The following is a 139,763-nucleotide window of genomic DNA, read 5'->3' as shown; positions in this document are numbered from 1 at the left end:
AATGTGAACAGGCACAGAGAAGGTGCTATCAGGGAATTCTCTGCCTGCCTTTCCCCAGTGCTCTGCAAGCTCTCCAGGACAACATAGAATCTGGGGCTCTGTGCTTTCTTTCCTTCTGAACAAGTGTTACTGTTTTCTGCACAAAAGCGATTCTGCGAAGCAATGTGAACAGGCACAGAGAAGGTGCTATCAGGGAATTCTCTGCCTGCCTTTCCCCAGTGCTCTGCAAGCTCTCCAGGACAACATAGAATCTGGGGCTCTGTGCTTTCTTTCCTTCTGAACAAGTGTTACTGTTTTCTGCACAAAAGCGATTCTGCGAAGCAATGTGAACACTTCTGCTTCCCAGGCACAGAGAAGGTGCTAGCAGGGAATTCTCTGCCTGCCTTTCACCAGTGCTCTGCAAGCTCTCCAGGACAACATAGAATCTGGGGCTCTGTGCTTTCTTTCGTTCTGAACAAGTGTTACTGTTTTCTGCACAAAAGCGATTCTGCGAAGCAATGTGAACAGGCACAGAGAAGGTGCTAGCAAGGAATTCTCTGCCTGCCTTTCCCCAGTGCTCTGCAAGCTCTCCAGGACAACATAGAATCTGGGGCTCTGTGCTTTCTTTCCTTCTGAACAAGTGTTAGTGTTTTCTGCACAAAAGCGATTCTTGCGAAGCAATGTGAACACTTCTGCTTCCCAGGCACAGAGAAGGTGCTAGCAGGGAATTCTCTGCCTGCCTTTCCCCAGTGCTCTGCAAGCTCTCCAGGACAACATAGAATCTGGGGCTCTGTGCTTTCTTTCGTTCTGAACAAGTGTTACTGTTTTCTGCACAAAAGCGATTCTGCGAAGCAATGTGAACAGGCACAGAGAAGGTGCTATCAGGGAATTCTCTGCCTGCCTTTCCCCAGTGCTCTGCAAGCTCTCCAGGACAACATAAAATCTGGGGCTCTGTGCTTTCTTTCCTTCTGAACAAGTGTTACTGTTTTCTGCACAAAAGCGATTCTTGCGAAGCAATGTGAACACTTCTGATTCCCAGGCACAGAGTAGGTGCTAGCAGGGAATTCTCTGCCTTCCTTTCCCCAGTGCTCTGCAAGCTCTCCAGGACAACATAAAATCTGGGGCTCTGTGCTTTCTTTCCTTCTGAACAAGTGTTACTCTTTTCTGCACAAAAGCGATTCTGCGAAGCAATGTGAACACTTCTGCTTCCCAGGCACAGAGAAGGTGCTAGCAGGGAATTCTCTGCCTGCCTTTCCCCAGTGCTCTGCAAGCTCTCCAGGACAACATAGAATCTGGGGCTCTGTGCTTTCTTTCGTTCTGAACAAGTGTTACTGTTTTCTGCACAAAAGCGATTCTGCGAAGCAATGTGAACAGGCACAGAGAAGGTGCTAGCAAGGAATTCTCTGCCTGCCTTTCCCCAGTGCTCTGCAAGCTCTCCAGGACAACATAGAATCTGGGGCTCTGTGCTTTCTTTCCTTCTGAACAAGTGTTACTCTTTTCTGCACAAAAGCGATTCTGCGAAGCAATGTGAACACTTATGCTTCCCAGGCTCAGAGAACGTGCTAGCAGGGAATTCTCTGCCTGCCTTTCCCCAGTGCTCTGCAAGCTCTCCAGGACAACATAAAATCTGGGGCTCTGTGCTTTCTTTCCTTCTGAACAAGTGTTAGTGTTTTCTGCACAAAAGCGATTCTTGCGAAGCAATGTGAACACTTCTGCTTCCCAGGCACAGAGAAGGTGCTAGCAGGGAATTCTCTGCCTGCCTTTCCCCAGTGCTCTGCAAGCTCTCCAGGACAACAGCAAATCTGGGGCTCTGTGCTTTCTTTCCTTCTGAACAAGTGTTACTGTTTTCTGCACAAAAGCGATTCTGCGAAGCAATGTGAACAGGCACAGAGAAGGTGCTATCAGGGAATTCTCTGCCTGCCTTTCCCCAGTGCTCTGCAAGATCTCCAGGACAACATAAAATCTGGGGCTCTGTGCTTTCTTTCCTTCTGAACAAGTGTTACTGTTTTCTGCACAAAAGCGATTCTGCGAAGCAATGTGAACACTTCTGCTTCCCAGGCACAGAGAAGGTGCTAGCAAGGAATTCTCTGCCTGCCTTTCCCCAGTGCTCTGCAAGCTCTCCAGGACAACATAAAATCTGGGGCTCTGTGCTTTCTTTCGTTCTGAACAAGTGTTACTGTTTTCTGCACAAAAGCGATTCTTGCGAAGCAATGTGAACACTTCTGCTTCCCAGGCACAGAGAAGGTGCTAGCAGGGAATTCTCTGCCTGCCTTTCCCCAGTGCTCTGCAAGCTCTCCAGGACAACATAGAATCTGGGGCTCTGTGCTTTCTTTCGTTCTGAACAAGTGTTACTGTTTTCTGCACAAAAGCGATTCTGCGAAGCAATGTGAACAGGCACAGAGAAGGTGCTATCAGGGAATTCTCTGCCTGCCTTTCCCCAGTGCTCTGCAAGCTCTCCAGGACAACATAGAATCTGGGGCTCTGTGCTTTCTTTCGTTCTGAACAAGTGTTACTGTTTTCTGCACAAAAGCGATTCTTGCGAAGCAATGTGAACACTTCTGCTTCCCAGGCACAGAGAAGGTGCTAGCAGGGAATTCTCTGCCTGCCTTTCCCCAGTGCTCTGCAAGCTCTCCAGGACAACATAGAATCTGGGGCTCTGTGCTTTCTTTCGTTCTGAACAAGTGTTACTGTTTTCTGCACAAAAGCGATTCTGCGAAGCAATGTGAACAGGCACAGAGAAGGTGCTATCAGGGAATTCTCTGCCTGCCTTTCCCCAGTGCTCTGCAAGCTCTCCAGGACAACATAAAATCTGGGGCTCTGTGCTTTCTTTCCTTCTGAACAAGTGTTACTGTTTTCTGCACAAAAGCGATTCTGCGAAGCAATGTGAACAGGCACAGAGAAGGTGCTATCAGGGAATTCTCTGCCTGCCTTTCCCCAGTGCTCTGCAAGCTCTCCAGGACAACATAGAATCTGGGGCTCTGTGCTTTCTTTCCTTCTGAACAAGTGTTACTTTTTTCTGCACAAAAGCGATTCTGCGAAGCAATGTGAACACTTCTGCTTCCCAGGCACAGAGAAGGTGCTAGCAGGGAATTCTCTGCCTGCCTTTCCCCAGTGCTCTGCAAGCTCTCCAGGACAACATAAAATCTGGGGCTCTGTGCTTTCTTTCCTTCTGAACAAGTGTTAGTGTTTTCTGCACAGAAGCGATTCTTGCGAAGCAATGTGAACACTTCTGCTTCCCAGGCACAGAGAAGGTGCTAGCAGGGAATTCTCTGCCTGCCTTTCCCCAGTGCTCTGCAAGCTCTCCAGGACAACAGCAAATCTGGGGCTCTGTGCTTTCTTTCGTTCTGAACAAGTGTTACTGTTTTCTGCACAAAAGCGATTCTGCGAAGCAATGTGAACAGGCACAGAGAAGGTGCTATCAGGGAATTCTCTGCCTGCCTTGCCCCAGTGCTCTGCAAGATCTCCAGGACAACATAAAATCTGGGGCTCTGTGCTTTCTTTCCTTCTGAACAAGTGTTACTGTTTTCTGCACAAAAGCGATTCTGCGAAGCAATGTGAACACTTCTGCTTCCCAGGCACAGAGAAGGTGCTAGCAAGGAATTCTCTGCCTGCCTTTCCCCAGTGCTCTGCAAGCTCTCCAGGACAACATAAAATCTGGGGCTCTGTGCTTTCTTTCCTTCTGAACAAGTGTTACTGTTTTCTGCACAAAAGCGATTCTTGCGAAGCAATGTGAACACTTCTGCTTCCCAGGCACAGAGAAGGTGCTAGCAGGGAATTCTCTGCCTGCCTTTCCCCAGTGCTCTGCAAGCTCTCCAGGACAACATAGAATCTGGGGCTCTGTGCTTTCTTTCGTTCTGAACAAGTGTTACTGTTTTCTGCACAAAAGCGATTCTGCGAAGCAATGTGAACAGGCACAGAGAAGGTGCTATCAGGGAATTCTCTGCCTGCCTTTCCCCAGTGCTCTGCAAGCTCTCCAGGACAACATAGAATCTGGGGCTCTGTGCTTTCTTTCGTTCTGAACAAGTGTTACTGTTTTCTGCACAAAAGCGATTCTTGCGAAGCAATGTGAACACTTCTGCTTCCCAGGCACAGAGAAGGTGCTAGCAGGGAATTCTCTGCCTGCCTTTCCCCAGTGCTCTGCAAGCTCTCCAGGACAACATAGAATCTGGGGCTCTGTGCTTTCTTTCGTTCTGAACAAGTGTTACTGTTTTCTGCACAAAAGCGATTCTGCGAAGCAATGTGAACAGGCACAGAGAAGGTGCTATCAGGGAATTCTCTGCCTGCCTTTCCCCAGTGCTCTGCAAGCTCTCCAGGACAACATAAAATCTGGGGCTCTGTGCTTTCTTTCCTTCTGAACAAGTGTTACTGTTTTCTGCACAAAAGCGATTCTGCGAAGCAATGTGAACAGGCACAGAGAAGGTGCTATCAGGGAATTCTCTGCCTGCCTTTCCCCAGTGCTCTGCAAGCTCTCCAGGACAACATAGAATCTGGGGCTCTGTGCTTTCTTTCCTTCTGAACAAGTGTTACTTTTTTCTGCACAAAAGCGATTCTGCGAAGCAATGTGAACACTTCTGCTTCCCAGGCACAGAGAAGGTGCTAGCAGGGAATTCTCTGCCTGCCTTTCCCCAGTGCTCTGCAAGCTCTCCAGGACAACATAAAATCTGGGGCTCTGTACTTTCTTTCCTTCTGAACAAGTGTTAGTGTTTTCTGCACAGAAGCGATTCTTGCGAAGCAATGTGAACACTTCTGCTTCCCAGGCACAGAGAAGGTGCTAGCAGGGAATTCTCTGCCTGCCTTTCCCCAGTGCTCTGCAAGCTCTCCAGGACAACAGCAAATCTGGGGCTCTGTGCTTTCTTTCGTTCTGAACAAGTGTTAGTGTTTTCTGCACAAAAGCGATTCTGCGAAGCAATGTGAACAGGCACAGAGAAGGTGCTATCAGGGAATTCTCTGCCTGCCTTTCCCCAGTGCTCTGCAAGCTCTCCAGGACAACATAGAATCTGGGGCTCTGTGCTTTCTTTCCTTCTGAACAAGTGTTACTGTTTTCTGCACAAAAGCGATTCTGCGAAGCAATGTGAACACTTCTGCTTCCCAGGCACAGAGAAGGTGCTAGCAAGGAATTCTCTGCCTGCCGTTCCCCAGTGCTCTGCAAGCTCTCCAGGACAACATAGAATCTGGGGCTCTGTGCTTTCTTTCCTTCTGAACAAGTGTTACTGTTTTCTGCACAAAAGCGATTCTGCGAAGCAATGTGAACAGGCACAGAGAAGGTGCTATCAGGGAATTCTCTGCCTGCCTTTCCCCAGTGCTCTGCAAGCTCTCCAGGACAACATAAAATCTGGGGCTCTGTGCTTTCTTTCGTTCTGAACAAGTGTTACTGTTTTCTGCACAAAAGCGATTCTGCGAAGCAATGTGAACAGGCACAGAGAAGGTGCTATCAGGGAATTCTCTGCCTGCCTTTCCCCAGTGCTCTGCAAGATCTCCAGGACAACATAAAATCTGGGGCTCTGTGCTTTCTTTCGTTCTGAACAAGTGTTACTGTTTTCTGCACAAAAGCGATTCTGCGAAGCAATGTGAACACTTCTGCTTCCCAGGCACAGAGAAGGTGCTAGCAAGGAATTCTCTGCCTGCCTTTCCCCAGTGCTCTGCAAGCTCTCCAGGACAACATAGAATCTGGGGCTCTGTGCTTTCTTTCCTTCTGAACAAGTGTTACTGTTTTCTGCACAAAAGCGATTCTGCGAAGCAATGTGAACACTGCTGCTTCCCAGGCACAGAGAAGGTGCTAGCAAGGAATTCTCTGCCTGCCTTTCCCCAGTGCTCTGCAAGCTCTCCAGAACAACATAGAATCTGGGGCTCTGTGCTTTCTTTCGTTCTGAACAAGTGTTACTGTTTTCTGCACAAAAGCGATTCTGCGAAGCAATGTGAACAGGCACAGAGAAGGTGCTATCAGGGAATTCTCTGCCTGCCTTTCCCCAGTGCTCTGCAAGCTCTCCAGGACAACATAGAATCTGGGGCTCTGTGCTTTCTTTCCTTCTGAACAAGTGTTAGTGTTTTCTGCACAAAAGCGATTCTTGCGAAGCAATGTGAACACTTCTGCTTCCCAGGCACAGAGAAGGTGCTAGCAGGGAATTCTCTGCCTGCCTTTCCCCAGTGCTCTGCAAGCTCTCCAGGACAACAGCAAATCTGGGGCTCTGTGCTTTCTTTCGTTCTGAACAAGTGTTACTGTTTTCTGCACAAAAGCGATTCTGCGAAGCAATGTGAACAGGCACAGAGAAGGTGCTATCAGGGAATTCTCTGCCTGCCTTTCCCCAGTGCTCTGCAAGATCTCCAGGACAACATAAAATCTGGGGCTCTGTGCTTTCTTTCCTTCTGAACAAGTGTTACTGTTTTCTGCACAAAAGCGATTCTGCGAAGCAATGTGAACACTTCTGCTTCCCAGGCACAGAGAAGGTGCTAGCAAGGAATTCTCTGCCTGCCTTTCCCCAGTGCTCTGCAAGCTCTCCAGGACAACATAAAATCTGGGGCTCTGTGCTTTCTTTCCTTCTGAACAAGTGTTACTGTTTTCTGCACAAAAGCGATTCTGCGAAGCAATGTGAACACTGCTGCTTCCCAGGCACAGAGAAGGTGCTAGCAAGGAATTCTCTGCCTGCCTTTCCCCAGTGCTCTGCAAGCTCTCCAGAACAACATAGAATCTGGGGCTCTGTGCTTTCTTTCGTTCTGAACAAGTGTTACTGTTTTCTGCACAAAAGCGATTCTTGCGAAGCAATGTGAACAGGCACAGAGAAGGTGCTATCAGGGAATTCTCTGCCTGCCTTTCCCCAGTGCTCTGCAAGCTCTCCAGGACAACATAAAATCTGGGGCTCTGTGCTTTCTTTCCTTCTGAACAAGTGTTACTGTTTTCTGCACAAAAGCGATTCTGCGAAGCAATGTGAACAGGCACAGAGAAGGTGCTATCAGGGAATTCTCTGCCTGCCTTTCCCCAGTGCTCTGCAAGCTCTCCAGGACAACATAGAATCTGGGGCTCTGTGCTTTCTTTCCTTCTGAACAAGTGTTACTGTTTTCTGCACAAAAGCGATTCTGCGAAGCAATGTGAACACTTCTGCTTCCCAGGCACAGAGAAGGTGCTAGCAGGGAATTCTCTGCCTGCCTTTCCCCAGTGCTCTGCAAGCTCTCCAGGACAACATAGAATCTGGGGCTCTGTGCTTTCTTTCGTTCTGAACAAATGTTACTGTTTTCTGCACAAAAGCGATTCTGCGAAGCAATGTGAACAGGCACAGAGAAGGTGCTAGCAAGGAATTCTCTGCCTGCCTTTCCCCAGTGCTCTGCAAGCTCTCCAGGACAACATAGAATCTGGGGCTCTGTGCTTTCTTTCCTTCTGAACAAGTGTTAGTGTTTTCTGCACAAAAGCGATTCTTGCGAAGCAATGTGAACACTTCTGCTTCCCAGGCACAGAGAAGGTGCTAGCAGGGAATTCTCTGCCTGCCTTTCCCCAGTGCTCTGCAAGCTCTCCAGGACAACATAGAATCTGGGGCTCTGTGCTTTCTTTCGTTCTGAACAAGTGTTACTGTTTTCTGCACAAAAGCGATTCTGCGAAGCAATGTGAACAGGCACAGAGAAGGTGCTAGCAAGGAATTCTCTGCCTGCCTTTCCCCAGTGCTCTGCAAGCTCTCCAGGACAACATAAAATCTGGGGCTCTGTGCTTTCTTTCCTTCTGAACAAGTGTTACTGTTTTCTGCACAAAAGCGATTCTTGCGAAGCAATGTGAACACTTCTGATTCCCAGGCACAGAGTAGGTGCTAGCAGGGAATTCTCTGCCTTCCTTTCCCCAGTGCTCTGCAAGCTCTCCAGGACAACATAAAATCTGGGGCTCTGTGCTTTCTTTCCTTCTGAACAAGTGTTACTGTTTTCTGCACAAAAGCGATTCTGCGAAGCAATGTGAACACTTCTGCTTCCCAGGCACAGAGAAGGTGCTAGCAGGGAATTCTCTGCCTGCCTTTCCCCAGTGCTCTGCAAGCTCTCCAGGACAACATAGAATCTGGGGCTCTGTGCTTTCTTTCGTTCTGAACAAGTGTTACTGTTTTCTGCACAAAAGCGATTCTGCGAAGCAATGTGAACAGGCACAGAGAAGGTGCTAGCAAGGAATTCTCTGCCTGCCTTTCCCCAGTGCTCTGCAAGCTCTCCAGGACAACATAGAATCTGGGGCTCTGTGCTTTCTTTCCTTCTGAACAAGTGTTACTCTTTTCTGCACAAAAGCGATTCTGCGAAGCAATGTGAACACTTATGCTTCCCAGGCTCAGAGAACGTGCTAGCAGGGAATTCTCTGCCTGCCTTTCCCCAGTGCTCTGCAAGCTCTCCAGGACAACATAAAATCTGGGGCTCTGTGCTTTCTTTCCTTCTGAACAAGTGTTAGTGTTTTCTGCACAAAAGCGATTCTTGCGAAGCAATGTGAACACTTCTGCTTCCCAGGCACAGAGAAGGTGCTAGCAGGGAATTCTCTGCCTGCCTTTCCCCAGTGCTCTGCAAGCTCTCCAGGACAACAGCAAATCTGGGGCTCTGTGCTTTCTTTCGTTCTGAACAAGTGTTACTGTTTTCTGCACAAAAGCGATTCTGCGAAGCAATGTGAACAGGCACAGAGAAGGTGCTATCAGGGAATTCTCTGCCTGCCTTTCCCCAGTGCTCTGCAAGATCTCCAGGACAACATAAAATCTGGGGCTCTGTGCTTTCTTTCCTTCTGAACAAGTGTTACTGTTTTCTGCACAAAAGCGATTCTGCGAAGCAATGTGAACACTTCTGCTTCCCAGGCACAGAGAAGGTGCTAGCAAGGAATTCTCTGCCTGCCTTTCCCCAGTGCTCTGCAAGCTCTCCAGGACAACATAAAATCTGGGGCTCTGTGCTTTCTTTCCTTCTGAACAAGTGTTACTGTTTTCTGCACAAAAGCGATTCTTGCGAAGCAATGTGAACACTTCTGCTTCCCAGGCACAGAGAAGGTGCTAGCAGGGAATTCTCTGCCTGCCTTTCCCCAGTGCTCTGCAAGCTCTCCAGGACAACATAGAATCTGGGGCTCTGTGCTTTCTTTCCTTCTGAACAAGTGTTACTGTTTTCTGCACAAAAGCGATTCTTGCGAAGCAATGTGAACACTTCTGCTTCCCAGGCACAGAGAAGGTGCTAGCAGGGAATTCTCTGCCTGCCTTTCCCCAGTGCTCTGCAAGCTCTCCAGGACAACATAGAATCTGGGGCTCTGTGCTTTCTTTCGTTCTGAACAAGTGTTACTGTTTTCTGCACAAAAGCGATTCTGCGAAGCAATGTGAACAGGCACAGAGAAGGTGCTATCAGGGAATTCTCTGCCTGCCTTTCCCCAGTGCTCTGCAAGCTCTCCAGGACAACATAGAATCTGGGGCTCTGTGCTTTCTTTCGTTCTGAACAAGTGTTACTGTTTTCTGCACAAAAGCGATTCTTGCGAAGCAATGTGAACACTTCTGCTTCCCAGGCACAGAGAAGGTGCTAGCAGGGAATTCTCTGCCTGCCTTTCCCCAGTGCTCTGCAAGCTCTCCAGGACAACATAGAATCTGGGGCTCTGTGCTTTCTTTCGTTCTGAACAAGTGTTACTGTTTTCTGCACAAAAGCGATTCTGCGAAGCAATGTGAACAGGCACAGAGAAGGTGCTATCAGGGAATTCTCTGCCTGCCTTTCCCCAGTGCTCTGCAAGCTCTCCAGGACAACATAAAATCTGGGGCTCTGTGCTTTCTTTCCTTCTGAACAAGTGTTACTGTTTTCTGCACAAAAGCGATTCTGCGAAGCAATGTGAACAGGCACAGAGAAGGTGCTATCAGGGAATTCTCTGCCTGCCTTTCCCCAGTGCTCTGCAAGCTCTCCAGGACAACATAGAATCTGGGGCTCTGTGCTTTCTTTCCTTCTGAACAAGTGTTACTTTTTTCTGCACAAAAGCGATTCTGCGAAGCAATGTGAACACTTCTGCTTCCCAGGCACAGAGAAGGTGCTAGCAGGGAATTCTCTGCCTGCCTTTCCCCAGTGCTCTGCAAGCTCTCCAGGACAACATAAAATCTGGGGCTCTGTGCTTTCTTTCCTTCTGAACAAGTGTTAGTGTTTTCTGCACAGAAGCGATTCTTGCGAAGCAATGTGAACACTTCTGCTTCCCAGGCACAGAGAAGGTGCTAGCAGGGAATTCTCTGCCTGCCTTTCCCCAGTGCTCTGCAAGCTCTCCAGGACAACAGCAAATCTGGGGCTCTGTGCTTTCTTTCGTTCTGAACAAGTGTTAGTGTTTTCTGCACAAAAGCGATTCTGCGAAGCAATGTGAACAGGCACAGAGAAGGTGCTATCAGGGAATTCTCTGCCTGCCTTTCCCCAGTGCTCTGCAAGCTCTCCAGGACAACATAGAATCTGGGGCTCTGTGCTTTCTTTCCTTCTGAACAAGTGTTACTGTTTTCTGCACAAAAGCGATTCTGCGAAGCAATGTGAACACTTCTGCTTCCCAGGCACAGAGAAGGTGCTAGCAAGGAATTCTCTGCCTGCCGTTCCCCAGTGCTCTGCAAGCTCTCCAGGACAACATAGAATCTGGGGCTCTGTGCTTTCTTTCCTTCTGAACAAGTGTTACTGTTTTCTGCACAAAAGCGATTCTGCGAAGCAATGTGAACACTTCTGCTTCCCAGGCACAGAGAAGGTGCTAGCAAGGAATTCTCTGCCTGCCGTTCCCCAGTGCTCTGCAAGCTCTCCAGGACAACATAGAATCTGGGGCTCTGTGCTTTCTTTCCTTCTGAACAAGTGTTACTGTTTTCTGCACAAAAGCGATTCTGCGAAGCAATGTGAACAGGCACAGAGAAGGTGCTATCAGGGAATTCTCTGCCTGCCTTTCCCCAGTGCTCTGCAAGATCTCCAGGACAACATAAAATCTGGGGCTCTGTGCTTTCTTTCCTTCTGAACAAGTGTTACTGTTTTCTGCACAAAAGCGATTCTGCGAAGCAATGTGAACACTTCTGCTTCCCAGGCACAGAGAAGGTGCTAGCAAGGAATTCTCTGCCTGCCTTTCCCCAGTGCTCTGCAAGCTCTCCAGGACAACATAGAATCTGGGGCTCTGTGCTTTCTTTCCTTCTGAACAAGTGTTACTGTTTTCTGCACAAAAGCGATTCTGCGAAGCAATGTGAACACTGCTGCTTCCCAGGCACAGAGAAGGTGCTAGCAAGGAATTCTCTGCCTGCCTTTCCCCAGTGCTCTGCAAGCTCTCCAGAACAACATAGAATCTGGGGCTCTGTGCTTTCTTTCGTTCTGAACAAGTGTTACTGTTTTCTGCACAAAAGCGATTCTGCGAAGCAATGTGAACAGGCACAGAGAAGGTGCTATCAGGGAATTCTCTGCCTGCCTTTCCCCAGTGCTCTGCAAGCTCTCCAGGACAACATAGAATCTGGGGCTCTGTGCTTTCTTTCCTTCTGAACAAGTGTTAGTGTTTTCTGCACAAAAGCGATTCTTGCGAAGCAATGTGAACACTTCTGCTTCCCAGGCACAGAGAAGGTGCTAGCAGGGAATTCTCTGCCTGCCTTTCCCCAGTGCTCTGCAAGCTCTCCAGGACAACAGCAAATCTGGGGCTCTGTGCTTTCTTTCGTTCTGAACAAGTGTTACTGTTTTCTGCACAAAAGCGATTCTGCGAAGCAATGTGAACAGGCACAGAGAAGGTGCTATCAGGGAATTCTCTGCCTGCCTTTCCCCAGTGCTCTGCAAGATCTCCAGGACAACATAAAATCTGGGGCTCTGTGCTTTCTTTCCTTCTGAACAAGTGTTACTGTTTTCTGCACAAAAGCGATTCTGCGAAGCAATGTGAACACTTCTGCTTCCCAGGCACAGAGAAGGTGCTAGCAAGGAATTCTCTGCCTGCCTTTCCCCAGTGCTCTGCAAGCTCTCCAGGACAACATAAAATCTGGGGCTCTGTGCTTTCTTTCCTTCTGAACAAGTGTTACTGTTTTCTGCACAAAAGCGATTCTGCGAAGCAATGTGAACACTGCTGCTTCCCAGGCACAGAGAAGGTGCTAGCAAGGAATTCTCTGCCTGCCTTTCCCCAGTGCTCTGCAAGCTCTCCAGAACAACATAGAATCTGGGGCTCTGTGCTTTCTTTCGTTCTGAACAAGTGTTACTGTTTTCTGCACAAAAGCGATTCTTGCGAAGCAATGTGAACAGGCACAGAGAAGGTGCTATCAGGGAATTCTCTGCCTGCCTTTCCCCAGTGCTCTGCAAGCTCTCCAGGACAACATAGAATCTGGGGCTCTGTGCTTTCTTTCGTTCTGAACAAGTGTTAGTGTTTTCTGCACAAAAGCGATTCTGCGAAGCAATGTGAACAGGCACAGAGAAGGTGCTATCAGGGAATTCTCTGCCTGCCTTTCCCCAGTGCTCTGCAAGCTCTCCAGGACAACATAAAATCTGGGGCTCTGTGCTTTCTTTCCTTCTGAACAAGTGTTACTGTTTTCTGCACAAAAGCGATTCTGCGAAGCAATGTGAACACTTCTGCTTCCCAGGCTCAGAGAAGGTGCTAGCAGGGAATTCTCTGCCTGCCTTTCCCCAGTGCTCTGCAAGCTCTCCAGGACAACATAAAATCTGGGGCTCTGTGCTTTCTTTTGTTCTGAACAAGTGTTAGTGTTTTCTGCACAGAAGCGATTCTTGCGAAGCAATGTGAACACTTCTGCTTCCCAGGCACAGAGAAGGTGCTAGCAAGGAATTCTCTGCCTGCCGTTCCCCAGTGCTCTGCAAGCTCTCCAGGACAACATAGAATCTGGGGCTCTGTGCTTTCTTTCCTTCTGAACAACTGTTACTGTTTTCTGCACAAAAGCGATTCTTGCGAAGCAATGTGAACACTTCTGCTTCCCAGGCACAGAGAAGGTGCTAGCAGGGAATTCTCTGCCTGCCTTTCCCCAGTGCTCTGCAAGCTCTCCAGGACAACAGCAAATCTGGGGCTCTGTGCTTTCTTTCGTTCTGAACAAGTGTTACTGTTTTCTGCACAAAAGCGATTCTGCGAAGCAATGTGAACAGGCACAGAGAAGGTGCTATCAGGGAATTCTCTGCCTGCCTTTCCCCAGTGCTCTGCAAGCTCTCCAGGACAACATAAAATCTGGGGCTCTGTGCTTTCTTTCGTTCTGAACAAGTGTTACTGTTTTCTGCACAAAAGCGATTCTGCGAAGCAATGTGAACAGGCACAGAGAAGGTGCTATCAGGGAATTCTCTGCCTGCCTTTCCCCAGTGCTCTGCAAGATCTCCAGGACAACATAAAATCTGGGGCTCTGTGCTTTCTTTCCTTCTGAACAAGTGTTACTGTTTTCTGCACAAAAGCGATTCTGCGAAGCAATGTGAACACTTCTGCTTCCCAGGCACAGAGAAGGTGCTAGCAAGGAATTCTCTGCCTGCCTTTCCCCAGTGCTCTGCAAGCTCTCCAGGACAACATAGAATCTGGGGCTCTGTGCTTTCTTTCCTTCTGAACAAGTGTTACTGTTTTCTGCACAAAAGCGATTCTGCGAAGCAATGTGAACACTGCTGCTTCCCAGGCACAGAGAAGGTGCTAGCAAGGAATTCTCTGCCTGCCTTTCCCCAGTGCTCTGCAAGCTCTCCAGAACAACATAGAATCTGGGGCTCTGTGCTTTCTTTCGTTCTGAACAAGTGTTACTGTTTTCTGCACAAAAGCGATTCTGCGAAGCAATGTGAACAGGCACAGAGAAGGTGCTATCAGGGAATTCTCTGCCTGCCTTTCCCCAGTGCTCTGCAAGCTCTCCAGGACAACATAAAATCTGGGGCTCTGTGCTTTCTTTCCTTCTGAACAAGTGTTACTGTTTTCTGCACAAAAGCGATTCTGCGAAGCAATGTGAACACTTCTGCTTCCCAGGCTCAGAGAAGGTGCTAGCAGGGAATTCTCTGCCTGCCTTTCCCCAGTGCTCTGCAAGCTCTCCAGGACAACATAAAATCTGGGGCTCTGTGCTTTCTTTCCTTCTGAACAAGTGTTAGTGTTTTCTGCACAGAAGTGATTCTTGCGAAGCAATGTGAACACTTCTGTTTCCCAGGCACAGAGAAGGTGCTAGCAGGGAATTCTCTGCCTGCCTTTCCCCAGTGCTCTGCAAGCTCTCCAGGACAACAGCAAATCTGGGGCTCTGTGCTTTCTTTCGTTCTGAACAAGTGTTACTGTTTTCTGCACAAAAGCGATTCTGCGAAGCAATGTGAACAGGCACAGAGAAGGTGCTATCAGGGAATTCTCTGCCTGCCTTTCCCCAGTGCTCTGCAAGATCTCCAGGACAACATAAAATCTGGGGCTCTGTGCTTTCTTTCCTTCTGAACAAGTGTTACTGTTTTCTGCACAAAAGCGATTCTGCGAAGCAATGTGAACACTTCTGCTTCCCAGGCACAGAGAAGGTGCTAGCAAGGAATTCTCTGCCTGCCTTTCCCCAGTGCTCTGCAAGCTCTCCAGGACAACATAAAATCTGGGGCTCTGTGCTTTCTTTCCTTCTGAACAAGTGTTACTGTTTTCTGCACAAAAGCGATTCTGCGAAGCAATGTGAACACTTCTGCTTCCCAGGCACAGAGAAGGTGCTAGCAAGGAATTCTCTGCCTGCCTTTCCCCAGTGCTCTGCAAGCTCTCCAGGACAACATAAAATCTGGGGCTCTGTGCTTTCTTTCGTTCTGAACAAGTGTTACTGTTTTCTGCACAAAAGCGATTCTTGCGAAGCAATGTGAACACTTCTGCTTCCCAGGCACAGAGAAGGTGCTAGCAGGGAATTCTCTGCCTGCCTTTCCCCAGTGCTCTGCAAGCTCTCCAGGACAACATAGAATCTGGGGCTCTGTGCTTTCTTTCCTTCTGAACAAGTGTTAGTGTTTTCTGCACAAAAGCGATTCTGCGAAGCAATGTGAACAGGCACAGAGAAGGTGCTATCAGGGAATTCTCTGCCTGCCTTTCCCCAGTGCTCTGCAAGCTCTCCAGGACAACATAGAATCTGGGGCTCTGTGCTTTCTTTTGTTCTGAACAAGTGTTAGTGTTTTCTGCACAGAAGCGATTCTTGCGAAGCAATGTGAACACTTCTGCTTCCCAGGCACAGAGAAGGTGCTAGCAAGGAATTCTCTGCCTGCCGTTCCCCAGTGCTCTGCAAGCTCTCCAGGACAACATAGAATCTGGGGCTCTGTGCTTTCTTTCCTTCTGAACAAGTGTTAGTGTTTTCTGCACAAAAGCGATTCTTGCGAAGCAATGTGAACACTTCTGCTTCCCAGGCACAGAGAAGGTGCTAGCAGGGAATTCTCTGCCTGCCTTTCCCCAGTGCTCTGCAAGCTCTCCAGGACAACAGCAAATCTGGGGCTCTGTGCTTTCTTTCGTTCTGAACAAGTGTTACTGTTTTCTGCACAAAAGCGATTCTGCGAAGCAATGTGAACAGGCACAGAGAAGGTGCTATCAGGGAATTCTCTGCCTGCCTTTCCCCAGTGCTCTGCAAGCTCTCCAGGACAACATAAAATCTGGGGCTCTGTGCTTTCTTTCGTTCTGAACAAGTGTTACTGTTTTCTGCACAAAAGCGATTCTGCGAAGCAATGTGAACAGGCACAGAGAAGGTGCTATCAGGGAATTCTCTGCCTGCCTTTCCCCAGTGCTCTGCAAGATCTCCAGGACAACATAAAATCTGGGGCTCTGTGCTTTCTTTCCTTCTGAACAAGTGTTACTGTTTTCTGCACAAAAGCGATTCTGCGAAGCAATGTGAACACTTCTGCTTCCCAGGCACAGAGAAGGTGCTAGCAAGGAATTCTCTGCCTGCCTTTCCCCAGTGCTCTGCAAGCTCTCCAGGACAACATAGAATCTGGGGCTCTGTGCTTTCTTTCCTTCTGAACAAGTGTTACTGTTTTCTGCACAAAAGCGATTCTGCGAAGCAATGTGAACACTGCTGCTTCCCAGGCACAGAGAAGGTGCTAGCAAGGAATTCTCTGCCTGCCTTTCCCCAGTGCTCTGCAAGCTCTCCAGAACAACATAGAATCTGGGGCTCTGTGCTTTCTTTCGTTCTGAACAAGTGTTACTGTTTTCTGCACAAAAGCGATTCTGCGAAGCAATGTGAACAGGCACAGAGAAGGTGCTATCAGGGAATTCTCTGCCTGCCTTTCCCCAGTGCTCTGCAAGCTCTCCAGGACAACATAAAATCTGGGGCTCTGTGCTTTCTTTCCTTCTGAACAAGTGTTACTGTTTTCTGCACAAAAGCGATTCTGCGAAGCAATGTGAACACTTCTGCTTCCCAGGCTCAGAGAAGGTGCTAGCAGGGAATTCTCTGCCTGCCTTTCCCCAGTGCTCTGCAAGCTCTCCAGGACAACATAAAATCTGGGGCTCTGTGCTTTCTTTCCTTCTGAACAAGTGTTAGTGTTTTCTGCACAGAAGTGATTCTTGCGAAGCAATGTGAACACTTCTGTTTCCCAGGCACAGAGAAGGTGCTAGCAGGGAATTCTCTGCCTGCCTTTCCCCAGTGCTCTGCAAGCTCTCCAGGACAACAGCAAATCTGGGGCTCTGTGCTTTCTTTCGTTCTGAACAAGTGTTACTGTTTTCTGCACAAAAGCGATTCTGCGAAGCAATGTGAACAGGCACAGAGAAGGTGCTATCAGGGAATTCTCTGCCTGCCTTTCCCCAGTGCTCTGCAAGATCTCCAGGACAACATAAAATCTGGGGCTCTGTGCTTTCTTTCCTTCTGAACAAGTGTTACTGTTTTCTGCACAAAAGCGATTCTGCGAAGCAATGTGAACACTTCTGCTTCCCAGGCACAGAGAAGGTGCTAGCAAGGAATTCTCTGCCTGCCTTTCCCCAGTGCTCTGCAAGCTCTCCAGGACAACATAAAATCTGGGGCTCTGTGCTTTCTTTCCTTCTGAACAAGTGTTACTGTTTTCTGCACAAAAGCGATTCTTGCGAAGCAATGTGAACACTTCTGCTTCCCAGGCACAGAGAAGGTGCTAGCAGGGAATTCTCTGCCTGCCTTTCCCCAGTGCTCTGCAAGCTCTCCAGGACAACATAGAATCTGGGGCTCTGTGCTTTCTTTCCTTCTGAACAAGTGTTAGTGTTTTCTGCACAAAAGCGATTCTGCGAAGCAATGTGAACACTGCTGCTTCCCAGGCACAGAGAAGGTGCTAGCAAGGAATTCTCTGCCTGCCTTTCCCCAGTGCTCTGCAAGCTCTCCAGGACAACATAGAATCTGGGGCTCTGTGCTTTCTTTCGTTCTGAACAAGTGTTACTGTTTTAAGCACAAAAGCGATTCTGCGAAGCAATGTGAACAGGCACAGAGAAGGTGCTATCAGGGAATTCTCTGCCTGCCTTTCCCCAGTGCTCTGCAAGCTCTCCAGGACAACATAGAATCTGGGGCTCTGTGCTTTCTTTCGTTCTGAACAAGTGTTAGTGTTTTCTGCACAAAAGCGATTCTTGCGAAGCAATGTGAACACTTCTGCTTCCCAGGCACAGAGAAGGTGCTAGCAGGGAATTCTCTGCCTGCCTTTCCCCAGTGCTCTGCAAGCTCTCCAGGACAACATAGAATCTGGGGCTCTGTGCTTTCTTTCCTTCTGAACAAGTGTTAGTGTTTTCTGCACAAAAGCGATTCTTGCGAAGCAATGTGAACACTTCTGCTTCCCAGGCACAGAGAAGGTGCTAGCAGGGAATTCTCTGCCTGCCTTTCCCCAGTGCTCTGCAAGCTCTCCAGGACAACATAAAATCTGGGGCTCTGTGCTTTCTTTCCTTCTGAACAAGTGTTACTGTTTTCTGCACAAAAGCGATTCTGCGAAGCAATGTGAACAGGCACAGAGAAGGTGCTATCAGGGAATTCTCTGCCTGCCTTTCCCCAGTGCTCTGCAAGATCTCCAGGACAACATAAAATCTGGGGCTCTGTGCTTTCTTTCGTTCTGAACAAGTGTTACTGTTTTCTGCACAAAAGCGATTCTGCGAAGCAATGTGAACACTTCTGCTTCCCAGGCACAGAGAAGGTGCTAGCAAGGAATTCTCTGCCTGCCTTTCCCCAGTGCTCTGCAAGCTCTCCAGGACAACATAAAATCTGGGGCTCTGTGCTTTCTTTCCTTCTGAACAAGTGTTACTGTTTTCTGCACAAAAGCGATTCTGCTCAGCAATGTGAACACTGCTGCTTCCCAGGCACAGAGAAGGTGCTAGCAAGGAATTCTCTGCCTGCCTTTCCCCAGTGCTCTGCAAGCTCTCCAGGACAACATAGAATCTGGGGCTCTGTGCTTTCTTTCGTTCTGAACAAGTGTTACTGTTTTCTGCACAAAAGCGATTTTGCGAAGCAATGTGAACAGGCACAGAGAAGGTGCTATCAGGGAATTCTCTGCCTGCCTTTCCCCAGTGCTCTGCAAGCTCTCCAGGACAACATAAAATCTGGGGCTCTGTGCTTTCTTTCCTTCTGAACAAGTGTTAGTGTTTTCTGCACAAAAGCGATTCTGCGAAGCAATGTGAACACTGCTGCTTCCCAGGCACAGAGAAGGTGCTAGCAAGGAATTCTCTGCCTGCCTTTCCCCAGTGCTCTGCAAGCTCTCCAGGACAACATAAAATCTGGGGCTCTGTGCTTTCTTTCGTTCTGAACAAGTGTTACTGTTTTCTGCACAAAAGCGATTCTGCGAAGCAATGTGAACAGGCACAGAGAAGGTGCTATCAGGGAATTCTCTGCCTGCCTTTCCCCAGTGCTCTGCAAGCTCTCCAGGACAACATAGAATCTGGGGCTCTGTGCTTTCTTTCGTTCTGAACAAGTGTTAGTGTTTTCTGCACAAAAGCGATTCTTGCGAAGCAATGTGAACACTTCTGCTTCCCAGGCACAGAGAAGGTGCTAGCAGGGAATTCTCTGCCTGCCTTTCCCCAGTGCTCTGCAAGCTCTCCAGGACAACATAGAATCTGGGGCTCTGTGCTTTCTTTCCTTCTGAACAAGTGTTAGTGTTTTCTGCACAAAAGCGATTCTTGCGAAGCAATGTGAACACTGCTGCTTCCCAGGCACAGAGAAGGTGCTAGCAGGGAATTCTCTGCCTGCCTTTCCCCAGTGCTCTGCAAGCTCTCCAGGACAACAGCAAATCTGGGGCTCTGTGCTTTCTTTCGTTCTGAACAAGCGTTACTGTTTTCTGCACAAAAGCGATTCTGCGAAGCAATGTGAACAGGCACAGTGAAGGTGCTATCAGGGAATTCTCTGCCTGCCTTTCCCCAGTGCTCTGCAAGATCTCCAGGACAACATAAAATCTGGGGCTCTGTGCTTTCTTTCGTTCTGAACAAGTGTTACTGTTTTCTGCACAAAAGCGATTCTGCGAAGCAATGTGAACACTTCTGCTTCCCAGGCACAGAGAAGGTGCTAGCAAGGAATTCTCTGCCTGCCTTTCCCCAGTGCTCTGCAAGCTCTCCAGGACAACATAAAATCTGGGGCTCTGTGCTTTCTTTCGTTCTGAACACGTGTTACTGTTTTCTGCACAAAAGCGATTCTGCGAAGCAATGTGAACACTGCTGCTTCCCAGGCACAGAGAAGGTGCTAGCAAGGAATTCTCTGCCTGCCTTTCCCCAGTGCTCTGCAAGCTCTCCAGGACAACATAGAATCTGGGGCTCTGTGCTTTCTTTCCTTCTGAACAAGTGTTACTGTTTTCTGCACAAAAGCGATTCTGCGAAGCAATGTGAACAGGCACAGAGAAGGTGCTATCAGGGAATTCTCTGCCTGCCTTTCCCCAGTGCTCTGCAAGCTCTCCAGGACAACATAAAATCTGGGGCTCTGTGCTTTCTTTCGTTCTGAACAAGTGTTAGTGTTTTCTGCACAAAAGCGATTCTTGCGAAGCAATGTGAACACTTCTGCTTCCCAGGCACAGAGAAGGTGCTAGCAGGGAATTCTCTGCCTGCCTTTCCCCAGTGCTCTGCAAGCTCTCCAGGACAACATAGAATCTGGGGCTCTGTGCTTTCTTTCGTTCTGAACAAGTGTTACTGTTTTCTCCACAAAAGCGATTTTGCGAAGCAATGTGAACAGGCACAGAGAAGGTGCTATCAGGGAATTCTCTGCCTGCCTTTCCCCAGTGCTCTGCAAGCTCTCCAGGACAACATAAAATCTGGGGCTCTGTGCTTTCTTTCCTTCTGAACAAGTGTTACTGTTTTCTGCACAAAAGCGATTCTGCGAAGCAATGTGAACAGGCACAGAGAAGGTGCTATCAGGGAATTCTCTGCCTGCCTTTCCCCAGTGCTCTGCAAGCTCTCCAGGACAACATAGAATCTGGGGCTCTGTGCTTTCTTTCGTTCTGAACAAGTGTTACTGTTTTCTGCACAAAAGCGATTTTGCGAAGCAATGTGAACAGGCACAGAGAAGGTGCTATCAGGGAATTCTCTGCCTGCCTTTCCCCAGTGCTCTGCAAGCTCTCCAGGACAACATAAAATCTGGGGCTCTGTGCTTTCTTTCCTTCTGAACAAGTGTTAGTGTTTTCTGCACAAAAGCGATTCTGCGAAGCAATGTGAACAGGCACAGAGAAGGTGCTATCAGGGAATTCTCTGCCTGCCTTTCCCCAGTGCTCTGCAAGCTCTCCAGGACAACATAGAATCTGGGGCTCTGTGCTTTCTTTCGTTCTGAACAAGTGTTACTGTTTTCTGCACAAAAGCGATTCTTGCGAAGCAATGTGAACACTTCTGCTTCCCAGGCACAGAGAAGGTGCTAGCAGGGAATTCTCTGCCTGCCTTTCCCCAGTGCTCTGCAAGCTCTCCAGGACAACATAGAATCTGGGGCTCTGTGCTTTCTTTCCTTCTGAACAAGTGTTAGTGTTTTCTGCACAAAAGCGATTCTGCGAAGCAATGTGAACAGGCACAGAGAAGGTGCTATCAGGGAATTCTCTGCCTGCCTTTCCCCAGTGCTCTGCAAGCTCTCCAGGACAACATAAAATCTGGGGCTCTGTGCTTTCTTTCCTTCTGAACAAGTGTTACTGTTTTCTGCACAAAAGCTATTCTGCGAAGCAATGTGAACAGGCACAGAGAAGGTGCTATCAGGGAATTCTCTGCCTGCCTTTCCCCAGTGCTCTGCAAGCTCTCCAGGACAACATAGAATCTGGGGCTCTGTGCTTTCTTTCCTTCTGAACAAGTGTTACTTTTTTCTGCACAAAAGCGATTCTGCGAAGCAATGTGAACACTTCTGCTTCCCAGGCACAGAGAAGGTGCTAGCAGGGAATTCTCTGCCTGCCTTTCCCCAGTGCTCTGCAAGCTCTCCAGGAGAACATAAAATCTGGGGCTCTGTGCTTTCTTTCCTTCTGAACAAGTGTTACTGTTTTCTGCACAGAAGCGATTCTTGCGAAGCAATGTGAACACTTCTGCTTCCCAGGCACAGAGAAGGTGCTAGCAGGGAATTCTCTGCCTGCCTTTCCCCAGTGCTCTGCAAGCTCTCCAGGACAACAGCAAATCTGGGGCTCTGTGCTTTCTTTCGTTCTGAACAAGTGTTACTGTTTTCTGCACAAAAGCGATTCTGCGAAGCAATGTGAACAGGCACAGAGAAGGTGCTATCAGGGAATTCTCTGCCTGCCTTTCCCCAGTGCTCTGCAAGCTCTCCAGGACAACATAGAATCTGGGGCTCTGTGCTTTCTTTCCTTCTCAACAAGTGTTACTGTTTTCTGCACAAAAGCGATTCTGCGAAGCAATGTGAACAGGCACAGAGAAGGTGCTAGCAGGGAATTCTCTGCCTGCCTTTCCCCAGTGCTCTGCAAGCTCTCCAGGACAACATAAAATCTGGGGCTCTGTGCTTTCTTTCGTTCTGAACAAGTGTTACTGTTTTCTGCACAAAAGCGATTCTGCGAAACAATGTGAACAGGCACAGAGAAGGTGCTATCAGGGAATTCTCTGCCTGCTTTTCCCCAGTGCTCTGCAAGCTCTCCAGGACAACATAGAATCTGGGGCTCTGTGCTTTCTTTCCTTCTGAACAAGTGTTAGTGTTTTCTGCACAAAAGCGATTCTTGCGAAGCAATGTGAACACTTCTGCTTCCCAGGCACAGAGAAGGTGCTAGCAGGGAATTCTCTGCCTGCCTTTCCCCAGTGCTCTGCAAGCTCTCCAGGACAACAGCAAATCTGGGGCTCTGTGCTTTCTTTCGTTCTGAACAAGTGTTACTGTTTTCTGCACAAAAGCGATTCTGCGAAGCAATGTGAACAGGCACAGAGAAGGTGCTATCAGGGACTTCTCTGCCTGCCTTTCCCCAGTGCTCTGCAAGCTCTCCAGGACAACATAAAATCTGGGGCTCTGTGCTTTCTTTCCTTCTGAACAAGTGTTACTGTTTTCTGCACAAAAGCGATTCTGCGAAGCAATGTGAACACTTCTGCTTCCCAGGCACAGAGAAGGTGCTAGCAAGGAATTCTCTGCCTGCCGTTCCCCAGTGCTCTGCAAGCTCTCCAGGACAACATAAAATCTGGGGCTCTGTGCTTTCTTTCGTTCTGAACAAGTGTTACTGTTTTCTGCACAAAAGCGATTCTGCGAAGCAATGTGAACAGGCACAGAGAAGGTGCTATCAGGGAATTCTCTGCCTGCCTTTCCCCAGTGCTCTGCAAGCTCTCCAGGACAACATAAAATCTGGGGCTCTGTGCTTTCTTTCCTTCTGAACAAGTGTTACTGTTTTCTGCACAAAAGCGATTCTGCGAAGCAATGTGAACACTGCTGCTTCCCAGGCACAGAGAAGGTGCTAGCAAGGAATTCTCTGCCTGCCTTTCCCCAGTGCTCTGCAAGCTCTCCAGGACAACATAGAATCTGGGGCTCTGTGCTTTCTTTCGTTCTGAACAAGTGTTACTGTTTTCTGCACAAAAGCGATTCTGCGAAGCAATGTGAACAGGCACAGAGAAGGTGCTATCAGGGAATTCTCTGCCTGCCTTTCCCCAGTGCTCTGCAAGCTCTCCAGGACAACATAGAATCTGGGGCTCTGTGCTTTCTTTCGTTCTGAACAAGTGTTACTGTTTTCTGCACAAAAGCGATTCTTGCGAAGCAATGTGAACACTTCTGCTTCCCAGGCACAGAGAAGGTGCTAGCAGGGAATTCTCTGCCTGCCTTTCCCCAGTGCTCTGCAAGCTCTCCAGGACAACATAAAATCTGGGGCTCTGTGCTTTCTTTCCTTCTGAACAAGTGTTACTGTTTTCTGCACAAAAGCGATTCTTGCGAAGCAATGTGAACACTTCTGCTTCCCAGGCACAGAGAAGGTGCTAGCAAGGAATTCTCTGCCTGCCTTTCCCCAGTGCTCTGCAAGCTCTCCAGGACAACATAGAATCTGGGGTTCTGTGCTTTCTTTCGTTCTGAACAAGTGTTACTGTTTTCTGCACAAAAGCGATTCTGCGAAGCAATGTGAACACTTCTGCTTCCCAGGCACAGAGAAGGTGCTAGCAAGGAATTCTCTGCCTGCCGTTCCCCAGTGCTCTGCAAGCTCTCCAGGACAACATAAAATCTGGGGCTCTGTGCTTTCTTTCGTTCTGAACAAGTGTTACTGTTTTCTGCACAAAAGCGATTCTGCGAAGCAATGTGAACAGGCACAGAGAAGGTGCTAGCAAGGAATTCTCTGCCTGCCTTTCCCCAGTGCTCTGCAAGCTCTCCAGGACAACATAGAATCTGGGGCTCTGTGCTTTCTTTCCTTCTGAACAAGTGTTAGTGTTTTCTGCACAAAAGCGATTCTTGCGAAGCAATGTGAACACTTCTGCTTCCCAGGCACAGAGAAGGTGCTAGCAGGGAATTCTCTGCCTGCCTTTCCCCAGTGCTCTGCAAGCTCTCCAGGACAACATAGAATCTGGGGCTCTGTGCTTTCTTTCCTTCTGAACAAGTGTTACTGTTTTCTGCACAAAAGCGATTCTGCGAAGCAATGTGAACAGGCACAGAGAAGGTGCTATCAGGGACTTCTCTGCCTGCCTTTCCCCAGTGCTCTGCAAGCTCTCCAGGACAACATAAAATCTGGGGCTCTGTGCTTTCTTTCCTTCTGAACAAGTGTTACTGTTTTCTGCACAAAAGCGATTCTGCGAAGCAATGTGAACACTTCTGCTTCCCAGGCACAGAGAAGGTGCTAGCAGGGAATTCTCTGCCTGCCTTTCCCCAGTGCTCTGCAAGCTCTCCAGGACAACATAAAATCTGGGGCTCTGTGCTTTCTTTCCTTCTGAACAAGTGTTACTGTTTTCTGCACAAAAGCGATTCTTGCGAAGCAATGTGAACACTGCTGCTTCCCAGGCACAGAGAAGGTGCTAGCAGGGAATTCTCTGCCTTCCTTTCCCCAGTGCTCTGCAAGCTCTCCAGGACAACATAAAATCTGGGGCTCTGTGCTTTCTTTCCTTCTGAACAAGTGTTACTGTTTTCTGCACAAAAACGATTCTGCGAAGCAATGTGAACACTTCTGCTTCCCAGGCACAGAGAAGGTGCTAGCAGGGAATTCTCTGCCTGCCTTTCCCCAGTGCTCTGCAAGCTCTCCAGGACAACATAGAATCTGGGGCTCTGTGCTTTCTTTCGTTCTGAACAAGTGTTACTGTTTTCTGCACAAAAGCGATTCTGCGAAGCAATGTGAACAGGCACAGAGAAGGTGCTATCAGGGAATTCTCTGCCTGCCTTTCCCCAGTGCTCTGCAAGCTCTCCAGGACAACATAGAATCTGGGGCTCTGTGCTTTCTTTCGTTCTGAACAAGTGTTACTGTTTTCTGCACAAAAGCGATTCTGCGAAGCAATGTGAACACTTCTGCTTCCCAGGCACAGAGAAGGTGCTAGCAGGGAATTCTCTGCCTGCCTTTCCCCAGTGCTCTGCAAGCTCTCCAGGACAACATAGAATCTGGGGCTCTGTGCTTTCTTTCCTTCTGAACAAGTGTTACTGTTTTCTGCACAAAAGCGATTCTGCGAAGCAATGTGAACAGGCACAGAGAAGGTGCTAGCAAGGAATTCTCTGCCTGCCTTTCCCCAGTGCTCTGCAAGCTCTCCAGGACAACATAAAATCTGGGGCTCTGTGCTTTCTTTCCTTCTGAACAAGTGTTACTGTTTTCTGCACAAAAGCGATTCTTGCGAAGCAATGTGAACACTTCTGATTCCCAGGCACAGAGAAGGTGCTAGCAGGGAATTCTCTGCCTTCCTTTCCCCAGTGCTCTGCAAGCTCTCCAGGACAACATAGAATCTGGGGCTCTGTGCTTTCTTTCCTTCTGAACAAGTGTTACTGTTTTCTGCACAAAAGCGATTCTGCGAAGCAATGTGAACACTTCTGCTTCCCAGGCACAGAGAAGGTGCTATCAGGGAATTCTCTGCCTGCCTTTCCCCAGTGCTCTGCAAGCTTTCCAGGACAACATAGAATCTGGGGCTCTGTGCTTTCTTTCGTTCTGAACAAGTGTTACTGTTTTCTGCACAAAAGCGATTCTGCGAAGCAATGTGAACAGGCACAGAGAAGGTGCTAGCAAGGAATTCTCTGCCTGCCTTTCCCCAGTGCTCTGCAAGCTCTCCAGGACAACATAGAATCTGGGGCTCTGTGCTTTCTTTCCTTCTGAACAAGTGTTACTGTTTTCTGCACAAAAGCGATTCTTGCGAAGCAATGTGAACACTTCTGCTTCCCAGGCTCAGAGAACGTGCTAGCAGGGAATTCTCTGCCTGCCTTTCGCCAGTGCTCTGCAAGCTCTCCAGGACAACATAGAATCTGGGGCTCTGTGCTTTCTTTCCTTCTGAACAAGTGTTAGTGTTTTCTGCACAAAAGCGATTCTGCGAAGCAATGTGAACAGGCACAGAGAAGGTGCTATCAGGGAATTCTCTGCCTGCCTTTCCCCAGTGCTCTGCAAGCTCTCCAGGACAACATAGAATCTGGGGCTCTGTGCTTTCTTTCGTTCTGAACAAGTGTTACTGTTTTCTGCACAAAAGCGATTCTTGCGAAGCAATGTGAACACTTCTGCTTCCCAGGCACAGAGAAGGTGCTAGCAGGGAATTCTCTGCCTGCCTTTCCCCAGTGCTCTGCAAGCTCTCCAGGACAACATAGAATCTGGGGCTCTGTGCTTTCCTTCCTTCTGAACAAGTGTTACTGTTTTCTGCACAAAAGCGATTCTGCGAAGCAATGTGAACAGGCACAGAGAAGGTGCTAGCAAGGAATTCTCTGCCTGCCTTTCCCCAGTGCTCTGCAAGCTCTCCAGGACAACATAAAATCTGGGGCTCTGTGCTTTCTTTCCTTCTGAACAAGTGTTACTGTTTTCTGCACAAAAGCGATTCTTGCGAAGCAATGTGAACACTTCTGATTCCCAGGCACAGAGAAGGTGCTAGCAGGGAATTCTCTGCCTTCCTTTCCCCAGTGCTCTGCAAGCTCTCCAGGACAACATAAAATCTGGGGCTCTGTGCTTTCTTTCCTTCTGAACAAGTGTTACTGTTTTCTGCACAAAAGCGATTCTGCGAAGCAATGTGAACACTTCTGCTTCCCAGGCACAGAGAAGGTGCTATCAGGGAATTCTCTGCCTGCCTTTCCCCAGTGCTCTGCAAGCTCTCCAGGACAACATAGAATCTGGGGCTCTGTGCTTTCTTTCGTTCTGAACAAGTGTTACTGTTTTCTGCACAAAAGCGATTCTGCGAAGCAATGTGAACAGGCACAGAGAAGGTGCTAGCAAGGAATTCTCTGCCTGCCTTTCCCCAGTGCTCTGCAAGCTCTCCAGGACAACATAGAATCTGGGGCTCTGTGCTTTCTTTCCTTCTGAACAAGTGTTACTGTTTTCTGCACAAAAGCGATTCTTGCGAAGCAATGTGAACACTTCTGCTTCCCAGGCTCAGAGAACGTGCTAGCAGGGAATTCTCTGCCTGCCTTTCGCCAGTGCTCTGCAAGCTCTCCAGGACAACATAGAATCTGGGGCTCTGTGCTTTCTTTCCTTCTGAACAAGTGTTAGTGTCTTCTGCACAAAAGCGATTCTGCGAAGCAATGTGAACAGGCACAGAGAAGGTGCTATCAGGGAATTCTCTGCCTGCCTTTCCCCAGTGCTCTGCAAGCTCTCCAGGACAACATAAAATCTGGGGCTCTGTGCTTTCTTTCCTTCTGAACAAGTGTTACTGTTTTCTGCACAAAAGCGATTCTTGCGAAGCAATGTGAACACTTCTGCTTCCCAGGCACAGAGAAGGTGCTAGCAGGGAATTCTCTGCCTGCCTTTCCCCAGTGCTCTGCAAGCTCTCCAGGACAACATAGAATCTGGGGCTCTGTGCTTTCTTTCCTTCTGAACAAGTGTTACTGTTTTCTGCACAAAAGCGATTCTGCGAAGCAATGTGAACAGGCACAGAGAAGGTGCTATCAGGGAATTCTCTGCCTGCCTTTCCCCAGTGCTCTGCAAGCTCTCCAGGACAACATAGAATCTGGGGCTCTGTGCTTTCTTTCGTTCTGAACAAGTGTTAGTGTTTTCTGCACAAAAGCGATTCTGCGAAGCAATGTGAACAGGCACAGAGAAGGTGCTATCAGGGAATTCTCTGCCTGCCTTTCCCCAGTGCTCTGCAAGCTCTCCAGGACAACATAGAATCTGGGGCTCTGTGCTTTCTTTCCTTCTGAACAAGTGTTACTTTTTTCTGCACAAAAGCGATTCTGCGAAGCAATGTGAACACTTCTGCTTCCCAGGCACAGAGAAGGTGCTAGCAGGGAATTCTCTGCCTGCCTTTCCCCAGTGCTCTGCAAGCTCTCCAGGACAACATAAAATCTGGGGCTCTGTGCTTTCTTTCCTTCTGAACAAGTGTTAGTGTTTTCTGCACAGAAGCGATTCTTGCGAAGCAATGTGAACACTTCTGCTTCCCAGGCACAGAGAAGGTGCTAGCAGGGAATTCTCTGCCTGCCTTTCCCCAGTGCTCTGCAAGCTCTCCAGGACAACAGCAAATCTGGGGCTCTGTGCTTTCTTTCGTTCTGAACAAGTGTTACTGTTTTCTGCACAAAAGCGATTCTGCGAAGCAATGTGAACAGGCACAGAGAAGGTGCTATCAGGGAATTCTCTGCCTGCCTTTCCCCAGTGCTCTGCAAGATCTCCAGGACAACATAAAATCTGGGGCTCTGTGCTTTCTTTCCTTCTGAACAAGTGTTAGTGTTTTCTGCACAAAAGCGATTCTGCGAAGCAATGTGAACACTTCTGCTTCCCAGGCACAGAGAAGGTGCTAGCAAGGAATTCTCTGCCTGCCGTTCCCAAGTGCTCTGCAAGCTCTCCAGGACAACATAGAATCTGGGGCTCTGTGCTTTCTTTCGTTCTGAACAAGTGTTACTGTTTTCTGCACAAAAGCGATTCTGCGAAGCAATGTGAACAGGCACAGAGAAGGTGCTATCAGGGAATTCTCTGCCTGCCTTTCCCCAGTGCTCTGCAAGCTCTCCAGGACAACAGCAAATCTGGGGCTCTGTGCTTTCTTTCGTTCTGAACAAGTGTTACTATTTTCTGCACAAAAGCGATTCTTGCGAAGCAATGTGAACACTTCTGCTTCCCAGGCACAGAGAAGGTGCTAGCAAGGAATTCTCTGCCTGCCTTTCCCCAGTGCTCTGCAAGCTCTCCAGGACAACATAGAATCTGGGGTTCTGTGCTTTCTTTCGTTCTCAACAAGTGTTACTGTTTTCTGCACAAAAGCGATTCTTGCGAAGCAATGTGAACACTTCTGCTTCCCAGGCACAGAGAAGGTGCTAGCAGGGAATTCTCTGCCCGCCTTTCCCCAGTGCTCTGCAAGCTCTCCAGGACAACATAGAATCTGGGGCTCTGTGCTTTCTTTCGTTCTGAACAAGTGTTACTGTTTTCTGCACAAAAGCGATTCTGCGAAGCAATGTGAACAGGCACAGAGAAGGTGCTATCAGGGAATTCTCTGCCTGCCTTTCCCCAGTGCTCTGCAAGCTCTCCAGGACAACATAAAATCTGGGGCTCTGTGCTTTCTTTCCTTCTGAACAAGTGTTACTGTTTTCTGCACAAAAGCGATTCTGCGAAGCAATGTGAACACTTCTGCTTCCCAAGCACAGAGAAGGTGCTAGCAAGGAATTCTCTGCCTGCCTTTCCCCAGTGCTCTGCAAGCTCTCCAGGACAACATAAAATCTGGGGCTCTGTGCTTTCTTTCCTTCTGAACAAGTGTTACTGTTTTCTGCACAAAAGCGATTCTTGCGAAGCAATGTGAACACTTCTGCTTCCCAGGCACAGAGAAGGTGCTAGCAGGGAATTCTCTGCCTGCCTTTCCCCAGTGCTCTGCAAGCTCTCCAGGACAACATAGAATCTGGGGCTCTGTGCTTTCTTTCCTTCTGAACAAGTGTTAGTGTTTTCTGCACAAAAGCGATTCTGCGAAGCAATGTGAACAGGCACAGAGAAGGTGCTATCAGGGAATTCTCTGCCTGCCTTTCCCCAGTGCTCTGCAAGCTCTCCAGGACAACATAAAATCTGGGGCTCTGTGGTTTCTTTCGTTCTGAACAAGTGTTACTGTTTTCTGCACAAAAGCGATTCTGCGAAGCAATGTGAACAGGCACAGAGAAGGTGCTATCAGGGAATTCTCTGCCTGCCTTTCCCCAGTGCTCTGCAAGCTCTCCAGGACAACATAGAATCTGGGGCTCTGTGCTTTCTTTCCTTCTGAACAAGTGTTACTGTTTTCTGCACAAAAGCGATTCTGCGAAGCAATGTGAACACTTCTGCTTCCCAGGCACAGAGAAGGTGCTAGCAGGGAATTCTCTGCCTGCCTTTCCCCAGTGCTCTGCAAGCTCTCCAGGACAACATAGAATCTGGGGCTCTGTGCTTTCTTTCCTTCTGAACAAGTGTTACTGTTTTCTGCACAAAAGCGATTCTGCGAAGCAATGTGAACAGGCACAGAGAAGGTGCTATCAGGGAATTCTCTGCCTGCCTTTCCCCAGTGCTCTGCAAGCTCTCCAGGACAACATAGAATCTGGGGCTCTGTGCTTTCTTTCGTTCTGAACAAGTGTTACTGTTTTCTGCACAAAAGCGATTCTGCGAAGCAATGTGAACAGGCACAGAGAAGGTGCTATCAGGGAATTCTCTGCCTGCCTTTCCCCAGTGCTCTGCAAGCTCTCCAGGACAACATAAAATCTGGGGCTCTGTGCTTTCTTTCCTTCTGAACAAGTGTTACTGTTTTCTGCACAAAAGCGATTCTTGCGAAGCAATGTGAACACTTCTGATTCCCAGGCACAGAGAAGGTGCTAGCAGGGAATTCTCTGCCTGCCTTTCCCCAGTGTTCTGCAAGCTCTCCAGGACAACATAAAATCTGGGGCTCTGTGCTTTCTTTCCTTCTGAACAAGTGTTACTGTTTTCTGCACAAAAGCGATTCTGCGAAGCAATGTGAACACTTCTGCTTCCCAGGCACAGAGAAGGTGCTAGCAAGGAATTCTCTGCCTGCCTTTCCCCAGTGCTCTGCAAGCTCTCCAGGACAACATAGAATCTGGGGCTCTGTGCTTTCTTTCGTTCTGAACAAGTGTTACTCTTTTCTGCACAAAAGCGATTCTGCGAAGCAATGTGAACACTTCTGCTTCCCAGGCTCAGAGAACGTGCTAGCAGGGAATTCTCTGCCTGCCTTTCCCCAGTGCTCTGCAAGCTCTCCAGGACAACAGCAAATCTGGGGCTCTGTGCTTTCTTTCGTTCTGAACAAGTGTTACTGTTTTCTGCACAAAAGCGATTCTGCGAAGCAATGTGAACAGGCACAGAGAAGGTGCTATCAGGGAATTCTCTGCCTGCCTTTCCCCAGTGCTCTGCAAGATCTCCAGGACAACATAAAATCTGGGGCTCTGTGCTTTCTTTCCTTCTGAACAAGTGTTACTGTTTTCTGCACAAAAGCGATTCTGCGAAGCAATGTGAACACTTCTGCTTCCCAGGCACAGAGAAGGTGCTAGCAAGGAATTCTCTGCCTGCCTTTCCCCAGTGCTCTGCAAGCTCTCCAGGACAACATAAAATCTGGGGCTCTGTGCTTTCTTTCCTTCTGAACAAGTGTTAGTGTTTTCTGCACAAAAGCGATTCTTGCGAAGCAATGTGAACACTTCTGCTTCCCAGGCACAGAGAAGGTGCTAGCAGGGAATTCTCTGCCTGCCTTTCCCCAGTGCTCTGCAAGCTCTCCAGGACAACATAGAATCTGGGGCTCTGTGCTTTCTTTCCTTCTGAACAAGTGTTAGTGTTTTCTGCACAGAAGCGATTCTTGCGAAGCAATGTGAACACTTCTGCTTCCCAGGCACAGAGAAGGTGCTAGCAGGGAATTCTCTGCCTGCCTTTCCCCAGTGCTCTGCAAGCTCTCCAGGACAACAGCAAATCTGGGGCTCTGTGCTTTCTTTCCTTCTGAACAAGTGTTACTGTTTTCTGCACAAAAGCGATTCTGCGAAGCAATGTGAACAGGCACAGAGAAGGTGCTATCAGGGAATTCTCTGCCTGCCTTTCCCCAGTGCTCTGCAAGCTCTCCAGGACAACATAGAATCTGGGGCTCTGTGCTTTCTTTCCTTCTGAACAAGTGTTACTGTTTTCTGCACAAAAGCGATTCTGCGAAGCAATGTGAACACTTCTGCTTCCCAGGCACAGAGAAGGTGCTAGCAGGGAATTCTCTGCCTGCCTTTCCCCAGTGCTCTGCAAGCTCTCCAGGACAACATAGAATCTGGGGCTCTGTGCTTTCTTTCGTTCTGAACAAGTGTTACTGTTTTCTGCACAAAAGCGATTCTGCGAAGCAATGTGAACAGGCACAGAGAAGGTGCTAGCAGGGAATTCTCTGCCTGCCTTTCCCCAGTGCTCTGCAAGCTCTCCAGGACAACATAGAATCTGGGGCTCTGTGCTTTCTTTCCTTCTGAACAAGTGTTACTGTTTTCTGCACAAAAGCGATTCTGCGAAGCAATGTGAACACTTCTGCTTCCCAGGCACAGAGAAGGTGCTAGCAGGGAATTCTCTGCCTGCCTTTCCCCAGTGCTCTGCAAGCTCTCCAGGACAACATAGAATCTGGGGCTCTGTGCTTTCTTTCGTTCTGAACAAGTGTTACTGTTTTCTGCACAAAAGCGATTCTGCGAAGCAATGTGAACAGGCACAGAGAAGGTGCTAGCAAGGAATTCTCTGCCTGCCTTTCCCCAGTGCTCTGCAAGCTCTCCAGGACAACATAAAATCTGGGGCTCTGTGCTTTCTTTCCTTCTGAACAAGTGTTACTGTTTTCTGCACAAAAGCGATTCTGCGAAGCAATGTGAACACTTCTGCTTCCTAAGCACAGAGAAGGTGCTAGCAAGGAATTTTCTGCCTGCCTTTCCCCAGTGCTCTGCAAGCTCTCCAGGACAACATAAAATCTGGGGCTCTGTGCTTTCTTTCCTTCTGAACAAGTGTTACTGTTTTCTGCACAAAAGCGATTCTTGCGAAGCAATGTGAACACTTCTGCTTCCCAGGCACAGAGAAGGTGCTAGCAGGGAATTCTCTGCCTGCCTTTCCCCAGTGCTCTGCAAGCTCTCCAGGACAACATAGAATCTGGGGCTCTGTGCTTTCTTTCCTTCTGAACAAGTGTTACTGTTTTCTGCACAAAAGCGATTCTGCGAAGCAATGTGAACAGGCACAGAGAAGGTGCTATCAGGGAATTCTCTGCCTGCCTTTCCCCAGTGCTCTGCAAGCTCTCCAGGACAACATAGAATCTGGGGCTCTGTGCTTTCTTTCCTTCTGAACAAGTGTTACTGTTTTCTGCACAAAAGCGATTCTTGCGAAGCAATGTGAACACTTCTGCTTCCCAGGCACAGAGAAGGTGCTAGCAGGGAATTCTCTGCCTGCCTTTCCCCAGTGCTCTGCAAGCTCTCCAGGACAACAGCAAATCTGGGGCTCTGTGCTTTCTTTCGTTCTGAACAAGTGTTACTGTTTTCTGCACAAAAGCGATTCTGCGAAGCAATGTGAACAGGCACAGAGAAGGTGCTATCAGGGAATTCTCTGCCTGCCTTTCCCCAGTGCTCTGCAAGCTCTCCAGGACAACATAAAATCTGGGGCTCTGTGCTTTCTTTCCTTCTGAACAAGTGTTACTGTTTTCTGCACAAAAGCGATTCTGCGAAGCAATGTGAACACTTCTGCTTCCCAGGCACAGAGAAGGTGCTAGCAAGGAATTCTCTGCCTGCCGTTCCCCAGTGCTCTGCAAGCTCTCCAGGACAACATAAAATCTGGGGCTCTGTGCTTTCTTTCCTTCTGAACAAGTGTTACTGTTTTCTGCACAAAAGCGATTCTGCGAAGCAATGTGAACAGGCACAGAGAAGGTGCTATCAGGGAATTCTCTGCCTGCCTTTCCCCAGTGCTCTGCAAGCTCTCCAGGACAACATAGAATCTGGGGCTCTGTGCTTTCTTTCGTTCTGAACAAGTGTTACTGTTTTCTGCACAAAAGCGATTCTGCGAAGCAATGTGAACAGGCACAGAGAAGGTGCTATCAGGGAATTCTCTGCCTGCCTTTCCCCAGTGCTCTGCAAGCTCTCCAGGACAACATAAAATCTGGGGCTCTGTGCTTTCTTTCCTTCTGAACAAGTGTTACTGTTTTCTGCACAAAAGCGATTCTTGCGAAGCAATGTGAACACTTCTGCTTCCCAGGCACAGAGAAGGTGCTAGCAAGGAATTCTCTGCCTGCCTTTCCCCAGTGCTCTGCAAGCTCTCCAGGACAACATAGAATCTGGGGTTCTGTGCTTTCTTTCGTTCTGAACAAGTGTTACTGTTTTCTGCACAAAAGCGATTCTTGCGAAGCAATGTGAACACTTCTGCTTCCCAGGCACAGAGAAGGTGCTAGCAGGGAATTCTCTGCCTGCCTTTCCCCAGTGCTCTGCAAGCTCTCCAGGACAACATAGAATCTGGGGCTCTGTGCTTTCTTTCCTTCTGAACAAGTGTTAGTGTTTTCTGCACAAAAGCGATTCTGCGAAGCAATGTGAACAGGCACAGAGAAGGTGCTATCAGGGAATTCTCTGCCTGCCTTTCCCCAGTGCTCTGCAAGCTCTCCAGGACAACATAGAATCTGGGGCTCTGTGCTTTCTTTCCTTCTGAACAAGTGTTACTGTTTTCTGCACAAAAGCGATTCTGCGAAGCAATGTGAACACTTCTGTTTCCCAGGCACAGAGAAGGTGCTAGCAAGGAATTCTCTGCCTGCCGTTCCCCAGTGCTCTGCAAGCTCTCCAGGACAACATAAAATCTGGGGCTCTGTGCTTTCTTTCGTTCTGAACAAGTGTTACTGTTTTCTGCACAAAAGCGATTCTGCGAAGCAATGTGAACAGGCACAGAGAAGGTGCTAGCAAGGAATTCTCTGCCTGCCGTTCCCCAGTGCTCTGCAAGCTCTCCAGGACAACATAGAATCTGGGGCTCTGTGCTTTCTTTCCTTCTGAACAAGTGTTACTGTTTTCTGCACAAAAGCGATTCTGCGAAGCAATGTGAACAGGCACAGAGAAGGTGCTATCAGGGAATTCTCTGCCTGCCTTTCCCCAGTGCTCTGCAAGCTCTCCAGGACAACAGCAAATCTGGGGCTCTGTGCTTTCTTTCCTTCTGAACAAGTGTTACTGTTTTCTGCACAAAAGCGATTCTGCGAAGCAATGTGAACACTTCTGCTTCCCAGGCACAGAGAAGGTGCTAGCAGGGAATTCTCTGCCTGCCTTTCCCCAGTGCTCTGCAAGCTCTCCAGGACAACATAGAATCTGGGGCTCTGTGCTTTCTTTCCTTCTGAACAAGTGTTACTGTTTTCTGCACAAAAGCGATTCTGCGAAGCAATGTGAACAGGCACAGAGAAGGTGCTATCAGGGAATTCTCTGCCTGCCTTTCCCCAGTGCTCTGCAAGCTCTCCAGGACAACATAAAATCTGGGGCTCTGTGCTTTCTTTCCTTCTGAACAAGTGTTAGTGTTTTCTGCACAAAAGCGATTCTTGCGAAGCAATGTGAACACTTCTGCTTCCCAGGCACGGAGAAGGTGCTAGCAGGGAATTCTCTGCCTGCCTTTCCCCAGTGCTCTGCAAGCTCTCCAGGACAACAGCAAATCTGGGGCTCTGTGCTTTCTTTCGTTCTGAACAAGTGTTACTGTTTTCTGCACAAAAGCGATTCTGCGAAGCAATGTGAACAGGCACAGAGAAGGTGCTATCAGGGAATTCTCTGCCTGCCTTTCCCCAGTGCTCTGCAAGATCTCCAGGACAACAGCAAATCTGGGGCTCTGTGCTTTCTTTCGTTCTGAACAAGTGTTACTGTTTTCTGCACAAAAGCGATTCTGCGAAGCAATGTGAACAGGCACAGAGAAGGTGCTATCAGGGAATTCTCTGCCTGCCTTTCCCCAGTGCTCTGCAAGCTCTCCAGGACAACATAAAATCTGGGGCTCTGTGCTTTCTTTCCTTCTGAACAAGTGTTACTGTTTTCTGCACAAAAGCGATTCTGCGAAGCAATGTGAACACTTCTGCTTCCCAGGCACAGAGAAGGTGCTAGCAAGGAATTCTCTGCCTGCCGTTCCCCAGTGCTCTGCAAGCTCTCCAGGACAACATAAAATCTGGGGCTCTGTGCTTTCTTTCCTTCTGAACAAGTGTTACTGTTTTCTGCACAAAAGCGATTCTGCGAAGCAATGTGAACAGGCACAGAGAAGGTGCTATCAGGGAATTCTCTGCCTGCCTTTCCCCAGTGCTCTGCAAGCTCTCCAGGACAACATAGAATCTGGGGCTCTGTGCTTTCTTTCGTTCTGAACAAGTGTTACTGTTTTCTGCACAAAAGCGATTCTGCGAAGCAATGTGAACAGGCACAGAGAAGGTGCTATCAGGGAATTCTCTGCCTGCCTTTCCCCAGTGCTCTGCAAGCTCTCCAGGACAACATAAAATCTGGGGCTCTGTGCTTTCTTTCCTTCTGAACAAGTGTTACTGTTTTCTGCACAAAAGCGATTCTTGCGAAGCAATGTGAACACTTCTGCTTCCCAGGCACAGAGAAGGTGCTAGCAAGGAATTCTCTGCCTGCCTTTCCCCAGTGCTCTGCAAGCTCTCCAGGACAACATAGAATCTGGGGTTCTGTGCTTTCTTTCGTTCTGAACAAGTGTTACTGTTTTCTGCACAAAAGCGATTCTTGCGAAGCAATGTGAACACTTCTGCTTCCCAGGCACAGAGAAGGTGCTAGCAGGGAATTCTCTGCCTGCCTTTCCCCAGTGCTCTGCAAGCTCTCCAGGACAACATAGAATCTGGGGCTCTGTGCTTTCTTTCCTTCTGAACAAGTGTTAGTGTTTTCTGCACAAAAGCGATTCTGCGAAGCAATGTGAACAGGCACAGAGAAGGTGCTATCAGGGAATTCTCTGCCTGCCTTTCCCCAGTGCTCTGCAAGCTCTCCAGGACAACATAGAATCTGGGGCTCTGTGCTTTCTTTCCTTCTGAACAAGTGTTACTGTTTTCTGCACAAAAGCGATTCTGCGAAGCAATGTGAACACTTCTGTTTCCCAGGCACAGAGAAGGTGCTAGCAAGGAATTCTCTGCCTGCCGTTCCCCAGTGCTCTGCAAGCTCTCCAGGACAACATAAAATCTGGGGCTCTGTGCTTTCTTTCGTTCTGAACAAGTGTTACTGTTTTCTGCACAAAAGCGATTCTGCGAAGCAATGTGAACAGGCACAGAGAAGGTGCTAGCAAGGAATTCTCTGCCTGCCGTTCCCCAGTGCTCTGCAAGCTCTCCAGGACAACATAGAATCTGGGGCTCTGTGCTTTCTTTCCTTCTGAACAAGTGTTACTGTTTTCTGCACAAAAGCGATTCTGCGAAGCAATGTGAACAGGCACAGAGAAGGTGCTATCAGGGAATTCTCTGCCTGCCTTTCCCCAGTGCTCTGCAAGCTCTCCAGGACAACAGCAAATCTGGGGCTCTGTGCTTTCTTTCCTTCTGAACAAGTGTTACTGTTTTCTGCACAAAAGCGATTCTGCGAAGCAATGTGAACACTTCTGCTTCCCAGGCACAGAGAAGGTGCTAGCAGGGAATTCTCTGCCTGCCTTTCCCCAGTGCTCTGCAAGCTCTCCAGGACAACATAGAATCTGGGGCTCTGTGCTTTCTTTCCTTCTGAACAAGTGTTACTGTTTTCTGCACAAAAGCGATTCTGCGAAGCAATGTGAACAGGCACAGAGAAGGTGCTATCAGGGAATTCTCTGCCTGCCTTTCCCCAGTGCTCTGCAAGCTCTCCAGGACAACATAAAATCTGGGGCTCTGTGCTTTCTTTCCTTCTGAACAAGTGTTAGTGTTTTCTGCACAAAAGCGATTCTTGCGAAGCAATGTGAACACTTCTGCTTCCCAGGCACGGAGAAGGTGCTAGCAGGGAATTCTCTGCCTGCCTTTCCCCAGTGCTCTGCAAGCTCTCCAGGACAACAGCAAATCTGGGGCTCTGTGCTTTCTTTCGTTCTGAACAAGTGTTACTGTTTTCTGCACAAAAGCGATTCTGCGAAGCAATGTGAACAGGCACAGAGAAGGTGCTATCAGGGAATTCTCTGCCTGCCTTTCCCCAGTGCTCTGCAAGATCTCCAGGACAACATAAAATCTGGGGCTCTGTGCTTTCTTTCCTTCTGAACAAGTGTTACTGTTTTCTGCACAAAAGCGATTCTGCGAAGCAATGTGAACACTTCTGCTTCCCAGGCACAGAGAAGGTGCTAGCAAGGAATTCTCTGCCTGCCTTTCCCCAGTGCTCTGCAAGCTCTCCAGGACAACATAAAATCTGGGGCTCTGTGCTTTCTTTCCTTCTGAACAAGTGTTACTGTTTTCTGCACAAAAGCGATTCTTGCGAAGCAATGTGAACACTTCTGCTTCCCAGGCACAGAGAAGGTGCTAGCAGGGAATTCTCTGCCTGCCTTTCCCCAGTGCTCTGCAAGCTCTCCAGGACAACATAGAATCTGGGGCTCTGTGCTTTCTTTCCTTCTGAACAAGTGTTAGTGTTTTCTGCACAGAAGCGATTCTTGCGAAGCAATGTGAACACTTCTGCTTCCCAGGCACAGAGAAGGTGCTAGCAGGGAATTCTCTGCCTGCCTTTCCCCAGTGCTCTGCAAGCTCTCCAGGACAACAGCAAATCTGGGGCTCTGTGCTTTCTTTCGTTCTGAACAAGTGTTACTGTTTTCTGCACAAAAGCGATTCTGCGAAGCAATGTGAACAGGCACAGAGAAGGTGCTATCAGGGAATTCTCTGCCTGCCTTTCCCCAGTGCTCTGCAAGCTCTCCAGGACAACATAGAATCTGGGGCTCTGTGCTTTCTTTCCTTCTGAACAAGTGTTACTGTTTTCTGCACAAAAGCGATTCTGCGAAGCAATGTGAACACTTCTGCTTCCCAGGCACAGAGAAGGTGCTATCAGGGAATTCTCTGCCTGCTTTTCCCCAGTGCTCTGCAAGCTCTCCAGGACAACATAGAATCTGGGGCTCTGTGCTTTCTTTCGTTCTGAACAAGTGTTACTGTTTTCTGCACAAAAGCGATTCTGCGAAGCAATGTGAACAGGCACAGAGAAGGTGCTATCAGGGAATTCTCTGCCTGCCTTTCCCCAGTGCTCTGCAAGCTCTCCAGGACAACATAGAATCTGGGGCTCTGTGCTTTCTTTCCTTCTGAACAAGTGTTACTGTTTTCTGCACAAAAGCGATTCTGCGAAGCAATGTGAACACTTCTGCTTCCCAGGCACAGAGAAGGTGCTAGCAGGGAATTCTCTGCCTGCCTTTCCCCAGTGCTCTGCAAGCTCTCCAGGACAACATAGAATCTGGGGCTCTGTGCTTTCTTTCCTTCTGAACAAGTGTTACTGTTTTCTGCACAAAAGCGATTCTGCGAAGCAATGTGAACAGGCACAGAGAAGGTGCTATCAGGGAATTCTCTGCCTGCCTTTCCCCAGTGCTCTGCAAGCTCTCCAGGACAACATAAAATCTGGGGCTCTGTGCTTTCTTTCCTTCTGAACAAGTGTTAGTGTTTTCTGCACAAAAGCGATTCTTGCGAAGCAATGTGAACACTTCTGCTTCCCAGGCACGGAGAAGGTGCTAGCAGGGAATTCTCTGCCTGCCTTTCCCCAGTGCTCTGCAAGCTCTCCAGGACAACAGCAAATCTGGGGCTCTGTGCTTTCTTTCGTTCTGAACAAGTGTTACTGTTTTCTGCACAAAAGCGATTCTGCGAAGCAATGTGAACAGGCACAGAGAAGGTGCTATCAGGGAATTCTCTGCCTGCCTTTCCCCAGTGCTCTGCAAGATCTCCAGGACAACAGCAAATCTGGGGCTCTGTGCTTTCTTTCGTTCTGAACAAGTGTTACTGTTTTCTGCACAAAAGCGATTCTGCGAAGCAATGTGAACAGGCACAGAGAAGGTGCTATCAGGGAATTCTCTGCCTGCCTTTCCCCAGTGCTCTGCAAGCTCTCCAGGACAACATAAAATCTGGGGCTCTGTGCTTTCTTTCCTTCTGAACAAGTGTTACTGTTTTCTGCACAAAAGCGATTCTGCGAAGCAATGTGAACACTTCTGCTTCCCAGGCACAGAGAAGGTGCTAGCAAGGAATTCTCTGCCTGCCGTTCCCCAGTGCTCTGCAAGCTCTCCAGGACAACATAAAATCTGGGGCTCTGTGCTTTCTTTCCTTCTGAACAAGTGTTACTGTTTTCTGCACAAAAGCGATTCTGCGAAGCAATGTGAACAGGCACAGAGAAGGTGCTATCAGGGAATTCTCTGCCTGCCTTTCCCCAGTGCTCTGCAAGCTCTCCAGGACAACATAGAATCTGGGGCTCTGTGCTTTCTTTCGTTCTGAACAAGTGTTACTGTTTTCTGCACAAAAGCGATTCTGCGAAGCAATGTGAACAGGCACAGAGAAGGTGCTATCAGGGAATTCTCTGCCTGCCTTTCCCCAGTGCTCTGCAAGCTCTCCAGGACAACATAAAATCTGGGGCTCTGTGCTTTCTTTCCTTCTGAACAAGTGTTACTGTTTTCTGCACAAAAGCGATTCTTGCGAAGCAATGTGAACACTTCTGCTTCCCAGGCACAGAGAAGGTGCTAGCAAGGAATTCTCTGCCTGCCTTTCCCCAGTGCTCTGCAAGCTCTCCAGGACAACATAGAATCTGGGGTTCTGTGCTTTCTTTCGTTCTGAACAAGTGTTACTGTTTTCTGCACAAAAGCGATTCTTGCGAAGCAATGTGAACACTTCTGCTTCCCAGGCACAGAGAAGGTGCTAGCAGGGAATTCTCTGCCTGCCTTTCCCCAGTGCTCTGCAAGCTCTCCAGGACAACATAGAATCTGGGGCTCTGTGCTTTCTTTCCTTCTGAACAAGTGTTAGTGTTTTCTGCACAAAAGCGATTCTGCGAAGCAATGTGAACAGGCACAGAGAAGGTGCTATCAGGGAATTCTCTGCCTGCCTTTCCCCAGTGCTCTGCAAGCTCTCCAGGACAACATAGAATCTGGGGCTCTGTGCTTTCTTTCCTTCTGAACAAGTGTTACTGTTTTCTGCACAAAAGCGATTCTGCGAAGCAATGTGAACACTTCTGTTTCCCAGGCACAGAGAAGGTGCTAGCAAGGAATTCTCTGCCTGCCGTTCCCCAGTGCTCTGCAAGCTCTCCAGGACAACATAAAATCTGGGGCTCTGTGCTTTCTTTCGTTCTGAACAAGTGTTACTGTTTTCTGCACAAAAGCGATTCTGCGAAGCAATGTGAACAGGCACAGAGAAGGTGCTAGCAAGGAATTCTCTGCCTGCCGTTCCCCAGTGCTCTGCAAGCTCTCCAGGACAACATAGAATCTGGGGCTCTGTGCTTTCTTTCCTTCTGAACAAGTGTTACTGTTTTCTGCACAAAAGCGATTCTGCGAAGCAATGTGAACAGGCACAGAGAAGGTGCTATCAGGGAATTCTCTGCCTGCCTTTCCCCAGTGCTCTGCAAGCTCTCCAGGACAACAGCAAATCTGGGGCTCTGTGCTTTCTTTCCTTCTGAACAAGTGTTACTGTTTTCTGCACAAAAGCGATTCTGCGAAGCAATGTGAACACTTCTGCTTCCCAGGCACAGAGAAGGTGCTAGCAGGGAATTCTCTGCCTGCCTTTCCCCAGTGCTCTGCAAGCTCTCCAGGACAACATAGAATCTGGGGCTCTGTGCTTTCTTTCCTTCTGAACAAGTGTTACTGTTTTCTGCACAAAAGCGATTCTGCGAAGCAATGTGAACAGGCACAGAGAAGGTGCTATCAGGGAATTCTCTGCCTGCCTTTCCCCAGTGCTCTGCAAGCTCTCCAGGACAACATAAAATCTGGGGCTCTGTGCTTTCTTTCCTTCTGAACAAGTGTTAGTGTTTTCTGCACAAAAGCGATTCTTGCGAAGCAATGTGAACACTTCTGCTTCCCAGGCACGGAGAAGGTGCTAGCAGGGAATTCTCTGCCTGCCTTTCCCCAGTGCTCTGCAAGCTCTCCAGGACAACAGCAAATCTGGGGCTCTGTGCTTTCTTTCGTTCTGAACAAGTGTTACTGTTTTCTGCACAAAAGCGATTCTGCGAAGCAATGTGAACAGGCACAGAGAAGGTGCTATCAGGGAATTCTCTGCCTGCCTTTCCCCAGTGCTCTGCAAGATCTCCAGGACAACATAAAATCTGGGGCTCTGTGCTTTCTTTCCTTCTGAACAAGTGTTACTGTTTTCTGCACAAAAGCGATTCTGCGAAGCAATGTGAACACTTCTGCTTCCCAGGCACAGAGAAGGTGCTAGCAAGGAATTCTCTGCCTGCCTTTCCCCAGTGCTCTGCAAGCTCTCCAGGACAACATAGAATCTGGGGCTCTGTGCTTTCTTTCCTTCTGAACAAGTGTTAGTGTTTTCTGCACAGAAGCGATTCTTGCGAAGCAATGTGAACACTTCTGCTTCCCAGGCACAGAGAAGGTGCTAGCAGGGAATTCTCTGCCTGCCTTTCCCCAGTGCTCTGCAAGCTCTCCAGGACAACAGCAAATCTGGGGCTCTGTGCTTTCTTTCGTTCTGAACAAGTGTTACTGTTTTCTGCACAAAAGCGATTCTGCGAAGCAATGTGAACAGGCACAGAGAAGGTGCTATCAGGGAATTCTCTGCCTGCCTTTCCCCAGTGCTCTGCAAGCTCTCCAGGACAACATAGAATCTGGGGCTCTGTGCTTTCTTTCCTTCTGAACAAGTGTTACTGTTTTCTGCACAAAAGCGATTCTGCGAAGCAATGTGAACACTTCTGCTTCCCAGGCACAGAGAAGGTGCTATCAGGGAATTCTCTGCCTGCTTTTCCCCAGTGCTCTGCAAGCTCTCCAGGACAACATAGAATCTGGGGCTCTGTGCTTTCTTTCGTTCTGAACAAGTGTTACTGTTTTCTGCACAAAAGCGATTCTGCGAAGCAATGTGAACAGGCACAGAGAAGGTGCTATCAGGGAATTCTCTGCCTGCCTTTCCCCAGTGCTCTGCAAGCTCTCCAGGACAACATAGAATCTGGGGCTCTGTGCTTTCTTTCCTTCTGAACAAGTGTTACTGTTTTCTGCACAAAAGCGATTCTGCGAAGCAATGTGAACACTTCTGCTTCCCAGGCACAGAGAAGGTGCTAGCAGGGAATTCTCTGCCTGCCTTTCCCCAGTGCTCTGCAAGCTCTCCAGGACAACATAGAATCTGGGGCTCTGTGCTTTCTTTCGTTCTGAACAAGTGTTACTGTTTTCTGCACAAAAGCGATTCTTGCGAAGCAATGTGAACACTTCTGCTTCCCAGGCACAGAGAAGGTGCTAGCAGGGAATTCTCTGCCTGCCTTTCCCCAGTGCTCTGCAAGCTCTCCAGGACAACATAGAATCTGGGGCTCTGTGCTTTCTTTCCTTCTGAACAAGTGTTACTGTTTTCTGCACAAAAGCGATTCTGCGAAGCAATGTGAACAGGCACAGAGAAGGTGCTATCAGGGAATTCTCTGCCTGCCTTTCCCCAGTGCTCTGCAAGCTCTCCAGGACAACATAGAATCTGGGGCTCTGTGCTTTCTTTCCTTCTGAACAAGTGTTACTGTTTTCTGCACAAAAGCGATTCTTGCGAAGCAATGTGAACACTTCTGCTTCCCAGGCACAGAGAAGGTGCTAGCAGGGAATTCTCTGCCTGCCTTTCCCCAGTGCTCTGCAAGCTCTCCAGGACAACAGCAAATCTGGGGCTCTGTGCTTTCTTTCGTTCTGAACAAGTGTTACTGTTTTCTGCACAAAAGCGATTCTGCGAAGCAATGTGAACAGGCACAGAGAAGGTGCTATCAGGGAATTCTCTGCCTGCCTTTCCCCAGTGCTCTGCAAGCTCTCCAGGACAACATAAAATCTGGGGCTCTGTGCTTTCTTTCCTTCTGAACAAGTGTTACTGTTTTCTGCACAAAAGCGATTCTGCGAAGCAATGTGAACACTTCTGCTTCCCAGGCACAGAGAAGGTGCTAGCAAGGAATTCTCTGCCTGCCGTTCCCCAGTGCTCTGCAAGCTCTCCAGGACAACATAAAATCTGGGGCTCTGTGCTTTCTTTCGTTCTGAACAAGTGTTACTGTTTTCTGCACAAAAGCGATTCTGCGAAGCAATGTGAACAGGCACAGAGAAGGTGCTATCAGGGAATTCTCTGCCTGCCTTTCCCCAGTGCTCTGCAAGCTCTCCAGGACAACATAGAATCTGGGGCTCTGTGCTTTCTTTCGTTCTGAACAAGTGTTACTGTTTTCTGCACAAAAGCGATTCTTGCGAAGCAATGTGAACACTTCTGCTTCCCAGGCACAGAGAAGGTGCTAGCAGGGAATTCTCTGCCTGCCTTTCCCCAGTGCTCTGCAAGCTCTCCAGGACAACATAGAATCTGGGGCTCTGTGCTTTCTTTCGTTCTGAACAAGTGTTACTGTTTTCTGCACAAAAGCGATTCTGCGAAGCAATGTGAACAGGCACAGAGAAGGTGCTATCAGGGAATTCTCTGCCTGCCTTTCCCCAGTGCTCTGCAAGCTCTCCAGGACAACATAAAATCTGGGGCTCTGTGCTTTCTTTCCTTCTGAACAAGTGTTACTGTTTTCTGCACAAAAGCGATTCTTGCGAAGCAATGTGAACACTTCTGCTTCCCAGGCACAGAGAAGGTGCTAGCAAGGAATTCTCTGCCTGCCTTTCCCCAGTGCTCTGCAAGCTCTCCAGGACAACATAAAATCTGGGGCTCTGTGCTTTCTTTCCTTCTGAACAAGTGTTACTGTTTTCTGCACAAAAGCGATTCTGCGAAGCAATGTGAACACTTCTGCTTCCCAGGCACAGAGAAGGTGCTAGCAGGGAATTCTCTGCTTGCCTTTCCCCAGTGCTCTGCAAGCTCTCCAGGACAACATAGAATCTGGGGCTCTGTGCTTTCTTTCCTTCTGAACAAGTGTTACTGTTTTCTGCACAAAAGCGATTCTGCGAAGCAATGTGAACACTTCTGCTTCACAGGCACAGAGAAGGTGCTAGCAGGGAATTCTCTGCCTGCCTTTCCCCAGTGCTCTGCAAGCTCTCCAGGACAACATAGAATCTGGGGCTCTGTGCTTTCTTTCGTTCTGAACAAGTGTTACTGTTTTCTGCACAAAAGCGATTCTGCGAAGCAATGTGAACAGGCACAGAGAAGGTGCTAGCAAGGAATTCTCTGCCTGCGTTTCCCCAGTGCTCTGCAAGCTCTCCAGGACAACATAGAATCTGGGGCTCTGTGCTTTCTTTCCTTCTGAACAAGTGTTACTGTTTTCTGCACAAAAGCGATTCTGCGAAGCAATGTGAACACTTCTGCTTCCGAGGCTCAGAGAAGGTGCTAGCAGGGAATTCTCTGCCTGCCTTTCCCCAGTGCTCTGCAAGCTCTCCAGGACAACAGCAAATCTGGGGCTCTGTGCTTTCTTTCGTTCTGAACAAGTGTTACTGTTTTCTGCACAAAAGCGATTCTGCGAAGCAATGTGAACAGGCACAGAGAAGGTGCTATCAGGGAATTCTCTGCCTGCCTTTCCCCAGTGCTCTGCAAGATGTCCAGGACAACATAAAATCTGGGGCTCTGTGCTTTCTTTCCTTCTGAACAAGTGTTACTGTTTTCTGCACAAAAGCGATTCTGCGAAGCAATGTGAACACTTCTGCTTCCCAGGCACAGAGAAGGTGCTAGCAAGGAATTCTCTGCCTGCCTTTCCCCAGTGCTCTGCAAGCTCTCCAGGACAACATAAAATCTGGGGCTCTGTGCTTTCTTTCCTTCTGAACATGTGTTAGTGTTTTCTGCACAAAAGCGATTCTTGCGAAGCAATGTGAACACTTCTGCTTCCCAGGCACAGAGAAGGTGCTAGCAGGGAATTCTCTGCCTGCCTTTCCCCAGTGCTCTGCAAGCTCTCCAGGACAACATAAAATCTGGGGCTCTGTGCTTTCTTTCCTTCTGAACAAGTGTTACTGTTTTCTGCACAAAAGCGATTCTGCGAAGCAATGTGAACAGGCACAGAGAAGGTGCTAGCAGGGAATTCTCTGCCTGCCTTTCCCCAGTGCTCTGCAAGCTCTCCAGGACAACAGCAAATCTGGGGCTCTGTGCTTTCTTTCGTTCTGAACAAGTGTTACTGTTTTCTGCACAAAAGCGATTCTGCGAAGCAATGTGAACAGGCACAGAGAAGGTGCTATCAGGGAATTCTCTGCCTGCCTTTCCCCAGTGCTCTGCAAGCTCTCCAGGACAACATAGAATCTGGGGCTCTGTGCTTTCTTTCCTTCTGAACAAGTGTTACTGTTTTCTGCACAAAAGCGATTCTGCGAAGCAATGTGAACACTTCTTCTTCCCAGGCACAGAGAAGGTGCTAGCAAGGAATTCTCTGCCTGCCGTTCCCCAGTGCTCTGCAAGCTCTCCAGGACAACATAAAATCTGGGGCTCTGTGCTTTCTTTCGTTCTGAACAAGTGTTACTGTTTTCTGCACAAAAGCGATTCTGCGAAGCAATGTGAACAGGCACAGAGAAGGTGCTAGCAAGGAATTCTCTGCCTGCCGTTCCCCAGTGCTCTGCAAGCTCTCCAGGACAACATAGAATCTGGGGCTCTGTGCTTTCTTTCCTTCTGAACAAGTGTTACTGTTTTCTGCACAAAAGCGATTCTGCGAAGCAATGTGAACAGGCACAGAGAAGGTGCTATCAGGGAATTCTCTGCCTGCCTTTCCCCAGTGCTCTGCAAGCTCTCCAGGACAACATAAAATCTGGGGCTCTGTGCTTTCTTTCCTTCTGAACAAGTGTTACTGTTTTCTGCACAAAAGCGATTCTGCGAAGCAATGTGAACACTTCTGCTTCCCAGGCACAGAGAAGGTGCTAGCAGGGAATTCTCTGCCTGCCTTTCCCCAGTGCTCTGCAAGCTCTCCAGGACAACATAAAATCTGGGGCTCTGTGCTTTCTTTCCTTCTGAACAAGTGTTACTGTTTTCTGCACAAAAGCGATTCTTGCGAAGCAATGTGAACACTTCTGCTTCCCAGGCACAGAGAAGGTGCTAGCAGGGAATTCTCTGCCTTCCTTTCCCCAGTGCTCTGCAAGCTCTCCAGGACAACATAAAATCTGGGGCTCTGTGCTTTCTTTCGTGCTGAACAAGTGTTACTGTTTTCTGCACAAAAGCGATTCTGCGAAGCAATGTGAACAGTTCTGCTTCCCAGGCACAGAGAAGGTGCTAGCAGGGAATTCTCTGCCTGCCTTTCCCCAGTGCTCTGCAAGCTCTCCAGGACAACATAGAATCTGGGGCTCTGTGCTTTCTTTCGTTCTGAACAAGTGTTACTGTTTTCTGCACAAAAGCGATTCTGCGAAGCAATGTGAACAGGCACAGAGAAGGTGCTATCAGGGAATTCTCTGCCTGCCTTTCCCCAGTGCTCTGCAAGCTCTCCAGGACAACATAGAATCTGGGGCTCTGTGCTTTCTTTCCTTCTGAACAAGTGTTAGTGTTTTCTGCACAAAAGCGATTCTGCGAAGCAATGTGAACAGGCACAGAGAAGGTGCTATCAGGGAATTCTCTGCCTGCCTTTCCCCAGTGCTCTGCAAGCTCTCCAGGACAACATAGAATCTGGGGCTCTGTGCTTTCTTTCCTTCTGAACAAGTGTTACTGTTTTCTGCACAAAAGCGATTCTGCGAAGCAATGTGAACAGGCACAGAGAAGGTGCTAGCAAGGAATTCTCTGCCTGCCGTTCCCCAGTGCTCTGCAAGCTCTCCAGGACAACATAGAATCTGGGGCTCTGTGCTTTCTTTCCTTCTGAACAAGTGTTACTGTTTTCTGCACAAAAGCGATTCTTGCGAAGCAATGTGAACACTTCTGCTTCCCAGGCACAGAGAAGGTGCTAGCAGGGAATTCTCTGCCTGCCTTTCCCCAGTGCTCTGCAAGCTCTCCAGGACAACATAGAATCTGGGGCTCTGTGCTTTCTTTCCTTCTGAACAAGTGTTACTGTTTTCTGCACAAAAGCGATTCTGCGAAGCAATGTGAACAGGCACAGAGAAGGTGCTATCAGGGAATTCTCTGCCTGCCTTTCCCCAGTGCTCTGCAAGCTCTCCAGGACAACATAAAATCTGGGGCTCTGTGCTTTCTTTCCTTCTGAACAAGTGTTACTGTTTTCTGCACAAAAGCGATTCTGCGAAGCAATGTGAACACTTCTGCTTCCCAGGCACAGAGAAGGTGCTAGCAGGGAATTCTCTGCCTGCCTTTCCCCAGTGCTCTGCAAGCTCTCCAGGACAACATAAAATCTGGGGCTCTGTGCTTTCTTTCCTTCTGAACAAGTGTTACTGTTTTCTGCACAAAAGCGATTCTTGCGAAGCAATGTGAACACTTCTGCTTCCCAGGCACAGAGAAGGTGCTAGCAGGGAATTCTCTGTCTTCCTTTCCCCAGTGCTCTGCAAGCTCTCCAGGACAACATAAAATCTGGGGCTCTGTGCTTTCTTTCCTTCTGAACAAGTGTTACTGTTTTCTGCACAAAAGCGATTCTGCGAAGCAATGTGAACACTACTGCTTCCCAGGCACAGAGAAGGTGCTAGCAGGGAATTCTCTGCCTGCCTTTCCCCAGTGCTCTGCAAGCTCTCCAGGACAACATAGAATCTGGGGCTCTGTGCTTTCTTTCGTTCTGAACAAGTGTTAGTGTTTTCTGCACAAAAGCGATTCTGCGAAGCAATGTGAACAGGCACAGAGAAGGTGCTATCAGGGAATTCTCTGCCTGCCTTTCCCCAGTGCTCTGCAAGCTCTCCAGGACAACATAGAATCTGGGGCTCTGTGCTTTCTTTCCTTCTGAACAAGTGTTACTGTTTTCTGCACAAAAGCGATTCTGCGAAGCAATGTGAACACTTCTGCTTCACAGGCACAGAGAAGGTGCTATCAGGGAATTCTCTGCCTGCCTTTCCCCAGTGCTCTGCAAGCTCTCCAGGACAACAGCAAATCTGGGGCTCTGTGCTTTCTTTCGTTCTGAACAAGTGTTACTGTTTTCTGCACAAAAGCGATTCTGCGAAGCAATGTGAACAGGCACAGAGAAGGTGCTATCAGGGAATTCTCTGCCTGCCTTTCCCCAGTGCTCTGCAAGCTCTCCAGGACAACATAGAATCTGGGGCTCTGTGCTTTCTTTCCTTCTGAACAAGTGTTACTGTTTTCTGCACAAAAGCGATTCTGCGAAGCAATGTGAACACTTCTGCTTCCCAGGCTCAGAGAAGGTGCTAGCAGGGAATTCTCTGCCTGCCTTTCCCCAGTGCTCTGCAAGCTCTCCAGGACAACATAGAATCTGGGGCTCTGTGCTTTCTTTCGTTCTGAACAAGTGTTACTGTTTTCTGCACAAAAGCGATTCTGCGAAGCAATGTGAACAGGCACAGAGAAGGTGCTATCAGGGAATTCTCTGCCTGCCTTTCCCCAGTGCTCTGCAAGCTCTCCAGGACAACATAAAATCTGGGGCTCTGTGCTTTCTTTCCTTCTGAACAAGTGTTACTGTTTTCTGCACAAAAGCGATTCTGCGAAGCAATGTGAACACTTCTGCTTCCCAGGCACAGAGAAGGTGCTAGCAAGGAATTCTCTGCCTGCCTTTCCCCAGTGCTCTGCAAGCTCTCCAGGACAACATAAAATCTGGGGCTCTGTGCTTTCTTTCCTTCTGAACAAGTGTTAGTGTTTTCTGCACAAAAGCGATTCTTGCGAAGCAATGTGAACACTTCTGCTTCCCAGGCACAGAGAAGGTGCTAGCAGGGAATTCTCTGCCTGCCTTTCCCCAGTGCTCTGCAAGCTCTCCAGGACAACATAAAATCTGGGGCTCTGTGCTTTCTTTCCTTCTGAACAAGTGTTACTGTTTTCTGCACAAAAGCGATTCTGCGAAGCAATGTGAACAGGCACAGAGAAGGTGCTAGCAGGGAATTCTCTGCCTGCCTTTCCCCAGTGCTCTGCAAGCTCTCCAGGACAACAGCAAATCTGGGGCTCTGTGCTTTCTTTCGTTCTGAACAAGTGTTACTGTTTTCTGCACAAAAGCGATTCTGCGAAGCAATGTGAACAGGCACAGAGAAGGTGCTATCAGGGAATTCTCTGCCTGCCTTTCCCCAGTGCTCTGCAAGCTCTCCAGGACAACATAGAATCTGGGGCTCTGTGCTTTCTTTCCTTCTGAACAAGTGTTACTGTTTTCTGCACAAAAGCGATTCTGCGAAGCAATGTGAACACTTCTTCTTCCCAGGCACAGAGAAGGTGCTAGCAAGGAATTCTCTGCCTGCCGTTCCCCAGTGCTCTGCAAGCTCTCCAGGACAACATAAAATCTGGGGCTCTGTGCTTTCTTTCCTTCTGAACAAGTGTTAGTGTTTTCTGCACAAAAGCGATTCTGCGAAGCAATGTGAACAGGCACAGAGAAGGTGCTAGCAAGGAATTCTCTGCCTGCCGTTCCCCAGTGCTCTGCAAGCTCTCCAGGACAACATAGAATCTGGGGCTCTGTGCTTTCTTTCGTTCTGAACAAGTGTTACTGTTTTCTGCACAAAAGCGATTCTGCGAAGCAATGTGAACAGGCACAGAGAAGGTGCTATCAGGGAATTCTCTGCCTGCCTTTCCCCAGTGCTCTGCAAGCTCTCCAGGACAACATAAAATCTGGGACTCTGTGCTTTCTTTCCTTCTGAACAAGTGTTACTGTTTTCTGCACAAAAGCGATTCTGCGAAGCAATGTGAACACTTCTGCTTCCCAGGCACAGAGAAGGTGCTATCAGGGAATTCTCTGCCTGCCTTTCCCCAGTGCTCTGCAAGCTCTCCAGGACAACATAAAATCTGGGGCTCTGTGCTTTCTTTCCTTCTGAACAAGTGTTACTGTTTTCTGCACAAAAGCGATTCTTGCGAAGCAATGTGAACACTTCTGCTTCCCAGGCACAGAGAAGGTGCTAGCAGGGAATTCTCTGCCTGCCTTTCCCCAGTGCTCTGCAAGCTCTCCAGGACAACATAAAATCTGGGGCTCTGTGCTTTCTTTCCTTCTGAACAAGTGTTACTGTTTTCTGCACAAAAGCGATTCTGCGAAGCAATGTGAACACTTCTGCTTCCCAGGCACAGAGAAGGTGCTAGCAGGGAATTCTCTGCCTGCCTTTCCCCAGTGCTCTGCAAGCTCTCCAGGACAACATAGAATCTGGGGCTCTGTGCTTTCTTTCGTTCTGAACAAGTGTTAGTGTTTTCTGCACAAAAGCGATTCTGCGAAGCAATGTGAACAGGCACAGAGAAGGTGCTATCAGGGAATTCTCTGCCTGCCTTTCCCCAGTGCTCTGCAAGCTCTCCAGGACAACATAGAATCTGGGGCTCTGTGCTTTCTTTCCTTCTGAACAAGTGTTACTGTTTTCTGCACAAAAGCGATTCTGCGAAGCAATGTGAACACTTCTGCTTCACAGGCACAGAGAAGGTGCTAGCAGGGAATTCTCTGCCTGCCTTTCCCCAGTGCTCTGCAAGCTCTCCAGGACAACATAGAATCTGGGGCTCTGTGCTTTCTTTCGTTCTGAACAAGTGTTACTGTTTTCTGCACAAAAGCGATTCTGCGAAGCAATGTGAACAGGCACAGAGAAGGTGCTAGCAAGGAATTCTCTGCCTGCCTTTCCCCAGTGCTCTGCAAGCTCTCCAGGACAACATAGAATCTGGGGCTCTGTGCTTTCTTTCCTTCTGAACAAGTGTTACTGTTTTCTGCACAAAAGCGATTCTGCGAAGCAATGTGAACACTTCTGCTTCCGAGGCTCAGAGAAGGTGCTAGCAGGGAATTCTCTGCCTGCCTTTCCCCAGTGCTCTGCAAGCTCTCCAGGACAACAGCAAATCTGGGGCTCTGTGCTTTCTTTCGTTCTGAACAAGTGTTACTGTTTTCTGCACAAAAGCGATTCTGCGAAGCAATGTGAACAGGCACAGAGAAGGTGCTATCAGGGAATTCTCTGCCTGCCTTTCCCCAGTGCTCTGCAAGATGTCCAGGACAACATAAAATCTGGGGCTCTGTGCTTTCTTTCCTTCTGAACAAGTGTTACTGTTTTCTGCACAAAAGCGATTCTGCGAAGCAATGTGAACACTTCTTCTTCCCAGGCACAGAGAAGGTGCTAGCAAGGAATTCTCTGCCTGCCTTTCCCCAGTGCTCTGCAAGCTCTCCAGGACAACATAAAATCTGGGGCTCTGTGCTTTCTTTCCTTCTGAACAAGTGTTAGTGTTTTCTGCACAAAAGCGATTCTTGCGAAGCAATGTGAACACTTCTGCTTCCCAGGCACAGAGAAGGTGCTAGCAGGGAATTCTCTGCCTGCCTTTCCCCAGTGCTCTGCAAGCTCTCCAGGACAACAGCAAATCTGGGGCTCTGTGCTTTCTTTCGTTCTGAACAAGTGTTACTGTTTTCTGCACAAAAGCGATTCTGCGAAGCAATGTGAACAGGCACAGAGAAGGTGCTATCAGGGAATTCTCTGCTTGCCTTTCCCCAGTGCTCTGCAAGCTCTCCAGGACAACATAGAATCTGGGGCTCTGTGCTTTCTTTCCTTCTGAACAAGTGTTACTGTTTTCTGCACAAAAGCGATTCTGCGAAGCAATGTGAACACTTCTTCTTCCCAGGCACAGAGAAGGTGCTAGCAAGGAATTCTCTGCCTGCCGTTCCCCAGTGCTCTGCAAGCTCTCCAGGACAACATAAAATCTGGGGCTCTGTGCTTTCTTTCGTTCTGAACAAGTGTTACTGTTTTCTGCACAAAAGCGATTCTGCGAAGCAATGTGAACAGGCACAGAGAAGGTGCTAGCAAGGAATTCTCTGCCTGCCGTTCCCCAGTGCTCTGCAAGCTCTCCAGGACAACATAGAATCTGGGGCTCTGTGCTTTCTTTCCTTCTGAACAAGTGTTACTGTTTTCTGCACAAAAGCGATTCTGCGAAGCAATGTGAACAGGCACAGAGAAGGTGCTATCAGGGAATTCTCTGCCTGCCTTTCCCCAGTGCTCTGCAAGCTCTCCAGGACAACATAAAATCTGGGGCTCTGTGCTTTCTTTCCTTCTGAACAAGTGTTACTGTTTTCTGCACAAAAGCGATTCTGCGAAGCAATGTGAACACTTCTGCTTCCCAGGCACAGAGAAGGTGCTAGCAGGGAATTCTCTGCCTGCCTTTCCCCAGTGCTCTGCAAGCTCTCCAGGACAACATAAAATCTGGGGCTCTGTGCTTTCTTTCCTTCTGAACAAGTGTTACTGTTTTCTGCACAAAAGCGATTCTTGCGAAGCAATGTGAACACTTCTGCTTCCCAGGCACAGAGAAGGTGCTAGCAGGGAATTCTCTGCCTTCCTTTCCCCAGTGCTCTGCAAGCTCTCCAGGACAACATAAAATCTGGGGCTCTGTGCTTTCTTTCCTTCTGAACAAGTGTTACTGTTTTCTGCACAAAAACGATTCTGCGAAGCAATGTGAACACTTCTGCTTCCCAGGCACAGAGAAGGTGCTAGCAGGGAATTCTCTGCCTGCCTTTCCCCAGTGCTCTGCAAGCTCTCCAGGACAACATAGAATCTGGGGCTCTGTGCTTTCTTTCCTTCTGAACAAGTGTTACTGTTTTCTGCACAAAAGCGATTCTGCGAAGCACTGTGAACAGGCACAGAGAAGGTGCTATCAGGGAATTCTCTGCCTGCCTTTCCCCAGTGCTCTGCAAGCTCTCCAGGACAACATAGAAGCTGGGGCTCTGTGCTTTCTTTCCTTCTGAACAAGTGTTACTGTTTTCTGCACAAAAGCGATTCTGCGAAGCAATGTGAACACTTCTGTTTCCCAGGCACAGAGAAGGTGCTAGCAAGGAATTCTCTGCCTGCCTTTCCCCAGTGCTCTGCAAGCTCTCCAGGACAACATAGAATCTGGGGCTCTGTGCTTTCTTTCCTTCTGAACAAGTGTTAGTGTTTTCTGCACAAAAGCGATTCTTGCGAAGCAATGTGAACACTTCTGCTTCCCAGGCACAGAGAAGGTGCTATCAGGGAATTCTCTGCCTGCCTTTCCCCAGTGCTCTGCAAGCTCTCCAGGACAACATAGAATCTGGGGCTCTGTGCTTTCTTTCGTTCTGAACAAGTGTTACTGTTTTCTGCACAAAAGCGATTCTGCGAAGCAATGTGAACAGGCACAGAGAAGGTGCTATCAGGGAATTCTCTGCCTGCCTTTCCCCAGTGCTCTGCAAGCTCTCCAGGACAACATAAAATCTGGGGCTCTGTGCTTTCTTTCCTTCTGAACAAGTGTTACTGTTTTCTGCACAAAAGCGATTCTGCGAAGCAATGTGAACACTTCTGCTTCCCAGGCACAGAGAAGGTGCTAGCAGGGAATTCTCTGCCTGCCTTTCCCCAGTGCTCTGCAAGCTCTCCAGGACAACATAAAATCTGGGGCTCTGTGCTTTCTTTCCTTCTGAACAAGTGTTACTGTTTTCTGCACAAAAGCGATTCTTGCGAAGCAATGTGAACACTTCTGCTTCCCAGGCACAGAGAAGGTGCTAGCAGGGAATTCTCTGCCTGCCGTTCCCCAGTGCTCTGCAAGCTCTCCAGGACAACATAAAATCTGGGGCTCTGTGCTTTCTTTCCTTCTGAACAAGTGTTACTGTTTTCTGCACAAAAGCGATTCTGCGAAGCAATGTGAACACTTCTGCTTCCCAGGCACAGAGAAGGTGCTAGCAGGGAATTCTCTGCCTGCCTTTCCCCAGTGCTCTGCAAGCTCTCCAGGACAACATAGAATCTGGGGCTCTGTGCTTTCTTTCGTTCTGAACAAGTGTTACTGTTTTCTGCACAAAAGCGATTCTGCGAAGCAATGTGAACAGGCACAGAGAAGGTGCTATCAGGGAATTCTCTGCCTGCCTTTCCCCAGTGCTCTGCAAGCTCTCCAGGACAACATAGAATCTGGGGCTCTGTGCTTTCTTTCCTTCTGAACAAGTGTTACTGTTTTCTGCACAAAAGCGATTCTGCGAAGCAATGTGAACACTTCTGCTTCCCAGGCACAGAGAAGGTGCTATCAGGGAATTCTCTGCCTGCCTTTCCCCAGTGCTCTGCAAGCTCTCCAGGACAACATAGAATCTGGGGCTCTGTGCTTTCTTTCGTTCTGAACAAGTGTTACTGTTTTCTGAACAAAAGCGATTCTGCGAAGCAATGTGAACAGGCACAGAGAAGGTGCTAGCAGGGAATTCTCTGCCTGCCTTTCCCCAGTGCTCTGCAAGCTCTCCAGGACAACATAGAATCTGGGGCTCTGTGCTTTCTTTCCTTCTGAACAAGTGTTACTGTTTTCTGCACAAAAGCGATTCTGCGAAGCAATGTGAACACTTCTGCTTCACAGGCTCAGAGAAGGTGCTAGCAGGGAATTCTCTGCCTGCCTTTCCCCAGTGCTCTGCAAGCTCTCCAGGACAACATAGAATCTGGGGCTCTGTGCTTTCTTTCCTTCTGAACAAGTGTTACTGTTTTCTGCACAAAAGCGATTCTGCGAAGCAATGTGAACACTTCTTCTTCCCAGGCACAGAGAAGGTGCTAGCAAGGAATTCTCTGCCTGCCGTTCCCCAGTGCTCTGCAAGCTCTCCAGGACAACATAAAATCTGGGGCTCTGTGCTTTCTTTCCTTCTGAACAAGTGTTACTGTTTTCTGCACAAAAGCGATTCTGCGAAGCAATGTGAACAGGCACAGAGAAGGTGCTAGCAAGGAATTCTCTGCCTGCCGTTCCCCAGTGCTCTGCAAGCTCTCCAGGACAACATAGAATCTGGGGCTCTGTGCTTTCTTTCCTTCTGAACAAGTGTTACTGTTTTCTGCACAAAAGCGATTCTGCGAAGCAATGTGAACAGGCACAGAGAAGGTGCTATCAGGGAATTCTCTGCCTGCCTTTCCCCAGTGCTCTGCAAGCTCTCCAGGACAACATAAAATCTGGGGCTCTGTGCTTTCTTTCCTTCTGAACAAGTGTTACTGTTTTCTGCACAAAAGCGATTCTGCGAAGCAATGTGAACACTTCTGCTTCCCAGGCACAGAGAAGGTGCTAGCAGGGAATTCTCTGCCTGCCTTTCCCCAGTGCTCTGCAAGCTCTCCAGGACAACATAAAATCTGGGGCTCTGTGCTTTCTTTCCTTCTGAACAAGTGTTACTGTTTTCTGCACAAAAGCGATTCTTGCGAAGCAATGTGAACACTTCTGCTTCCCAGGCACAGAGAAGGTGCTAGCAGGGAATTCTCTGCCTTCCTTTCCCCAGTGCTCTGCAAGCTCTCCAGGACAACATAAAATCTGGGGCTCTGTGCTTTCTTTCCTTCTGAACAAGTGTTACTGTTTTCTGCACAAAAACGATTCTGCGAAGCAATGTGAACACTTCTGCTTCCCAGGCACAGAGAAGGTGCTAGCAGGGAATTCTCTGCCTGCCTTTCCCCAGTGCTCTGCAAGCTCTCCAGGACAACATAGAATCTGGGGCTCTGTGCTTTCTTTCCTTCTGAACAAGTGTTACTGTTTTCTGCACAAAAGCGATTCTGCGAAGCAATGTGAACAGGCACAGAGAAGGTGCTATCAGGGAATTCTCTGCCTGCCTTTCCCCAGTGCTCTGCAAGCTCTCCAGGACAACATAGAAGCTGGGGCTCTGTGCTTTCTTTCCTTCTGAACAAGTGTTACTGTTTTCTGCACAAAAGCGATTCTGCGAAGCAATGTGAACACTTCTGTTTCCCAGGCACAGAGAAGGTGCTAGCAAGGAATTCTCTGCCTGCCGTTCCCCAGTGCTCTGCAAGCTCTCCAGGACAACAGCAAATCTGGGGCTCTGTGCTTTCTTTCGTTCTGAACAAGTGTTACTGTTTTCTGCACAAAAGCGATTCTGCGAAGCAATGTGAACAGGCACAGAGAAGGTGCTAGCAAGGAATTCTCTGCCTGCCGTTCCCCAGTGCTCTGCAAGCTCTCCAGGACAACATAGAATCTGGGGCTCTGTGCTTTCTTTCCTTCTGAACAAGTGTTAGTGTTTTCTGCACAAAAGCGATTCTTGCGAAGCAATGTGAACACTTCTGCTTCCCAGGCACAGAGAAGGTGCTATCAGGGAATTCTCTGCCTGCCTTTCCCCAGTGCTCTGCAAGCTCTCCAGGACAACATAGAATCTGGGGCTCTGTGCTTTCTTTCGTTCTGAACAAGTGTTACTGTTTTCTGCACAAAAGCGATTCTGCGAAGCAATGTGAACAGGCACAGAGAAGGTGCTATCAGGGAATTCTCTGCCTGCCTTTCCCCAGTGCTCTGCAAGCTCTCCAGGACAACATAAAATCTGGGGCTCTGTGCTTTCTTTCCTTCTGAACAAGTGTTACTGTTTTCTGCACAAAAGCGATTCTGCGAAGCAATGTGAACACTTCTGCTTCCCAGGCACAGAGAAGGTGCTAGCAGGGAATTCTCTGCCTGCCTTTCCCCAGTGCTCTGCAAGCTCTCCAGGACAACATAAAATCTGGGGCTCTGTGCTTTCTTTCCTTCTGAACAAGTGTTACTGTTTTCTGCACAAAAGCGATTCTTGCGAAGCAATGTGAACACTTCTGCTTCCCAGGCACAGAGAAGGTGCTAGCAGGGAATTCTCTGCCTGCCGTTCCCCAGTGCTCTGCAAGCTCTCCAGGACAACATAAAATCTGGGGCTCTGTGCTTTCTTTCCTTCTGAACAAGTGTTACTGTTTTCTGCACAAAAGCGATTCTGCGAAGCAATGTGAACACTTCTGCTTCCCAGGCACAGAGAAGGTGCTAGCAGGGAATTCTCTGCTTGCCTTTCCCCAGTGCTCTGCAAGCTCTCCAGGACAACATAGAATCTGGGGCTCTGTGCTTTCTTTCGTTCTGAACAAGTGTTAGTGTTTTCTGCACAAAAGCGATTCTGCGAAGCAATGTGAACAGGCACAGAGAAGGTGCTATCAGGGAATTCTCTGCCTGCCTTTCCCCAGTGCTCTGCAAGCTCTCCAGGACAACATAGAATCTGGGGCTCTGTGCTTTCTTTCCTTCTGAACAAGTGTTACTGTTTTCTGCACAAAAGCGATTCTGCGAAGCAATGTGAACACTTCTGCTTCACAGGCACAGAGAAGGTGCTAGCAGGGAATTCTCTGCCTGCCTTTCCCCAGTGCTCTGCAAGCTCTCCAGGACAACATAGAATCTGGGGCTCTGTGCTTTCTTTCGTTCTGAACAAGTGTTACTGTTTTCTGCACAAAAGCGATTCTGCGAAGCAATGTGAACAGGCACAGAGAAGGTGCTAGCAAGGAATTCTCTGCCTGCCTTTCCCCAGTGCTCTGCAAGCTCTCCAGGACAACATAGAATCTGGGGCTCTGTGCTTTCTTTCCTTCTGAACAAGTGTTACTGTTTTCTGCACAAAAGCGATTCTGCGAAGCAATGTGAACACTTCTGCTTCCGAGGCTCAGAGAAGGTGCTAGCAGGGAATTCTCTGCCTGCCTTTCCCCAGTGCTCTGCAAGCTCTCCAGGACAACAGCAAATCTGGGGCTCTGTGCTTTCTTTCGTTCTGAACAAGTGTTACTGTTTTCTGCACAAAAGCGATTCTGCGAAGCAATGTGAACAGGCACAGAGAAGGTGCTATCAGGGAATTCTCTGCCTGCCTTTCCCCAGTGCTCTGCAAGATGTCCAGGACAACATAAAATCTGGGGCTCTGTGCTTTCTTTCCTTCTGAACAAGTGTTACTGTTTTCTGCACAAAAGCGATTCTGCGAAGCAATGTGAACACTTCTTCTTCCCAGGCACAGAGAAGGTGCTAGCAAGGAATTCTCTGCCTGCCTTTCCCCAGTGCTCTGCAAGCTCTCCAGGACAACATAAAATCTGGGGCTCTGTGCTTTCTTTCCTTCTGAACAAGTGTTAGTGTTTTCTGCACAAAAGCGATTCTTGCGAAGCAATGTGAACACTTCTGCTTCCCAGGCACAGAGAAGGTGCTAGCAGGGAATTCTCTGCCTGCCTTTCCCCAGTGCTCTGCAAGCTCTCCAGGACAACAGCAAATCTGGGGCTCTGTGCTTTCTTTCGTTCTGAACAAGTGTTACTGTTTTCTGCACAAAAGCGATTCTGCGAAGCAATGTGAACAGGCACAGAGAAGGTGCTATCAGGGAATTCTCTGCTTGCCTTTCCCCAGTGCTCTGCAAGCTCTCCAGGACAACATAGAATCTGGGGCTCTGTGCTTTCTTTCCTTCTGAACAAGTGTTACTGTTTTCTGCACAAAAGCGATTCTGCGAAGCAATGTGAACACTTCTTCTTCCCAGGCACAGAGAAGGTGCTAGCAAGGAATTCTCTGCCTGCCGTTCCCCAGTGCTCTGCAAGCTCTCCAGGACAACATAAAATCTGGGGCTCTGTGCTTTCTTTCGTTCTGAACAAGTGTTACTGTTTTCTGCACAAAAGCGATTCTGCGAAGCAATGTGAACAGGCACAGAGAAGGTGCTAGCAAGGAATTCTCTGCCTGCCGTTCCCCAGTGCTCTGCAAGCTCTCCAGGACAACATAGAATCTGGGGCTCTGTGCTTTCTTTCCTTCTGAACAAGTGTTACTGTTTTCTGCACAAAAGCGATTCTGCGAAGCAATGTGAACAGGCACAGAGAAGGTGCTATCAGGGAATTCTCTGCCTGCCTTTCCCCAGTGCTCTGCAAGCTCTCCAGGACAACATAAAATCTGGGGCTCTGTGCTTTCTTTCCTTCTGAACAAGTGTTACTGTTTTCTGCACAAAAGCGATTCTGCGAAGCAATGTGAACACTTCTGCTTCCCAGGCACAGAGAAGGTGCTAGCAGGGAATTCTCTGCCTGCCTTTCCCCAGTGCTCTGCAAGCTCTCCAGGACAACATAAAATCTGGGGCTCTGTGCTTTCTTTCCTTCTGAACAAGTGTTACTGTTTTCTGCACAAAAGCGATTCTTGCGAAGCAATGTGAACACTTCTGCTTCCCAGGCACAGAGAAGGTGCTAGCAGGGAATTCTCTGCCTTCCTTTCCCCAGTGCTCTGCAAGCTCTCCAGGACAACATAAAATCTGGGGCTCTGTGCTTTCTTTCCTTCTGAACAAGTGTTACTGTTTTCTGCACAAAAACGATTCTGCGAAGCAATGTGAACACTTCTGCTTCCCAGGCACAGAGAAGGTGCTAGCAGGGAATTCTCTGCCTGCCTTTCCCCAGTGCTCTGCAAGCTCTCCAGGACAACATAGAATCTGGGGCTCTGTGCTTTCTTTCCTTCTGAACAAGTGTTACTGTTTTCTGCACAAAAGCGATTCTGCGAAGCACTGTGAACAGGCACAGAGAAGGTGCTATCAGGGAATTCTCTGCCTGCCTTTCCCCAGTGCTCTGCAAGCTCTCCAGGACAACATAGAAGCTGGGGCTCTGTGCTTTCTTTCCTTCTGAACAAGTGTTACTGTTTTCTGCACAAAAGCGATTCTGCGAAGCAATGTGAACACTTCTGTTTCCCAGGCACAGAGAAGGTGCTAGCAAGGAATTCTCTGCCTGCCTTTCCCCAGTGCTCTGCAAGCTCTCCAGGACAACATAGAATCTGGGGCTCTGTGCTTTCTTTCCTTCTGAACAAGTGTTAGTGTTTTCTGCACAAAAGCGATTCTTGCGAAGCAATGTGAACACTTCTGCTTCCCAGGCACAGAGAAGGTGCTATCAGGGAATTCTCTGCCTGCCTTTCCCCAGTGCTCTGCAAGCTCTCCAGGACAACATAGAATCTGGGGCTCTGTGCTTTCTTTCGTTCTGAACAAGTGTTACTGTTTTCTGCACAAAAGCGATTCTGCGAAGCAATGTGAACAGGCACAGAGAAGGTGCTATCAGGGAATTCTCTGCCTGCCTTTCCCCAGTGCTCTGCAAGCTCTCCAGGACAACATAAAATCTGGGGCTCTGTGCTTTCTTTCCTTCTGAACAAGTGTTACTGTTTTCTGCACAAAAGCGATTCTGCGAAGCAATGTGAACACTTCTGCTTCCCAGGCACAGAGAAGGTGCTAGCAGGGAATTCTCTGCCTGCCTTTCCCCAGTGCTCTGCAAGCTCTCCAGGACAACATAAAATCTGGGGCTCTGTGCTTTCTTTCCTTCTGAACAAGTGTTACTGTTTTCTGCACAAAAGCGATTCTTGCGAAGCAATGTGAACACTTCTGCTTCCCAGGCACAGAGAAGGTGCTAGCAGGGAATTCTCTGCCTGCCGTTCCCCAGTGCTCTGCAAGCTCTCCAGGACAACATAAAATCTGGGGCTCTGTGCTTTCTTTCCTTCTGAACAAGTGTTACTGTTTTCTGCACAAAAGCGATTCTGCGAAGCAATGTGAACACTTCTGCTTCCCAGGCACAGAGAAGGTGCTAGCAGGGAATTCTCTGCCTGCCTTTCCCCAGTGCTCTGCAAGCTCTCCAGGACAACATAGAATCTGGGGCTCTGTGCTTTCTTTCGTTCTGAACAAGTGTTACTGTTTTCTGAACAAAAGCGATTCTGCGAAGCAATGTGAACAGGCACAGAGAAGGTGCTATCAGGGAATTCTCTGCCTGCCTTTCCCCAGTGCTCTGCAAGCTCTCCAGGACAACATAGAATCTGGGGCTCTGTGCTTTCTTTCCTTCTGAACAAGTGTTACTGTTTTCTGCACAAAAGCGATTCTGCGAAGCAATGTGAACACTTCTGCTTCCCAGGCACAGAGAAGGTGCTATCAGGGAATTCTCTGCCTGCCTTTCCCCAGTGCTCTGCAAGCTCTCCAGGACAACATAGAATCTGGGGCTCTGTGCTTTCTTTCGTTCTGAACAAGTGTTACTGTTTTCTGAACAAAAGCGATTCTGCGAAGCAATGTGAACAGGCACAGAGAAGGTGCTAGCAGGGAATTCTCTGCCTGCCTTTCCCCAGTGCTCTGCAAGCTCTCCAGGACAACATAGAATCTGGGGCTCTGTGCTTTCTTTCCTTCTGAACAAGTGTTACTGTTTTCTGCACAAAAGCGATTCTGCGAAGCAATGTGAACACTTCTGCTTCACAGGCTCAGAGAAGGTGCTAGCAGGGAATTCTCTGCCTGCCTTTCCCCAGTGCTCTGCAAGCTCTCCAGGACAACATAGAATCTGGGGCTCTGTGCTTTCTTTCCTTCTGAACAAGTGTTACTGTTTTCTGCACAAAAGCGATTCTGCGAAGCAATGTGAACACTTCTTCTTCCCAGGCACAGAGAAGGTGCTAGCAAGGAATTCTCTGCCTGCCGTTCCCCAGTGCTCTGCAAGCTCTCCAGGACAACATAAAATCTGGGGCTCTGTGCTTTCTTTCCTTCTGAACAAGTGTTACTGTTTTCTGCACAAAAGCGATTCTGCGAAGCAATGTGAACAGGCACAGAGAAGGTGCTAGCAAGGAATTCTCTGCCTGCCGTTCCCCAGTGCTCTGCAAGCTCTCCAGGACAACATAGAATCTGGGGCTCTGTGCTTTCTTTCCTTCTGAACAAGTGTTACTGTTTTCTGCACAAAAGCGATTCTGCGAAGCAATGTGAACAGGCACAGAGAAGGTGCTATCAGGGAATTCTCTGCCTGCCTTTCCCCAGTGCTCTGCAAGCTCTCCAGGACAACATAAAATCTGGGGCTCTGTGCTTTCTTTCCTTCTGAACAAGTGTTACTGTTTTCTGCACAAAAGCGATTCTGCGAAGCAATGTGAACACTTCTGCTTCCCAGGCACAGAGAAGGTGCTAGCAGGGAATTCTCTGCCTGCCTTTCCCCAGTGCTCTGCAAGCTCTCCAGGACAACATAAAATCTGGGGCTCTGTGCTTTCTTTCCTTCTGAACAAGTGTTACTGTTTTCTGCACAAAAGCGATTCTTGCGAAGCAATGTGAACACTTCTGCTTCCCAGGCACAGAGAAGGTGCTAGCAGGGAATTCTCTGCCTTCCTTTCCCCAGTGCTCTGCAAGCTCTCCAGGACAACATAAAATCTGGGGCTCTGTGCTTTCTTTCCTTCTGAACAAGTGTTACTGTTTTCTGCACAAAAACGATTCTGCGAAGCAATGTGAACACTTCTGCTTCCCAGGCACAGAGAAGGTGCTAGCAGGGAATTCTCTGCCTGCCTTTCCCCAGTGCTCTGCAAGCTCTCCAGGACAACATAGAATCTGGGGCTCTGTGCTTTCTTTCGTTCTGAACAAGTGTTACTGTTTTCTGCACAAAAGCGATTCTGCGAAGCAATGTGAACAGGCACAGAGAAGGTGCTATCAGGGAATTCTCTGCCTGCCTTTCCCCAGTGCTCTGCAAGCTCTCCAGGACAACATAGAAGCTGGGGCTCTGTGCTTTCTTTCCTTCTGAACAAGTGTTACTGTTTTCTGCACAAAAGCGATTCTGCGAAGCAATGTGAACACTTCTGTTTCCCAGGCACAGAGAAGGTGCTAGCAAGGAATTCTCTGCCTGCCGTTCCCCAGTGCTCTGCAAGCTCTCCAGGACAACAGCAAATCTGGGGCTCTGTGCTTTCTTTCGTTCTGAACAAGTGTTACTGTTTTCTGCACAAAAGCGATTCTGCGAAGCAATGTGAACAGGCACAGAGAAGGTGCTAGCAAGGAATTCTCTGCCTGCCGTTCCCCAGTGCTCTGCAAGCTCTCCAGGACAACATAGAATCTGGGGCTCTGTGCTTTCTTTCCTTCTGAACAAGTGTTAGTGTTTTCTGCACAAAAGCGATTCTTGCGAAGCAATGTGAACACTTCTGCTTCCCAGGCACAGAGAAGGTGCTATCAGGGAATTCTCTGCCTGCCTTTCCCCAGTGCTCTGCAAGCTCTCCAGGACAACATAGAATCTGGGGCTCTGTGCTTTCTTTCGTTCTGAACAAGTGTTACTGTTTTCTGCACAAAAGCGATTCTGCGAAGCAATGTGAACAGGCACAGAGAAGGTGCTATCAGGGAATTCTCTGCCTGCCTTTCCCCAGTGCTCTGCAAGCTCTCCAGGACAACATAAAATCTGGGGCTCTGTGCTTTCTTTCCTTCTGAACAAGTGTTACTGTTTTCTGCACAAAAGCGATTCTGCGAAGCAATGTGAACACTTCTGCTTCCCAGGCACAGAGAAGGTGCTAGCAGGGAATTCTCTGCCTGCCTTTCCCCAGTGCTCTGCAAGCTCTCCAGGACAACATAAAATCTGGGGCTCTGTGCTTTCTTTCCTTCTGAACAAGTGTTACTGTTTTCTGCACAAAAGCGATTCTTGCGAAGCAATGTGAACACTTCTGCTTCCCAGGCACAGAGAAGGTGCTAGCAGGGAATTCTCTGCCTGCCTTTCCCCAGTGCTCTGCAAGCTCTCCAGGACAACATAGAATCTGGGGCTCTGTGCTTTCTTTCGTTCTGAACAAGTGTTAGTGTTTTCTGCACAAAAGCGATTCTGCGAAGCAATGTGAACAGGCACAGAGAAGGTGCTATCAGGGAATTCTCTGCCTGCCTTTCCCCAGTGCTCTGCAAGCTCTCCAGGACAACATAGAATCTGGGGCTCTGTGCTTTCTTTCCTTCTGAACAAGTGTTACTGTTTTCTGCACAAAAGCGATTCTGCGAAGCAATGTGAACACTTCTGCTTCCCAGGCACAGAGAAGGTGCTATCAGGGAATTCTCTGCCTGCCTTTCCCCAGTGCTCTGCAAGCTCTCCAGGACAACATAGAATCTGGGGCTCTGTGCTTTCTTTCGTTCTGAACAAGTGTTACTGTTTTCTGAACAAAAGCGATTCTGCGAAGCAATGTGAACAGGCACAGAGAAGGTGCTAGCAGGGAATTCTCTGCCTGCCTTTCCCCAGTGCTCTGCAAGCTCTCCAGGACAACATAGAATCTGGGGCTCTGTGCTTTCTTTCCTTCTGAACAAGTGTTACTGTTTTCTGCACAAAAGCGATTCTGCGAAGCAATGTGAACACTTCTGCTTCACAGGCTCAGAGAAGGTGCTAGCAGGGAATTCTCTGCCTGCCTTTCCCCAGTGCTCTGCAAGCTCTCCAGGACAACATAGAATCTGGGGCTCTGTGCTTTCTTTCGTTCTGAACAAGTGTTACTGTTTTCTGCACAAAAGCGATTCTGCGAAGCAATGTGAACAGGCACAGAGAAGGTGCTATCAGGGAATTCTCTGCCTGCCTTTCCCCAGTGCTCTGCAAGCTCTCCAGGACAACAGCAAATCTGGGGCTCTGTGCTTTCTTTCGTTCTGAACAAGTGTTACTGTTTTCTGCACAAAAGCGATTCTGCGAAGCAATGTGAACAGGCACAGAGAAGGTGCTATCAGGGAATTCTCTGCCTGCCTTTCCCCAGTGCTCTGCAAGCTCTCCAGGACAACATAGAATCTGGGGCTCTGTGCTTTCTTTCCTTCTGAACAAGTGTTACTGTTTTCTGCACAAAAGCGATTCTGCGAAGCAATGTGAACACTTCTTCTTCCCAGGCACAGAGAAGGTGCTAGCAAGGAATTCTCTGCCTGCCGTTCCCCAGTGCTCTGCAAGCTCTCCAGGACAACATAAAATCTGGGGCTCTGTGCTTTCTTTCGTTCTGAACAAGTGTTACTGTTTTCTGCACAAAAGCGATTCTGCGAAGCAATGTGAACAGGCACAGAGAAGGTGCTAGCAAGGAATTCTCTGCCTGCCGTTCCCCAGTGCTCTGCAAGCTCTCCAGGACAACATAGAATCTGGGGCTCTGTGCTTTCTTTCCTTCTGAACAAGTGTTACTGTTTTCTGCACAAAAGCGATTCTGCGAAGCAATGTGAACAGGCACAGAGAAGGTGCTATCAGGGAATTCTCTGCCTGCCTTTCCCCAGTGCTCTGCAAGCTCTCCAGGACAACATAAAATCTGGGGCTCTGTGCTTTCTTTCCTTCTGAACAAGTGTTACTGTTTTCTGCACAAAAGCGATTCTGCGAAGCAATGTGAACACTTCTGCTTCCCAGGCACAGAGAAGGTGCTAGCAGGGAATTCTCTGCCTGCCTTTCCCCAGTGCTCTGCAAGCTCTCCAGGACAACATAAAATCTGGGGCTCTGTGCTTTCTTTCCTTCTGAACAAGTGTTACTGTTTTCTGCACAAAAGCGATTCTTGCGAAGCAATGTGAACACTTCTGCTTCCCAGGCACAGAGAAGGTGCTAGCAGGGAATTCTCTGCCTTCCTTTCCCCAGTGCTCTGCAAGCTCTCCAGGACAACATAAAATCTGGGGCTCTGTGCTTTCTTTCCTTCTGAACAAGTGTTACTGTTTTCTGCACAAAAGCGATTCTGCGAAGCAATGTGAACACTTCTGCTTCCCAGGCACAGAGAAGGTGCTAGCAGGGAATTCTCTGCCTGCCTTTCCCCAGTGCTCTGCAAGCTCTCCAGGACAACATAGAATCTGGGGCTCTGTGCTTTCTTTCGTTCTGAACAAGTGTTACTGTTTTCTGCACAAAAGCGATTCTGCGAAGCAATGTGAACAGGCACAGAGAAGGTGCTATCAGGGAATTCTCTGCCTGCCTTTCCCCAGTGCTCTGCAAGCTCTCCAGGACAACATAGAATCTGGGGCTCTGTGCTTTCTTTCCTTCTGAACAAGTGTTACTGTTTTCTGCACAAAAGCGATTCTGCGAAGCAATGTGAACACTTCTGCTTCCCAGGCACAGAGAAGGTGCTAGCAGGGAATTCTCTGCCTGCCTTTCCCCAGTGCTCTGCAAGCTCTCCAGGACAACATAGAATCTGGGGCTCTGTGCTTTCTTTCGTTCTGAACAAGTGTTACTGTTTTCTGCACAAAAGCGATTCTGCGAAGCAATGTGAACAGGCACAGAGAAGGTGCTAGCAAGGAATTCTCTGCCTGCCTTTCCCCAGTGCTCTGCAAGCTCTCCAGGACAACATAAAATCTGGGGCTCTGTGCTTTCTTTCCTTCTGAACAAGTGTTATTGTTTTCTGCACAAAAGCGATTCTGCGAAGCAATGTGAACACTTCTGCTTCCCAGGCACAGAGAAGGTGCTATCAGGGAATTCTCTGCCTGCCTTTCCCCAGTGCTCTGCAAGCTCTCCAGGACAACATAAAATCTGGGGCTCTGTGCTTTCATTCCTTCTGAACAAGTGTTACTGTTTTCTGCACAAAAGCGATTCTGCGAAGCAATGTGAACAGGCACAGAGAAGGTGCTATCAGGGAATTCTCTGCCTGCCTTTCCCCAGTGCTCTGCAAGCTCTCCAGGACAACATAGAATCTGGGGCTCTGTGCTTTCTTTCCTTCTGAACAAGTGTTAGTGTTTTCTGCACAAAAGCGATTCTTGCGAAGCAATGTGAACACTTCTGCTTCCCAGGCACAGAGAAGGTGCTAGCAGGGAATTCTCTGCCTGCCTTTCCCCAGTGCTCTGCAAGCTCTCCAGGACAACATAGAATCTGGGGCTCTGTGCTTTCTTTCCTTCTGAACAAGTGTTACTGTTTTCTGCACAAAAGCGATTCTGCGAAGCAATGTGAACAGGAACAGAGAAGGTGCTAGCAGGGAATTCTCTGCCTGCCTTTCCCCAGTGCTCTGCAAGCTCTCCAGGACAACATAGAATCTGGGGCTCTGTGCTTTCTTTCCTTCTGAACAAGTGTTACTGTTTTCTGCACAAAAACGATTCTGCGAAGCAATGTGAACAGGCACAGAGAAGGTGCTATCAGGGAATTCTCTGCCTGCCTTTCCCCAGTGCTCTGCAAGCTCTCCAGGACAACATAAAATCTGGGGCTCTGTGCTTTCTTTCCTTCTGAACAAGTGTTACTGTTTTCTGCACAAAAGCGATTCTTGCGAAGCAATGTGAACACTTCTGCTTCCCAGGCACAGAGAAGGTGCTAGCAGGGAATTCTCTGCCTGCCTTTCCCCAGTGCTCTGCAAGCTCTCCAGGACAACATAAAATCTGGGGCTCTGTGCTTTCTTTCCTTCTGAACAAGTGTTACTGTTTTCTGCACAAAAACGATTCTGCGAAGCAATGTGAACACTTCTGCTTCCCAGGCACAGAGAAGGTGCTAGCAGGGAATTCTCTGCCTGCCTTTCCCCAGTGCTCTGCAAGCTCTCCAGGACAACATAGAATCTGGGGCTCTGTGCTTTCTTTCGTTCTGAACAAGTGTTACTGTTTTCTGCACAAAAGCGATTCTGCGAAGCAATGTGAACAGGCACAGAGAAGGTGCTATCAGGGAATTCTCTGCCTGCCTTTCCCCAGTGCTCTGCAAGCTCTCCAGGACAACATAAAATCTGGGGCTCTGTGCTTTCTTTCCTTCTGAACAAGTGTTAGTGTTTTCTGCACAAAGGCGATTCTGCGAAGCAATGTGAACACTTCTGCTTCCCAGGCACAGAGAAGGTGCTAGCAGGGAATTCTCTGCCTGCCTTTCCCCAGTGCTCTGCAAGCTCTCCAGGACAACATAAAATCTGGGGCTCTGTGCTTTCTTTCGTTCTGAACAAGTGTTACTGTTTTCTGCACAAAAGCGATTCTGCGAAGCAATGTGAACAGACACAGAGAAGGTGCTAGCAAGGAATTCTCTGCCTGCCTTTCCCCAGTGCTCTGCAAGCTCTCCAGGACAACATAAAATCTGGGGCTCTGTGCTTTCTTTCCTTCTGAACAAGTGTTACTGTTTTCTGCACAAAAGCGATTCTTGCGAAGCAATGTGAACAGGCACAGAGAAGGTGCTAGCAAGGAATTCTCTGCCTGCCTTTCCCCAGTGCTCTGCAAGCTCTCCAGGACAACATAGAATCTGGGGCTCTGTGCTTTTTTTGTTCTGAACAAGTGTTAGTGTTTTCTGCACAAAGGCGATTCTGCGAAGCAATGTGAACACTTCTGCTTCCCAGGCTCAGAGAAGGTGCTAGCAGGGAATTCTCTGCCTGCCTTTCCCCAGTGCTCTGCAAGCTCTCCAGGACAACAGCAAATCTGGGGCTCTGTGCTTTCTTTCCTTCTGAACAAGTGTTACTGTTTTCTGCACAAAAGCGATTCTTGCGAAGCAATGTGAACACTTCTGCTTCTCAGGCACAGAGAAGGTGCTAGCAGGGAATTCTCTGCCTGCCTTTCCCCAGTGCTCTGCAAGCTCTCCAGGACAACATAGAATCTGGGTCTCTGTGCTTTCTTTCGTTCTGAACAAGTGTTACTGTTTTCTGCACAAAAGCGATTCTGCGAAGCAATGTGAACAGGCACAGAGAAGGTGCTATCAGGGAATTCTCTGCCTGCCTTTCCCCAGTGCTCTGCAAGATCTCCAGGACAACATAAAATCTGGGGCTCTGTGCTTTCTTTCCTTCTGAACAAGTGTTACTGTTTTCTGCACAAAAGCGATTCTGCGAAGCAATGTGAACACTGCTGCTTCCCAGGCACAGAGAAGGTGCTATCAGGGAATTCTCTGCCTGCCTTTCCCCAGTGCTCTGCAAGCTCTCCAGGACAACATAGAATCTGGGGCTCTGTGCTTTCTTTCCTTCTGAACAAGTGTTACTGTTTTCTGCACAAAAGCGATTCTGCGAAGCAATGTGAACAGGCACAGAGAAGGTGCTATCAGGGAATTCTCTGCCTGCCTTTCCCCAGTGCTCTGCAAGCTCTCCAGGACAACATAGAATCTGGGGCTCTGTGCTTTCTTTCCTTCTGAACAAGTGTTACTGTTTTCTGCACAAAAGCGATTCTGCGAAGCAATGTGAACACTTCTGCTTCCCAGGCACAGAGAAGGTGCTAGCAAGGAATTCTCTGCCTGCCGTTCCCCAGTGCTCTGCAAGCTCTCCAGGACAACATAAAATCTGGGGCTCTGTGCTTTCTTTCGTTCTGAACAAGTGTTACTGTTTTCTGCACAAAAGCGATTCTGCGAAGCAATGTGAACAGGCACAGAGAAGGTGCTAGCAAGGAATTCTCTGCCTGCCGTTCCCCAGTGCTCTGCAAGCTCTCCAGGACAACATAGAATCTGGGGCTCTGTGCTTTCTTTCGTTCTGAACAAGTGTTAGTGTTTTCTGCACAAAAGCGATTCTTGCGAAGCAATGTGAACACTTCTGCTTCCCAGGCACAGACAAGGTGCTATCAGGGAATTCTCTGCCTGCCTTTCCCCAGTGCTCTGCAAGCTCTCCAGGACAACATAGAATCTGGGGCTCTGTGCTTTCTTTCGTTCTGAACAAGTGTTACTGTTTTCTGCACAAAAGCGATTCTGCGAAGCAATGTGAACAGGCACAGAGAAGGTGCTATCAGGGAATTCTCTGCCTGCCTTTCCCCAGTGCTCTGCAAGCTCTCCAGGACAACATAAAATCTGGGGCTCTGTGCTTTCTTTCCTTCTGAACAAGTGTTACTGTTTTCTGCACAAAAGCGATTCTTGCGAAGCAATGTGAACACTTCTGCTTCCCAGGCACAGAGAAGGTGCTAGCAGGGAATTCTCTGCCTGCCTTTCCCCAGTGCTCTGCAAGCTCTCCAGGACAACATCAAATCTGGGGCTCTGTGCTTTCTTTCCTTCTGAACAAGTGTTACTGTTTTCTGCACAAAAACGATTCTGCGAAGCAATGTGAACACTTCTGCTTCCCAGGCACAGAGAACGTGCTAGCAGGGAATTCTCTGCCTGCCTTTCCCCAGTGCTCTGCAAGCTCTCCAGGACAACAGCAAATCTGGGGCTCTGTGCTTTCTTTCGTTCTGAACAAGTGTTACTGTTTTCTGCACAAAAGCGATTCTGCGAAGCAATGTGAACAGGCACAGAGAAGGTGCTAGCAAGGAATTCTCTGCCTGCCTTTCCCCAGTGCTCTGCAAGCTCTCCAGGACAACATAAAATCTGGGGCTCTGTGCTTTCTTTCCTTCTGAACAAGTGTTAGTGTTTTCTGCACAAAAGCGATTCTGCGAAGCAATGTGAACACTTCTGCTTCCCAGGCACAGAGAAGGTGCTATCAGGGAATTCTCTGCCTGCCTTTCCCCAGTGCTCTGCAAGCTCTCCAGGACAACATAAAATCTGGGGCTCTGTGCTTTCTTTCCTTCTGAACAAGTGTTACTGTTTTCTGCACAAAAGCGATTCTGCGAAGCAATGTGAACAGGCACAGAGAAGGTGCTATCAGGGAATTCTCTGCCTGCCTTTCCCCAGTGCTCTGCAAGCTCTCCAGGACAACATAGAATCTGGGGCTCTGTGCTTTCTTTCCTTCTGAACAAGTGTTAGTGTTTTCTGCACAAAAGCGATTCTTGCGAAGCAATGTGAACACTTCTGCTTCCCAGGCACAGAGAAGGTGCTAGCAGGGAATTCTCTGCCTGCCTTTCCCCAGTGCTCTGCAAGCTCTCCAGGACAACATAGAATCTGGGGCTCTGTGCTTTCTTTCCTTCTGAACAAGTGTTAGTGTTTTCTGCACAAAAGCGATTCTTGCGAAGCAATGTGAACACTTCTGCTTCCCAGGCACAGAGAAGGTGCTATCAGGGAATTCTCTGCCTGCCTTTCCCCAGTGCTCTGCAAGCTCTCCAGGACAACATAAAATCTGGGGCTCTGTGCTTTCTTTCCTTCTGAACAAGTGTTACTGTTTTCTGCACAAAAGCGATTCTGCGAAGCAATGTGAACACTTCTGCTTCCCAGGCACAGAGAAGGTGCTAGCAGGGAATTCTCTGCCTGCCTTTCCCCAGTGCTCTGCAAGCTCTCCAGGACAACATAGAATCTGGGGCTCTGTGCTTTCTTTCCTTCTGAACAAGTGTTACTGTTTTCTGCACAAAAGCGATTCTTGCGAAGCAATGTGAACACTTCTGCTTCCCAGGCACAGAGAAGGTGCTAGCAGGGAATTCTCTGCCTGCCGTTCCCCAGTGCTCTGCAAGCTCTCCAGGACAACATAAAATCTGGGGCTCTGTGCTTTCTTTCCTTCTGAACAAGTGTTACTGTTTTCTGCACAAAAGCGATTCTGCGAAGCAATGTGAACACTTCTGCTTCCCAGGCACAGAGAAGGTGCTAGCAGGGAATTCTCTGCCTGCCTTTCCCCAGTGCTCTGCAAGCTCTCCAGGACAACATAGAATCTGGGGCTCTGTGCTTTCTTTCCTTCTGAACAAGTGTTACTGTTTTCTGCACAAAAGCGATTCTGCGAAGCAATGTGAACAGGCACAGAGAAGGTGCTAGCAGGGAATTCTCTGCCTGCCTTTCCCCAGTGCTCTGCAAGCTCTCCAGGACAACATAGAATCTGGGGCTCTGTGCTTTCTTTTGTTCTGAACAAGTGTTACTGTTTTCTGCACAAAAGCGATTCTGCGAAGCAATGTGAACACTTCTGCTTCACAGGCTCAGAGAAGGTGCTAGCAGGGAATTCTCTGCCTGCCTTTCCCCAGTGCTCTGCAAGCTCTCCAGGACAACATAGAATCTGGGGCTCTGTGCTTTCTTTCGTTCTGAACAAGTGTTACTGTTTTCTGCACAAAAGCGATTCTGCGAAGCAATGTGAACAGGCACAGAGAAGGTGCTATCAGGGAATTCTCTGCCTGCCTTTCCCCAGTGCTCTGCAAGCTCTCCAGGACAACATAAAATCTGGGGCTCTGTGCTTTCTTTCCTTCTGAACAAGTGTTACTGTTTTCTGCACAAAAGCGATTCTGCGAAGCAATGTGAACACTTCTGCTTCCCAGGCACAGAGAAGGTGCTAGCAAGGAATTCTCTGCCTGCCTTTCCCCAGTGCTCTGCAAGCTCTCCAGGACAACATAAAATCTGGGGCTCTGTGCTTTCTTTCCTTCTGAACAAGTGTTAGTGTTTTCTGCACAAAAGCGATTCTTGCGAAGCAATGTGAACACTTCTGCTTCCCAGGCACAGAGAAGGTGCTAGCAGGGAATTCTCTGCCTGCCTTTCCCCAGTGCTCTGCAAGCTCTCCAGGACAACATAAAATCTGGGGCTCTGTGCTTTCTTTCCTTCTGAACAAGTGTTACTGTTTTCTGCACAAAAGCGATTCTGCGAAGCAATGTGAACAGGCACAGAGAAGGTGCTAGCAGGGAATTCTCTGCCTGCCTTTCCCCAGTGCTCTGCAAGCTCTCCAGGACAACAGCAAATCTGGGGCTCTGTGCTTTCTTTCGTTCTGAACAAGTGTTACTGTTTTCTGCACAAAAGCGATTCTGCGAAGCAATGTGAACAGGCACAGAGAAGGTGCTATCAGGGAATTCTCTGCCTGCCTTTCCCCAGTGCTCTGCAAGCTCTCCAGGACAACATAGAATCTGGGGCTCTGTGCTTTCTTTCCTTCTGAACAAGTGTTACTGTTTTCTGCACAAAAGCGATTCTGCGAAGCAATGTGAACACTTCTTCTTCCCAGGCACAGAGAAGGTGCTAGCAAGGAATTCTCTGCCTGCCGTTCCCCAGTGCTCTGCAAGCTCTCCAGGACAACATAAAATCTGGGGCTCTGTGCTTTCTTTCGTTCTGAACAAGTGTTACTGTTTTCTGCACAAAAGCGATTCTGCGAAGCAATGTGAACAGGCACAGAGAAGGTGCTAGCAAGGAATTCTCTGCCTGCCGTTCCCCAGTGCTCTGCAAGCTCTCCAGGACAACATAGAATCTGGGGCTCTGTGCTTTCTTTCCTTCTGAACAAGTGTTACTGTTTTCTGCACAAAAGCGATTCTGCGAAGCAATGTGAACAGGCACAGAGAAGGTGCTATCAGGGAATTCTCTGCCTGCCTTTCCCCAGTGCTCTGCAAGCTCTCCAGGACAACATAAAATCTGGGGCTCTGTGCTTTCTTTCCTTCTGAACAAGTGTTACTGTTTTCTGCACAAAAGCGATTCTGCGAAGCAATGTGAACACTTCTGCTTCCCAGGCACAGAGAAGGTGCTAGCAGGGAATTCTCTGCCTGCCTTTCCCCAGTGCTCTGCAAGCTCTCCAGGACAACATAAAATCTGGGGCTCTGTGCTTTCTTTCCTTCTGAACAAGTGTTACTGTTTTCTGCACAAAAGCGATTCTTGCGAAGCAATGTGAACACTTCTGCTTCCCAGGCACAGAGAAGGTGCTAGCAGGGAATTCTCTGCCTTCCTTTCCCCAGTGCTCTGCAAGCTCTCCAGGACAACATAAAATCTGGGGCTCTGTGCTTTCTTTCCTTCTGAACAAGTGTTACTGTTTTCTGCACAAAAGCGATTCTGCGAAGCAATGTGAACACTTCTGCTTCCCAGGCACAGAGAAGGTGCTAGCAGGGAATTCTCTGCCTGCCTTTCCCCAGTGCTCTGCAAGCTCTCCAGGACAACATAGAATCTGGGGCTCTGTGCTTTCTTTCGTTCTGAACAAGTGTTACTGTTTTCTGCACAAAAGCGATTCTGCGAAGCAATGTGAACAGGCACAGAGAAGGTGCTATCAGGGAATTCTCTGCCTGCCTTTCCCCAGTGCTCTGCAAGCTCTCCAGGACAACATAGAATCTGGGGCTCTGTGCTTTCTTTCCTTCTGAACAAGTGTTACTGTTTTCTGCACAAAAGCGATTCTGCGAAGCAATGTGAACACTTCTGCTTCCCAGGCACAGAGAAGGTGCTAGCAGGGAATTCTCTGCCTGCCTTTCCCCAGTGCTCTGCAAGCTCTCCAGGACAACATAGAATCTGGGGCTCTGTGCTTTCTTTCGTTCTGAACAAGTGTTACTGTTTTCTGCACAAAAGCGATTCTGCGAAGCAATGTGAACAGGCACAGAGAAGGTGCTAGCAAGGAATTCTCTGCCTGCCGTTCCCCAGTGCTCTGCAAGCTCTCCAGGACAACATAGAATCTGGGGCTCTGTGCTTTCTTTCCTTCTGAACAAGTGTTACTGTTTTCTGCACAAAAGCGATTCTGCGAAGCAATGTGAACAGGCACAGAGAAGGTGCTATCAGGGAATTCTCTGCCTGCCTTTCCCCAGTGCTCTGCAAGCTCTCCAGGCCAACAGCAAATCTGGGGCTCTGTGCTTTCTTTCCTTCTGAACAAGTGTTACTGTTTTCTGCACAAAAGCGATTCTGCGAAGCAATGTGAACACTTCTGCTTCCCAGGCACAGAGAAGGTGCTAGCAGGGAATTCTCTGCCTGCCTTTCCCCAGTGCTCTGCAAGCTCTCCAGGACAACATAAAATCTGGGGCTCTGTGCTTTCTTTCCTTCTGAACAAGTGTTACTGTTTTCTGCACAAAAGCGATTCTTGCGAAGCAATGTGAACACTTCTGCTTCCCAGGCACAGAGAAGGTGCTAGCAGGGAATTCTCTGTCTTCCTTTCCCCAGTGCTCTGCAAGCTCTCCAGGACAACATAAAATCTGGGGCTCTGTGCTTTCTTTCCTTCTGAACAAGTGTTACTGTTTTCTGCACAAAAGCGATTCTGCGAAGCAATGTGAACACTTCTGCTTCCCAGGCACAGAGAAGGTGCTAGCAGGGAATTCTCTGCTTGCCTTTCCCCAGTGCTCTGCAAGCTCTCCAGGACAACATAGAATCTGGGGCTCTGTGCTTTCTTTCGTTCTGAACAAGTGTTAGTGTTTTCTGCACAAAAGCGATTCTGCGAAGCAATGTGAACAGGCACAGAGAAGGTGCTATCAGGGAATTCTCTGCCTGCCTTTCCCCAGTGCTCTGCAAGCTCTCCAGGACAACATAGAATCTGGGGCTCTGTGCTTTCTTTCCTTCTGAACAAGTGTTACTGTTTTCTGCACAAAAGCGATTCTGCGAAGCAATGTGAACACTTCTGCTTCACAGGCACAGAGAAGGTGCTAGCAGGGAATTCTCTGCCTGCCTTTCCCCAGTGCTCTGCAAGCTCTCCAGGACAACATAGAATCTGGGGCTCTGTGCTTTCTTTCGTTCTGAACAAGTGTTACTGTTTTCTGCACAAAAGCGATTCTGCGAAGCAATGTGAACAGGCACAGAGAAGGTGCTATCAGGGAATTCTCTGCCTGCCTTTCCCCAGTGCTCTGCAAGATGTCCAGGACAACATAAAATCTGGGGCTCTGTGCTTTCTTTCCTTCTGAACAAGTGTTACTGTTTTCTGCACAAAAGCGATTCTGCGAAGCAATGTGAACACTTCTTCTTCCCAGGCACAGAGAAGGTGCTAGCAAGGAATTCTCTGCCTGCCTTTCCCCAGTGCTCTGCAAGCTCTCCAGGACAACATAAAATCTGGGGCTCTGTGCTTTCTTTCCTTCTGAACAAGTGTTAGTGTTTTCTGCACAAAAGCGATTCTTGCGAAGCAATGTGAACACTTCTGCTTCCCAGGCACAGAGAAGGTGCTAGCAGGGAATTCTCTGCCTGCCTTTCCCCAGTGCTCTGCAAGCTCTCCAGGACAACAGCAAATCTGGGGCTCTGTGCTTTCTTTCGTTCTGAACAAGTGTTACTGTTTTCTGCACAAAAGCGATTCTGCGAAGCAATGTGAACAGGCACAGAGAAGGTGCTATCAGGGAATTCTCTGCTTGCCTTTCCCCAGTGCTCTGCAAGCTCTCCAGGACAACATAGAATCTGGGGCTCTGTGCTTTCTTTCCTTCTGAACAAGTGTTACTGTTTTCTGCACAAAAGCGATTCTGCGAAGCAATGTGAACACTTCTTCTTCCCAGGCACAGAGAAGGTGCTAGCAAGGAATTCTCTGCCTGCCGTTCCCCAGTGCTCTGCAAGCTCTCCAGGACAACATAAAATCTGGGGCTCTGTGCTTTCTTTCGTTCTGAACAAGTGTTACTGTTTTCTGCACAAAAGCGATTCTGCGAAGCAATGTGAACAGGCACAGAGAAGGTGCTAGCAAGGAATTCTCTGCCTGCCGTTCCCCAGTGCTCTGCAAGCTCTCCAGGACAACATAGAATCTGGGGCTCTGTGCTTTCTTTCCTTCTGAACAAGTGTTACTGTTTTCTGCACAAAAGCGATTCTGCGAAGCAATGTGAACAGGCACAGAGAAGGTGCTATCAGGGAATTCTCTGCCTGCCTTTCCCCAGTGCTCTGCAAGCTCTCCAGGACAACATAAAATCTGGGGCTCTGTGCTTTCTTTCCTTCTGAACAAGTGTTACTGTTTTCTGCACAAAAGCGATTCTGCGAAGCAATGTGAACACTTCTGCTTCCCAGGCACAGAGAAGGTGCTAGCAGGGAATTCTCTGCCTGCCTTTCCCCAGTGCTCTGCAAGCTCTCCAGGACAACATAAAATCTGGGGCTCTGTGCTTTCTTTCCTTCTGAACAAGTGTTACTGTTTTCTGCACAAAAGCGATTCTTGCGAAGCAATGTGAACACTTCTGCTTCCCAGGCACAGAGAAGGTGCTAGCAGGGAATTCTCTGCCTTCCTTTCCCCAGTGCTCTGCAAGCTCTCCAGGACAACATAAAATCTGGGGCTCTGTGCTTTCTTTCCTTCTGAACAAGTGTTACTGTTTTCTGCACAAAAACGATTCTGCGAAGCAATGTGAACACTTCTGCTTCCCAGGCACAGAGAAGGTGCTAGCAGGGAATTCTCTGCCTGCCTTTCCCCAGTGCTCTGCAAGCTCTCCAGGACAACATAGAATCTGGGGCTCTGTGCTTTCTTTCCTTCTGAACAAGTGTTACTGTTTTCTGCACAAAAGCGATTCTGCGAAGCAATGTGAACAGGCACAGAGAAGGTGCTATCAGGGAATTCTCTGCCTGCCTTTCCCCAGTGCTCTGCAAGCTCTCCAGGACAACATAGAAGCTGGGGCTCTGTGCTTTCTTTCCTTCTGAACAAGTGTTACTGTTTTCTGCACAAAAGCGATTCTGCGAAGCAATGTGAACACTTCTGTTTCCCAGGCACAGAGAAGGTGCTAGCAAGGAATTCTCTGCCTGCCTTTCCCCAGTGCTCTGCAAGCTCTCCAGGACAACATAGAATCTGGGGCTCTGTGCTTTCTTTCCTTCTGAACAAGTGTTAGTGTTTTCTGCACAAAAGCGATTCTTGCGAAGCAATGTGAACACTTCTGCTTCCCAGGCACAGAGAAGGTGCTATCAGGGAATTCTCTGCCTGCCTTTCCCCAGTGCTCTGCAAGCTCTCCAGGACAACATAGAATCTGGGGCTCTGTGCTTTCTTTCGTTCTGAACAAGTGTTACTGTTTTCTGCACAAAAGCGATTCTGCGAAGCAATGTGAACAGGCACAGAGAAGGTGCTATCAGGGAATTCTCTGCCTGCCTTTCCCCAGTGCTCTGCAAGCTCTCCAGGACAACATAAAATCTGGGGCTCTGTGCTTTCTTTCCTTCTGAACAAGTGTTACTGTTTTCTGCACAAAAGCGATTCTGCGAAGCAATGTGAACACTTCTGCTTCCCAGGCACAGAGAAGGTGCTAGCAGGGAATTCTCTGCCTGCCTTTCCCCAGTGCTCTGCAAGCTCTCCAGGACAACATAAAATCTGGGGCTCTGTGCTTTCTTTCCTTCTGAACAAGTGTTACTGTTTTCTGCACAAAAGCGATTCTTGCGAAGCAATGTGAACACTTCTGCTTCCCAGGCACAGAGAAGGTGCTAGCAGGGAATTCTCTGCCTGCCGTTCCCCAGTGCTCTGCAAGCTCTCCAGGACAACATAAAATCTGGGGCTCTGTGCTTTCTTTCCTTCTGAACAAGTGTTACTGTTTTCTGCACAAAAGCGATTCTGCGAAGCAATGTGAACACTTCTGCTTCCCAGGCACAGAGAAGGTGCTAGCAGGGAATTCTCTGCCTGCCTTTCCCCAGTGCTCTGCAAGCTCTCCAGGACAACATAGAATCTGGGGCTCTGTGCTTTCTTTCGTTCTGAACAAGTGTTACTGTTTTCTGCACAAAAGCGATTCTGCGAAGCAATGTGAACAGGCACAGAGAAGGTGCTATCAGGGAATTCTCTGCCTGCCTTTCCCCAGTGCTCTGCAAGCTCTCCAGGACAACATAGAATCTGGGGCTCTGTGCTTTCTTTCCTTCTGAACAAGTGTTACTGTTTTCTGCACAAAAGCGATTCTGCGAAGCAATGTGAACACTTCTGCTTCCCAGGCACAGAGAAGGTGCTATCAGGGAATTCTCTGCCTGCCTTTCCCCAGTGCTCTGCAAGCTCTCCAGGACAACATAGAATCTGGGGCTCTGTGCTTTCTTTCGTTCTGAACAAGTGTTACTGTTTTCTGAACAAAAGCGATTCTGCGAAGCAATGTGAACAGGCACAGAGAAGGTGCTAGCAGGGAATTCTCTGCCTGCCTTTCCCCAGTGCTCTGCAAGCTCTCCAGGACAACATAGAATCTGGGGCTCTGTGCTTTCTTTCCTTCTGAACAAGTGTTACTGTTTTCTGCACAAAAGCGATTCTGCGAAGCAATGTGAACACTTCTGCTTCACAGGCTCAGAGAAGGTGCTAGCAGGGAATTCTCTGCCTGCCTTTCCCCAGTGCTCTGCAAGCTCTCCAGGACAACATAGAATCTGGGGCTCTGTGCTTTCTTTCCTTCTGAACAAGTGTTACTGTTTTCTGCACAAAAGCGATTCTGCGAAGCAATGTGAACACTTCTTCTTCCCAGGCACAGAGAAGGTGCTAGCAAGGAATTCTCTGCCTGCCGTTCCCCAGTGCTCTGCAAGCTCTCCAGGACAACATAAAATCTGGGGCTCTGTGCTTTCTTTCCTTCTGAACAAGTGTTACTGTTTTCTGCACAAAAGCGATTCTGCGAAGCAATGTGAACAGGCACAGAGAAGGTGCTAGCAAGGAATTCTCTGCCTGCCGTTCCCCAGTGCTCTGCAAGCTCTCCAGGACAACATAGAATCTGGGGCTCTGTGCTTTCTTTCCTTCTGAACAAGTGTTACTGTTTTCTGCACAAAAGCGATTCTGCGAAGCAATGTGAACAGGCACAGAGAAGGTGCTATCAGGGAATTCTCTGCCTGCCTTTCCCCAGTGCTCTGCAAGCTCTCCAGGACAACATAAAATCTGGGGCTCTGTGCTTTCTTTCCTTCTGAACAAGTGTTACTGTTTTCTGCACAAAAGCGATTCTGCGAAGCAATGTGAACACTTCTGCTTCCCAGGCACAGAGAAGGTGCTAGCAGGGAATTCTCTGCCTGCCTTTCCCCAGTGCTCTGCAAGCTCTCCAGGACAACATAAAATCTGGGGCTCTGTGCTTTCTTTCCTTCTGAACAAGTGTTACTGTTTTCTGCACAAAAGCGATTCTTGCGAAGCAATGTGAACACTTCTGCTTCCCAGGCACAGAGAAGGTGCTAGCAGGGAATTCTCTGCCTTCCTTTCCCCAGTGCTCTGCAAGCTCTCCAGGACAACATAAAATCTGGGGCTCTGTGCTTTCTTTCCTTCTGAACAAGTGTTACTGTTTTCTGCACAAAAACGATTCTGCGAAGCAATGTGAACACTTCTGCTTCCCAGGCACAGAGAAGGTGCTAGCAGGGAATTCTCTGCCTGCCTTTCCCCAGTGCTCTGCAAGCTCTCCAGGACAACATAGAATCTGGGGCTCTGTGCTTTCTTTCCTTCTGAACAAGTGTTACTGTTTTCTGCACAAAAGCGATTCTGCGAAGCAATGTGAACAGGCACAGAGAAGGTGCTATCAGGGAATTCTCTGCCTGCCTTTCCCCAGTGCTCTGCAAGCTCTCCAGGACAACATAGAAGCTGGGGCTCTGTGCTTTCTTTCCTTCTGAACAAGTGTTACTGTTTTCTGCACAAAAGCGATTCTGCGAAGCAATGTGAACACTTCTGTTTCCCAGGCACAGAGAAGGTGCTAGCAAGGAATTCTCTGCCTGCCGTTCCCCAGTGCTCTGCAAGCTCTCCAGGACAACAGCAAATCTGGGGCTCTGTGCTTTCTTTCGTTCTGAACAAGTGTTACTGTTTTCTGCACAAAAGCGATTCTGCGAAGCAATGTGAACAGGCACAGAGAAGGTGCTAGCAAGGAATTCTCTGCCTGCCGTTCCCCAGTGCTCTGCAAGCTCTCCAGGACAACATAGAATCTGGGGCTCTGTGCTTTCTTTCCTTCTGAACAAGTGTTAGTGTTTTCTGCACAAAAGCGATTCTTGCGAAGCAATGTGAACACTTCTGCTTCCCAGGCACAGAGAAGGTGCTATCAGGGAATTCTCTGCCTGCCTTTCCCCAGTGCTCTGCAAGCTCTCCAGGACAACATAGAATCTGGGGCTCTGTGCTTTCTTTCGTTCTGAACAAGTGTTACTGTTTTCTGCACAAAAGCGATTCTGCGAAGCAATGTGAACAGGCACAGAGAAGGTGCTATCAGGGAATTCTCTGCCTGCCTTTCCCCAGTGCTCTGCAAGCTCTCCAGGACAACATAAAATCTGGGGCTCTGTGCTTTCTTTCCTTCTGAACAAGTGTTACTGTTTTCTGCACAAAAGCGATTCTGCGAAGCAATGTGAACACTTCTGCTTCCCAGGCACAGAGAAGGTGCTAGCAGGGAATTCTCTGCCTGCCTTTCCCCAGTGCTCTGCAAGCTCTCCAGGACAACATAAAATCTGGGGCTCTGTGCTTTCTTTCCTTCTGAACAAGTGTTACTGTTTTCTGCACAAAAGCGATTCTTGCGAAGCAATGTGAACACTTCTGCTTCCCAGGCACAGAGAAGGTGCTAGCAGGGAATTCTCTGCCTGCCGTTCCCCAGTGCTCTGCAAGCTCTCCAGGACAACATAAAATCTGGGGCTCTGTGCTTTCTTTCCTTCTGAACAAGTGTTACTGTTTTCTGCACAAAAGCGATTCTGCGAAGCAATGTGAACACTTCTGCTTCCCAGGCACAGAGAAGGTGCTAGCAGGGAATTCTCTGCCTGCCTTTCCCCAGTGCTCTGCAAGCTCTCCAGGACAACATAGAATCTGGGGCTCTGTGCTTTCTTTCGTTCTGAACAAGTGTTAGTGTTTTCTGCACAAAAGCGATTCTGCGAAGCAATGTGAACAGGCACAGAGAAGGTGCTATCAGGGAATTCTCTGCCTGCCTTTCCCCAGTGCTCTGCAAGCTCTCCAGGACAACATAGAATCTGGGGCTCTGTGCTTTCTTTCCTTCTGAACAAGTGTTACTGTTTTCTGCACAAAAGCGATTCTGCGAAGCAATGTGAACACTTCTGCTTCCCAGGCACAGAGAAGGTGCTATCAGGGAATTCTCTGCCTGCCTTTCCCCAGTGCTCTGCAAGCTCTCCAGGACAACATAGAATCTGGGGCTCTGTGCTTTCTTTCGTTCTGAACAAGTGTTACTGTTTTCTGAACAAAAGCGATTCTGCGAAGCAATGTGAACAGGCACAGAGAAGGTGCTAGCAGGGAATTCTCTGCCTGCCTTTCCCCAGTGCTCTGCAAGCTCTCCAGGACAACATAGAATCTGGGGCTCTGTGCTTTCTTTCCTTCTGAACAAGTGTTACTGTTTTCTGCACAAAAGCGATTCTGCGAAGCAATGTGAACACTTCTGCTTCACAGGCTCAGAGAAGGTGCTAGCAGGGAATTCTCTGCCTGCCTTTCCCCAGTGCTCTGCAAGCTCTCCAGGACAACATAGAATCTGGGGCTCTGTGCTTTCTTTCGTTCTGAACAAGTGTTACTGTTTTCTGCACAAAAGCGATTCTGCGAAGCAATGTGAACAGGCACAGAGAAGGTGCTATCAGGGAATTCTCTGCCTGCCTTTCCCCAGTGCTCTGCAAGCTCTCCAGGACAACAGCAAATCTGGGGCTCTGTGCTTTCTTTCGTTCTGAACAAGTGTTACTGTTTTCTGCACAAAAGCGATTCTGCGAAGCAATGTGAACAGGCACAGAGAAGGTGCTATCAGGGAATTCTCTGCCTGCCTTTCCCCAGTGCTCTGCAAGCTCTCCAGGACAACATAGAATCTGGGGCTCTGTGCTTTCTTTCCTTCTGAACAAGTGTTACTGTTTTCTGCACAAAAGCGATTCTGCGAAGCAATGTGAACACTTCTTCTTCCCAGGCACAGAGAAGGTGCTAGCAAGGAATTCTCTGCCTGCCGTTCCCCAGTGCTCTGCAAGCTCTCCAGGACAACATAAAATCTGGGGCTCTGTGCTTTCTTTCGTTCTGAACAAGTGTTACTGTTTTCTGCACAAAAGCGATTCTGCGAAGCAATGTGAACAGGCACAGAGAAGGTGCTAGCAAGGAATTCTCTGCCTGCCGTTCCCCAGTGCTCTGCAAGCTCTCCAGGACAACATAGAATCTGGGGCTCTGTGCTTTCTTTCCTTCTGAACAAGTGTTACTGTTTTCTGCACAAAAGCGATTCTGCGAAGCAATGTGAACAGGCACAGAGAAGGTGCTATCAGGGAATTCTCTGCCTGCCTTTCCCCAGTGCTCTGCAAGCTCTCCAGGACAACATAAAATCTGGGGCTCTGTGCTTTCTTTCCTTCTGAACAAGTGTTACTGTTTTCTGCACAAAAGCGATTCTGCGAAGCAATGTGAACACTTCTGCTTCCCAGGCACAGAGAAGGTGCTAGCAGGGAATTCTCTGCCTGCCTTTCCCCAGTGCTCTGCAAGCTCTCCAGGACAACATAAAATCTGGGGCTCTGTGCTTTCTTTCCTTCTGAACAAGTGTTACTGTTTTCTGCACAAAAGCGATTCTTGCGAAGCAATGTGAACACTTCTGCTTCCCAGGCACAGAGAAGGTGCTAGCAGGGAATTCTCTGCCTTCCTTTCCCCAGTGCTCTGCAAGCTCTCCAGGACAACATAAAATCTGGGGCTCTGTGCTTTCTTTCCTTCTGAACAAGTGTTACTGTTTTCTGCACAAAAGCGATTCTGCGAAGCAATGTGAACACTTCTGCTTCCCAGGCACAGAGAAGGTGCTAGCAGGGAATTCTCTGCCTGCCTTTCCCCAGTGCTCTGCAAGCTCTCCAGGACAACATAGAATCTGGGGCTCTGTGCTTTCTTTCGTTCTGAACAAGTGTTACTGTTTTCTGCACAAAAGCGATTCTGCGAAGCAATGTGAACAGGCACAGAGAAGGTGCTATCAGGGAATTCTCTGCCTGCCTTTCCCCAGTGCTCTGCAAGCTCTCCAGGACAACATAGAATCTGGGGCTCTGTGCTTTCTTTCCTTCTGAACAAGTGTTACTGTTTTCTGCACAAAAGCGATTCTGCGAAGCAATGTGAACACTTCTGCTTCCCAGGCACAGAGAAGGTGCTATCAGGGAATTCTCTGCCTGCCTTTCCCCAGTGCTCTGCAAGCTCTCCAGGACAACATAGAATCTGGGGCTCTGTGCTTTCTTTCGTTCTGAACAAGTGTTACTGTTTTCTGCACAAAAGCGATTCTGCGAAGCAATGTGAACAGGCACAGAGAAGGTGCTAGCAAGGAATTCTCTGCCTGCCTTTCCCCAGTGCTCTGCAAGCTCTCCAGGACAACATAAAATCTGGGGCTCTGTGCTTTCTTTCCTTCTGAACAAGTGTTATTGTTTTCTGCACAAAAGCGATTCTGCGAAGCAATGTGAACACTTCTGCTTCCCAGGCACAGAGAAGGTGCTATCAGGGAATTCTCTGCCTGCCTTTCCCCAGTGCTCTGCAAGCTCTCCAGGACAACATAAAATCTGGGGCTCTGTGCTTTCATTCCTTCTGAACAAGTGTTACTGTTTTCTGCACAAAAGCGATTCTGCGAAGCAATGTGAACAGGCACAGAGAAGGTGCTATCAGGGAATTCTCTGCCTGCCTTTCCCCAGTGCTCTGCAAGCTCTCCAGGACAACATAGAATCTGGGGCTCTGTGCTTTCTTTCCTTCTGAACAAGTGTTAGTGTTTTCTGCACAAAAGCGATTCTTGCGAAGCAATGTGAACACTTCTGCTTCCCAGGCACAGAGAAGGTGCTAGCAGGGAATTCTCTGCCTGCCTTTCCCCAGTGCTCTGCAAGCTCTCCAGGACAACATAGAATCTGGGGCTCTGTGCTTTCTTTCCTTCTGAACAAGTGTTACTGTTTTCTGCACAAAAGCGATTCTGCGAAGCAATGTGAACAGGAACAGAGAAGGTGCTAGCAGGGAATTCTCTGCCTGCCTTTCCCCAGTGCTCTGCAAGCTCTCCAGGACAACATAGAATCTGGGGCTCTGTGCTTTCTTTCCTTCTGAACAAGTGTTACTGTTTTCTGCACAAAAGCGATTCTGCGAAGCAATGTGAACAGGCACAGAGAAGGTGCTATCAGGGAATTCTCTGCCTGCCTTTCCCCAGTGCTCTGCAAGCTCTCCAGGACAACATAAAATCTGGGGCTCTGTGCTTTCTTTCCTTCTGAACAAGTGTTACTGTTTTCTGCACAAAAGCGATTCTTGCGAAGCAATGTGAACACTTCTGCTTCCCAGGCACAGAGAAGGTGCTAGCAGGGAATTCTCTGCCTGCCTTTCCCCAGTGCTCTGCAAGCTCTCCAGGACAACATAAAATCTGGGGCTCTGTGCTTTCTTTCCTTCTGAACAAGTGTTACTGTTTTCTGCACAAAAACGATTCTGCGAAGCAATGTGAACACTTCTGCTTCCCAGGCACAGAGAAGGTGCTAGCAGGGAATTCTCTGCCTGCCTTTCCCCAGTGCTCTGCAAGCTCTCCAGGACAACATAGAATCTGGGGCTCTGTGCTTTCTTTCGTTCTGAACAAGTGTTACTGTTTTCTGCACAAAAGCGATTCTGCGAAGCAATGTGAACAGGCACAGAGAAGGTGCTATCAGGGAATTCTCTGCCTGCCTTTCCCCAGTGCTCTGCAAGCTCTCCAGGACAACATAAAATCTGGGGCTCTGTGCTTTCTTTCCTTCTGAACAAGTGTTAGTGTTTTCTGCACAAAGGCGATTCTGCGAAGCAATGTGAACACTTCTGCTTCCCAGGCACAGAGAAGGTGCTAGCAGGGAATTCTCTGCCTGCCTTTCCCCAGTGCTCTGCAAGCTCTCCAGGACAACATAAAATCTGGGGCTCTGTGCTTTCTTTCGTTCTGAACAAGTGTTACTGTTTTCTGCACAAAAGCGATTCTGCGAAGCAATGTGAACAGACACAGAGAAGGTGCTAGCAAGGAATTCTCTGCCTGCCTTTCCCCAGTGCTCTGCAAGCTCTCCAGGACAACATAAAATCTGGGGCTCTGTGCTTTCTTTCCTTCTGAACAAGTGTTACTGTTTTCTGCACAAAAGCGATTCTTGCGAAGCAATGTGAACAGGCACAGAGAAGGTGCTAGCAAGGAATTCTCTGCCTGCCTTTCCCCAGTGCTCTGCAAGCTCTCCAGGACAACATAGAATCTGGGGCTCTGTGCTTTTTTTGTTCTGAACAAGTGTTAGTGTTTTCTGCACAAAGGCGATTCTGCGAAGCAATGTGAACACTTCTGCTTCCCAGGCTCAGAGAAGGTGCTAGCAGGGAATTCTCTGCCTGCCTTTCCCCAGTGCTCTGCAAGCTCTCCAGGACAACAGCAAATCTGGGGCTCTGTGCTTTCTTTCCTTCTGAACAAGTGTTACTGTTTTCTGCACAAAAGCGATTCTTGCGAAGCAATGTGAACACTTCTGCTTCTCAGGCACAGAGAAGGTGCTAGCAGGGAATTCTCTGCCTGCCTTTCCCCAGTGCTCTGCAAGCTCTCCAGGACAACATAGAATCTGGGTCTCTGTGCTTTCTTTCCTTCTGAACAAGTGTTACTGTTTTCTGCACAAAAGCGATTCTGCGAAGCAATGTGAACAGGCACAGAGAAGGTGCTATCAGGGAATTCTCTGCCTGCCTTTCCCCAGTGCTCTGCAAGATCTCCAGGACAACATAAAATCTGGGGCTCTGTGCTTTCTTTCCTTCTGAACAAGTGTTACTGTTTTCTGCACAAAAGCGATTCTGCGAAGCAATGTGAACACTGCTGCTTCCCAGGCACAGAGAAGGTGCTATCAGGGAATTCTCTGCCTGCCTTTCCCCAGTGCTCTGCAAGCTCTCCAGGACAACATAGAATCTGGGGCTCTGTGCTTTCTTTCCTTCTGAACAAGTGTTACTGTTTTCTGCACAAAAGCGATTCTGCGAAGCAATGTGAACAGGCACAGAGAAGGTGCTATCAGGGAATTCTCTGCCTGCCTTTCCCCAGTGCTCTGCAAGCTCTCCAGGACAACATAGAATCTGGGGCTCTGTGCTTTCTTTCCTTCTGAACAAGTGTTACTGTTTTCTGCACAAAAGCGATTCTGCGAAGCAATGTGAACACTTCTGCTTCCCAGGCACAGAGAAGGTGCTAGCAAGGAATTCTCTGCCTGCCGTTCCCCAGTGCTCTGCAAGCTCTCCAGGACAACATAAAATCTGGGGCTCTGTGCTTTCTTTCGTTCTGAACAAGTGTTACTGTTTTCTGCACAAAAGCGATTCTGCGAAGCAATGTGAACAGGCACAGAGAAGGTGCTAGCAAGGAATTCTCTGCCTGCCGTTCCCCAGTGCTCTGCAAGCTCTCCAGGACAACATAGAATCTGGGGCTCTGTGCTTTCTTTCCTTCTGAACAAGTGTTAGTGTTTTCTGCACAAAAGCGATTCTTGCGAAGCAATGTGAACACTTCTGCTTCCCAGGCACAGACAAGGTGCTATCAGGGAATTCTCTGCCTGCCTTTCCCCAGTGCTCTGCAAGCTCTCCAGGACAACATAGAATCTGGGGCTCTGTGCTTTCTTTCGTTCTGAACAAGTGTTACTGTTTTCTGCACAAAAGCGATTCTGCGAAGCAATGTGAACAGGCACAGAGAAGGTGCTATCAGGGAATTCTCTGCCTGCCTTTCCCCAGTGCTCTGCAAGCTCTCCAGGACAACATAAAATCTGGGGCTCTGTGCTTTCTTTCCTTCTGAACAAGTGTTACTGTTTTCTGCACAAAAGCGATTCTTGCGAAGCAATGTGAACACTTCTGCTTCCCAGGCACAGAGAAGGTGCTAGCAGGGAATTCTCTGCCTGCCTTTCCCCAGTGCTCTGCAAGCTCTCCAGGACAACATCAAATCTGGGGCTCTGTGCTTTCTTTCCTTCTGAACAAGTGTTACTGTTTTCTGCACAAAAACGATTCTGCGAAGCAATGTGAACACTTCTGCTTCCCAGGCACAGAGAACGTGCTAGCAGGGAATTCTCTGCCTGCCTTTCCCCAGTGCTCTGCAAGCTCTCCAGGACAACAGCAAATCTGGGGCTCTGTGCTTTCTTTCGTTCTGAACAAGTGTTACTGTTTTCTGCACAAAAGCGATTCTGCGAAGCAATGTGAACAGGCACAGAGAAGGTGCTAGCAAGGAATTCTCTGCCTGCCTTTCCCCAGTGCTCTGCAAGCTCTCCAGGACAACATAAAATCTGGGGCTCTGTGCTTTCTTTCCTTCTGAACAAGTGTTAGTGTTTTCTGCACAAAAGCGATTCTGCGAAGCAATGTGAACACTTCTGCTTCCCAGGCACAGAGAAGGTGCTATCAGGGAATTCTCTGCCTGCCTTTCCCCAGTGCTCTGCAAGCTCTCCAGGACAACATAAAATCTGGGGCTCTGTGCTTTCTTTCCTTCTGAACAAGTGTTACTGTTTTCTGCACAAAAGCGATTCTGCGAAGCAATGTGAACAGGCACAGAGAAGGTGCTATCAGGGAATTCTCTGCCTGCCTTTCCCCAGTGCTCTGCAAGCTCTCCAGGACAACATAGAATCTGGGGCTCTGTGCTTTCTTTCCTTCTGAACAAGTGTTAGTGTTTTCTGCACAAAAGCGATTCTTGCGAAGCAATGTGAACACTTCTGCTTCCCAGGCACAGAGAAGGTGCTAGCAGGGAATTCTCTGCCTGCCTTTCCCCAGTGCTCTGCAAGCTCTCCAGGACAACATAGAATCTGGGGCTCTGTGCTTTCTTTCCTTCTGAACAAGTGTTAGTGTTTTCTGCACAAAAGCGATTCTTGCGAAGCAATGTGAACACTTCTGCTTCCCAGGCACAGAGAAGGTGCTATCAGGGAATTCTCTGCCTGCCTTTCCCCAGTGCTCTGCAAGCTCTCCAGGACAACATAAAATCTGGGGCTCTGTGCTTTCTTTCCTTCTGAACAAGTGTTACTGTTTTCTGCACAAAAGCGATTCTGCGAAGCAATGTGAACACTTCTGCTTCCCAGGCACAGAGAAGGTGCTAGCAGGGAATTCTCTGCCTGCCTTTCCCCAGTGCTCTGCAAGCTCTCCAGGACAACATAGAATCTGGGGCTCTGTGCTTTCTTTCCTTCTGAACAAGTGTTACTGTTTTCTGCACAAAAGCGATTCTTGCGAAGCAATGTGAACACTTCTGCTTCCCAGGCACAGAGAAGGTGCTAGCAGGGAATTCTCTGCCTGCCGTTCCCCAGTGCTCTGCAAGCTCTCCAGGACAACATAAAATCTGGGGCTCTGTGCTTTCTTTCCTTCTGAACAAGTGTTACTGTTTTCTGCACAAAAGCGATTCTGCGAAGCAATGTGAACACTTCTGCTTCCCAGGCACAGAGAAGGTGCTAGCAGGGAATTCTCTGCCTGCCTTTCCCCAGTGCTCTGCAAGCTCTCCAGGACAACATAGAATCTGGGGCTCTGTGCTTTCTTTCGTTCTGAACAAGTGTTAGTGTTTTCTGCACAAAAGCGATTCTGCGAAGCAATGTGAACAGGCACAGAGAAGGTGCTATCAGGGAATTCTCTGCCTGCCTTTCCCCAGTGCTCTGCAAGCTCTCCAGGACAACATAGAATCTGGGGCTCTGTGCTTTCTTTCCTTCTGAACAAGTGTTACTGTTTTCTGCACAAAAGCGATTCTGCGAAGCAATGTGAACACTTCTGCTTCCCAGGCACAGAGAAGGTGCTATCAGGGAATTCTCTGCCTGCCTTTCCCCAGTGCTCTGCAAGCTCTCCAGGACAACATAGAATCTGGGGCTCTGTGCTTTCTTTCGTTCTGAACAAGTGTTACTGTTTTCTGAACAAAAGCGATTCTGCGAAGCAATGTGAACAGGCACAGAGAAGGTGCTAGCAGGGAATTCTCTGCCTGCCTTTCCCCAGTGCTCTGCAAGCTCTCCAGGACAACATAGAATCTGGGGCTCTGTGCTTTCTTTTGTTCTGAACAAGTGTTACTGTTTTCTGCACAAAAGCGATTCTGCGAAGCAATGTGAACACTTCTGCTTCACAGGCTCAGAGAAGGTGCTAGCAGGGAATTCTCTGCCTGCCTTTCCCCAGTGCTCTGCAAGCTCTCCAGGACAACATAGAATCTGGGGCTCTGTGCTTTCTTTCGTTCTGAACAAGTGTTACTGTTTTCTGCACAAAAGCGATTCTGCGAAGCAATGTGAACAGGCACAGAGAAGGTGCTATCAGGGAATTCTCTGCCTGCCTTTCCCCAGTGCTCTGCAAGCTCTCCAGGACAACATAAAATCTGGGGCTCTGTGCTTTCTTTCCTTCTGAACAAGTGTTACTGTTTTCTGCACAAAAGCGATTCTGCGAAGCAATGTGAACACTTCTGCTTCCCAGGCACAGAGAAGGTGCTAGCAAGGAATTCTCTGCCTGCCTTTCCCCAGTGCTCTGCAAGCTCTCCAGGACAACATAAAATCTGGGGCTCTGTGCTTTCTTTCCTTCTGAACAAGTGTTAGTGTTTTCTGCACAAAAGCGATTCTTGCGAAGCAATGTGAACACTTCTGCTTCCCAGGCACAGAGAAGGTGCTAGCAGGGAATTCTCTGCCTGCCTTTCCCGAGTGCTCTGCAAGCTCTCCAGGACAACATAAAATCTGGGGCTCTGTGCTTTCTTTCCTTCTGAACAAGTGTTACTGTTTTCTGCACAAAAGCGATTCTGCGAAGCAATGTGAACAGGCACAGAGAAGGTGCTAGCAGGGAATTCTCTGCCTGCCTTTCCCCAGTGCTCTGCAAGCTCTCCAGGACAACAGCAAATCTGGGGCTCTGTGCTTTCTTTCGTTCTGAACAAGTGTTACTGTTTTCTGCACAAAAGCGATTCTGCGAAGCAATGTGAACAGGCACAGAGAAGGTGCTATCAGGGAATTCTCTGCCTGCCTTTCCCCAGTGCTCTGCAAGCTCTCCAGGACAACATAGAATCTGGGGCTCTGTGCTTTCTTTCCTTCTGAACAAGTGTTACTGTTTTCTGCACAAAAGCGATTCTGCGAAGCAATGTGAACACTTCTGTTTCCCAGGCACAGAGAAGGTGCTAGCAAGGAATTCTCTGCCTGCCGTTCCCCAGTGCTCTGCAAGCTCTCCAGGACAACATAAAATCTGGGGCTCTGTGCTTTCTTTCGTTCTGAACAAGTGTTACTGTTTTCTGCACAAAAGCGATTCTGCGAAGCAATGTGAACAGGCACAGAGAAGGTGCTAGCAAGGAATTCTCTGCCTGCCGTTCCCCAGTGCTCTGCAAGCTCTCCAGGACAACATAGAATCTGGGGCTCTGTGCTTTCTTTCCTTCTGAACAAGTGTTACTGTTTTCTGCACAAAAGCGATTCTGCGAAGCAATGTGAACAGGCACAGAGAAGGTGCTATCAGGGAATTCTCTGCCTGCCTTTCCCCAGTGCTCTGCAAGCTCTCCAGGACAACATAAAATCTGGGGCTCTGTGCTTTCTTTCCTTCTGAACAAGTGTTACTGTTTTCTGCACAAAAGCGATTCTGCGAAGCAATGTGAACACTTCTGCTTCCCAGGCACAGAGAAGGTGCTAGCAGGGAATTCTCTGCCTGCCTTTCCCCAGTGCTCTGCAAGCTCTCCAGGACAACATAAAATCTGGGGCTCTGTGCTTTCTTTCCTTCTGAACAAGTGTTACTGTTTTCTGCACAAAAGCGATTCTTGCGAAGCAATGTGAACACTTCTGCTTCCCAGGCACAGAGAAGGTGCTAGCAGGGAATTCTCTGCCTTCCTTTCCCCAGTGCTCTGCAAGCTCTCCAGGACAACATAAAATCTGGGGCTCTGTGCTTTCTTTCCTTCTGAACAAGTGTTACTGTTTTCTGCACAAAAGCGATTCTGCGAAGCAATGTGAACACTTCTGCTTCCCAGGCACAGAGAAGGTGCTAGCAGGGAATTCTCTGCCTGCCTTTCCCCAGTGCTCTGCAAGCTCTCCAGGACAACATAGAATCTGGGGCTCTGTGCTTTCTTTCGTTCTGAACAAGTGTTACTGTTTTCTGCACAAAAGCGATTCTGCGAAGCAATGTGAACAGGCACAGAGAAGGTGCTATCAGGGAATTCTCTGCCTGCCTTTCCCCAGTGCTCTGCAAGCTCTCCAGGACAACATAGAATCTGGGGCTCTGTGCTTTCTTTCCTTCTGAACAAGTGTTACTGTTTTCTGCACAAAAGCGATTCTGCGAAGCAATGTGAACACTTCTGCTTCCCAGGCACAGAGAAGGTGCTAGCAGGGAATTCTCTGCCTGCCTTTCCCCAGTGCTCTGCAAGCTCTCCAGGACAACATAGAATCTGGGGCTCTGTGCTTTCTTTCGTTCTGAACAAGTGTTACTGTTTTCTGCACAAAAGCGATTCTGCGAAGCAATGTGAACAGGCACAGAGAAGGTGCTAGCAAGGAATTCTCTGCCTGCCTTTCCCCAGTGCTCTGCAAGCTCTCCAGGACAACATAAAATCTGGGGCTCTGTGCTTTCTTTCCTTCTGAACAAGTGTTAGTGTTTTCTGCACAAAAGCGATTCTGCGAAGCAATGTGAACACTTCTGCTTCCCAGGCACAGAGAAGGTGCTATCAGGGAATTCTCTGCCTGCCTTTCCCCAGTGCTCTGCAAGCTCTCCAGGACAACATAAAATCTGGGGCTCTGTGCTTTCATTCCTTCTGAACAAGTGTTACTGTTTTCTGCACAAAAGCGATTCTGCGAAGCAATGTGAACAGGCACAGAGAAGGTGCTATCAGGGAATTCTCTGCCTGCCTTTCCCCAGTGCTCTGCAAGCTCTCCAGGACAACATAGAATCTGGGGCTCTGTGCTTTCTTTCCTTCTGAACAAGTGTTAGTGTTTTCTGCACAAAAGCGATTCTTGCGAAGCAATGTGAACACTTCTGCTTCCCAGGCACAGAGAAGGTGCTAGCAGGGAATTCTCTGCCTGCCTTTCCCCAGTGCTCTGCAAGCTCTCCAGGACAACATAGAATCTGGGGCTCTGTGCTTTCTTTCGTTCTGAACAAGTGTTACTGTTTTCTGCACAAAAGCGATTCTGCGAAGCAATGTGAACAGGCACAGAGAAGGTGCTATCAGGGAATTCTCTGCCTGCCTTTCCCCAGTGCTCTGCAAGCTCTCCAGGACAACATAAAATCTGGGGCTCTGTGCTTTCTTTCCTTCTGAACAAGTGTTAGTGTTTTCTGCACAAAGGCGATTCTGCGAAGCAATGTGAACACTTCTGCTTCCCAGGCACAGAGAAGGTGCTAGCAGGGAATTCTCTGCCTGCCTTTCCCCAGTGCTCTGCAAGCTCTCCAGGACAACATAAAATCTGGGGCTCTGTGCTTTCTTTCGTTCTGAACAAGTGTTACTGTTTTCTGCACAAAAGCGATTCTGCGAAGCAATGTGAACAGGCACAGAGAAGGTGCTAGCAAGGAATTCTCTGCCTGCCTTTCCCCAGTGCTCTGCAAGCTCTCCAGGACAACATAAAATCTGGGGCTCTGTGCTTTCTTTCCTTCTGAACAAGTGTTAGTGTTTTCTGCACAAAAGCGATTCTGCGAAGCAATGTGAACACTTCTGCTTCCCAGGCACAGAGAAGGTGCTATCAGGGAATTCTCTGCCTGCCTTTCCCCAGTGCTCTGCAAGCTCTCCAGGACAACATAAAATCTGGGGCTCTGTGCTTTCATTCCTTCTGAACAAGTGTTACTGTTTTCTGCACAAAAGCGATTCTGCGAAGCAATGTGAACAGGCACAGAGAAGGTGCTATCAGGGAATTCTCTGCCTGCCTTTCCCCAGTGCTCTGCAAGCTCTCCAGGAGAACATAGAATCTGGGGCTCTGTGCTTTCTTTCCTTCTGAACAAGTGTTAGTGTTTTCTGCACAAAAGCGATTCTTGCGAAGCAATGTGAACACTTCTGCTTCCCAGGCACAGAGAAGGTGCTAGCAGGGAATTCTCTGCCTGCCTTTCCCCAGTGCTCTGCAAGCTCTCCAGGACAACATAGAATCTGGGGCTCTGTGCTTTCTTTCCTTCTGAACAAGTGTTACTGTTTTCTGCACAAAAGCGATTCTGCGAAGCAATGTGAACAGGAACAGAGAAGGTGCTAGCAGGGAATTCTCTGCCTGCCTTTCCCCAGTGCTCTGCAAGCTCTCCAGGACAACATAGAATCTGGGGCTCTGTGCTTTCTTTCCTTCTGAACAAGTGTTACTGTTTTCTGCACAAAAGCGATTCTGCGAAGCAATGTGAACAGGCACAGAGAAGGTGCTATCAGGGAATTCTCTGCCTGCCTTTCCCCAGTGCTCTGCAAGCTCTCCAGGACAACATAAAATCTGGGGCTCTGTGCTTTCTTTCCTTCTGAACAAGTGTTACTGTTTTCTGCACAAAAGCGATTCTTGCGAAGCAATGTGAACACTTCTGCTTCCCAGGCACAGAGAAGGTGCTAGCAGGGAATTCTCTGCCTGCCTTTCCCCAGTGCTCTGCAGCTCTCCAGGACAACATAAAATCTGGGGCTCTGTGCTTTCTTTCCTTCTGAACAAGTGTTACTGTTTTCTGCACAAAAACGATTCTGCGAAGCAATGTGAACACTTCTGCTTCCCAGGCACAGAGAAGGTGCTAGCAGGGAATTCTCTGCCTGCCTTTCCCCAGTGCTCTGCAAGCTCTCCAGGACAACATAGAATCTGGGGCTCTGTGCTTTCTTTCGTTCTGAACAAGTGTTACTGTTTTCTGCACAAAAGCGATTCTGCGAAGCAATGTGAACAGGCACAGAGAAGGTGCTATCAGGGAATTCTCTGCCTGCCTTTCCCCAGTGCTCTGCAAGCTCTCCAGGACAACATAAAATCTGGGGCTCTGTGCTTTCTTTCCTTCTGAACAAGTGTTAGTGTTTTCTGCACAAAGGCGATTCTGCGAAGCAATGTGAACACTTCTGCTTCCCAGGCACAGAGAAGGTGCTAGCAGGGAATTCTCTGCCTGCCTTTCCCCAGTGCTCTGCAAGCTCTCCAGGACAACATAAAATCTGGGGCTCTGTGCTTTCTTTCGTTCTGAACAAGTGTTACTGTTTTCTGCACAAAAGCGATTCTGCGAAGCAATGTGAACAGGCACAGAGAAGGTGCTAGCAAGGAATTCTCTGCCTGCCTTTCCCCAGTGCTCTGCAAGCTCTCCAGGACAACATAAAATCTGGGGCTCTGTGCTTTCTTTCCTTCTGAACAAGTGTTACTGTTTTCTGCACAAAAGCGATTCTTGCGAAGCAATGTGAACAGGCACAGAGAAGGTGCTAGCAAGGAATTCTCTGCCTGCCTTTCCCCAGTGCTCTGCAAGCTCTCCAGGACAACATAGAATCTGGGGCTCTGTGCTTTCTTTTGTTCTGAACAAGTGTTAGTGTTTTCTGCACAAAGGCGATTCTGCGAAGCAATGTGAACACTTCTGCTTCCCAGGCTCAGAGAAGGTGCTAGCAGGGAATTCTCTGCCTGCCTTTCCCCAGTGCTCTGCAAGCTCTCCAGGACAACAGCAAATCTGGGTCTCTGTGCTTTCTTTCGTTCTGAACAAGTGTTACTGTTTTCTGCACAAAAGCGATTCTGCGAAGCAATGTGAACAGGCACAGAGAAGGTGCTATCAGGGAATTCTCTGCCTGCCTTTCCCCAGTGCTCTGCAAGATCTCCAGGACAACATAAAATCTGGGGCTCTGTGCTTTCTTTCCTTCTGAACAAGTGTTACTGTTTTCTGCACAAAAGCGATTCTGCGAAGCAATGTGAACACTTCTGCTTCTCAGGCACAGAGAAGGTGCTAGCAGGGAATTCTCTGCCTGCCTTTCCCCAGTGCTCTGCAAGCTCTCCAGGACAACAGCAAATCTGGGTCTCTGTGCTTTCTTTCGTTCTGAACAAGTGTTACTGTTTTCTGCACAAAAGCGATTCTGCGAAGCAATGTGAACAGGCACAGAGAAGGTGCTATCAGGGAATTCTCTGCCTGCCTTTCCCCAGTGCTCTGCAAGATCTCCAGGACAACATAAAATCTGGGGCTCTGTGCTTTCTTTCCTTCTGAGCAAGTGTTACTGTTTTCTGCACAAAAGCGATTCTGCGAAGCAATGTGAACACTTCTGCTTCCCAGGCACAGAGAAGGTGCTATCAGGGAATTCTCTGCCTGCCTTTCCCCAGTGCTCTGCAAGCTCTCCAGGACAACATAGAATCTGGGGCTCTGTGCTTTCTTTCCTTCTGAACAAGTGTTAGTGTTTTCTGCACAAAAGCGATTCATCGAAGCAATGTGAACAGGCACAGAGAAGGTGCTATCAGGGAATTCTCTGCCTGCCTTTCCCCAGTGCTCTGCAAGCTCTCCAGGACAACAGCAAATCTGGGGCTCTGTGCTTTCTTTCCTTCTGAACAAGTGTTACTGTTTTCTGCACAAAAGCGATTCTGCGAAGCAATGTGAACACTTCTGCTTCCCAGGCACAGAGAAGGTGCTAGCAAGGAATTCTCTGCCTGCCGTTCCCCAGTGCTCTGCAAGCTCTCCAGGACAACATAAAATCTGGGGCTCTGTGCTTTCTTTCGTTCTGAACAAGTGTTACTGTTTTCTGCACAAAAGCGATTCTGCGAAGCAATGTGAACAGGCACAGAGAAGGTGCTAGCAAGGAATTCTCTGCCTGCCGTTCCCCAGTGCTCTGCAAGCTCTCCAGGACAACATAGAATCTGGGGCTCTGTGCTTTCTTTCCTTCTGAACAAGTGTTAGTGTTTTCTGCACAAAAGCGATTCTTGCGAAGCAATGTGAACACTTCTGCTTCCCAAGCACAGACAAGGTGCTATCAGGGAATTCTCTGCCTGCCTTTCCCCAGTGCTCTGCAAGCTCTCCAGGACAACATAGAATCTGGGGCTCTGTGCTTTCTTTCGTTCTGAACAAGTGTTACTGTTTTCTGCACAAAAGCGATTCTGCGAAGCAATGTGAACAGGCACAGAGAAGGTGCTATCAGGGAATTCTCTGCCTGCCTTTCCCCAGTGCTCTGCAAGCTCTCCAGGACAACATAAAATCTGGGGCTCTGTGCTTTCTTTCCTTCTGAACAAGTGTTACTGTTTTCTGCACAAAAGCGATTCTTGCGAAGCAATGTGAACACTTCTGCTTCCCAGGCACAGAGAAGGTGCTAGCAGGGAATTCTCTGCCTGCCTTTCCCCAGTGCTCTGCAAGCTCTCCAGGACAACATCAAATCTGGGGCTCTGTGCTTTCTTTCCTTCTGAACAAGTGTTACTGTTTTCTGCACAAAAACGATTCTGCGAAGCAATGTGAACACTTCTGCTTCCCAGGCACAGAGAACGTGCTAGCAGGGAATTCTCTGCCTGCCTTTCCCCAGTGCTCTGCAAGCTCTCCAGGACAACAGCAAATCTGGGGCTCTGTGCTTTCTTTCGTTCTGAACAAGTGTTAGTGTTTTCTGCACAAAAGCGATTCTGCGAAGCAATGTGAACAGGCACAGAGAAGGTGCTAGCAAGGAATTCTCTGCCTGCCTTTCCCCAGTGCTCTGCAAGCTCTCCAGGACAACATAAAATCTGGGGCTCTGTGCTTTCTTTCCTTCTGAACAAGTGTTAGTGTTTTCTGCACAAAAGCGATTCTGCGAAGCAATGTGAACACTTCTGCTTCCCAGGCACAGAGAAGGTGCTATCAGGGAATTCTCTGCCTGCCTTTCCCCAGTGCTCTGCAAGCTCTCCAGGACAACATAAAATCTGGGGCTCTGTGCTTTCTTTCGTTCTGAACAAGTGTTACTGTTTTCTGCACAAAAGCGATTCTGCGAAGCAATGTGAACAGGCACAGAGAAGGTGCTATCAGGGAATTCTCTGCCTGCCTTTCCCCAGTGCTCTGCAAGCTCTCCAGGACAACATAGAATCTGGGGCTCTGTGCTTTCTTTCGTTCTGAACAAGTGTTAGTGTTTTCTGCACAAAAGCGATTCTTGCGAAGCAATGTGAACACTTCTGCTTCCCAGGCACAGAGAAGGTGCTAGCAGGGAATTCTCTGCCTGCCTTTCCCCAGTGCTCTGCAAGCTCTCCAGGACAACATAGAATCTGGGGCTCTGTGCTTTCTTTCCTTCTGAACAAGTGTTAGTGTTTTCTGCACAAAAGCGATTCTTGCGAAGCAATGTGAACACTTCTGCTTCCCAGGCACAGAGAAGGTGCTAGCAGGGAATTCTCTGCCTGCCTTTCCCCAGTGCTCTGCAAGCTCTCCAGGACAACATAAAATCTGGGGCTCTGTGCTTTCTTTCCTTCTGAACAAGTGTTACTGTTTTCTGCACAAAAGCGATTCTGCGAAGCAATGTGAACACTTCTGCTTCCCAGGCACAGAGAAGGTGCTAGCAGGGAATTCTCTGCCTGCCTTTCCCCAGTGCTCTGCAAGCTCTCCAGGACAACATAAAATCTGGGGCTCTGTGCTTTCTTTCCTTCTGAACAAGTGTTACTGTTTTCTGCACAAAAGCGATTCTTGCGAAGCAATGTGAACACTTCTGCTTCCCAGGCACAGAGAAGGTGCTAGCAGGGAATTCTCTGTCTTCCTTTCCCCAGTGCTCTGCAAGCTCTCCAGGACAACATAGAATCTGGGGCTCTGTGCTTTCTTTCCTTCTGAACAAGTGTTACTGTTTTCTGCACAAAAGCGATTCTGCGAAGCAATGTGAACACTTCTGCTTCCCAGGCACAGAGAAGGTGCTAGCAGGGAATTCTCTGCCTGCCTTTCCCCAGTGCTCTGCAAGCTCTCCAGGACAACATAGAATCTGGGGCTCTGTGCTTTCTTTCCTTCTGAACAAGTGTTACTGTTTTCTGCACAAAAGCGATTCTGCGAAGCAATGTGAACACATCTGCTTCACAGGCACAGAGAAGGTGCTAGCAGGGAATTCTCTGCCTGCCTTTCCCCAGTGCTCTGCAAGCTCTCCAGGACAACATAGAATCTGGGGCTCTGTGCTTTCTTTCGTTCTGAACAAGTGTTACTGTTTTCTGCACAAAAGCGATTCTGCGAAGCAATGTGAACAGGCACAGAGAAGGTGCTATCAGGGAATTCTCTGCCTGCCTTTCCCCAGTGCTCTGCAAGCTCTCCAGGACAATATAAAATCTGGGGCTCTGTGCTTTCTTTCCTTCTGAACAAGTGTTACTGTTTTCTGCACAAAAGCGATTCTGCGAAGCAATGTGAACACTTCTGCTTCCCAGGCACAGAGAAGGTGCTAGCAGGGAATTCTCTGCCTGCCTTTCCCCAGTGCTCTGCAAGCTCTCCAGGACAACATAGAATCTGGGGCTCTGTGCTTTCTTTCGTTCTGAACAAGTGTTACTGTTTTCTGCACAAAAGCGATTCTGCGAAGCAATGTGAACAGGCACAGAGAAGGTGCTATCAGGGAATTCTCTGCCTGCCTTTCCCCAGTGCTCTGCAAGCTCTCCAGGACAACATAGAATCTGGGGCTCTGTGCTTTCTTTCCTTCTGAACAAGTGTTACTGTTTTCTGCACAAAAGCGATTCTGCGAAGCAATGTGAACACTGCTGCTTCCCAGGCACAGAGAAGGTGCTAGCAAGGAATTCTCTGCCTGCCTTTCCCCAGTGCTCTGCAAGCTCTCCAGGACAACATAGAATCTGGGGCTCTGTGCTTTCTTTCGTTCTGAACAAGTGTTACTGTTTTCTGCACAAAAGCGATTCTGCGAAGCAATGTGAACAGGCACAGAGAAGGTGCTAGCAGGGAATTCTCTGCCTGCCTTTCCCCAGTGCTCTGCAAGCTCTCCAGGACAACATAGAATCTGGGGCTCTGTGCTTTCTTTCGTTCTGAACAAGTGTTACTGTTTTCTGCACAAAAGCGATTCTTGCGAAGCAATGTGAACACTTCTGCTTCCCAGGCACAGAGAAGGTGCTAGCAGGGAATTCTCTGCCTGCCTTTCCCCAGTGCTCTGCAAGCTCTCCAGGACAACATAGAATCTGGGGCTCTGTGCTTTCTTTCCTTCTGAACAAGTGTTAGTGTTTTCTGCACAAAAGCGATTCTGCGAAGCAATGTGAACAGGCACAGAGAAGGTGCTATCAGGGAATTCTCTGCCTGCCTTTCCCCAGTGCTCTGCAAGCTCTCCAGGACAACATAGAATCTGGGGCTCTGTGCTTTCTTTCCTTCTGAACAAGTGTTACTGTTTTCTGCACAAAAGCGATTCTGCGAAGCAATGTGAACACTTCTGTTTCCCAGGCACAGAGAAGGTGCTAGCAAGGAATTCTCTGCCTGCCGTTCCCCAGTGCTCTGCAAGCTCTCCAGGACAACATAAAATCTGGGGCTCTGTGCTTTCTTTCGTTCTGAACAAGTGTTACTGTTTTCTGCACAAAAGCGATTCTGCGAAGCAATGTGAACAGGCACAGAGAAGGTGCTAGCAAGGAATTATCTGCCTGCCGTTCCCCAGTGCTCTGCAAGCTCTCCAGGACAACATAGAATCTGGGGCTCTGTGCTTTCTTTCCTTCTGAACAAGTGTTAGTGTTTTCTGCACAAAAGCGATTCTTGCGAAGCAATGTGAACACTTCTGCTTCCCAGGCACAGAGAAGGTGCTATCAGGGAATTCTCTGCCTGCCTTTCCCCAGTGCTCTGCAAGCTCTCCAGGACAACATAGAATCTGGGGCTCTGTGCTTTCTTTCCTTCTGAACAAGTGTTACTGTTTTCTGCACAAAAGCGATTCTGCGAAGCAATGTGAACAGGCACAGAGAAGGTGCTATCAGGGAATTCTCTGCCTGCCTTTCCCCAGTGCTCTGCAAGCTCTCCAGGACAACATAAAATCTGGGGCTCTGTGCTTTCTTTCCTTCTGAACAAGTGTTACTGTTTTCTGCACAAAAGCGATTCTGCGAAGCAATGTGAACACTTCTGCTTCCCAGGCACAGAGAAGGTGCTAGCAGGGAATTCTCTGCCTGCCTTTCCCCAGTGCTCTGCAAGCTCTCCAGGACAACATAAAATCTGGGGCTCTGTGCTTTCTTTCCTTCTGAACAAGTGTTACTGTTTTCTGCACAAAAGCGATTCTTGCGAAGCAATGTGAACACTTCTGCTTCCCAGGCACAGAGAAGGTGCTAGCAGGGAATTCTCTGTCTTCCTTTCCCCAGTGCTCTGCAAGCTCTCCAGGACAACATAAAATCTGGGGCTCTGTGCTTTCTTTCCTTCTGAACAAGTGTTACTGTTTTCTGCACAAAAGCGATTCTGCGAAGCAATGTGAACACTTCTGCTTCCCAGGCACAGAGAAGGTGCTAGCAGGGAATTCTCTGCCTGCCTTTCCCCAGTGCTCTGCAAGCTCTCCAGGACAACATAGAATCTGGGGCTCTGTGCTTTCTTTCGTTCTGAACAAGTGTTACTGTTTTCTGCACAAAAGCGATTCTGCGAAGCAATGTGAACAGGCACAGAGAAGGTGCTAGCAGGGAATTCTCTGCCTGCCTTTCCCCAGTGCTCTGCAAGCTCTCCAGGACAACATAAAATCTGGGGCTCTGTGCTTTCTTTCCTTCTGAACAAGTGTTACTGTTTTCTGCACAAAAGCGATTCTGCGAAGCAATGTGAACAGGCACAGAGAAGGTGCTAGCAGGGAATTCTCTGCCTGCCTTTCCCCAGTGCTCTGCAAGCTCTCCAGGACAACAGCAAATCTGGGGCTCTGTGCTTTCTTTCGTTCTGAACAAGTGTTACTGTTTTCTGCACAAAAGCGATTCTGCGAAGCAATGTGAACAGGCACAGAGAAGGTGCTATCAGGGAATTCTCTGCCTGCCTTTCCCCAGTGCTCTGCAAGCTCTCCAGGACAACATAAAATCTGGGGCTCTGTGCTTTCTTTCGTTCTGAACAAGTGTTACTGTTTTCTGCACAAAAGCGATTCTGCGAATCAATGTGAACAGGCACAGAGAAGGTGCTAGCAAGGAATTCTCTGCCTGCCGTTCCCAAGTGCTCTGCAAGCTCTCCAGGACAACATAGAATCTGGGGCTCTGTGCTTTCTTTCCTTCTGAACAAGTGTTACTGTTTTCTGCACAAAAGCGATTCTGCGAAGCAATGTGAACAGGCACAGAGAAGGTGCTATCAGGGAATTCTCTGCCTGCCTTTCCCCAGTGCTCTGCAAGCTCTCCAGGACAACATAAAATCTGGGGCTCTGTGCTTTCTTTCCTTCTGAACAAGTGTTACTGTTTTCTGCACAAAAGCGATTCTGCGAAGCAATGTGAACACTTCTGCTTCCCAGGCACAGAGAAGGTGCTAGCAGGGAATTCTCTGCCTTCCTTTCCCCAGTGCTCTGCAAGCTCTCCAGGACAACATAAAATCTGGGGCTCTGTGCTTTCTTTCGTTCTGAACAAGTGTTACTGTTTTCTGCACAAAAACGATTCTGCGAAGCAATGTGAACACTTCTGCTTCCCAGGCACAGAGAAGGTGCTAGCAGGGAATTCTCTGCCTGCCTTTCCCCAGTGCTCTGCAAGCTCTCCAGGACAACATAGAATCTGGGGCTCTGTGCTTTCTTTCGTTCTGAACAAGTGTTACTGTTTTCTGCACAAAAGCGATTCTGCGAAGCAATGTGAACAGGCACAGAGAAGGTGCTATCAGGGAATTCTCTGCCTGCCTTTCCCCAGTGCTCTGCAAGCTCTCCAGGACAACATAGAATCTGGGGCTCTGTGCTTTCTTTCCTTCTGAACAAGTGTTAGTGTTTTCTGCACAAAAGCGATTCTGCGAAGCAATGTGAACAGGCACAGAGAAGGTGCTAGCAGGGAATTCTCTGCCTGCCTTTCCCCAGTGCTCTGCAAGCTCTCCAGGACAACATAGAATCTGGGGCTCTGTGCTTTCTTTCGTTCTGAACAAGTGTTACTGTTTTCTGCACAAAAGCGATTCTGCGAAGCAATGTGAACACTTCTGTTTCCCAGGCACAGAGAAGGTGCTAGCAAGGAATTCTCTGCCTGCCGTTCCCCAGTGCTCTGCAAGCTCTCCAGGACAACATAAAATCTGGGGCTCTGTGCTTTCTTTCGTTCTGAACAAGTGTTACTGTTTTCTGCACAAAAGCGATTCTGCGAAGCAATGTGAACAGGCACAGAGAAGGTGCTAGCAAGGAATTCTCTGCCTGCCGTTCCCCAGTGCTCTGCAAGCTCTCCAGGACAACATAGAATCTGGGGCTCTGTGCTTTCTTTCCTTCTGAACAAGTGTTAGTGTTTTCTGCACAAAAGCGATTCTTGCGAAGCAATGTGAACACTTCTGCTTCCCAGGCACAGAGAAGGTGCTATCAGGGAATTCTCTGCCTGCCTTTCCCCAGTGCTCTGCAAGCTCTCCAGGACAACATAGAATCTGGGGCTCTGTGCTTTCTTTCCTTCTGAACAAGTGTTACTGTTTTCTGCACAAAAGCGATTCTGCGAAGCAATGTGAACAGGCACAGAGAAGGTGCTATCAGGGAATTCTCTGCCTGCCTTTCCCCAGTGCTCTGCAAGCTCTCCAGGACAACATAAAATCTGGGGCTCTGTGCTTTCTTTCCTTCTGAACAAGTGTTAGTGTTTTCTGCACAAAAGCGATTCTGCGAAGCAATGTGAACACTTCTGCTTCCCAGGCACAGAGAAGGTGCTAGCAGGGAATTCTCTGCCTGCCTTTCCCCAGTGCTCTGCAAGCTCTCCAGGACAACATAGAATCTGGGGCTCTGTGCTTTCTTTCGTTCTGAACAAGTGTTAGTGTTTTCTGCACAAAAGCGATTCTGCGAAGCAATGTGAACAGGCACAGAGAAGGTGCTATCAGGGAATTCTCTGCCTGCCTTTCCCCAGTGCTCTGCAAGCTCTCCAGGACAACATAGAATCTGGGGCTCTGTGCTTTCTTTCGTTCTGAACAAGTGTTACTGTTTTCTGCACAAAAGCGATTCTGCGAAGCAATGTGAACAGGCACAGAGAAGGTGCTATCAGGGAATTCTCTGCCTGCCTTTCCCCAGTGCTCTGCAAGCTCTCCAGGACAACATAGAATCTGGGGCTCTGTGCTTTCTTTCCTTCTGAACAAGTGTTAGTGTTTTCTGCACAAAAGCGATTCTGCGAAGCAATGTGAACACTTCTGCTTCACAGGCACAGAGAAGGTGCTAGCAGGGAATTCTCTGCCTGCCTTTCCCCAGTGCTCTGCAAGCTCTCCAGGACAACATAAAATCTGGGGCTCTGTGCTTTCTTTCCTTCTGACCAAGTGTTACTGTTTTCTGCACAAAAGCGATTCTGCGAAGCAATGTGAACAGGCACAGAGAAGGTGCTAGCAAGGAATTCTCTGCCTGCCTTTCCCCAGTGCTCTGCAAGCTCTCCAGGACAACATAGAATCTGGGGCTCTGTGCTTTCTTTCCTTCTGAACAAGTGTTACTGTTTTCTGCACAAAAGCGATTCTGCGAAGCAATGTGAACACTTCTGCTTCCCAGGCTCAGAGAAGGTGCTAGCAGGGAATTCTCTGCCTGCCTTTCCCCAGTGCTCTGCAAGCTCTCCAGGACAACAGCAAATCTGGGGCTCTGTGCTTTCTTTCGTTCTGAACAAGTGTTACTGTTTTCTGCACAAAAGCGATTCATCGAAGCAATGTGAACAGGCACAGAGAAGGTGCTATCAGGGAATTCTCTGCCTGCCTTTCCCCAGTGCTCTGCAAGATCTCCAGGACATCATAAAATCTGGGGCTCTGTGCTTTCTTTCCTTCTGAACAAGTGTTACTGTTTTCTGCACAAAAGCGATTCTGCGAAGCAATGTGAACACTTCTGCTTCCCAGGCACAGAGAAGGTGCTAGCAAGGAATTCTCTGCCTGCCTTTCCCCAGTGCTCTGCAAGCTCTCCAGGACAACATAAAATCTGGGGCTCTGTGCTTTCTTTCCTTCTGAACAAGTGTTAGTGTTTTCTGCACAAAAGCGATTCTTGCGAAGCAATGTGAACACTTCTGCTTCCCAGGCACAGAGAAGGTGCTAGCAGGGAATTCTCTGCCTGCCTTTCCCCAGTGCTCTGCAAGCTCTCAAGGACAACATAAAATCTGGGGCTCTGTGCTTTCTTTCCTTCTGAACAAGTGTTACTGTTTTCTGCACAAAAGCGATTCTGCGAAGCAATGTGAACAGGCACAGAGAAGGTGCTAGCAGGGAATTCTCTGCCTGCCTTTCCCCAGTGCTCTGCAAGCTCTCCAGGACAACAGCAAATCTGGGGCTCTGTGCTTTCTTTCGTTCTGAACAAGTGTTACTGTTTTCTGCACAAAAGCGATTCTGCGAAGCAATGTGAACAGGCACAGAGAAGGTGCTATCAGGGAATTCTCTGCCTGCCTTTCCCCAGTGCTCTGCAAGCTCTCCAGGACAACATAAAATCTGGGGCTCTGTGCTTTCTTTCGTTCTGAACAAGTGTTACTGTTTTCTGCACAAAAGCGATTCTGCGAAGCAATGTGAACAGGCACAGAGAAGGTGCTAGCAAGGAATTCTCTGCCTGCCGTTCCCAAGTGCTCTGCAAGCTCTCCAGGACAACATAGAATCTGGGGCTCTGTGCTTTCTTTCCTTCTGAACAAGTGTTACTGTTTTCTGCACAAAAGCGATTCTGCGAAGCAATGTGAACAGGCACAGAGAAGGTGCTATCAGGGAATTCTCTGCCTGCCTTTCCCCAGTGCTCTGCAAGCTCTCCAGGACAACATAAAATCTGGGGCTCTGTGCTTTCTTTCCTTCTGAACAAGTGTTACTGTTTTCTGCACAAAAGCGATTCTGCGAAGCAATGTGAACACTTCTGCTTCCCAGGCACAGAGAAGGTGCTAGCAGGGAATTCTCTGCCTTCCTTTCCCCAGTGCTCTGCAAGCTCTCCAGGACAACATAAAATCTGGGGCTCTGTGCTTTCTTTCGTTCTGAACAAGTGTTACTGTTTTCTGCACAAATACGATTCTGCGAAGCAATGTGAACACTTCTGCTTCCCAGGCACAGAGAAGGTGCTAGCAGGGAATTCTCTGCCTGCCTTTCCCCAGTGCTCTGCAAGCTCTCCAGGACAACATAGAATCTGGGGCTCTGTGCTTTCTTTCGTTCTGAACAAGTGTTACTGTTTTCTGCACAAAAGCGATTCTGCGAAGCAATGTGAACAGGCACAGAGAAGGTGCTATCAGGGAATTCTCTGCCTGCCTTTCCCCAGTGCTCTGCAAGCTCTCCAGGACAACATAGAATCTGGGGCTCTGTGCTTTCTTTCCTTCTGAACAAGTGTTAGTGTTTTCTGCACAAAAGCGATTCTGCGAAGCAATGTGAACAGGCACAGAGAAGGTGCTAGCAGGGAATTCTCTGCCTGCCTTTCCCCAGTGCTCTGCAAGCTCTCCAGGACAACATAGAATCTGGGGCTCTGTGCTTTCTTTCGTTCTGAACAAGTGTTACTGTTTTCTGCACAAAAGCGATTCTGCGAAGCAATGTGAACACTTCTGTTTCCCAGGCACAGAGAAGGTGCTAGCAAGGAATTCTCTGCCTGCCGTTCCCCAGTGCTCTGCAAGCTCTCCAGGACAACATAAAATCTGGGGCTCTGTGCTTTCTTTCGTTCTGAACAAGTGTTACTGTTTTCTGCACAAAAGCGATTCTGCGAAGCAATGTGAACAGGCACAGAGAAGGTGCTAGCAAGGAATTCTCTGCCTGCCGTTCCCCAGTGCTCTGCAAGCTCTCCAGGACAACATAGAATCTGGGGCTCTGTGCTTTCTTTCCTTCTGAACAAGTGTTAGTGTTTTCTGCACAAAAGCGATTCTTGCGAAGCAATGTGAACACTTCTGCTTCCCAGGCACAGAGAAGGTGCTATCAGGGAATTCTCTGCCTGCCTTTCCCCAGTGCTCTGCAAGCTCTCCAGGACAACATAGAATCTGGGGCTCTGTGCTTTCTTTCCTTCTGAACAAGTGTTACTGTTTTCTGCACAAAAGCGATTCTGCGAAGCAATGTGAACAGGCACAGAGAAGGTGCTATCAGGGAATTCTCTGCCTGCCTTTCCCCAGTGCTCTGCAAGCTCTCCAGGACAACATAAAATCTGGGGCTCTGTGCTTTCTTTCCTTCTGAACAAGTGTTAGTGTTTTCTGCACAAAAGCGATTCTGCGAAGCAATGTGAACACTTCTGCTTCCCAGGCACAGAGAAGGTGCTATCAGGGAATTCTCTGCCTGCCTTTCCCCAGTGCTCTGCAAGCTCTCCAGGACAACATAAAATCTGGGGCTCTGTGCTTTCATTCCTTCTGAACAAGTGTTACTGTTTTCTGCACAAAAGCGATTCTTGCGAAGCAATGTGAACACTTCTGCTTCCCAGGCACAGAGAAGGTGCTAGCAGGGAATTCTCTGTCTTCCTTTCCCCAGTGCTCTGCAAGCTCTCCAGGACAACATAAAATCTGGGGCTCTGTGCTTTCTTTCCTTCTGAACAAGTGTTACTGTTTTCTGCACAAAAGCGATTCTGCGAAGCAATGTGAACACTTCTGCTTCCCAGGCACAGAGAAGGTGCTAGCAGGGAATTCTCTGCCTGCCTTTCCCCAGTGCTCTGCAAGCTCTCCAGGACAACATAGAATCTGGGGCTCTGTGCTTTCTTTCGTTCTGAACAAGTGTTAGTGTTTTCTGCACAAAAGCGATTCTGCGAAGCAATGTGAACAGGCACAGAGAAGGTGCTATCAGGGAATTCTCTGCCTGCCTTTCCCCAGTGCTCTGCAAGCTCTCCAGGACAACATAGAATCTGGGGCTCTGTGCTTTCTTTCCTTCTGAACAAGTGTTACTGTTTTCTGCACAAAAGCGATTCTGCGAAGCAATGTGAACACTTCTGCTTCACAGGCACAGAGAAGGTGCTATCAGGGAATTCTCTGCCTGCCTTTCCCCAGTGCTCTGCAAGCTCTCCAGGACAACATAGAATCTGGGGCTCTGTGCTTTCTTTCGTTCTGAACAAGTGTTACTGTTTTCTGAACAAAAGCGATTCTGCGAAGCAATGTGAACAGGCACAGAGAAGGTGCTAGCAAGGAATTCTCTGCCTGCCTTTCCCCAGTGCTCTGCAAGCTCTCCAGGACAACATAGAATCTGGGGCTCTGTGCTTTCTTTCCTTCTGAACAAGTGTTACTGTTTTCTGCACAAAAGCGATTCTGCGAAGCAATGTGAACACTTCTGCTTCCCAGGCTCAGAGAAGGTGCTAGCAGGGAATTCTCTGCCTGCCTTTCCCCAGTGCTCTGCAAGCTCTCCAGGACAACATAGAATCTGGGGCTCTGTGCTTTCTTTCCTTCTGAACAAGTGTTACTGTTTTCTGCACAAAAGCGATTCTGCGAAGCAATGTGAACAGGCACAGAGAAGGTGCTATCAGGGAATTCTCTGCCTGCCTTTCCCCAGTGCTCTGCAAGATCTCCAGGACAACATAAAATCTGGGGCTCTGTGCTTTCTTTCCTTCTGAACAAGTGTTACTGTTTTCTGCACAAAAGCGATTCTGCGAAGCAATGTGAACACTTCTGCTTCCCAGGCACAGAGAAGGTGCTAGCAAGGAATTCTCTGCCTGCCTTTCCCCAGTGCTCTGCAAGCTCTCCAGGACAACATAAAATCTGGGGCTCTGTGCTTTCTTTCCTTCTGAACAAGTGTTAGTGTTTTCTGCACAAAAGCGATTCTTGCGAAGCAATGTGAACACTTCTGCTTCCCAGGCACAGAGAAGGTGCTAGCAGGGAATTCTCTGCCTGCCTTTCCCCAGTGCTCTGCAAGCTCTCCAGGACAACATAAAATCTGGGGCTCTGTGCTTTCTTTCCTTCTGAACAAGTGTTACTGTTTTCTGCACAAAAGCGATTCTGCGAAGCAATGTGAACAGGCACAGAGAAGGTGCTAGCAGGGAATTCTCTGCCTGCCTTTCCCCAGTGCTCTGCAAGCTCTCCAGGACAACAGCAAATCTGGGGCTCTGTGCTTTCTTTCGTTCTGAACAAGTGTTACTGTTTTCTGCACAAAAGCGATTCTGCGAAGCAATGTGAACAGGCACAGAGAAGGTGCTATCAGGGAATTCTCTGCCTGCCTTTCCCCAGTGCTCTGCAAGCTCTCCAGGACAACATAAAATCTGGGGCTCTGTGCTTTCTTTCGTTCTGAACAAGTGTTACTGTTTTCTGCACAAAAGCGATTCTGCGAAGCAATGTGAACAGGCACAGAGAAGGTGCTAGCAAGGAATTCTCTGCCTGCCGTTCCCAAGTGCTCTGCAAGCTCTCCAGGACAACATAGAATCTGGGGCTCTGTGCTTTCTTTCCTTCTGAACAAGTGTTACTGTTTTCTGCACAAAAGCGATTCTGCGAAGCAATGTGAACAGGCACAGAGAAGGTGCTATCAGGGAATTCTCTGCCTGCCTTTCCCCAGTGCTCTGCAAGCTCTCCAGGACAACATAAAATCTGGGGCTCTGTGCTTTCTTTCCTTCTGAACAAGTGTTACTGTTTTCTGCACAAAAGCGATTCTGCGAAGCAATGTGAACACTTCTGCTTCCCAGGCACAGAGAAGGTGCTAGCAGGGAATTCTCTGCCTTCCTTTCCCCAGTGCTCTGCAAGCTCTCCAGGACAACATAAAATCTGGGGCTCTGTGCTTTCTTTCGTTCTGAACAAGTGTTACTGTTTTCTGCACAAAAACGATTCTGCGAAGCAATGTGAACACTTCTGCTTCCCAGGCACAGAGAAGGTGCTAGCAGGGAATTCTCTGCCTGCCTTTCCCCAGTGCTCTGCAAGCTCTCCAGGACAACATAGAATCTGGGGCTCTGTGCTTTCTTTCGTTCTGAACAAGTGTTACTGTTTTCTGCACAAAAGCGATTCTGCGAAGCAATGTGAACAGGCACAGAGAAGGTGCTATCAGGGAATTCTCTGCCTGCCTTTCCCCAGTGCTCTGCAAGCTCTCCAGGACAACATAGAATCTGGGGCTCTGTGCTTTCTTTCCTTCTGAACAAGTGTTAGTGTTTTCTGCACAAAAGCGATTCTGCGAAGCAATGTGAACAGGCACAGAGAAGGTGCTATCAGGGAATTCTCTGCCTGCCTTTCCCCAGTGCTCTGCAAGCTCTCCAGGACAACATAGAATCTGGGGCTCTGTGCTTTCTTTCGTTCTGAACAAGTGTTACTGTTTTCTGCACAAAAGCGATTCTGCGAAGCAATGTGAACACTTCTGTTTCCCAGGCACAGAGAAGGTGCTAGCAAGGAATTCTCTGCCTGCCGTTCCCCAGTGCTCTGCAAGCTCTCCAGGACAACATAAAATCTGGGGCTCTGTGCTTTCTTTCGTTCTGAACAAGTGTTACTGTTTTCTGCACAAAAGCGATTCTGCGAAGCAATGTGAACAGGCACAGAGAAGGTGGTAGCAAGGAATTCTCTGCCTGCCGTTCCCCAGTGCTCTGCAAGCTCTCCAGGACAACATAGAATCTGGGGCTCTGTGCTTTCTTTCCTTCTGAACAAGTGTTAGTGTTTTCTGCACAAAAGCGATTCTTGCGAAGCAATGTGAACACTTCTGCTTCCCAGGCACAGAGAAGGTGCTATCAGGGAATTCTCTGCCTGCCTTTCCCCAGTGCTCTGCAAGCTCTCCAGGACAACATAGAATCTGGGGCTCTGTGCTTTCTTTCCTTCTGAACAAGTGTTACTGTTTTCTGCACAAAAGCGATTCTGCGAAGCAATGTGAACAGGCACAGAGAAGGTGCTATCAGGGAATTCTCTGCCTGCCTTTCCCCAGTGCTCTGCAAGCTCTCCAGGACAACATAAAATCTGGGGCTCTGTGCTTTCTTTCCTTCTGAACAAGTGTTAGTGTTTTCTGCACAAAAGCGATTCTGCGAAGCAATGTGAACACTTCTGCTTCCCAGGCACAGAGAAGGTGCTATCAGGGAATTTTCTGCCTGCCTTTCCCCAGTGCTCTGCAAGCTCTCCAGGACAACATAAAATCTGGGGCTCTGTGCTTTCATTCCTTCTGAACAAGTGTTACTGTTTTCTGCAAAAAAGCGATTCTTGCGAAGCAATGTGAACACTTCTGCTTCCCAGGCACAGAGAAGGTGCTAGCAGGGAATTCTCTGTCTTCCTTTCCCCAGTGCTCTGCAAGCTCTCCAGGACAACATAAAATCTGGGGCTCTGTGCTTTCTTTCCTTCTGAACAAGTGTTACTGTTTTCTGCACAAAAGCGATTCTGCGAAGCAATGTGAACACTTCTGCTTCCCAGGCACAGAGAAGGTGCTAGCAGGGAATTCTCTGCCTGCCTTTCCCCAGTGCTCTGCAAGCTCTCCAGGACAACATAGAATCTGGGGCTCTGTGCTTTCTTTCGTTCTGAACAAGTGTTAGTGTTTTCTGCACAAAAGCGATTCTGCGAAGCAATGTGAACAGGCACAGAGAACGTGCTATCAGGGAATTCTCTGCCTGCCTTTCCCCAGTGCTCTGCAAGCTCTCCAGGACAACATAGAATCTGGGGCTCTGTGCTTTCTTTCCTTCTGAACAAGTGTTACTGTTTTCTGCACAAAAGCGATTCTGCGAAGCAATGTGAACACTTCTGCTTCACAGGCACAGAGAAGGTGCTATCAGGGAATTCTCTGCCTGCCTTTCCCCAGTGCTCTGCAAGCTCTCCAGGACAACATAGAATCTGGGGCTCTGTGCTTTCTTTCGTTCTGAAAAAGTGTTACTGTTTTCTGAACAAAAGCGATTCTGCGAAGCAATGTGAACAGGCACAGAGAAGGTGCTAGCAAGGAATTCTCTGCCTGCCTTTCCCCAGTGCTCTGCAAGCTCTCCAGGACAACATAGAATCTGGGGCTCTGTGCTTTCTTTCCTTCTGAACAAGTGTTACTGTTTTCTGCACAAAAGCGATTCTGCGAAGCAATGTGAACACTTCTGCTTCCCAGGCTCAGAGAAGGTGCTAGCAGGGAATTCTCTGCCTGCCTTTCCCCAGTGCTCTGCAAGCTCTCCAGGACAACATAGAATCTGGGGCTCTGTGCTTTCTTTCGTTCTGAACAAGTGTTACTGTTTTCTGCACAAAAGCGATTCTGCGAAGCAATGTGAACAGGCACAGAGAAGGTGCTATCAGGGAATTCTCTGCCTGCCTTTCCCCAGTGCTCTGCAAGCTCTCCAGGACAACATAAAATCTGGGGCTCTGTGCTTTCTTTCCTTCTGAACAAGTGTTACTGTTTTCTGCACAAAAGCGATTCTGCGAAGCAATGTGAACACTTCTGCTTCCCAGGCACAGAGAAGGTGCTAGCAGGGAATTCTCTGCCTGCCTTTCCCCAGTGCTCTGCAAGCTCTCCAGGACAACATAAAATCTGGGGCTCTGTGCTTTCTTTCCTTCTGAACAAGTGTTAGTGTTTTCTGCACAAAAGCGATTCTTGCGAAGCAATGTGAACACTTCTGCTTCCCAGGCACAGAGAAGGTGCTAGCAGGGAATTCTCTGCCTGCCTTTCCCCAGTGCTCTGCAAGCTCTCCAGGACAACATAAAATCTGGGGCTCTGTGCTTTCTTTCCTTCTGAACAAGTGTTACTGTTTTCTGCACAAAAGCGATTCTGCGAAGCAATGTGAACAGGCACAGAGAAGGTGCTAGCAGGGAATTCTCTGCCTGCCTTTCCCCAGTGCTCTGCAAGCTCTCCAGGACAACAGCAAATCTGGGGCTCTGTGCTTTCTTTCGTTCTGAACAAGTGTTACTGTTTTCTGCACAAAAGCGATTCTGCGAAGCAATGTGAACAGGCACAGAGAAGGTGCTATCAGGGAATTCTCTGCCTGCCTTTCCCCAGTGCTCTGCAAGCTCTCCAGGACAACATAGAATCTGGGGCTCTGTGCTTTCTTTCCTTCTGAACAAGTGTTACTGTTTTCTGCACAAAAGCGATTCTGCGAAGCAATGTGAACACTTCTTCTTCCCAGGCACAGAGAAGGTGCTAGCAAGGAATTCTCTGCCTGCCGTTCCCCAGTGCTCTGCAAGCTCTCCAGGACAACATAAAATCTGGGGCTCTGTGCTTTCTTTCGTTCTGAACAAGTGTTACTGTTTTCTGCACAAAAGCGATTCTGCGAAGCAATGTGAACAGGCACAGAGAAGGTGCTAGCAAGGAATTCTCTGCCTGCCGTTCCCCAGTGCTCTGCAAGCTCTCCAGGACAACATAGAATCTGGGGCTCTGTGCTTTCTTTCCTTCTGAACAAGTGTTACTGTTTTCTGCACAAAAGCGATTCTGCGAAGCAATGTGAACAGGCACAGAGAAGGTGCTATCAGGGAATTCTCTGCCTGCCTTTCCCCAGTGCTCTGCAAGCTCTCCAGGACAACATAAAATCTGGGGCTCTGTGCTTTCTTTCCTTCTGAACAAGTGTTACTGTTTTCTGCACAAAAGCGATTCTGCGAAGCAATGTGAACACTTCTGCTTCCCAGGCACAGAGAAGGTGCTAGCAGGGAATTCTCTGCCTGCCTTTCCCCAGTGCTCTGCAAGCTCTCCAGGACAACATAAAATCTGGGGCTCTGTGCTTTCTTTCCTTCTGAACAAGTGTTACTGTTTTCTGCACAAAAGCGATTCTTGCGAAGCAATGTGAACACTTCTGCTTCCCAGGCACAGAGAAGGTGCTAGCAGGGAATTCTCTGCCTTCCTTTCCCCAGTGCTCTGCAAGCTCTCCAGGACAACATAAAATCTGGGGCTCTGTGCTTTCTTTCGTTCTGAACAAGTGTTACTGTTTTCTGCACAAAAACGATTCTGCGAAGCAATGTGAACACTTCTGCTTCCCAGGCACAGAGAAGGTGCTAGCAGGGAATTCTCTGCCTGCCTTTCCCCAGTGCTCTGCAAGCTCTCCAGGACAACATAGAATCTGGGGCTCTGTGCTTTCTTTCGTTCTGAACAAGTGTTACTGTTTTCTGCACAAAAGCGATTCTGCGAAGCAATGTGAACAGGCACAGAGAAGGTGCTATCAGGGAATTCTCTTCCTGCCTTTCCCCAGTGCTCTGCAAGCTCTCCAGGACAACATAGAATCTGGGGCTCTGTGCTTTCTTTCCTTCTGAACAAGTGTTAGTGTTTTCTGCACAAAAGCGATTCTGCGAAGCAATGTGAACAGGCACAGAGAAGGTGCTATCAGGGAATTCTCTGCCTGCCTTTCCCCAGTGCTCTGCAAGCTCTCCAGGACAACATAGAATCTGGGGCTCTGTGCTTTCTTTCGTTCTGAACAAGTGTTACTGTTTTCTGCACAAAAGCGATTCTGCGAAGCAATGTGAACACTTCTGTTTCCCAGGCACAGAGAAGGTGCTAGCAAGGAATTCTCTGCCTGCCGTTCCCCAGTGCTCTGCAAGCTCTCCAGGACAACATAAAATCTGGGGCTCTGTGCTTTCTTTCGTTCTGAACAAGTGTTACTGTTTTCTGCACAAAAGCGATTCTGCGAAGCAATGTGAACAGGCACAGAGAAGGTGCTAGCAAGGAATTCTCTGCCTGCCTTTCCCCAGTGCTCTGCAAGCTCTCCAGGACAACATAGAATCTGGGGCTCTGTGCTTTCTTTCCTTCTGAACAAGTGTTAGTGTTTTCTGCACAAAAGCGATTCTTGCGAAGCAATGTGAACACTTCTGCTTCCCAGGCACAGAGAAGGTGCTATCAGGGAATTCTCTGCCTGCCTTTCCCCAGTGCTCTGCAAGCTCTCCAGGACAACATAGAATCTGGGGCTCTGTGCTTTCTTTCCTTCTGAACAAGTGTTACTGTTTTCTGCACAAAAGCGATTCTGCGAAGCAATGTGAACAGGCACAGAGAAGGTGCTATCAGGGAATTCTCTGCCTGCCTTTCCCCAGTGCTCTGCAAGCTCTCCAGGACAACATAAAATCTGGGGCTCTGTGCTTTCTTTCCTTCTGAACAAGTGTTACTGTTTTCTGCACAAAAGCGATTCTGCGAAGCAATGTGAACACTTCTGCTTCCCAGGCACAGAGAAGGTGCTAGCAGGGAATTCTCTGCCTGCCTTTCCCCAGTGCTCTGCAAGCTCTCCAGGACAACATAAAGTCTGGGGCTCTGTGCTTTCTTTCCTTCTGAACAAGTGTTAGTGTTTTCTGCACAAAAGCGATTCTTGCGAAGCAATGTGAACACTTCTGCTTCCCAGGCACAGAGAAGGTGCTAGCAGGGAATTCTCTGTCTTCCTTTCCCCCGTGCTCTGCAAGCTCTCCAGGACAACATAAAATCTGGGGCTCTGTGCTTTCTTTCCTTCTGAACAAGTGTTACTGTTTTCTGCACAAAAGCGATTCTGCGAAGCAATGTGAACACTTCTGCTTCCCAGGCACAGAGAAGGTGCTAGCAGGGAATTCTCTGCCTGCCTTTCCCCAGTGCTCTGCAAGCTCTCCAGGACAACATAGAATCTGGGGCTCTGTGCTTTCTTTCGTTCTGAACAAGTGTTAGTGTTTTCTGCACAAAAGCGATTCTGCGAAGCAATGTGAACAGGCACAGAGAACGTGCTATCAGGGAATTCTCTGCCTGCCTTTCCCCAGTGCTCTGCAAGCTCTCCAGGACAACATAGAATCTGGGGCTCTGTGCTTTCTTTCCTTCTGAACAAGTGTTACTGTTTTCTGCACAAAAGCGATTCTGCGAAGCAATGTGAACACTTCTGCTTCCCAGGCACAGAGAAGGTGCTATCAGGGAATTCTCTGCCTGCCTTTCCCCAGTGCTCTGCAAGCTCTCCAGGACAACATAGAATCTGGGGCTCTGTGCTTTCTTTCGTTCTGAACAAGTGTTACTGTTTTCTGAACAAAAGCGATTCTGCGAAGCAATGTGAACAGGCACAGAGAAGGTGCTAGCAAGGAATTCTCTGCCTGCCTTTCCCCAGTGCTCTGCAAGCTCTCCAGGACAACATAGAATCTGGGGCTCTGTGCTTTCTTTCCTTCTGAACAAGTGTTACTGTTTTCTGCACAAAAGCGATTCTGCGAAGCAACGTGAACAGGCACAGAGAAGGTGCTATCAGGGAATTCTCTGCCTGCCTTTCCCCAGTGCTCTGCAAGCTCTCCAGGACAACATAAAATCTGGGGCTCTGTGCTTTCTTTCCTTCTGAACAAGTGTTACTGTTTTCTGCACAAAAGCGATTCTGCGAAGCAATGTGAACACTTCTGCTTCCCAGGCACAGAGAAGGTGCTAGCAGGGAATTCTCTGCCTTCCTTTCCCCAGTGCTCTGCAAGCTCTCCAGGACAACATAAAATCTGGGGCTCTGTGCTTTCTTTCGTTCTGAACAAGTGTTACTGTTTTCTGCACAAAAACGATTCTGCGAAGCAATGTGAACACTTCTGCTTCCCAGGCACAGAGAAGGTGCTAGCAGGGAATTCTCTGCCTGCCTTTCCCCAGTGCTCTGCAAGCTCTCCAGGACAACATAGAATCTGGGGCTCTGTGCTTTCTTTCGTTCTGAACAAGTGTTACTGTTTTCTGCACAAAAGCGATTCTGCGAAGCAATGTGAACAGGCACAGAGAAGGTGCTATCAGGGAATTCTCTGCCTGCCTTTCCCCAGTGCTCTGCAAGCTCTCCAGGACAACATAGAATCTGGGGCTCTGTGCTTTCTTTCCTTCTGAACAAGTGTTAGTGTTTTCTGCACAAAAGCGATTCTGCGAAGCAATGTGAACAGGCACAGAGAAGGTGCTATCAGGGAATTCTCTGCCTGCCTTTCCCCAGTGCTCTGCAAGCTCTCCAGGACAACATAGAATCTGGGGCTCTGTGCTTTCTTTCGTTCTGAACAAGTGTTACTGTTTTCTGCACAAAAGCGATTCTGCGAAGCAATGTGAACACTTCTGTTTCCCAGGCACAGAGAAGGTGCTAGCAAGGAATTCTCTGCCTGCCGTTCCCCAGTGCTCTGCAAGCTCTCCAGGACAACATAAAATCTGGGGCTCTGTGCTTTCTTTCGTTCTGAACAAGTGTTACTGTTTTCTGCACAAAAGCGATTCTGCGAAGCAATGTGAACAGGCACAGAGAAGGTGGTAGCAAGGAATTCTCTGCCTGCCGTTCCCCAGTGCTCTGCAAGCTCTCCAGGACAACATAGAATCTGGGGCTCTGTGCTTTCTTTCCTTCTGAACAAGTGTTACTGTTTTCTGCACAAAAGCGATTCTGCGAAGCAATGTGAACACTTCTGCTTCCCAGGCTCAGAGAAGGTGCTAGCAGGGAATTCTCTGCCTGCCTTTCCCCAGTGCTCTGCAAGCTCTCCAGGACAACATAGAATCTGGGGCTCTGTGCTTTCTTTCGTTCTGAACAAGTGTTACTGTTTTCTGCACAAAAGCGATTCTGCGAAGCAATGTGAACAGGCACAGAGAAGGTGCTATCAGGGAATTCTCTGCCTGCCTTTCCCCAGTGCTCTGCAAGCTCTCCAGGACAACATAGAATCTGGGGCTCTGTGCTTTCTTTCCTTCTGAACAAGTGTTAGTGTTTTCTGCACAAAAGCGATTCTGCGAAGCAATGTGAACAGGCACAGAGAAGGTGCTATCAGGGAATTCTCTGCCTGCCTTTCCCCAGTGCTCTGCAAGCTCTCCAGGACAACATAGAATCTGGGGCTCTGTGCTTTCTTTCGTTCTGAACAAGTGTTACTGTTTTCTGCACAAAAGCGATTCTGCGAAGCAATGTGAACACTTCTGTTTCCCAGGCACAGAGAAGGTGCTAGCAAGGAATTCTCTGCCTGCCGTTCCCCAGTGCTCTGCAAGCTCTCCAGGACAACATAAAATCTGGGGCTCTGTGCTTTCTTTCGTTCTGAACAAGTGTTACTGTTTTCTGCACAAAAGCGATTCTGCGAAGCAATGTGAACAGGCACAGAGAAGGTGGTAGCAAGGAATTCTCTGCCTGCCGTTCCCCAGTGCTCTGCAAGCTCTCCAGGACAACATAGAATCTGGGGCTCTGTGCTTTCTTTCGTTCTGAACAAGTGTTACTGTTTTCTGCACAAAAGCGATTCTGCGAAGCAATGTGAACAGGCACAGAGAAGGTGCTATCAGGGAATTCTCTGCCTGCCTTTCCCCAGTGCTCTGCAAGCTCTCCAGGACAACATAAAATCTGGGGCTCTGTGCTTTCTTTCCTTCTGAACAAGTGTTACTGTTTTCTGCACAAAAGCGATTCTGCGAAGCAATGTGAACACTTCTGCTTCCCAGGCACAGAGAAGGTGCTAGCAAGGAATTCTCTGCCTGCCTTTCCCCAGTGCTCTGCAAGCTCTCCAGGACAACATAAAATCTGGGGCTCTGTGCTTTCTTTCCTTCTGAACAAGTGTTAGTGTTTTCTGCACAAAAGCGATTCTTGCGAAGCAATGTGAACACTTCTGCTTCCCAGGCACAGAGAAGGTGCTAGCAGGGAATTCTCTGCCTGCCTTTCCCCAGTGCTCTGCAAGCTCTCCAGGACAACATAAAATCTGGGGCTCTGTGCTTTCTTTCCTTCTGAACAAGTGTTACTGTTTTCTGCACAAAAGCGATTCTGCGAAGCAATGTGAACAGGCACAGAGAAGGTGCTAGCAGGGAATTCTCTGCCTGCCTTTCCCCAGTGCTCTGCAAGCTCTCCAGGACAACAGCAAATCTGGGGCTCTGTGCTTTCTTTCGTTCTGAACAAGTGTTACTGTTTTCTGCACAAAAGCGATTCTGCGAAGCAATGTGAACAGGCACAGAGAAGGTGCTATCAGGGAATTCTCTGCCTGCCTTTCCCCAGTGCTCTGCAAGCTCTCCAGGACAACATAGAATCTGGGGCTCTGTGCTTTCTTTCCTTCTGAACAAGTGTTACTGTTTTCTGCACAAAAGCGATTCTGCGAAGCAATGTGAACACTTCTTCTTCCCAGGCACAGAGAAGGTGCTAGCAAGGAATTCTCTGCCTGCCGTTCCCCAGTGCTCTGCAAGCTCTCCAGGACAACATAAAATCTGGGGCTCTGTGCTTTCTTTCGTTCTGAACAAGTGTTACTGTTTTCTGCACAAAAGCGATTCTGCGAAGCAATGTGAACAGGCACAGAGAAGGTGCTAGCAAGGAATTCTCTGCCTGCCGTTCCCCAGTGCTCTGCAAGCTCTCCAGGACAACATAGAATCTGGGGCTCTGTGCTTTCTTTCCTTCTGAACAAGTGTTACTGTTTTCTGCACAAAAGCGATTCTGCGAAGCAATGTGAACAGGCACAGAGAAGGTGCTATCAGGGAATTCTCTGCCTGCCTTTCCCCAGTGCTCTGCAAGCTCTCCAGGACAACATAAAATCTGGGGCTCTGTGCTTTCTTTCCTTCTGAACAAGTGTTACTGTTTTCTGCACAAAAGCGATTCTGCGAAGCAATGTGAACACTTCTGCTTCCCAGGCACAGAGAAGGTGCTAGCAGGGAATTCTCTGCCTGCCTTTCCCCAGTGCTCTGCAAGCTCTCCAGGACAACATAAAATCTGGGGCTCTGTGCTTTCTTTCCTTCTGAACAAGTGTTACTGTTTTCTGCACAAAAGCGATTCTTGCGAAGCAATGTGAACACTTCTGCTTCCCAGGCACAGAGAAGGTGCTAGCAGGGAATTCTCTGCCTTCCTTTCCCCAGTGCTCTGCAAGCTCTCCAGGACAACATAAAATCTGGGGCTCTGTGCTTTCTTTCGTTCTGAACAAGTGTTACTGTTTTCTGCACAAAAACGATTCTGCGAAGCAATGTGAACACTTCTGCTTCCCAGGCACAGAGAAGGTGCTAGCAGGGAATTCTCTGCCTGCCTTTCCCCAGTGCTCTGCAAGCTCTCCAGGACAACATAGAATCTGGGGCTCTGTGCTTTCTTTCGTTCTGAACAAGTGTTACTGTTTTCTGCACAAAAGCGATTCAGCGAAGCAATGTGAACAGGCACAGAGAAGGTGCTATCAGGGAATTCTCTGCCTGCCTTTCCCCAGTGCTCTGCAAGCTCTCCAGGACAACATAGAATCTGGGGCTCTGTGCTTTCTTTCCTTCTGAACAAGTGTTAGTGTTTTCTGCACAAAAGCGATTCTGCGAAGCAATGTGAACAGGCACAGAGAAGGTGCTATCAGGGAATTCTCTGCCTGCCTTTCCCCAGTGCTCTGCAAGCTCTCCAGGACAACATAGAATCTGGGGCTCTGTGCTTTCTTTCGTTCTGAACAAGTGTTACTGTTTTCTGCACAAAAGCGATTCTGCGAAGCAATGTGAACACTTCTGTTTCCCAGGCACAGAGAAGGTGCTAGCAAGGAATTCTCTGCCTGCCGTTCCCCAGTGCTCTGCAAGCTCTCCAGGACAACATAAAATCTGGGGCTCTGTGCTTTCTTTCGTTCTGAACAAGTGTTACTGTTTTCTGCACAAAAGCGATTCTGCGAAGCAATGTGAACAGGCACAGAGAAGGTGCTAGCAAGGAATTCTCTGCCTGCCGTTCCCCAGTGCTCTGCAAGCTCTCCAGGACAACATAGAATCTGGGGCTCTGTGCTTTCTTTCCTTCTGAACAAGTGTTAGTGTTTTCTGCACAAAAGCGATTCTTGCGAAGCAATGTGAACACTTCTGCTTCCCAGGCACAGAGAAGGTGCTATCAGGGAATTCTCTGCCTGCCTTTCCCCAGTGCTCTGCAAGCTCTCCAGGACAACATAGAATCTGGGGCTCTGTGCTTTCTTTCCTTCTGAACAAGTGTTACTGTTTTCTGCACAAAAGCGATTCTGCGAAGCAATGTGAACAGGCACAGAGAAGGTGCTATCAGGGAATTCTCTGCCTGCCTTTCCCCAGTGCTCTGCAAGCTCTCCAGGACAACATAAAATCTGGGGCTCTGTGCTTTCTTTCCTTCTGAACAAGTGTTACTGTTTTCTGCACAAAAGCGATTCTGCGAAGCAATGTGAACACTTCTGCTTCCCAGGCACAGAGAAGGTGCTAGCAGGGAATTCTCTGCCTGCCTTTCCCCAGTGCTCTGCAAGCTCTCCAGGACAACATAAAATCTGGGGCTCTGTGCTTTCTTTCCTTCTGAACAAGTGTTAGTGTTTTCTGCACAAAAGCGATTCTTGCGAAGCAATGTGAACACTTCTGCTTCCCAGGCACAGAGAAGGTGCTAGCAGGGAATTCTCTGTCTTCCTTTCCCCAGTGCTCTGCAAGCTCTCCAGGACAACATAAAATCTGGGGCTCTGTGCTTTCTTTCCTTCTGAACAAGTGTTACTGTTTTCTGCACAAAAGCGATTCTGCGAAGCAATGTGAACACTTCTGCTTCCCAGGCACAGAGAAGGTGCTAGCAGGGAATTCTCTGCCTGCCTTTCCCCAGTGCTCTGCAAGCTCTCCAGGACAACATAGAATCTGGGGCTCTGTGCTTTCTTTCGTTCTGAACAAGTGTTAGTGTTTTCTGCACAAAAGCGATTCTGCGAAGCAATGTGAACAGGCACAGAGAACGTGCTATCAGGGAAATCTCTGCCTGCCTTTCCCCAGTGCTCTGCAAGCTCTCCAGGACAACATAGAATCTGGGGCTCTGTGCTTTCTTTCCTTCTGAACAAGTGTTACTGTTTTCTGCACAAAAGCGATTCTGCGAAGCAATGTGAACACTTCTGCTTCACAGGCACAGAGAAGGTGCTATCAGGGAATTCTCTGCCTGCCTTTCCCCAGTGCTCTGCAAGCTCTCCAGGACAACATAGAATCTGGGGCTCTGTGCTTTCTTTCGTTCTGAACAAGTGTTACTGTTTTCTGAACAAAAGCGATTCTGCGAAGCAATGTGAACAGGCACAGAGAAGGTGCTAGCAAGGAATTCTCTGCCTGCCTTTCCCCAGTGCTCTGCAAGCTCTCCAGGACAACATAGAATCTGGGGCTCTGTGCTTTCTTTCCTTCTGAACAAGTGTTACTGTTTTCTGCACAAAAGCGATTCTGCGAAGCAATGTGAACACTTCTGCTTCCCAGGCTCAGAGAAGGTGCTAGCAGGGAATTCTCTGCCTGCCTTTCCCCAGTGCTCTGCAAGCTCTCCAGGACAACATAGAATCTGGGGCTCTGTGCTTTCTTTCGTTCTGAACAAGTGTTACTGTTTTCTGCACAAAAGCGATTCTGCGAAGCAATGTGAACAGGCACAGAGAAGGTGCTATCAGGGAATTCTCTGCCTGCCTTTCCCCAGTGCTCTGCAAGCTCTCCAGGACAACATAAAATCTGGGGCTCTGTGCTTTCTTTCCTTCTGAACAAGTGTTACTGTTTTCTGCACAAAAGCGATTCTGCGAAGCAATGTGAACACTTCTGCTTCCCAGGCACAGAGAAGGTGCTAGCAAGGAATTCTCTGCCTGCCTTTCCCCAGTGCTCTGCAAGCTCTCCAGGACAACATAAAATCTGGGGCTCTGTGCTTTCTTTCCTTCTGAACAAGTGTTAGTGTTTTCTGCACAAAAGCGATTCTTGCGAAGCAATGTGAACACTTCTGCTTCCCAGGCACAGAGAAGGTGCTAGCAGGGAATTCTCTGCCTGCCTTTCCCCAGTGCTCTGCAAGCTCTCCAGGACAACATAAAATCTGGGGCTCTGTGCTTTCTTTCCTTCTGAACAAGTGTTACTGTTTTCTGCACAAAAGCGATTCTGCGAAGCAATGTGAACAGGCACAGAGAAGGTGCTAGCAGGGAATTCTCTGCCTGCCTTTCCCCAGTGCTCTGCAAGCTCTCCAGGACAACAGCAAATCTGGGGCTCTGTGCTTTCTTTCGTTCTGAACAAGTGTTACTGTTTTCTGCACAAAAGCGATTCTGCGAAGCAATGTGAACAGGCACAGAGAAGGTGCTATCAGGGAATTCTCTGCCTGCCTTTCCCCAGTGCTCTGCAAGCTCTCCAGGACAACATAGAATCTGGGGCTCTGTGCTTTCTTTCCTTCTGAACAAGTGTTACTGTTTTCTGCACAAAAGCGATTCTGCGAAGCAATGTGAACACTTCTTCTTCCCAGGCACAGAGAAGGTGCTAGCAAGGAATTCTCTGCCTGCCGTTCCCCAGTGCTCTGCAAGCTCTCCAGGACAACATAAAATCTGGGGCTCTGTGCTTTCTTTCGTTCTGAACAAGTGTTACTGTTTTCTGCACAAAAGCGATTCTGCGAAGCAATGTGAACAGGCACAGAGAAGGTGCTAGCAAGGAATTCTCTGCCTGCCGTTCCCCAGTGCTCTGCAAGCTCTCCAGGACAACATAGAATCTGGGGCTCTGTGCTTTCTTTCCTTCTGAACAAGTGTTACTGTTTTCTGCACAAAAGCGATTCTGCGAAGCAATGTGAACAGGCACAGAGAAGGTGCTATCAGGGAATTCTCTGCCTGCCTTTCCCCAGTGCTCTGCAAGCTCTCCAGGACAACATAAAATCTGGGGCTCTGTGCTTTCTTTCCTTCTGAACAAGTGTTACTGTTTTCTGCACAAAAGCGATTCTGCGAAGCAATGTGAACACTTCTGCTTCCCAGGCACAGAGAAGGTGCTAGCAGGGAATTCTCTGCCTGCCTTTCCCCAGTGCTCTGCAAGCTCTCCAGGACAACATAAAATCTGGGGCTCTGTGCTTTCTTTCCTTCTGAACAAGTGTTACTGTTTTCTGCACAAAAGCGATTCTTGCGAAGCAATGTGAACACTTCTGCTTCCCAGGCACAGAGAAGGTGCTAGCAGGGAATTCTCTGCCTTCCTTTCCCCAGTGCTCTGCAAGCTCTCCAGGACAACATAAAATCTGGGGCTCTGTGCTTTCTTTCGTTCTGAACAAGTGTTACTGTTTTCTGCACAAAAACGATTCTGCGAAGCAATGTGAACACTTCTGCTTCCCAGGCACAGAGAAGGTGCTAGCAGGGAATTCTCTGCCTGCCTTTCCCCAGTGCTCTGCAAGCTCTCCAGGACAACATAGAATCTGGGGCTCTGTGCTTTCTTTCGTTCTGAACAAGTGTTACTGTTTTCTGCACAAAAGCGATTCAGCGAAGCAATGTGAACAGGCACAGAGAAGGTGCTATCAGGGAATTCTCTGCCTGCCTTTCCCCAGTGCTCTGCAAGCTCTCCAGGACAACATAGAATCTGGGGCTCTGTGCTTTCTTTCCTTCTGAACAAGTGTTAGTGTTTTCTGCACAAAAGCGATTCTGCGAAGCAATGTGAACAGGCACAGAGAAGGTGCTATCAGGGAATTCTCTGCCTGCCTTTCCCCAGTGCTCTGCAAGCTCTCCAGGACAACATAGAATCTGGGGCTCTGTGCTTTCTTTCGTTCTGAACAAGTGTTACTGTTTTCTGCACAAAAGCGATTCTGCGAAGCAATGTGAACACTTCTGTTTCCCAGGCACAGAGAAGGTGCTAGCAAGGAATTCTCTGCCTGCCGTTCCCCAGTGCTCTGCAAGCTCTCCAGGACAACATAAAATCTGGGGCTCTGTGCTTTCTTTCGTTCTGAACAAGTGTTACTGTTTTCTGCACAAAAGCGATTCTGCGAAGCAATGTGAACAGGCACAGAGAAGGTGCTAGCAAGGAATTCTCTGCCTGCCGTTCCCCAGTGCTCTGCAAGCTCTCCAGGACAACATAGAATCTGGGGCTCTGTGCTTTCTTTCCTTCTGAACAAGTGTTAGTGTTTTCTGCACAAAAGCGATTCTTGCGAAGCAATGTGAACACTTCTGCTTCCCAGGCACAGAGAAGGTGCTATCAGGGAATTCTCTGCCTGCCTTTCCCCAGTGCTCTGCAAGCTCTCCAGGACAACATAGAATCTGGGGCTCTCTGCTTTCTTTCCTTCTGAACAAGTGTTACTGTTTTCTGCACAAAAGCGATTCTGCGAAGCAATGTGAACAGGCACAGAGAAGGTGCTATCAGGGAATTCTCTGCCTGCCTTTCCCCAGTGCTCTGCAAGCTCTCCAGGACAACATAAAATCTGGGGCTCTGTGCTTTCTTTCCTTCTGAACAAGTGTTACTGTTTTCTGCACAAAAGCGATTCTGCGAAGCAATGTGAACACTTCTGCTTCCCAGGCACAGAGAAGGTGCTAGCAGGGAATTCTCTGCCTGCCTTTCCCCAGTGCTCTGCAAGCTCTCCAGGACAACATAAAATCTGGGGCTCTGTGCTTTCTTTCCTTCTGAACAAGTGTTACTGTTTTCTGCACAAAAGCGATTCTTGCGAAGCAATGTGAACACTTCTGCTTCCCAGGCACAGAGAAGGTGCTAGCAGGGAATTCTCTGTCTTCCTTTCCCCAGTGCTCTGCAAGCTCTCCAGGACAACATAAAATCTGGGGCTCTGTGCTTTCTTTCCTTCTGAACAAGTGTTACTGTTTTCTGCACAAAAGCGATTCTGCGAAGCAATGTGAACACTTCTGCTTCCCAGGCACAGAGAAGGTGCTAGCAGGGAATTCTCTGCCTGCCTTTCCCCAGTGCTCTGCAAGCTCTCCAGGACAACATAGAATCTGGGGCTCTGTGCTTTCTTTCGTTCTGAACAAGTGTTAGTGTTTTCTGCACAAAAGCGATTCTGCGAAGCAATGTGAACAGGCACAGAGAACGTGCTATCAGGGAATTCTCTGCCTGCCTTTCCCCAGTGCTCTGCAAGCTCTCCAGGACAACATAGAATCTGGGGCTCTGTGCTTTCTTTCCTTCTGAACAAGTGTTACTGTTTTCTGCACAAAAGCGATTCTGCGAAGCAATGTGAACACTTCTGCTTCACAGGCACAGAGAAGGTGCTATCAGGGAATTCTCTGCCTGCCTTTCCCCAGTGCTCTGCAAGCTCTCCAGGACAACATAGAATCTGGGGCTCTGTGCTTTCTTTCGTTCTGAACAAGTGTTACTGTTTTCTGAACAAAAGCGATTCTGCGAAGCAATGTGAACAGGCACAGAGAAGGTGCTAGCAAGGAATTCTCTGCCTGCCTTTCCCCAGTGCTCTGCAAGCTCTCCAGGACAACATAGAATCTGGGGCTCTGTGCTTTCTTTCCTTCTGAACAAGTGTTACTGTTTTCTGCACAAAAGCGATTCTGCGAAGCAATGTGAACACTTCTGCTTCCCAGGCTCAGAGAAGGTGCTAGCAGGGAATTCTCTGCCTGCCTTTCCCCAGTGCTCTGCAAGCTCTCCAGGACAACATAGAATCTGGGGCTCTGTGCTTTCTTTCGTTCTGAACAAGTGTTACTGTTTTCTGCACAAAAGCGATTCTGCGAAGCAATGTGAACAGGCACAGAGAAGGTGCTATCAGGGAATTCTCTGCCTGCCTTTCCCCAGTGCTCTGCAAGCTCTCCAGGACAACATAAAATCTGGGGCTCTGTGCTTTCTTTCCTTCTGAACAAGTGTTACTGTTTTCTGCACAAAAGCGATTCTGCGAAGCAATGTGAACACTTCTGCTTCCCAGGCACAGAGAAGGTGCTAGCAAGGAATTCTCTGCCTGCCTTTCCCCAGTGCTCTGCAAGCTCTCCAGGACAACATAAAATCTGGGGCTCTGTGCTTTCTTTCCTTCTGAACAAGTGTTAGTGTTTTCTGCACAAAAGCGATTCTTGCGAAGCAATGTGAACACTTCTGCTTCCCAGGCACAGAGAAGGTGCTAGCAGGGAATTCTCTGCCTGCCTTTCCCCAGTGCTCTGCAAGCTCTCCAGGACAACATAAAATCTGGGGCTCTGTGCTTTCTTTCCTTCTGAACAAGTGTTACTGTTTTCTGCACAAAAGCGATTCTGCGAAGCAATGTGAACAGGCACAGAGAAGGTGCTAGCAGGGAATTCTCTGCCTGCCTTTCCCCAGTGCTCTGCAAGCTCTCCAGGACAACAGCAAATCTGGGGCTCTGTGCTTTCTTTCGTTCTGAACAAGTGTTACTGTTTTCTGCACAAAAGCGATTCTGCGAAGCAATGTGAACAGGCACAGAGAAGGTGCTATCAGGGAATTCTCTGCCTGCCTTTCCCCAGTGCTCTGCAAGCTCTCCAGGACAACAGCAAATCTGGGGCTCTGTGCTTTCTTTCGTTCTGAACAAGTGTTACTGTTTTCTGCACAAAAGCGATTCTGCGAAGCAATGTGAACACTTCTTCTTCCCAGGCACAGAGAAGGTGCTAGCAAGGAATTCTCTGCCTGCCGTTCCCCAGTGCTCTGCAAGCTCTCCAGGACAACATAAAATCTGGGGCTCTGTGCTTTCTTTCGTTCTGAACAAGTGTTACTGTTTTCTGCACAAAAGCGATTCTGCGAAGCAATGTGAACAGGCACAGAGAAGGTGCTAGCAAGGAATTCTCTGCCTGCCGTTCCCCAGTGCTCTGCAAGCTCTCCAGGACAACATAGAATCTGGGGCTCTGTGCTTTCTTTCCTTCTGAACAAGTGTTACTGTTTTCTGCACAAAAGCGATTCTGCGAAGCAATGTGAACAGGCACAGAGAAGGTGCTATCAGGGAATTCTCTGCCTGCCTTTCCCCAGTGCTCTGCAAGCTCTCCAGGACAACATAAAATCTGGGGCTCTGTGCTTTCTTTCCTTCTGAACAAGTGTTAGTGTTTTCTGCACAAAAGCGATTCTGCGAAGCAATGTGAACACTTCTGCTTCCCAGGCACAGAGAAGGTGCTAGCAGGGAATTCTCTGCCTGCCTTTCCCCAGTGCTCTGCAAGCTCTCCAGGACAACATAAAATCTGGGGCTCTGTGCTTTCTTTCCTTCTGAACAAGTGTTACTGTTTTCTGCACAAAAGCGATTCTTGCGAAGCAATGTGAACACTTCTGCTTCCCAGGCACAGAGAAGGTGCTAGCAGGGAATTCTCTGCCTGCCTTTCCCCAGTGCTCTGCAAGCTCTCCAGGACAACATAAAATCTGGGGCTCTGTGCTTTCTTTCCTTCTGAACAAGTGTTACTGTTTTCTGCACAAAAACGATTCTGCGAAGCAATGTGAACACTTCTGCTTCCCAGGCACAGAGAAGGTGCTAGCAGGGAATTCTCTGCCTGCCTTTCCCCAGTGCTCTGCAAGCTCTCCAGGACAACATAGAATCTGGGGCTCTGTGCTTTCTTTCCTTCTGAACAAGTGTTACTGTTTTCTGCACAAAAGCGATTCTGCGAAGCAATGTGAACAGGCACAGAGAAGGTGCTATCAGGGAATTCTCTGCCTGCCTTTCCCCAGTGCTCTGCAAGCTCTCCAGGACAACATAGAATCTGGGGCTCTGTGCTTTCTTTCCTTCTGAACAAGTGTTAGTGTTTTCTGCACAAAAGCGATTCTTGCGAAGCAATGTGAACACTTCTGCTTCCCAGGCACAGAGAAGGTGCTAGCAGGGAATTCTCTGCCTGCCTTTCCCCAGTGCTCTGCAAGCTCTCCAGGACAACATAGAATCTGGGGCTCTGTGCTTTCTTTCCTTCTGAACAAGTGTTACTGTTTTCTGCACAAAAGCGATTCTGCGAAGCAATGTGAACAGGAACAGAGAAGGTGCTAGCAGGGAATTCTCTGCCTGCCTTTCCCCAGTGCTCTGCAAGCTCTCCAGGACAACATAGAATCTGGGGCTCTGTGCTTTCTTTCCTTCTGAACAAGTGTTAGTGTTTTCTGCACAAAAGCGATTCTTGCGAAGCAATGTGAACACTTCTGCTTCCCAGGCACAGAGAAGGTGCTAGCAGGGAATTCTCTGCCTGCCTTTCCCCAGTGCTCTGCAAGCTCTCCAGGACAACATAAAATCTGGGGCTCTGTGCTTTCTTTCCTTCTGAACAAGTGTTACTGTTTTCTGCACAAAAGCGATTCTGCGAAGCAATGTGAACAGGCACAGAGAAGGTGCTATCAGGGAATTCTCTGCCTGCCTTTCCCCAGTGCTCTGCAAGCTCTCCAGGACAACAGCAAATCTGGGGCTCTGTGCTTTCTTTCGTTCTGAACAAGTGTTACTGTTTTCTGCACAAAAGCGATTCTGCGAAGCAATGTGAACAGGCACAGAGAAGGTGCTATCAGGGAATTCTCTGCCTGCCTTTCCCCAGTGCTCTGCAAGCTCTCCAGGACAACATAAAATCTGGGGCTCTGTGCTTTCTTTCCTTCTGAACAAGTGTTAGTGTTTTCTGCACAAAAGCGATTCTGCGAAGCAATGTGAACACTTCTGCTTCCCAGGCACAGAGAAGGTGCTAGCAGGGAATTCTCTGCCTGCCTTTCCCCAGTGCTCTGCAAGCTCTCCAGGACAACATAAAATCTGGGGCTCTGTGCTTTCTTTCCTTCTGAACAAGTGTTACTGTTTTCTGCACAAAAGCGATTCTTGCGAAGCAATGTGAACACTTCTGCTTCCCAGGCACAGAGAAGGTGCTAGCAGGGAATTCTCTGCCTGCCTTTCCCCAGTGCTCTGCAAGCTCTCCAGGACAACATAAAATCTGGGGCTCTGTGCTTTCTTTCCTTCTGAACAAGTGTTACTGTTTTCTGCACAAAAACGATTCTGCGAAGCAATGTGAACACTTCTGCTTCCCAGGCACAGAGAAGGTGCTAGCAGGGAATTCTCTGCCTGCCTTTCCCCAGTGCTCTGCAAGCTCTCCAGGACAACATAGAATCTGGGGCTCTGTGCTTTCTTTCCTTCTGAACAAGTGTTACTGTTTTCTGCACAAAAGCGATTCTGCGAAGCAATGTGAACAGGCACAGAGAAGGTGCTATCAGGGAATTCTCTGCCTGCCTTTCCCCAGTGCTCTGCAAGCTCTCCAGGACAACATAGAATCTGGGGCTCTGTGCTTTCTTTCCTTCTGAACAAGTGTTAGTGTTTTCTGCACAAAAGCGATTCTTGCGAAGCAATGTGAACACTTCTGCTTCCCAGGCACAGAGAAGGTGCTAGCAGGGAATTCTCTGCCTGCCTTTCCCCAGTGCTCTGCAAGCTCTCCAGGACAACATAGAATCTGGGGCTCTGTGCTTTCTTTCCTTCTGAACAAGTGTTACTGTTTTCTGCACAAAAGCGATTCTGCGAAGCAATGTGAACAGGAACAGAGAAGGTGCTAGCAGGGAATTCTCTGCCTGCCTTTCCCCAGTGCTCTGCAAGCTCTCCAGGACAACATAGAATCTGGGGCTCTGTGCTTTCTTTCCTTCTGAACAAGTGTTAGTGTTTTCTGCACAAAAGCGATTCTTGCGAAGCAATGTGAACACTTCTGCTTCCCAGGCACAGAGAAGGTGCTAGCAGGGAATTCTCTGCCTGCCTTTCCCCAGTGCTCTGCAAGCTCTCCAGGACAACATAAAATCTGGGGCTCTGTGCTTTCTTTCCTTCTGAACAAGTGTTACTGTTTTCTGCACAAAAGCGATTCTGCGAAGCAATGTGAACAGGCACAGAGAAGGTGCTATCAGGGAATTCTCTGCCTGCCTTTCCCCAGTGCTCTGCAAGCTCTCCAGGACAACAGCAAATCTGGGGCTCTGTGCTTTCTTTCGTTCTGAACAAGTGTTACTGTTTTCTGCACAAAAGCGATTCTGCGAAGCAATGTGAACAGGCACAGAGAAGGTGCTATCAGGGAATTCTCTGCCTGCCTTTCCCCAGTGCTCTGCAAGCTCTCCAGGACAACATAGAATCTGGGGCTCTGTGCTTTCTTTCCTTCTGAACAAGTGTTACTGTTTTCTGCACAAAAGCGATTCTGCGAAGCAATGTGAACACTTCTTCTTCCCAGGCACAGAGAAGGTGCTAGCAAGGAATTCTCTGCCTGCCGTTCCCCAGTGCTCTGCAAGCTCTCCAGGACAACATAAAATCTGGGGCTCTGTGCTTTCTTTCGTTCTGAACAAGTGTTACTGTTTTCTGCACAAAAGCGATTCTGCGAAGCAATGTGAACAGGCACAGAGAAGGTGCTAGCAAGGAATTCTCTGCCTGCCGTTCCCCAGTGCTCTGCAAGCTCTCCAGGACAACATAGAATCTGGGGCTCTGTGCTTTCTTTCCTTCTGAACAAGTGTTACTGTTTTCTGCACAAAAGCGATTCTGCGAAGCAATGTGAACAGGCACAGAGAAGGTGCTATCAGGGAATTCTCTGCCTGCCTTTCCCCAGTGCTCTGCAAGCTCTCCAGGACAACATAAAATCTGGGGCTCTGTGCTTTCTTTCCTTCTGAACAAGTGTTACTGTTTTCTGCACAAAAGCGATTCTGCGAAGCAATGTGAACACTTCTGCTTCCCAGGCACAGAGAAGGTGCTAGCAGGGAATTCTCTGCCTGCCTTTCCCCAGTGCTCTGCAAGCTCTCCAGGACAACATAAAATCTGGGGCTCTGTGCTTTCTTTCCTTCTGAACAAGTGTTACTGTTTTCTGCACAAAAGCGATTCTTGCGAAGCAATGTGAACACTTCTGCTTCCCAGGCACAGAGAAGGTGCTAGCAGGGAATTCTCTGCCTTCCTTTCCCCAGTGCTCTGCAAGCTCTCCAGGACAACATAAAATCTGGGGCTCTGTGCTTTCTTTCCTTCTGAACAAGTGTTACTGTTTTCTGCACAAAAACGATTCTGCGAAGCAATGTGAACACTTCTGCTTCCCAGGCACAGAGAAGGTGCTAGCAGGGAATTCTCTGCCTGCCTTTCCCCAGTGCTCTGCAAGCTCTCCAGGACAACATAGAATCTGGGGCTCTGTGCTTTCTTTCGTTCTGAACAAGTGTTACTGTTTTCTGCACAAAAGCGATTCTGCGAAGCAATGTGAACAGGCACAGAGAAGGTGCTATCAGGGAATTCTCTGCCTGCCTTTCCCCAGTGCTCTGCAAGCTCTCCAGGACAACATAGAATCTGGGGCTCTGTGCTTTCTTTCCTTCTGAACAAGTGTTACTGTTTTCTGCACAAAAGCGATTCTGCGAAGCAATGTGAACATTTCTGCTTCCCAGGCACAGAGAAGGTGCTAGCAGGGAATTCTCTGCCTGCCTTTCCCCAGTGCTCTGCAAGCTCTCCAGGACAACATAGAATCTGGGGCTCTGTGCTTTCTTTCGTTCTGAACAAGTGTTACTGTTTTCTGCACAAAAGCGATTCTGCGAAGCAATGTGAACAGGCACAGAGAAGGTGCTAGCAAGGAATTCTCTGCCTGCCTTTCCCCAGTGCTCTGCAAGCTCTCCAGGACAACATAAAATCTGGGGCTCTGTGCTTTCTTTCCTTCTGAACAAGTGTTAGTGTTTTCTGCACAAAAGCGATTCTGCGAAGCAATGTGAACACTTCTGCTTCCCAGGCACAGAGAAGGTGCTATCAGGGAATTCTCTGCCTGCCTTTCCCCAGTGCTCTGCAAGCTCTCCAGGACAACATAAAATCTGGGGCTCTGTGCTTTCATTCCTTCTGAACAAGTGTTACTGTTTTCTGCACAAAAGCGATTCTGCGAAGCAATGTGAACAGGCACAGAGAAGGTGCTATCAGGGAATTCTCTGCCTGCCTTTCCCCAGTGCTCTGCAAGCTCTCCAGGACAACATAGAATCTGGGGCTCTGTGCTTTCTTTCCTTCTGAACAAGTGTTAGTGTTTTCTGCACAAAGGCGATTCTTGCGAAGCAATGTGAACACTTCTGCTTCCCAGGCACAGAGAAGGTGCTAGCAGGGAATTCTCTGCCTGCCTTTCCCCAGTGCTCTGCAAGCTCTCCAGGACAACATAGAATCTGGGGCTCTGTGCTTTCTTTCCTTCTGAACAAGTGTTACTGTTTTCTGCACAAAAGCGATTCTGCGAAGCAATGTGAACAGGAACAGAGAAGGTGCTATCAGGGAATTCTCTGCCTGCCTTTCCCCAGTGCTCTGCAAGCTCTCCAGGACAACATAGAATCTGGGGCTCTGTGCTTTCTTTCCTTCTGAACAAGTGTTACTGTTTTCTGCACAAAAGCGATTCTGCGAAGCAATGTGAACACTTCTGCTTCACAGGCACAGAGAAGGTGCTAGCAGGGAATTCTCTGCCTGCCTTTCCCCAGTGCTCTGCAAGCTCTCCAGGACAACATAGAATCTGGGGCTCTGTGCTTTCTTTCGTTCTGAACAAGTGTTACTGTTTTCTGCACAAAAGCGATTCTGCGAAGCAATGTGAACAGGCACAGAGAAGGTGCTATCAGGGAATTCTCTGCCTGCCTTTCCCCAGTGCTCTGCAAGCTCTCCAGGACAACATAAAATCTGGGGCTCTGTGCTTTCTTTCCTTCTGAACAAGTGTTAGTGTTTTCTGCACAAAAGCGATTCTGCGAAGCAATGTGAACACTTCTGCTTCCCAGGCACAGAGAAGGTGCTATCAGGGAATTCTCTGCCTGCCTTTCCCCAGTGCTCTGCAAGCTCTCCAGGACAACATAAAATCTGGGGCTCTGTGCTTTCTTTCGTTCTGAACAAGTGTTACTGTTTTCTGCACAAAAGCGATTCTGCGAAGCAATGTGAACAGGCACAGAGAAGGTGCTATCAGGGAATTCTCTGCCTGCCTTTCCCCAGTGCTCTGCAAGCTCTCCAGGACAACATAGAATCTGGGGCTCTGTGCTTTCTTTCCTTCTGAACAAGTGTTAGTGTTTTCTGCACAAAAGCGATTCTTGCGAAGCAATGTGAACACTTCTGCTTCCCAGGCACAGAGAAGGTGCTAGCAGGGAATTCTCTGCCTGCCTTTCCCCAGTGCTCTGCAAGCTCTCCAGGACAACATAGAATCTGGGGCTCTGTGCTTTCTTTCCTTCTGAACAAGTGTTACTGTTTTCTGCACAAAAGCGATTCTGCGAAGCAATGTGAACAGGAACAGAGAAGGTGCTAGCAGGGAATTCTCTGCCTGCCTTTCCCCAGTGCTCTGCAAGCTCTCCAGGACAACATAGAATCTGGGGCTCTGTGCTTTCTTTCCTTCTGAACAAGTGTTACTGTTTTCTGCACAAAAGCGATTCTGCGAAGCAATGTGAACAGGCACAGAGAAGGTGCTATCAGGGAATTCTCTGCCTGCCTTTCCCCAGTGCTCTGCAAGCTCTCCAGGACAACATAAAATCTGGGGCTCTGTGCTTTCTTTCCTTCTGAACAAGTGTTACTGTTTTCTGCACAAAAGCGATTCTTGCGAAGCAATGTGAACACTTCTGCTTCCCAGGCACAGAGAAGGTGCTAGCAGGGAATTCTCTGCCTGCCTTTCCCCAGTGCTCTGCAAGCTCTCCAGGACAACATAAAATCTGGGGCTCTGTGCTTTCTTTCCTTCTGAACAAGTGTTACTGTTTTCTGCACAAAAACGATTCTGCGAAGCAATGTGAACACTTCTGCTTCCCAGGCACAGAGAAGGTGCTAGCAGGGAATTCTCTGCCTGCCTTTCCCCAGTGCTCTGCAAGCTCTCCAGGACAACAGCAAATCTGGGGCTCTGTGCTTTCTTTCGTTCTGAACAAGTGTTACTGTTTTCTGCACAAAAGCGATTCTGCGAAGCAATGTGAACAGGCACAGAGAAGGTGCTATCAGGGAATTCTCTGCCTGCCTTTCCCCAGTGCTCTGCAAGATCTCCAGGACAACATAAAATCTGGGGCTCTGTGCTTTCTTTCCTTCTGAACAAGTGTTACTGTTTTCTGCACAAAAGCGATTCTGCGAAGCAATGTGAACACTTCTGCTTCCCAGGCACAGAGAAGGTGCTAGCAAGGAATTCTCTGCCTGCCTTTCCCCAGTGCTCTGCAAGCTCTCCAGGACAACATAAAATCTGGGGCTCTGTGCTTTCTTTCCTTCTGAACAAGTGTTAGTGTTTTCTGCACAAAAGCGATTCTTGCGAAGCAATGTGAACACTTCTGCTTCCCAGGCACAGAGAAGGTGCTAGCAGGGAATTCTCTGCCTGCCTTTCCCCAGTGCTCTGCAAGCTCTCCAGGACAACATAAAATCTGGGGCTCTGTGCTTTCTTTCCTTCTGAACAAGTGTTACTGTTTTCTGCACAAAAGCGATTCTGCGAAGCAATGTGAACAGGCACAGAGAAGGTGCTAGCAGGGAATTCTCTGCCTGCCTTTCCCCAGTGCTCTGCAAGCTCTCCAGGACAACAGCAAATCTGGGGCTCTGTGCTTTCTTTCGTTCTGAACAAGTGCTACTGTTTTCTGCACAAAAGCGATTCTGCGAAGCAATGTGAACAGGCACAGAGAAGGTGCTATCAGGGAATTCTCTGCCTGCCTTTCCCCAGTGCTCTGCAAGCTCTCCAGGACAACATAGAATCTGGGGCTCTGTGCTTTCTTTCCTTCTGAACAAGTGTTACTGTTTTCTGCACAAAAGCGATTCTGCGAAGCAATGTGAACAGGCACAGAGAAGGTGCTAGCAAGGAATTCTCTGCCTGCCGTTCCCCAGTGCTCTGCAAGCTCTCCAGGACAACATAGAATCTGGGGCTCTGTGCTTTCTTTCCTTCTGAACAAGTGTTACTGTTTTCTGCACAAAAGCGATTCTGCGAAGCAATGTGAACAGGCACAGAGAAGGTGCTATCAGGGAATTCTCTGCCTGCCTTTCCCCAGTGCTCTGCAAGCTCTCCAGGACAACATAAAATCTGGGGCTCTGTGCTTTCTTTCCTTCTGAACAAGTGTTACTGTTTTCTGCACAAAAGCGATTCTGCGAAGCAATGTGAACACTTCTGCTTCCCAGGCACAGAGAAGGTGCTAGCAGGGAATTCTCTGCCTGCCTTTCCCCAGTGCTCTGCAAGCTCTCCAGGACAACATAAAATCTGGGGCTCTGTGCTTTCTTTCCTTCTGAACAAGTGTTAGTGTTTTCTGCACAAAAGCGATTCTTGCGAAGCAATGTGAACACTTCTGCTTCCCAGGCACAGAGAAGGTGCTAGCAGGGAATTCTCTGCCTGCCTTTCCCCAGTGCTCTGCAAGCTCTCCAGGACAACATAAAATCTGGGACTCTGTGCTTTCTTTCCTTCTGAACAAGTGTTACTGTTTTCTGCACAAAAACGATTCTGCGAAGCAATGTGAACACTTCTGCTTCCCAGGCACAGAGAAGGTGCTAGCAGGGAATTCTCTGCCTGCCTTTCCCCAGTGCTCTGCAAGCTCTCCAGGACAACATAGAATCTGGGGCTCTGTGCTTTCTTTCGTTCTGAACAAGTGTTACTGTTTTCTGCACAAAAGCGATTCTGCGAAGCAATGTGAACAGGCACAGAGAAGGTGCTATCAGGGAATTCTCTGCCTGCCTTTCCCCAGTGCTCTGCAAGCTCTCCAGGACAACATAGAATCTGGGGCTCTGTGCTTCCTTTCCTTCTGAACAAGTGTTACTGTTTTCTGCACAAAAGCGATTCTGCGAAGCAATGTGAACAGGCACAGAGAAGGTGCTATCAGGGAATTCTCTGCCTGCCTTTCCCCAGTGCTCTGCAAGCTCTCCAGGACAACATAGAATCTGGGGCTCTGTGCTTTCTTTCCTTCTGAACAAGTGTTACTGTTTTCTGCACAAAAGCGATTCTGCGAAGCAATGTGAACAGGCACAGAGAAGGTGCTATCAGGGAATTCTCTGCCTGCCTTTCCCCAGTGCTCTGCAAGCTCTCCAGGACAACATAAAATCTGGGGCTCTGTGCTTTCTTTCCTTCTGAACAAGTGTTACTGTTTTCTGCACAAAAGCGATTCTGCGAAGCAATGTGAACACTTCTGCTTCCCAGGCACAGAGAAGGTGCTAGCAGGGAATTCTCTGCCTGCCTTTCCCCAGTGCTCTGCAAGCTCTCCAGGACAACATAAAATCTGGGGCTCTGTGCTTTCTTTCCTTCTGAACAAGTGTTACTGTTTTCTGCACAAAAGCGATTCTTGCGAAGCAATGTGAACACTTCTGCTTCCCAGGCACAGAGAAGGTGCTAGCAGGGAATTCTCTGTCTTCCTTTCCCCAGTGCTCTGCAAGCTCTCCAGGACAACATAAAATCTGGGGCTCTGTGCTTTCTTTCCTTCTGAACAAGTGTTACTGTTTTCTGCACAAAAGTGATTCTGCGAAGCAATGTGAACACTTCTGCTTCCCAGGCACAGAGAAGGTGCTAGCAGGGAATTCTCTGCCTGCCTTTCCCCAGTGCTCTGCAAGCTCTCCAGGACAACATAGAATCTGGGGCTCTGTGCTTTCTTTCGTTCTGAACAAGTGTTAGTGTTTTCTGCACAAAAGCGATTCTGCGAAGCAATGTGAACAGGCACAGAGAAGGTGCTATCAGGGAATTCTCTGCCTGCCTTTCCCCAGTGCTCTGCAAGCTCTCCAGGACAACATAGAATCTGGGGCTCTGTGCTTTCTTTCCTTCTGAACAAGTGTTACTGTTTTCTGCACAAAAGCGATTCTGCGAAGCAATGTGAACACTTCTGCTTCACAGGCACAGAGAAGGTGCTATCAGGGAATTCTCTGCCTGCCTTTCCCCAGTGCTCTGCAAGCTCTCCAGGACAACATAGAATCTGGGGCTCTGTGCTTTCTTTCGTTCTGAACAAGTGTTACTGTTTTCTGAACAAAAGCGATTCTGCGAAGCAATGTGAACAGGCACAGAGAAGGTGCTAGCAAGGAATTCTCTGCCTGCCTTTCCCCAGTGCTCTGCAAGCTCTCCAGGACAACATAGAATCTGGGGCTCTGTGCTTTCTTTCCTTCTGAACAAGTGTTACTGTTTTCTGCACAAAAGCGATTCTGCGAAGCAATGTGAACACTTCTGCTTCCCAGGCTCAGAGAAGGTGCTAGCAGGGAATTCTCTGCCTGCCTTTCCCCAGTGCTCTGCAAGCTCTCCAGGACAACATAAAATCTGGGGCTCTGTGCTTTCTTTCCTTCTGAACAAGTGTTACTGTTTTCTGCACAAAAGCGATTCTGCGAAGCAATGTGAACACTTCTGCTTCCCAGGCACAGAGAAGGTGCTAGCAAGGAATTCTCTGCCTGCCTTTCCCCAGTGCTCTGCAAGCTCTCCAGGACAACATAAAATCTGGGGCTCTGTGCTTTCTTTCCTTCTGAACAAGTGTTAGTGTTTTCTGCACAAAAGCGATTCTTGCGAAGCAATGTGAACACTTCTGCTTCCCAGGCACAGAGAAGGTGCTAGCAGGGAATTCTCTGCCTGCCTTTCCCCAGTGCTCTGCAAGCTCTCCAGGACAACATAAAATCTGGGGCTCTGTGCTTTCTTTCCTTCTGAACAAGTGTTACTGTTTTCTGCACAAAAGCGATTCTGCGAAGCAATGTGAACAGGCACAGAGAAGGTGCTAGCAGGGAATTCTCTGCCTGCCTTTCCCCAGTGCTCTGCAAGCTCTCCAGGACAACAGCAAATCTGGGGCTCTGTGCTTTCTTTCCTTCTGAACAAGTGTTACTGTTTTCTGCACAAAAGCGATTCTGCGAAGCAATGTGAACAGGCACAGAGAAGGTGCTATCAGGGAATTCTCTGCCTGCCTTTCCCCAGTGCTCTGCAAGATCTCCAGGACAACATAAAATCTGGGGCTCTGTGCTTTCTTTCCTTCTGAACAAGTGTTACTGTTTTCTGCACAAAAGCGATTCTGCGAAGCAATGTGAACACTTCTGCTTCCCAGGCACAGAGAAGGTGCTAGCAAGGAATTCTCTGCCTGCCTTTCCCCAGTGCTCTGCAAGCTCTCCAGGACAACATAAAATCTGGGGCTCTGTGCTTTCTTTCCTTCTGAACAAGTGTTAGTGTTTTCTGCACAAAAGCGATTCTTGCGAAGCAATGTGAACACTTCTGCTTCCCAGGCACAGAGAAGGTGCTAGCAGGGAATTCTCTGCCTGCCTTTCCCCAGTGCTCTGCAAGCTCTCCAGGACAACATAAAATCTGGGGCTCTGTGCTTTCTTTCCTTCTGAACAAGTGTTACTGTTTTCTGCACAAAAGCGATTCTGCGAAGCAATGTGAACAGGCACAGAGAAGGTGCTAGCAGGGAATTCTCTGCCTGCCTTTCCCCAGTGCTCTGCAAGCTCTCCAGGACAACAGCAAATCTGGGGCTCTGTGCTTTCTTTCGTTCTGAACAAGTGCTACTGTTTTCTGCACAAAAGCGATTCTGCGAAGCAATGTGAACAGGCACAGAGAAGGTGCTATCAGGGAATTCTCTGCCTGCCTTTCCCCAGTGCTCTGCAAGCTCTCCAGGACAACATAGAATCTGGGGCTCTGTGCTTTCTTTCCTTCTGAACAAGTGTTACTGTTTTCTGCACAAAAGCGATTCTGCGAAGCAATGTGAACAGGCACAGAGAAGGTGCTAGCAAGGAATTCTCTGCCTGCCGTTCCCCAGTGCTCTGCAAGCTCTCCAGGACAACATAGAATCTGGGGCTCTGTGCTTTCTTTCCTTCTGAACAAGTGTTACTGTTTTCTGCACAAAAGCGATTCTGTGAAGCAATGTGAACAGGCACAGAGAAGGTGCTATCAGGGAATTCTCTGCCTGCCTTTCCCCAGTGCTCTGCAAGCTCTCCAGGACAACATAAAATCTGGGGCTCTGTGCTTTCTTTCCTTCTGAACAAGTGTTACTGTTTTCTGCACAAAAGCGATTCTGCGAAGCAATGTGAACACTTCTGCTTCCCAGGCACAGAGAAGGTGCTAGCAGGGAATTCTCTGCCTGCCTTTCCCCAGTGCTCTGCAAGCTCTCCAGGACAACATAAAATCTGGGGCTCTGTGCTTTCTTTCCTTCTGAACAAGTGTTAGTGTTTTCTGCACAAAAGCGATTCTTGCGAAGCAATGTGAACACTTCTGCTTCCCAGGCACAGAGAAGGTGCTAGCAGGGAATTCTCTGCCTGCCTTTCCCCAGTGCTCTGCAAGCTCTCCAGGACAACATAAAATCTGGGACTCTGTGCTTTCTTTCCTTCTGAACAAGTGTTACTGTTTTCTGCACAAAAACGATTCTGCGAAGCAATGTGAACACTTCTGCTTCCCAGGCACAGAGAAGGTGCTAGCAGGGAATTCTCTGCCTGCCTTTCCCCAGTGCTCTGCAAGCTCTCCAGGACAACATAGAATCTGGGGCTCTGTGCTTTCTTTCGTTCTGAACAAGTGTTACTGTTTTCTGCACAAAAGCGATTCTGCGAAGCAATGTGAACAGGCACAGAGAAGGTGCTATCAGGGAATTCTCTGCCTGCCTTTCCCCAGTGCTCTGCAAGCTCTCCAGGACAACATAGAATCTGGGGCTCTGTGCTTTCTTTCCTTCTGAACAAGTGTTAGTGTTTTCTGCACAAAAGCGATTCTGCGAAGCAATGTGAACAGGCACAGAGAAGGTGCTATCAGGGAATTCTCTGCCTGCCTTTCCCCAGTGCTCTGCAAGCTCTCCAGGACAACATAGAATCTGGGGCTCTGTGCTTTCTTTCCTTCTGAACAAGTGTTACTGTTTTCTGCACAAAAGCGATTCTGCGAAGCAATGTGAACACTTCTGTTTCCCAGGCACAGAGAAGGTGCTAGCAAGGAATTCTCTGCCTGCCGTTCCCCAGTGCTCTGCAAGCTCTCCAGGACAACATAAAATCTGGGGCTCTGTGCTTTCTTTCGTTCTGAACAAGTGTTAGTGTTTTCTGCACAAAAGCGATTCTGCGAAGCAATGTGAACAGGCACAGAGAAGGTGCTAGCAAGGAATTCTCTGCCTGCCGTTCCCCAGTGCTCTGCAAGCTCTCCAGGACAACATAGAATCTGGGGCTCTGTGCTTTCTTTCCTTCTGAACAAGTGTTAGTGTTTTCTGCACAAAAGCGATTCTTGCGAAGCAATGTGAACACTTCTGCTTCCCAGGCACAGAGAAGGTGCTATCAGGGAATTCTCTGCCTGCCTTTCCCCAGTGCTCTGCAAGCTCTCCAGGACAACATAGAATCTGGGGCTCTGTGCTTTCTTTCGTTCTGAACAAGTGTTACTGTTTTCTGCACAAAAGCGATTCTGCGAAGCAATGTGAACAGGCACAGAGAAGGTGCTATCAGGGAATTCTCTGCCTGCCTTTCCCCAGTGCTCTGCAAGATCTCCAGGACAACATAAAATCTGGGGCTCTGTGCTTTCTTTCCTTCTGAACAAGTGTTACTGTTTTCTGCACAAAAGCGATTCTGCGAAGCAATGTGAACACTTCTGCTTCCCAGGCACAGAGAAGGTGCTAGCAAGGAATTCTCTGCCTGCCTTTCCCCAGTGCTCTGCAAGCTCTCCAGGACAACATAAAATCTGGGGCTCTGTGCTTTCTTTCCTTCTGAACAAGTGTTAGTGTTTTCTGCACAAAAGCGATTCTTGCGAAGCAATGTGAACACTTCTGCTTCCCAGGCACAGAGAAGGTGCTAGCAGGGAATTCTCTGCCTGCCTTTCCCCAGTGCTCTGCAAGCTCTCCAGGACAACATAAAATCTGGGGCTCTGTGCTTTCTTTCCTTCTGAACAAGTGTTACTGTTTTCTGCACAAAAGCGATTCTGCGAAGCAATGTGAACAGGCACAGAGAAGGTGCTATCAGGGAATTCTCTGCCTGCCTTTCCCCAGAGCTCTGCAAGCTCTCCAGGACAACATAGAATCTGGGGCTCTGTGCTTTCTTTCCTTCTGAACAAGTGTTACTGTTTTCTGCACAAAAGCGATTCTGCGAAGCAATGTGAACACTTCTGTTTCCCAGGCACAGAGAAGGTGCTAGCAAGGAATTCTCTGCCTGCCGTTCCCCAGTGCTCTGCAAGCTCTCCAGGACAACATAAAATCTGGGGCTCTGTGCTTTCTTTCGTTCTGAACAAGTGTTACTGTTTTCTGCACAAAAGCGATTCTGCGAAGCAATGTGAACAGGCACAGAGAAGGTGCTAGCAAGGAATTCTCTGCCTGCCGTTCCCCAGTG

This window comes from Strix aluco, unplaced genomic scaffold (assembly GCF_031877795.1).
Source record: "Strix aluco isolate bStrAlu1 unplaced genomic scaffold, bStrAlu1.hap1 HAP1_SCAFFOLD_39, whole genome shotgun sequence".
In the NCBI taxonomy this organism is placed as follows: Eukaryota; Metazoa; Chordata; class Aves; order Strigiformes; family Strigidae; genus Strix; species Strix aluco.
This window is presented reverse-complemented; position numbering follows the sequence as displayed.